Here is a 144179-nt window from a genome sequence, read left to right on the forward strand (position 1 = left end):
GATTCCTTAGGCACACATCTATTTTCTAATCTCAACTAAGTCTTGGAGTTGTTGGTGCTCCCCATGGAGCTTCACATCCTCGTCATTCTCAGTTGTCCTTGACTACTCTCAGCTGCTCTATATAACCCTTCCAATGATGGGTTCCCTATGGTCTGTTAACGCCCCAGGTCCTGGGCTTTCGAAAAGATATGACAGAGCTCATAATTAGTTATGTCTCGCTTCCTTTGATTAGGAAAATGAGGACATAGAAAGTCTCTTCTACTTCCTTTCCAACTCCCCAGACAGGTCTGTGAGCAGCTACTTAATAAATGATAGATTTGGTAATGATAATTTAAAAATACTGATTAGTTGCATAAAGTTGAAACTTCTTGAAAAATAGCAGGAACTACTTTTAAAAGTAATCTGACCCTTAAACAGGGGTATGCTGGGAAATGTTTAACAATGAGCCAAGGCAGAGAAATACTTTTTTTGACTTTTTATTTTTTTTGCTTTGAAATGTTTTTATTAATCTTTTTAATTTACACAACATACGCATGGGTAATTGACCCTTGCAAAATCTCGTGTTCCAAATTTTCCCCTTCTTCCCCTCATTCCTTCCCCTAAAGGGCAGGTAATCCTATACATGTTAAATATGCTAAAATATATGTTAAATCCAATATATTATACATATTTATACATTTATCTTGCTGCACAAGAAAAATCAGATGAAAAAGGAAAGAAAACAAAATACCAGCAAACAACAACAAAAAGAGTGAAATGGTCCAGATTCAGTTCCCACAGTCCTCTCTCTGACTGCAGATGACTCTTTTGGAACTGGCCCAAATCTTCTCATTATTGGAAAGAGCCACTTCATATAATCTTGTTGTTGCCATATACAATGACAGAGAAATACTTTTAAGTTTAATCAAATCATGGAAAAAGATCAGAATGAGGGCTTTGAACTCCAATGAGAGGATTTTGCACTTGATTCTGGAGGTGATAGGGAGCCATCAGGGTTTACTGACTAGAAGGATGGCTGACATTGACAGACTCACACTTTAGGAAAATCATTTTGATAGTGGAGTGGAAGATAGTATGGAGCTAGGAAAAATTTGAAATAGAAAGATAAACCAGCTGGCTATTGCATGAGATGATGAAGGACTTGCACTTGATGACGGCAATGGCAGAGGAGAGGAAGAGGAACTAAAGATGCTACAAAGATAATACCAACAAGCCCTGGCAATAGATTTAATATGGGGCGAGTGAGGAAGGAATTGAGGGTGATGATCAGGTTGGGTGATGGGAACAATGCTCATACCCTCAACATTTTAAGGAAGTTAAAAAGAGGAGAGTGTTTAGGAGGAAAGAAAATTAGTTCAGTTTTGAACAAGTTGAGTTTACTATGTCTTTGGGACATTTAGTTTGAAATTTTAGTTAGAGATGTTAAACTGGAGATCAACAGACAAGTTAGAGTTAAATAAGAAGATTTAACAATTACTAGCAGAAAGATGATAATTGAATGGGTAAGAGCTAGTGAGATCACCAAGCGAAATAACGTAGAGAAAAGGGTCCAGGATAGAGCCCTATGGTGAGTGGGTGCGGCCTGAATGAAGAGCCAGCTATGGAAACTCATTAAAAGAAGTAAAACAGTTAAGAGGAGAACCAGGAAGGAGTATTGTCAAGATAACCTAGAGAAAAGAAAGATTGATTGACAGTGCCAAAGGCTGCAGACAGATCAAGAAGATGAGGATTGAGAAAAAGCTATTTGATTTGGCAATTAAGAGACTGGTACTAATTTTGAAGAGAGCATTTTATGATGAATAAAGAAGTTAGAAGTCAGACTGCAAAGGGCTGAGAGAGTGAGAGAAAAGGAAGTGGAGCCATTTATAGGGAATCATTCTCAAAGATTTTAGTCATAAAATGGCCACACGAGACATTTCCTAATTCCCCTTCCCACTCCTTAATGTACTCATCTGCTTGAAGTCATATTGTATTACTCTGCATGTATTTTCTTATCTATGCATATTTTTTATCCATCTGTGGGAAAAAATGAGACACTGATGTACTATTGTGGAGTTGTGAAATGATCCAACCATTCTGGAGAGCAATTTGGAAGTATGCCCAAAGGGATATAAAGCTGTGAAGGCCCTTTGACTCAGTAATACCATTATTAGGTCTATATCCCAAAGAACTTTAAAAAAAAAAAAAAAGGAAAAGGAACTATATTTAGAAAAATATTTATAGCAGCTCTTTTTGTAGTGACAAAGAAATTGAGGGGACGCCTACCGATTGGGGGATGGCTGAAGAAATTATTATATATGATTGTGAAGGAATCCTATTGTGCTGTAAGAAATGATAAGCAGGATGGCTGCAGAAAAACCTGGGAAGACTTGTATGAACTGATGAAAAGTTAAGAGAGCAGAACCAGTAAGTATACCTGAGTATATAGGCTTTGAGATATATATATATATACATACACACATATATATGTATATATATACACACACACTGTACACTGTATACAATATACACAGGAATAACAATATTGTATGATCAATTGTGAATGACTTAGCTATTCTCAGCAACACAAGGATCCAAAATAATCCCAAAAGAATGATGAACAATGCCATCCATCTCCAGAAAAAGGACTAATAGAATCTGAATGCAGATCATAGCATACTTTTTTTTAATTTTTATTTAATAATTACTTTATATTGACACTCGTTTCTGTTCCGATTTTTTTTCCCTCCCTCCCTCCACCCCCTCCCCTAGATGGCAAGCAGTCCTTTATATGTTGGATATGTTGCAGTATATCCTAGATACAATATATGTTTGCAGAACCGAACAATTCTCTTGTTGCATAGGGAGAATTGGATTCAGAAGGTATAAATAACCCGGGAAGAAAAACAAAAATGCAGATAGTTCACATTCGTTTCCCAGTGTTCTTTCTTTGGGTGTAGCTGCTTTTGTCCGTCATTTATCAATTGAAACTCAGGTCTCTTTGTCAAAGAAATCCACTTCCATCAAAATATGTCCTCATACAATATCGTTGTCGAAGTGTATAATGATCTCCTGGTCCTGCTCATTTCACTTAGCATCAGTTCATGTAAGTCTCGCCAGTCCTCTCTGTATTCATCCTGCTGGTCATTTCTTACAGAACAATAATATTCCATAACATTCATATACCACAATTTACCCAGCCATTCTCCAATGGATGGGCATCCTTTCATTTTCCAGTTTCTAGCCACTACAAACAGGGCTGCTACAAACATTTTGGCACATACAGGTCCCTTTCCCTTCTTTAGTATTTCTTTGGGATATAAGCCCAATAGAAACACCATAGCATACTTTTTTAACTTTATTTTTTTCCCTTTTGGATGGGTGTCTGTTTTCTTTTGCAATTTGGATAATACGGAAATGATTTTTATAACGATACATGTATAATCTACAGAAAATTACCTTCTCAAGGAGGGTAGGAGAGAGAGGGAGAGAATTTGTTACTTAAAAATTGCTTAAATGCATATAAAAGTTGTTTTTACATGAATTACATGTAATGAATTACATGAGAGAAAAATAAAATTTAAAGATGTTAAAATATAAAACAATAACAAAAACACATTGTACCCCCCCAGCTGAGATCAGGAACGGTTTCATTTTTGCCTTTGTAATTCAGTGCTAGTATAGTACTCCGTACATAGAAGATATTTAATAAATGTTACATTTCTCTCCTCAATATGTTTGAGAGAAAAAGGAGAAAGGACTAAGGAGAATTCAACAGCAGATTTAAGTGGCGTTTAATAAGTACTCGTTACATGCAAAGGACCATGGGAGACATAGGGATATAAAAGCAAATAGAGGTCTCTGCCTTCATGGAGCTTACACACCAGTAGAACACATAAGACACATTCAATTTAATAAATACTTAATACATTTCTATGTAACTAACTTGAATCCAAAGCAAAAACATGATCAATATCTCTGATTCCAATGGGGAATCGGAGAAGACTTCATGGAGACAGTGGACCTTGAAGGACCAGAGGTAAGTACTCTATTGTCAGTCTTGGGGTAAGGGAGAGTTGGGGCCTTTAAAAAAATAAAATAAAATCCAGCAACAAGCCAATAAAATAACCAAATGCAGCTGCAGTGAGCAACCCTAGCGGGGCCAGGTTTCTGGCTTATTGCTGTCCATGATCTACATTCTACTCCATTTCACTAACATACACACATTTCCCTGTGATGCAGTATGTATTTTTAAAGCACAATTTGCAAGCTGGTTTACACATACATATTATAGTCAGGACTTGGAAAAGAGACCAGTTTAACTAGGGCACTTATTAGTATTCAACGTCTTGATCTTCTTTGGCCAAACTTTTTTTTTCTTCAGAAGATCATTTCTTTACATGCTTTTTCACTTTCCAAAAATGCTTGAACTGCAGTTTTGTCTTTGACAGTCTCTTCTCAGTTACTGACTTTTATTCTAGAAATAAAATCCCAGCACAAAGGTTGACAAATTCATGCGCATTTCTACACTCAGGGGCTTTCAATAAAACTCATCTTGGGTTTTCCCATGTTATCAGGAAATTCCTTATGCGTTTCCTTTAATCCATCATTTAATTTGGGCAAAGGCAAAGAGCCAAAGGAATTTTCCCAATCCAATAAAGACACCACTAATCTCCTACTACTCTGCCTTAACCTTAATTCTGCATTCTTCCCTCTAATTCCCTAATGTCTCAGAAGCCAGCCTTTCTGTTGGAAATCCAGTCTCTAATCATCATAAACATCACTTCATTCCTTCAATAGATATTTAGTGAGCTTTCACTAGATTCAACAAACTGTGCTAGGTATTGGGGGTGTGAAGAGAGATAAGGAAGAAAAAGAAATGGTCCCTGCTCACACAGGCCTTACAATCCATAAAAAGAAAAGATATATTTATACAAGTAAATATAAGGTATAGTGGTAAAGGGCAATAAGAAGAGTATGAAGTGCTCTAAGAGTTTAGAAAAGGAATGGGATATTGGATTTCTTGCTTCTAGGGGAGAAGGGAAGTGGGAAAGGAGGGAAAAAATTTGGAACACAAGGTTTTGCAAGAGTGAATGCTGAAAACTATCTTTGCATTTATTTTGAAAAATAAAAAGCTATTATTTAAAAAAAGGATATAAGTTATTTCTGAAAGTATGGGTAGAATTCTTGGAGGAAATGAGACTTCTGGACATTAGATCAGGACTAATGATGGGTGAGGGTTGAGGATGTGCCATTGACAAAGGAAAGACATGTCAGGTCAAGAATTCTAGATAGAATCAAAAGATTTGAGTTCAAGCTGAGAGGGAATCCAGGAATTATGTAGCCTAACCTCTTTATTTTGTAGTTGTGGGATTGAAATGACTTGTCTAAAGTAAGAAGAAAATCCAGGATTCAGATGAAAATTTTTAAATTTGAATCCCAAGTTCATAAGTCACAAAAAGAGATTGTTCTGAAGACAACTATTAGTCCAGTTGGGCTGTAGGGGAAATGAAGAGAAGTGTTGGGAAATGAGATAAGAAAGTTATCTATAATCAAAGCATGGAAAGCTTTGAATATCAGGCAAAAAAAAGTTTCAGTTGTTTTTTCCATACTGTATGAGGAGAGGAGCTGTATCATCAGAATCGCAGTTTTCAAATGTTAATATGGCACCGGTATGCAAAATGAATCGAAGGAGGCAGAGGGTCCTGAAAGCAAGGACACTAGCTAACAGACAATGGCAACACTAAACCATTATGGCAAGCATCCAGATAGAAAGTGATGTGGATTCAAACTAGGGATATCACTGGGAATGAAGGGAAGGGAATGAATTTAGGAGATATTTCAGAAGTGGAATAGCCATGGTTTAATGACCAATTATCTGTGGGAAGCAACAGGAATAATCCAGTTCAAACCTAGGTGATGGGGAGACTTGTAGTGCTATTAACAGAGCTTGCTTCAGGGACAGGGGTGGTTAAAAATGTCAAGTGTACAAGGAGGTAAAGAACCAAGTAAGCTATGAGGGAAAGAAGGATGACAAGTGGAGTTTCCAAAGTTTGCCAGAGGAATGGAGAATAAGGCGATGGTAACTCAAGATGACATATAGTAAGATCCAGAGAAGGCTTTCTTAAAATAAAGAATGACTGAGCAAGTTCATAGGGGAGGGAAAATCTAAAGAAGAGATACAGAAATAAGAGAGATGCAGAGAGACAGAAAAAGAGTTGATGGAATAAAAACCCAGAAGGGGCAGGAAGAGAATGCATCTAAGATGAAAATGGAGGAGCAATGTTGGCAACGTGATGGGAGAAAATTCAAGGGATCTCAGAAGAAGGTGACTTGACTGGTTAAGGGTCTGGAAACTAAATCTTAATAATAACACTTGAGGAACTACAATTGTTTAGGCTAGAAGGGAAGCATTCCTCAGTTGTTTATAAAAAATATTGAATGTGACAGAGCCATGAGTAGATTTTCATTGCATGATGTTGTCAGGTCTTTATTGAACTTTTCTTCAATGGATTCAACTGCAGCCAGCTCACAACAGTGAAAGGTCATTGCCAAAAAGGTACCAATGAGCTACCGGTGTATTAAAAAAAAAAAGAACCAGAGATGTTGAACCGAAGCCAGAAATGGTGCTAAGTGGGCCTTCTGGTGCAGGGGTGCCCAGTGCACCCAAGGCTGAGATCTTGGCTTTTTGTGTGCTCAGAGTGAGCTGCGATGAGTTTGGACTCTAGGCCTCTTGCCAGCTTCCTACCCCGGCTCCGGTCCTAGCGAGGATGCAAACGCTTTCCTGCAGTTAAACTAATCAATCAGTCAGACTTTTTAGTCATTTCCATTCAGTCAGCTAAAAACTTAACTATATTATCATCTGGCCCAGAGGTTTTTCCATCTTACCTATTAAACTATCAAGAAAAATGTCATCAAATGCCTTGTTTAAATATAAGTACTCCATGCACTTGACTTTGGAGCTAGGGGGAACTAAGCTAGAGTGCTGGATCTGGGCTCACAAAGATTCAAGTGAGAATCTGCCTCATATTTTTCAGCTGTGTGACCCTGAGCAAGTCACTTAAACTGTGTCTGCCTCGGTTTCTGCATCTGTAGAAAAATATGAGGATAATAGCACTTTTATCCAAGGTTCTCATGGGTTGATATTTGCAAAAAGCTTCACAAAATTCAAAATTTTATTTAAATGTATGCCATCATCATTGTTATCATCATCGTCATTATTACTATTATTAGTGTAGCTAATGATTTTTAAAAAAAGAAAATAGGATTTTAATGGGATGGTTCCGACAATAACAAACACTAACTTAACAAATATTATTTACGTGCCTACTGTATAGAGAGCAGAGGCAGAGAGAGAGAGAGAGAGAGAGAGAAGGAGGGAGAGAGGGAGGGAGAGATAAAAGGGGAGAGGGAAGGAAAAAGAGAGGGAAAGAGATAGGGAAGGAGGAGGAGGAAAGAAGAGTAGGAGGGAAGAAAGGAGGGAGGGAAGAAAAGAGGGAGGGACAGAAGGAGGGAAGGAGAGAGAGGGGAGGAGGAGGGAAAGAGAGAGGTAGGGAGGGAAGAAGAAAGAAACTTTAATTTAGATGTATCTCCTGCTCTCGTGGAGTATATAGTCTAGGAGAGGAAAGAGATGAAGGCAGGAATGATTAAATTACAAAATACAATAAGATACATGCATCAGAGAAGAGCCGATGAAGAATTGCAGGAAGTCCAAATGTACACTTAATAAATGTTTATTGAATTCAATGTAATCTCTGGGCCCAGAACCAGAAACTTGGATGCCCTTTTGTACCTCTCTTGGGCTTCAGCTCCGTCTGAAAAATGCTCATTCTGCCTTTTCCATCTAGAACACTGGTGGATGGGAAAGATGGAAACAAAAGGGAACTGAATAGTCCTGACTATGCTTGCCCAGAATGTTACTATTCTAACTAGTCTTCCAGATTTCAGGTTCACCCCATTACAAAGGTCTAACCATATCAGGCTCCAGCTCAAAAGTCTTCCGTGGCTCCTCAGCCTGAGATTTAACGTGCCCCACAATCTAACTCCAGCCAGCCCTCCAGATTTATTTTGGTTTTCTCTTTTAAGTACTTTGTATTCCAATTATTGCAGATTTCCTATTATTGCTGTTCACCAAATTAAGCAGTCCATCTCCCGTGTCTGTGCTTTTTTCATCAGTTCCCTCCACGTCTGGAGCGCCTCCCATCCACATCTCCTCATTCTTAGCTTTCTTCAAAGCTTGTTGTGGGAGCCTCCTCCTACCTGGACACCTCCTGATTCTCTCTTTCTTCAAATTATCTCCTATTGACTTATTGATTTATATTGCTGTCTACATCTTGCATCCAAAAGAGCAGTGTAAGCGCCTTAAAGACAAGTCTTTGTCTTTGATCAAAGCATAATGGCTTGCACATATATGTTTAATTGCTGAATTAAGTTAAATGAAATATATTAATAATAGATCACCTTCTTGTAATCTTGAGCAAGTCAAGCACCCTGATGGTCAGGATCTTTATCTTTAAAAGACAATAATAATGCACATAATACCTGTGTCTCGGAGTTGTCATGAAGATCCGATGAGATGTCTTGTGTAAGGAGCTTTGCGATCTTAAAATGCTAAATAAGTGTCCGCTTCTAGTATTCCTAAAGTCATAGCGCTGTCCCTTCCTGTCCTTTCTCTAAGTAGGGCTCTTTCACTGTGTCCTTAACATTTCCCATAAGACTGCTCCTTCTGGGCCCTCTGGCCCCATTCCTCCAGATTTTTTGTGTTCATTTCTTTTTGTTCTCATTCTCTCATTTCCATTGCTGTTGTCTTCTGATTGTGTCTGAGACTCTTTGTGGCTCCATGAAGCCATGAAGTTTTCTCGGCAAAGATATCGGACAGTTTGCCATTTCCTTCTCCAGTGGATTAAGGCAGAGATTAAGTGACTTGCCCAGAGTCTAGCAGCAAGTTAGGTTCTGAGGTCAAATTTGAACTCAGCTCTTCTTGACTCCAAGCCCAGTGTTCTATGCACTGAGCCACTTCATTTCCATTATATAAGTATATATAAATATAAAACTGTATGCATTTTATGTATGTGACACATATAATCATCTATGTCTATAAAATACATATATTTTACATTTTAGATGTCATTACATATTACAAATTCATTAAGCCTATTTAGATCACCTTCTTAACAAAAAAAGGCAAAATGTGTCTCCTTCCCCTTTTTGTAAAAGTAGAGGACTGGGAATATGGGAATAACATGTACTGCCAGATATTGCTTATTTGTCTGTTGATTTCATTGAATTGCCTTTTTTCTCTCTCTTTAAACCTTTATTATAAGGGATGGTTTGACAGTAGCCTGGGGTTTTAAAAAACCTAGCTACTGGGGTATCTGTGTGTGTGTGTGTGTGTGTGTGTGTGTGTGTGTGTGTGTGTGTTTAAAATATATTTATATAGAGAGAGCATGTGTTTGTATAATATATTTTGCATTATATGCATTTTATATATGTGTGTGAAATATATATATGCATATATATTTATATTTTTATATAAAAAGCTGAAGTCTCAGCGCAGTCACACTGGTTTATTTAGAATGCTTCCTTCCCTCTTTTCTTCCTTATTTAGAACCCTATTTGAACACCCTATTTGGGGAATTCAAGAAGTGCTGATTCAAGGAGTGCTCTGGAATAACTCTTTTCCACGGATCATTTCAGAGATCCCAGGCCTAATCTAAGCAGCCAGAGTGGGAGCAAAAGGATGGATTTCTCTTCCTTGGAAGCATCAGCAAAGAACAGTCACCTAGCGCTCAAGGATGAGGAGGACATAGAGGAAGGGTGATTGGTTAAAAATGAGGAAGAGAAAAGAGAAAAAAGAAAAGGAAAATTTAAACATAGAGGAGGAAAGTGAAAAAGAAAAAAAGAATGGGGGAAAAAGAAAAAGAGAATGCAAGGAGAAGAGCAGAAGTTGAGAAGGAGATTGTGGAGGAAAAGGAAAGAAGGATTAAAAGGTTTTCAAATAGCTCTTAGGAAGAAGGGGAGGCCAGCCAACATCCCAACTTGGCAAGGGCAGAGCCCATAGTCCCTGATCCCCATCCCCATTTCTCAAGGCTGAGAAGAGAAAACGCCTTGGCAGAGATGGCCCTTTGTCTGTGTGCTTTAAGTTGTAGTAAGAGTTTGAGTAGGATTTGGGAGGAAACAGCTCATAAACACTTTGTTCCTATAGAAAGGGGTGAGGCAATGATTGCAATAATGCAAAGGGAAAGAAAATCTGAATACTGTGCAACTATATATATAGTTAATAAGTGTTTGTTGAATTGGATGAAGCTAAATTAAATTAAACCTATTGATATTAGATTATCTGCTTAAATAAACAAAGCAATGTGCTTCCTTCCCCTCTGTGTAAGTGGAGGACTTTGGGCATGGAATATTATGTATACTTATATTGTCTGGCAGATATTGCTGATTCATCAGCTGGTTTTGCTGAAATGCTCTTTCTCTGTCTCTCCGTTCTGTCTCTCTGTCTCTGTTTCTGTCTCTCCTCTGTCTCTCAATCTGTCTCTCTCTCTCTTCTCTCTGTCTCTCATATTCTCTCTCTCTCCCTCTTCTCTCTTCTCTCTTTTTCTCTGTCTCTCATATTTATTCTCTGTCTTTCCCTCTTTCTCCCTCTGTTTCTGTCTGTCTCTGTGAGTGTGTCTGTATTTCTCTCTCTCTTCTCTCTCTCTCTCCTTCTCTCTCTTTCTCTCTCTCTCTCTCTTTCTCTCTCTCTTTTTCTCTCTCTCTCTTTTTCTCTCTCTTTCTCTTTCTCTCTTTTTCTCTCTCTCTCTCGTTGTCTGTCTGTCTGTCTGTCTGTCTCTCTCTCTCTCTCTCTCTCTCTCTCTCTCTCTCACACACACACACACACAACACACACACACACACCCCTTTATTATAAGGGATGGCTTCGTAGTAGCCTACTATTTGAAACCTACGCCCCTAACTACTGGGTTTGACAAAACTGTTGGGAAAACTGAAAGACAGTCTGGCAGAAAGTGGTTGTAGACCAGCATTTATGCTGTATACCAAGATTCCAAGCTCCAGAAGGAAACATGACTTACACATAAAAGGTGACATCATAAGAAAATTAGAAGGAAGATATGACCTGTCAAATCTAAGCAAGGACTAAACAAGAAATAGAGGATTACAGAAGATACAATGAACAGTTTTTATCATATAAAATTTTAAAAACTTTTGTACAAAACTAATATAACTAAAATTAGAAGAGAAGTAGATAAGTGTGTGTGTATGTGTGTGTGTGTGTGTGTGTATGTATGTGTGTGTGTGTGTTGGGGAGAAATCTTTGCAACAAGTTTCTCTAATAAAAATTTCATTTCTAAGATAAAAAAAAGTCAAATTTTAAAGAATGAGAGCCATTGCCCATTTGATTAACAATCAAAATATATTATCAGACAGTTTTCTGAGGAAGAAATCCATACTACAAGTAACCATATAAAAATACTCTAAATTGCTAATAATTAAAGAAATGGAAATTAAAACAACTCTGATTTTCTACTTCACACTATTAGATTGGCAAAGTTGACCCCCCCCCCAAAAAAAGAAATAAATATACTAATGACTTGTTAGTAAAGCTGTGAACAGGTCTAATCATTCTGGAAGGTAAGTTGGAACAATGCCCCCAAAGTTATCAAACTTCATAAGTTTTAACCCAGAAATACTACTACCAGAATGATTCCACAAAGAGATTAAAAAGGGCCTATACTACCAAAAATATGTATTTAGAATGGCTCTTTTGGCAATGGCAAAGAATTAGAAACTAAAGGTGTTGCTCATCAATTGGGGAATGACTGAACGAGTTTGGGTATATGAATGTGATAGAATACAATCGTGCTGTAAGAAATGATGAAGAGGACAGTTTCAGAGAAACTTGGGAAGAATTACATGAACATTGATACAGAGCGAAATGAACAGAACTAGAATATTTCCTATAATAAAAACAATATTTCACAGACAGACAACATTGAAAAATGCAATAACCAGATACAATTCCAGAGGACAGATGATAAAAACATGCTGCTTACCTTAAGATACAGAAGTGCCGGACTCAATGAAGACATCTTTTTTTTTTCTTCTTTTGACACGACCAATGTGGAAAGTTATTTGTTTGACTATACATGTTGGTAACAGGGAGTTTATTTGTCTTGCTTTCCCAATGATGGAAGAGAAGGGAGGATGTTAGAATATGTAAAGAAGAAAAGGCAGATCTTTGTATGAAAAAAAATAATTTAAATAAAGGATGGCTCACTATGGGGGAAAGAGGCAGTATATATTTAGAAAGGAAGGTAATATAAAACAAACGGTGTTGACAAAGGGACCTTTTTAAATTAAAGAAATGAATTTAGGGGTTAGTGATTTATATTAAATCAAAGTCAAGTTGGGATAGAAGTCATGAGAAAAGAGAATATGAAATGAAAAAAAAGCCATTTTTTATTCTTTCATTTTTTTCTTTCTTCCCACAAAATCATCTTAAAATATTCTTATTTTCTAGGAATCATCATCCTTCCAAGTGCAGTATCTTAAGAACACCAAAGCCTTATGTTTCAGTTACTAAATTTGACGGTTCATTCTCAACACTCACTCTATCTCAAATGATCCCTCCTTTACCTAATTGTACTGCCTCCTACCCTGGAGAAGGGACATCAATGACTAGTTCTTGTTTTGTTTTGGTCTTCTATCTCCAGTTCAGAGCCCAGCACACGACTCCCAGCCTGACCCACTTTCCTGAATTCTCTACCTCCTCACCAATTGCCTTCCCATCCTGCAGAAATCCCGCTCTCCTGATTGGTCTCCCAACCATCATTCCAGGAGAGGCCCCTAGCCAAATCACATCTTGCCCAGGATTGCTAAAGGGAGTCCCTGCAATATTTGGGAGGATGCGGATTAATTACTAGGATCTGACAAAGTTTAGCCAAATGGGAGACTGGGAGCAGAAAGCATAAGCCTAGAAAGTGGAATTCAGTTGAAAAATTAGACTTTAGAAAACCTTAGGGTTTGTTTAGCGTGCTGGCTCAGAAGGGTTTTATTACCAAAGAGATAAAGATGGCCCTTGGGGCTATTAAGCTAAGGTGCTGTCAGCCTTCCCCCTGAGACCGATGGGGGCATTTAGCAGAGAGCATCTTGGCAGAGAGAAGAAAATGCTCAGCAGAGAAAGCAGCTGACCAGATCACCTCATCAGCGAGCACCAGAAGCATTAGTGCTCTGGTGTTATAATGTCTCTTGGCTACTGAGGCTCCCTCCATATGTGCTCTTGTGGGGTCCCTTCCCCACACTGGTAGTGAAACATTGTGGAAGAATCTCCTCTGCGTGGGGGCAGAGGGGGACAGACACTTTCTTGCTTATTTAGGGGGAGGATTTTTAAATATTTTTTTCACTTTCTGCTTATCGTCAGCGCCCTTAGCTCTCTCCCATGAGTTTTGTGTAAACGCTTGTTGTGTGAAAGACAATCACAGAGCACGAGCTCTATTACAAGATGTGGTAAAAGGGAAATTAAGGAAGTTTTGCAGAGTAGAGTAGCAATAGAATGCACAGGGTAGATTGGCTTGTCCACTTGGAACGGAGAGAGAATAGCAGCTCCACAACAGACAAGGATGCTCACAGTAGGGTCTGGGAATGAAGGCAGGGGCAATCAAGGGACAGCTTTCCCTACCTCTGGCTCCGGGACCACCGTGAGCCCTGCCAAAGTCGGCGCCATCTCTCTCCAACTCTGCTCTTCTCTCTCCAGTCTCTCTAAAGTCTATTTCCTCCCACAGGTGCCCTATCTCTCAGGAGTATCTGGGCTCAGAGAGATGCTCTAACCAGCCACCACAGTGCAAAGGTCCCTCAGTCAACCAGCAGCCACATCCCCTACATGGCAGCAGCTCTCCCCCATACATGCCCTATCTCTCAGGTATATCTGGGCTCAGAGAGATGCTCTAACCAGCCACCACAGTGCAAAGGTCCCTTAGTCAACCAGCAGCCACATCCCCTACATGGCAGCAGCATCCCAGGACTGTTGTCCAGGGAATCGCCCTCCTGGGCAGGGGTATTATAATTCTCTTATTTTACATTACTCTCACGCTCAACATTCCGGCCAAAGCACAAGACTGAGTGTTCTCGAATCTTGTCCTGCATGTTTGTGCATGTTATCCCCCATACCCATAATGCACTCCTTTTTTGTTTCTGCCTATTGAAATCTTCCGAGCTGGGCTCTAGCGCCCATCCTGCCTGAAGCCTCCCCTTCTTATCTGCTTTACCTCCTCAAATTTTCCTAGTGGGTTTTTTCTGGATTTCTTTTTGGACCATATGAAATGCTATCCTTTACTATACTTATTTGTCTACATATCATGACCCCTTAGGACAATAAAAGACAGGTCATTTTTCACTTTTATATCTTATTATACAGAACAGTGCTTTGCCCACAGTAGGTGATTCATAAACTGAACTGATAATTTACAATGTGGAAAAGTTGATCAAGTTCTTTTCCAAGAGCAGCTTTTTTGTGTGGAGGGAACAAGAGGAAATGTAGAGGAATAAAAGATGTGAAGAGAAAACTCTCAGGGGAACAAGCAAAATTATGTCTGCTTCGGTTTTCCTGCCGGCATGCCCCATTTCCTTGAACCCACAAAAAAGTAAACAGTCGGAAACTAAATGGGATGAGAGCCTCCGGAATTGTCACGGTGCAAAAGTAAGGGTACTCAGAGGAGAAAGTTGGGAAAGATGGGTTGGGGAATACTAATAAAGTACTCTGATTTAGGCTCAACTCTTCCAGAAATAATTTTATTGAATTTAACATTAATCTATACCTAAGCTATTTCTAGCTTAGGGAGAGACTTGTTCAGTCATGGATGACTCTGTGATTCCATTTGAGATTTACTTGGCAGAGATACTGGAGTGCTTTGCCATTTCCTTCTCCAGGCCATTTTACAGACGAAGAAATTGAGGCACGCAGAGTGAGCTGACTCCCCTGGTCACGTAGTCCGAGGCCACATTTGAATCCAACTTCCTATTTCCAGCCTCCTCATCCTACCCATTCATCAAAACTAGCATAGGTGCCCATGCCCTCTGACATGATACTCTGCCCAAAAGGAACATTTAGAAAGATCTTGAAGAAGGAAAAGATCATCACAGTTCCTACCTGAACCTCTTCCCTTTGAGTTACCATTATCTTAACCTTGAATTAAAAAAAAAAAAAAAAAAGACGACACCATAGATGGGCCATAGTACCAATTATTGCAGATAGTAGGGAAGCAATCATTAAGTCTGGTTATCACCCTTACTCCATTTCAAAGGAAGGCCTGAGCTTTTGTTCTTTCCATTTTCTTGAAAGGAAAAGGTTCAAGGCCAGAGAAATAATATTTCTTATCGTTCCACTGAAACTAAAAGAGAGCTTTTCAAATATGCTTCCACAGTGAGCAAAATCAGACTGGTTTTTTCATGCAGATGCATTTTGCAGATGTACATTTGGGGTCTGTGAAAATCCGTTCTGCTGCTTGGGAAGCCAAGGGGATAAGTACAAGAAGCCCTCCCAGTTCCCGGGGAACCGTGCCATGGCCCACTTCGACGAGAAAGGCCGAGAGCGAACGGCACCGTCCTGTCCTGGAGCAGCTCGGTGACAGAGAACGGCTGATAGCGAGCTGATCTTTTCAAAGTGAAAACCCAACAAAACTGTGTACAAAATTGGATGTTTATTTCCACCATCTGCATGGCAATATGAGTTCAAGTTATAATAGCATCCGCTCTCCATCAGTATTAGGGAGCCATTTAACCAGCCACATCCATTTGCTGATTATAAACACGCACTAAAAAAAAGTGGCTAGTGACATGTGTATCCGCACCTGCTGCCTTTGTGTGCATCAGTCAATTTCATGCCTAGGAAGCTCTGGGCTCCATGGGGATGGCAATAGAAGCAGTTTTTTGTTTTATTTTGTTTTCCTGGGGAACAGCATAAACTGAGCTGGCTTAAAAATACACTTAGCACAAATAGAAGGGAATAAATGGAAAATAGATGATGATTGTAAATACAAACAAAAATGTGAATTTCCTAATGTGACAAGGCCCATTTGCCTGTAATTAGTAAATATAAATGGAAAAGTATTTTACTGGCCCTGGAGCAAAAGTTAGCAGGAGGTCATTGTGTGAAAGGCTCGTGACTCCATGGGAAAGTCTTGTTAGAGTTCCAGGGGCTTTGTAAATAAAGAAAGATGGAAGAAGTTGAGGAGGAGGATGGGAAAGAGCCAAGAAGAGCAATCAGCAAATACATCTAGAATAGAAACCAGAGTAGGGAATTTGGGTTTAGTTTGTTTTTTAGTAGTTAGTTGGTTAGCACTTGGAACAACTAGTAATCAAGAACAGAACCATAAATTTAGAAGTAGAATGAACCACCCCAGTTAAATGATCCCCTTTCATTTACATATGAAGAAACTGAGATTGAGAATAATTAAATAAAAGTGGAAGCGATTCCCTAGCCTTGTCACACTTTACCTTCCATCCATACCATTATCCACACGCATACAAACATACAGGGTCTTTTCCCCATAAATAAGTCCTTATTTTGTATGCTATGTAGTGTGTTGCTTGCCCCAGGATCAAAAATTACCAATTTACCAATTACAGTGATTAGACTGTCACAAGGCTATTGGTGACTTTAGTTTGCAGATTCAATATCCAAAGGAATCATTCCTCTCATCTTGAAGCGACCCTGCAATTGATATACCCAATAGGTGAAAAAGAGGTACTCTGTAAGAGTGGCCCAGACTCCCAAGATTTTTCACTTGCTGACATCCAAGTTCTAACTGGCCGCAGATAGCCATGTGACAATTGAACAAGTCTCTTGCCACTGTGAGTGTTATGAACAAAATGAGGGAGTTGTAATAAATGAATTCGAAGGTACCTTCTGGTTATAAAATTACATATTGAAAAAATATAAATTGAAAAATAAAAATGAGTAAATATATACAAAATAAAAAATAGAAAGACATGAAAAAACAAAAATGAGTTTTCCAGCATTCAAGATGGAAATCATTTGCACGATACTACTGGTTTAAATCACTGATTTTCACATTTTTAAAAATAAAAATTGAATTTTATGTAAACAGCCAAATTTAAGCAAATACCAAAACCAAGTAAAAGGACAAATTTTTAAGGAAGTCTAGAGATAATGGCACGCAAGTTGGGGTATCTACAATTCCGGAGCTTCTTTCACTTGTGAATTTTTGTTTTGCTTTGTTTTGATTTTTGGTATTTTTCTTATTTCCTATTCTCAAGCCCCTCTGGTCTTTCTGATCCCGTCTTGTCTCCTTTCTTTCTGGATTCTGAGTTTTCAGATCTTGGTCATTTTTTTTTTTTTTTTTTTTTTTGGAATCTCCCTAATTGGTCCTGCTGATTTTTGGTTCCTTGTTGGCTCCTACTCTGGAAAGACTTGATATGATACATATCTCATAAAGTCCATGCCCATTGTGCCCTACAAGCCACTTCCACACTTTAAGCTAGTCCACAACCTTGGTTATTTTGAGTTTATCCTTGCCTTTACCTTTAAAAAAAAAAAAACACTGACCACTCATACATTCAATGTGGTACCAAAAGCTCCTCCTGGCAATTTGTCCTCAGTCTCAGGTTGGGATTTTCTTGAAATAAAAGGCTTCCTTGATTTGGGGAAGTTGAGTTTTGTCTCTGAGTCATCACCACTTGCAGTTTGACAGAGGTAAAAATAATACCTCTACTACCTCTTGCCAATGACAGTCGTAGATCAATGGGGAAGTAGGAAAGGGTATCTTCCCAGGAAGGGAAATTTTCCATCTAGAAAGCAAGCTGGAGAGCTTTTAGTCTTCTGGAGTCTCTTGCTGATGTCATGGGAATTTGTGGGAGGGTGTTCTTGCTTTAAATGACTTGATTAAGTTAAAACAAATCAAATTTGACATGTATCGAGACACTACAGACTAACATTGACATATATGGATGTATTCTACATAGATAAATATAAGCATAAAACATTTTATCACTAAGATGGGCACAGCTAAGGCACAGATGGGAGAGGGAACTGTTTCTTGCTTTCATGTATGTATTGCTTTATTAAAAGAACCAAATAGGCATCCTTCATATTTGGAGGAAAAAATTCATTTCTGGCAAAGATGGCGATAAAGTGAATCTCATTTTAGACCCCATGCTGACTCCAAAAATGAAAAAATTCCAAAGTAAATCTAAATGTTTTGAAAGTGATAATGAACAGTTTAAGATGGCAGCCACTCTGTAACAATAACACCAGGGATACTGATTTCCTGTACTGCAATTCTGCATCACTAACTTCCTATTGGACAATTCCAATTGGTTCTTTCGAATGTGTTTCCAACTCAACATCTTTAAGCAGAGTTCATCATTTTCCCCTTTCTTCTTGGCTTCTTATTTTTGCCGAGGGCACTCCCACCCTTTCCGTCACCCAGGCTGGCAATCTAGAAACATCATCAACTTTTCCCTCTCCTTTACTTTCTATATCCACCGTCAGTCAGATGTGATCAATTCTACTCCTTTAATCTCTCTCTAGAATGCTCCCCTTTCTTCACTCACATCACAACTACTCAGGGCCCTCATCACATCTCCCCTAGACGGATTTAAATAATTTCCTAATGGATCTTATTCCCTTAAAACTCTCCACACAGCTAAAGCACACGTCTGTCTATGACCTTCCACAAGTTCCAGGGTCGCCTTATTACCCCCTTTCACATTCGCTTCACCAAAGGGGCCTTTCTGATGTTCCTTTACAATGATTAATTCCTGTCTCCAAGTCCTTACAATGGGTAAAATCTAGTCCCTCCTCACCTCTACTTCTTAGAATTCAGTTCTGCAAAGCCCAGCTGACTGGCCCCCTCCTCAATGGCACTCTTCCTCCCACCACATGTTACCTTGCATTTGCTTTGAAATTCGTAAATGGACGCGTTTTCTTCCCCCACAGAACATAAACTCCTCAGAGGTCAGTACAGTTCCACCTGAGTTTTGGACACCAGGGCCTGTTCCACGGTAGGTACTTGCTTTTCATTTTACTGGGAGTTACAGTGCCACCTCCAGCTGGCTTTCCCTCCTATAGAAAGCAGCACCCTTTGCTAAACCACCTTCTTCCAATTTTTCATCTCCTAGACAGACAAAATCGGTTTCTTCCAGCTTCCTACACCCCCTAATTGTCTCTGTTGTAGGAAAGACAAAGTGGTAGGTGACCATCTTGGCACTACACCTGATGCAATATCTGGTATGACTTCCCAAGAATTAAGCAGCAGCATTCAGTGATGAGAGGAATTATCATTACTCTGTACACATCTAGATCTATACCATGTGGTACCTACTAGTGCCAAAAATGTGATATCCAAGTGAAAAGACCTTCCACTATACCATTAGAACTTAAGTGATAATAATGAATCTTCAAGCACTGGGCCATGGCCACCTAGAGAGTACATGATTATTCTATATACATATATGTGATTATAGGTTATAAAGACTGAATTGCCTGTAATAATATAGTGATTACAATATGATACACTGTGCGTGGTCATTTTTTATCCAAGGTATAATCAACAGCAGACTTTGCTGAACTACTTTTAGTCCAGGCTGCCTGCTGAACCATCAGTTCAATCATCAATTTTAAAGTTTGAAATAGTCTTAAGAACAGCTGGGTTTTCTGCATTTTCAAGCACGGTTGTGTAGAATAAATTAAATAATACTGGCCTGTCTGCTTTTCTAATATGGGATAGATCAGAAACTAAATAGCAAAATTAATATTCTACTGTGAATTTTAGTATAAGAACAATCTTAGTGAGCGATTGATTTGCTATGGTCCGCTGACTGCATCAAAAACTTTGATCAATTAAAATAAGTGTTGTAAAAGTCTCTATATTCTCATATGCCCACATAAACACATTTTGATCAATGTATCCATCTCTGCTTCTCGCCAGCAGCAATAGTATCCTCGTGAATAGAGAGCTGGTCCTTGGAGCAGGAAAACCTGGGTAAAGTCAGTCTTGTCTCTGAAAGCAGAATGGTTAAATAACACTGTTAAGTCAGTTAACAACCTTACTACAGAAAGAGTGCCAACTTGCATTAGTAGAGAGTTTCCTCACCTGGGAGGTGTCTGTACCAAACAGATCACAGGTCCAGTCCCTATCTCTCTCTCTCTGATTCTGTTCTGCCTCTCTGAATGAGACATCACTTTAACTTTGTTGTGTTGTGACCTGAAATTTCACTCGTATAAAATAAAAGCAAATTATATTCCTCATGAGCCCAAAGGCATTTTCAAATTTAAATGCAAAAGGAAACTGAAAGACTCCCAAATAAAAAGCTTTGAAAAAACTGTTTTCCTGAAAAGTTTCAGATAATTTATCTAAAATCAATTATACTTCTAAAATTAAAACTGCACCAGGGACTAGAACAATAATGGTCAAAGTCCTACAGGATAAATTGGATTTCAATGGGGAATACCAATGGATCCAACACAACTTAATGCAGCTTCATTTTATGAAATTAAGATTATGCCTATAGAATTCAAACATGAGAGCTTGCAAGTAAAAAATGGACAATGATATGGATCGGTATTATTTTTGCATTTCCAAATAAAGGACTAGATTATTTAGAAAACCCTTTAATGGCTTTAAGCTTTCTGTCTCCTCTAACAAACCCTCTGCAGCAACTGCTAAGATACTTTTTTTTCCTTTAATCAAGAATCATGGTTCACAGTTCTCATTACAGGTGTAACTGCTCGAGGTGATTTCAGAACGAGACTGAAACTGAATAACTAAATCAGAGATACAAATCGTGCCAGGAACTTAGAAAAGGAAAAAGAAAAGAAGAGCAAAGATTATGATAATCATAAATCCTTTCAGATTTTATTTTCACATGGGAAAAAATAAAATACAACTCACTAGTATTCGACGATTTCAAAATTATAAATGTCAGCATTGTTTATTTTTAACATCAAACATCAAAAATATTTCTGGAAACAACTTTTTCATTCAGCAAAACAAGTAGGTGAATGATTAGTTGTCATTCACTGGAAGTTTCCCATTATAATAATGAAACAACAAAAAGAACCTCATTCTATAAAAATAGACGATTCTTCTTGTTTTAGTTAAGAATTAAAGCCGACCCAACCTGCTAACAAGTACAAACGTTCTAGAATTCCTGTTTGACATGAGATTGAACAATGTATAATAAGTGAGCAAGTACACAAATATGATTATTGATCTTGTGTTTGTTGTGCAGCATTCAAAATAATCCAAGAAAAAGACAAAAAATAAAGTTAAGGCACAAAAGGATTAAATATGCAAATAAAAATTAAGAGCATGTGTCAGGCTACAGGAAAATACCGTAACTAATAATAATAACTACAAATAACCACAAACAGCTCTTTTTAGTTTGTGTGACTTAACAGTATGAATACTTTTTAAAAAAAATTTGCACTGTCTTAAAGAGTTATAACATTTTTGATACCAAACTTTAATGTAGATGCTGTTCAATGCTGTTCTTAAAACATTATCAGCTAAGAGGGGAAAATAAAATAATCATTTCAAATACTCAAAGAAATTTTTATTACATGGGAAGATGAAAAAAACTACTTTATCCACGTTTATAAGCCTATTAATTTCTTTGGGAGTTCCTGGAATGGATGCAAATATATAGTTATAACTATGAGAATAAATTATTGAATATCTTTTTAAAAACCAACACGTCAAAATTTATCCAAACTAGTCAACAGGCATAACAGTATAAAGACTAGACTTTATTTTTAAATTTTGTACCAGCATAAGTAAAGCATGAATACCATTGCATGTTGTGTGCAGTTAAATAAAATGTGCCTTAGAAAATTACCAGTTATATGGGTCAATAATTCAGTGAAAAATAAGATTAGGTTTAATTGAGATGGAACTGAAAATTCCTATCACTCTAAATTATCATCAAGTTCTCTAATATAAAAATGATACTGTGCTAAATAATAGGTTATGTTCAATTATTTAATAGGATTATCAACATGTAAAATTAAATCTTTAAAAATTCGTTACTGACAATGGGTTTCTTTTGAAGTCACTTTATTGGTAATCCAAAACAAATTATTAACAGGAGGCTAAAAGTGCCAAATGAAAATAAAAACATGGTCTCAAATACATTAAAATGTATACATATAGCAGTAAGAGGCACATTATGTTAAAATTATATTTCATTAAAACCAATTTTTGATTTTAATTCATTTCAAGGATATTCCACTACTATTTTTTAAAAATCACTTAGTCCAGGCAGTTGAATTTACTGTAAATTAAGAACTCTTCTTAAACAAGAATGGGAAATATCCTCTGCTGGAATTAATATGTAACTAAACTGAATTATGAATTCAGCCACAAAAAAAGATTTGTCATTCACAAATATATGACCATAAACATGTTATGTTTTATATGTGTGTGTGTGTGTGTATTTTTTTTAATTTTGGGGCTAGACACATGCCCCAAATCACAAAGTTATTTTAGGGCCAGAAATCTAAAACTTTTTTACAAAGGGATAATAAAAATAGCAACTCAAACTTTATACATTAAGAACAGAAATGTTATACCGTATCTATCATTTATATGTGGGTTCATGTAATTTATCTTCAATTAGTATTATTATCTGTTCAGCAGCTGAAACCTAAGAACTGCTGATACATTGCAGATGAAAACATTTGCTAGTCTCTGGGCTCTACCCTTTCTTAAACTAAATGATGATCATACAATACAGATGACTTTTTCTATAAAACAATTTTGGCTTACATGGATATTAAGCTGCAATGCCAGCATTTACATTTGCATCACTACTTAATTTCCTTTCCTAGGCTCTAGAGATTTTGTTGCATCTGGATGGCTTTTTATTTGTCCTACAATCCCATTTCAAATAGTAAAAATTAAAAAAAAAAAAAAAACATGATCATTGCACAATGTTTTTATTCATGAATATTCAACTTCTGGATGAGTCAAAATGAGTCAAAATTTCAAAAGTAAATTTAATTTTAAAAATATTGTTCAAATTTAAAACATAATTTGCAATAAAAACACAGGAATGAATGTAATGGTTGGAATATAACATTTCCTAATTAAGAGTTTTAGAGAAGAATGTACATAACTAACAAGATTTTTAAAATATCATTACATTTGTTTATAAAGTATTCCTTTCACATCCAGTGGAACTGGTGTTAAGTTGTAGCTGATGTTTGACAACAGACTGAAAGTTTAATGCTTCATGTAAGCCCAGATACCAGAAAATTCTCTCTTTAAAATAAGTTTAATTAGCCAAATCAATCAAAGAAGATGCAATCATGAAATCAAAGGTATAGTCAAATCTCAATTGGGAGTTTGTCTGGCATTTTGATCTATGTGAAACATAAGCCAAATGACTTACATATACCATAGTTATTAAGTCAAAGAATTTCAGGCATACCTTCCCAAGAGAAGCAACTATTTTCACATTATATCATTTTCTACCCCAGCAGATGCACATACCCAATTACGCTTCAGTTAATCAATCCCAGTGTTGGTTGCGCCCCAAAAGATTTTGTAAGCATAGCACAGTACAGCAGCTAGATTAGAAAGATCAAATATCATCATGAGCTTCAAGGAAAGCATATGTAAATGCATTTTAAAAATTGCTTTAATAAAAATGCATTTTTGGAACCATTCATGTTGACCATTACATCTGCTTCTCATATGTCAAAATAAAGGTTCAAGGAACCTGGGATCAGTGAATTTTAGGATAAAAAAGAATCTTAAATATCATCCAATCTTTGCAGAGATGGAAACTGAAGCCCAGAAGGTGGTTGACTTGCTCAAGATTATACAATTAGACAGTGACAAATTTGGGATGAAAATAAAGGCCTCCTAATTCTCACTCAAATCCTGCGCTCGGTCACTTCAGCACACGGTGAAGCCATAGGGAAGTATTTCATTAAAGAGCAAAATTAGATATTAAAGTCACCACAGAAAATTTGAAAAATTCACCATTTCTTGAAAAGCTCTTTATTTTAATAAAAACAAACTAAAAGGTGTTTTTAATCAACCTTCCTTAGGACACATCTATTTATCAACCAAAATATGAATCACACAATAAGACAAACTTAGAGGATATATATAATGATGGCGCACAATCAAGAAAAAAAAAAACTCAAATATTTTAAAAAGAATTATAGGCAATTTTATTATCATTATATTAGTAAGGACCATTTGAATAAAAGTGCATAGCTGACTATTTTTCAATTAGAAAAATGTTAAAGTGTTTTTTATTCTGTGGAAGATTATAAAGATTGAGGTATAATTATCAAACATCTCCAAACCAAAATAATATAACCACTTGCTAACTGAATTCACTCTATTCAAGTACATTAACCATTTTCAAAGGAATTATATCTTAAAATTTTTTTTCAAACAATAAATGAAAAATTACAAATGTCAGGAATAAACTCCGTTGCCTTCATCGAGAACAACTGCATTATCCAGATTTAAGGCCATCTCCTGGATATTCACATCTTCAGTGATGTTACAATTATCAACTGCACTGTCACCATGACTCTCTTTGCTTTTTTCTTTTCTCACTGACTTCAAACACTTATCAAGTCTTTTTATGAACAATTCTACATCTTGTTTTTTCATTCCAATTGCTGAGGCAGCATTGAGGTAAGCACAAGGATAGTTATTTGCATGTGACATAAAGCCTTTGAAAGTGTGGCCACTCACAGTTTGGACAATCCCCAGAGGCACAACCCTGAAAGGAAAAGTTTATTTGGTCAACTATGAGCTATTTAATATACTTGATGCTACTGACACAATAACACTTATAAATGTTAATGCATAGTAGCAAATATGTATATATACAAATATATACATACACACACACACACACACACACACATATATGTGTGTATATATATATACATATATATATATATATATAGGTTGAGAACAAACCACACACATCAATACTGCTAGAAATGCATAGTCTTAGTCCCTTCCAAATGGCTCTCTGGCCATCCCCCTTTTACCAGACAATAGAAACCGCACTCAAATGTCCTGCATGAGTCAATCAACGAGTACTTATCCCTTTTCGAAGGTCCTCAGCACTGGGTTTAGTGCATTGTGGGTGATTTAGAAGAAGGGCTAGTCAAATCCTTCACCCACCCTGTAGAAGGTATTGGGGGGAGGTGGGTGATTAATAAGAGCCACCTCTTAGAGGTAAGCTTTCAAGGACTGATTTGCATTTCATGGCTAGTTTACTATTGGCAGACCAATACTTGCTCACTCAAAGCCAAGGGTCTTAATCAATTAGAGGCACTTCTTTGAAACTCCTCTCCCCTCTGCTGCTTCTACCCCTGTGCCCTTGTACAAGTCATCCTCGCTCTGAACTGTTAAATGAAAAAGTCAGTCTCAGGGTCTGTAAGAGTCTTTCCAGCTCTTAGTCCAGAGTCCCATGCACCAGAGGCACTCAGTGCTCAGTTCAAATGAAGATTGGGTCATGATGATGAGGTGGAAAGAATCAAGATGTACACAGCAGAAGTTCACCAAAAGAGCAGGGAATATGGAAGGAAAAGAGTTTTTTAAAGGAAAACCCTTCCCCTCTCTACCCACAGAAAATGTAAACCCTTTAACTGAAGCAAATTAAGAAAAATAGTTACATCAAAATATTTGCGTTCATTTTTCCCCATGACCTAATCAAAAATTAAATGAAATGAGCCAGATTTTACACACATTTTTCAAGCTAAATACCCACAGATATGTAATTTTCAAGTGAATTTTCTCAGAGATGAAATTCAACACTTTCCTTAATTCAAAAATCAAGTTTCTCCTTGACAATAATTGACTTATTAGAAAATGCTGGTGGAATCATCATTTTTTATTTACAAGAACACAAAAGAATTATACTTGGAATCACTCAAAACAATCCAATTAGATTTAGTAGTGCCTTATTTACCAAGAGAAGTTTTTATTTTTTAAACTTTTGAGATTTTTACAAAACAGACAAGATTCTCATCTTTCTCGAATGTTTCAAGTATAAAAGTATCTAAAAATGAAGAATACGAGCTGAATACATTCTCAAAAACCTAAGAGTACTTTTGGAAAGAACTAGTCTTCCTTTCAATAGTCCCAAAGTATGCTTCAGCATATACTTAGCATATGATTACTATGTAAAAGATAGATTATTAAACATCAAGCTTAAAAAGCCAAACTCAACGCCCAAATCATGCTTACCTGGCTCCAGACACTTGTCTGGTAAACAGCATAGAACCAAGCTGTGTGACAGCTCTATTGGTTTGCTCATCCAATGTCGTAAGGGACATAGCTGAAAAAGAAAACAGGATCTTAACACAGCCTTATTTCTTCCAGAAACTGCAAAAACATCAGGAATAGGGAAGTAGAATGGGAAGAACACAAGTATTTAAGCACATACTAGGTGCCAGCACTGTGCTAACTGCAGGAACCATCATCTTTTAGTCATTTTCTGACAATTTTGTTAAGTATTAAATAAATTATCATCCAAATTCAACATGCATATATACTAACAACATAACAATGCAAATTCGTTTGATTAAAACCATCTCAAGGTCTAAAAGATGGCACTACGTAACTTTTCCAGCTGGTAAGAAAGCCAAGAAAATAATGAGGACAATGATATGGTCAATGGAGCTGCCTAATTATTCAAATCCACTGCAGCTTATGAAAATTTCCTAAGTGGGATGTATTTTAATATATAGTTGCTTTTACTAACTAAGCAAAGACTATGCAAGTGGCATATGGAGCTAATCTTCTCTTGCAGAGATTATTATATGCCCATTGACTATTTTTTAATAAGAAAAGATAAAAAGAAAATCTCAATGCTCCTAGAAGAAAATTTTAGAATTTAAATTATGATTTTCAATACTTATTGTGAAAAAATGTTTCCCGTCTTAATAGATGTCTGAAGTTACACTGTAAATTAGCAGGAAAAGGGATTTCAAATAAATTTAATTCATCAAACATTTACTAAGTTCTTTCTATATGCAAGTCCTTGTGTTGAGCAATGAGGATACAGATTTAAAAATCCGATAGTACCTGCCTCTATGGAGCTTGTGTTCTATTAAGAAAATACAACAATCATTCAATTTCTGAATCTATGGAACGTTATTTTAAGTAAGTGTGTCAGGAAAAGGGGGCTAAGAAAAGACAGCAGATTCATCAAAGACCTTATAGGGGGATAGCACCCGAGTTGTGCTTTGAAAGATGCCAAAAAACAGAAAAGGGAGAGTATTCTAGGTATAGGGAAAATGTACAAATAAGCATAAAGACAGAAGATAGAACATCATGCATAGAGAATAGCTAGCAGAACATTTGCACCTTTTAAAATCAGACTAAATTTAACTTTTGGTTACATTTTAAGTTTCTGTTTCCCTCCCTCCCACCCCCACACTACCGAAGGCTACCATTTGACACAGATTTTTACAAATTTATGTGAAAACAAACTATGCATATTTCTATTGATCAGTTCACTGAAGTTTTACTAGAGGTAGGGAGCATCTCCCTTCCGAGGTCCTTTGTAGCCGATTTGAGTATTTATGTAATACTTTGAATAATTTGGTTGTTACTGTATACAACACTCTCCTGGTTCTGCTCATTTCACTCTTCATTATTTCACGCAAATCTTTTCATGATTTTTTAAAAAATCAATCAGTTCCTCAATTTCTTACAGCACAGTAGTATTCCATCACAAGCATATACTGGCAACTTATTTGGTCATTCCTCAATTGAAGGGCATCTCTTCAATATCCAGTTCTTTGTCAGCACAAAGAGAACTATTATAAACATCACAGAACACATAGATGCTTGCACTTTTTTTCTGATCGTCGTGGGAAACAGAGTTCATAGTGGTATTACTAGGTCCAAAGGAATATAGAGTTTTATAACAATATGGGCATAATGCTAGATAACACAGCCATCTTAGACACTTGCTTCCTCCTTAGGAATATCTCTAATCTATTAAATGAGACCAAGATGTGTTCTCTTAATAGCTCATATTTACATAACAATTGTTAGGGTTTACAAAGTGATTCCTGCAACCACCCTGTGAGAAATATATGAAAACCATTTTTCCAATGAGTAAAATGAGACTCATAGATGAATGGCTTGTCCATATTCACATAATCACAAAGTGTCAGAGGTGGGACACAAAGTATTCTTTCTCTAAGGGCAGGCTCCGTCTGCTAGACCTTGTGGGTGAAAAAGCATTCTAAGACTGGGCGGCTGGCTGGTGCAGGAAACAGAACACTAGGCTTGGGAGCAGGAAGCCCTCAGTTCAAATCCAGCCTCTGACGCTGACTGGCTGACTCTGGATGAGGCTTTTAATCTGTAAAATGAGCTGGAGAAGGAAATGGCCAACTACTCTAGTCCCTTCCAAAAACTCAAATGAGGTCAGAGAGAGTGGAACATTACTGAAAGGACTGGACAATGGTAACAATTCTGAGACCTAAAATTTCAGTGTGTTCATCTTCATAAGATATATTTTTAAAAAAGGATTTCCTGAATTTTGACTTTTTAGAAAACTGGATCCGTTTATCTTTGCTTTAATCTTTTAATGTTATGAATTTAATGCGAGAATCTTGTATCTTACAGACTCAGATTCTAAGAGCAAGTCCCACATTTATCTCTTTCAAGTGTTTTCCTTTTATCTTCTTATTATTCATCTTCAAACCCTCAGGATAGACCACATTGTCTTTCTTTCTTGACTCCTCCAATCTACTGAAGATATCAAAACTCTGAGAGAAAGCCTATTTCTTCTCCTATTACCTTTCTAAGTTTCTTTTGATTCTTGTGTTTGTATTTCATATCTTTTAACCATTTATCAATTGGAGAATGGCTTGAATTCTTATAAATTTGAGTCAATTCTATCTATATTTTAGAAATGAGGCCTTTATCAGAACTTCTGAATGTAAAAATGTTTTCCCAATTTATTGCTTCCTTTCTAAATTTGCCTGTATTAGTTTTGTGTGTACAAAAACTTTTTAACTAAATATAATCAAAATGATCTACACTGTGGAATACAATTAATTACAAACACTTTTCACACAAAAAGACAGGTCTAAGCCAACAGAAGAAATATTAATTGCTCATATAAACTTATGCCAAATTAAGTGAGGAGAATCAGGAGAACACTGTACACAGCAATAGCATTATTGTAAGGATGATTAACTGTGAAATACTTAGCTACTTTGATCAAGACAATGATCCAAGACAATTCTAAAGGACCCATGATGAAAAATACTATTTACCTTTAAAGAGAGAACTGATGAATTTTGAATGCAGACTGAAACGTATTTTTTTTCTAGAACATGGCTAATATGGAAATATGTTTTACATGATTTCACATATGTAATCAATATCAAATTGCTTGTCCTCTCAAGAAGTGGGGAGAGAAGGAGAAATGGAAAGAATTTGGAACTCAGAATTTTTTAAATGACTTAAAATCTGTTTACAGATAAGTGGGAAATATTTAATACAAAAAAAGTAAAATGGTCATTAAAAAACCTAGGCCTAAAATTAACAAGAGTTGTGTTGGGGAAGACTTCTTGTGGAAAGTAGGGTTTTAGTTGAGACTTAAAAATTTCTTGCTTGAAGACATACTCTTTCCTTCTAGGCTGAAATTTTGGGTATCGTTAAATCTACATTTTTATTGGTACATGTAGGAGCTTTCTCTCATTTATTGATTTTTCCAATTTTAATTCCTGAATTGGCTTTCTTGTGCCAGGATTAAATTCACACCTGCTCTACTGAATAAAACCAAGTTCTACTTGGTCTCACTCAAGATCCCACAAATTCCTATTTTGACCTCCACTTCTAAGGCTTATGCTTCCTTGAAATTCAGAGCACTGGCTCTTCAGGACCCTTTATAGAAGCTCAAGACAGCGTAGGGCCTTCAGAACTCTTGGACCACCCTAGATCTGGCCAGTACTTTGTCATAATGGTTCCTACTAGTGCAAGGCCTCCTCTTTGGGCTTCTCTCTCTACTGGGGCTTTCTGCAGGGAGTATTTTGCTCCTGCTATATCTACGTAGTCTTGCAGGATTCTTGTCTCTGGCCAGCTTATTTGCCTGTATTGGTGCTAGCTTGATCATTAACCCTTTTTCCTACTGCCTATGGGATTCTGACTTTTAATTGGCTTTGGGGGTGGAAGAATAAATTACTATCCTTTTGCATTGGATTCCTTGATCATTACTCAATCTATTGTGAATTTCTGGTTTTTGCTGGAGTATATGGGTGGAAGCTGGAAGGTCTTACTCAGTTTAGTCAGCAATCTTCGCTAAGAGTCTATATTTTTTAAACCAACAAATTTATCAGTTTAAAATATACTTTACATGATTATTATACATTTAAAAATCTGTTTTATGTGGAAAAAATAGTCAAGTTATAATGATAAATAAATGTGGTTTAAAGCAACAAAGCAGGCAATATAATTTTTTATACTCAAGGACATATAGAAATTCAGACATTCCACTTTCTTTGATAGCCATTCCATGAAGATTTTAATAATACACACACACACACACACACACACACACGTATTTTGTAGAAATTGTTAAATACAATATATCCCAAAAGTCCCAGTGCACCCTAGCTACAGCTTAAAGCTGCACTGACTTCTGAGACACCCTGCATATATATTTAAATATATATTTTATCTTTCCTCCAATTACATGTTAATATAATTATTATTATTTTGTTATGTGGTTTTTTTTTAAAGTTCTGAGTTCTAAATTCTATCCCTCCTTCCTTCCCCACATCTTTCCCTGAGACAAGAAGCAATCAGATATAGGTTATATATATATATGTAATCATGTAAAACATTTCCATCTTATTTTATAAAAGAAGATTTGAATGAAAGAAAAAGAATGAAACAAGGTGAAAAATAGCATGTTTCAGTATATATTCAAACAATAGCAGTTCTTTCTCTGGAGACAGAAAGTATGGTTCACCATGAGTCCTTTGGTATTGTCTTCGATCACTGTATTACTAAAAAGAACTAAGTCAGTACCAATTCTTTATCATACAATCTTACTGTTACTGTGTACAATGTTCTCCTGGTTCTTTTCCCTTAACTTTATGGCAATTCGTTTAAGTCTCTCCAGGTTTTTCTGAAATCATCCTGCTCGTCATTTCTTAGATCACCCTATATTCCACCACAGTTTGTTTAGCCATTCCCCAGTTAATGGGTATCTTACTTGATTTTCAATTCTTAGCCATCACCATAAGAGCTGCTATAAATATTTCTGTATAAACAGATCCTTTACCCTCTTTTTAATCAATCTAAAGAATTTACAGTGAATAAAGCAGCAGCTTTGGAGTCAGGAAAATTGGTTCAAGTTCTATATGGTCATATGGTTAGCTCTGTGACCCTTGGGGGAAAAAAGTCACTTCTTAGCACTTCTACTTTCTAAGTTTGAAAACTGTCAACCTGCTCTGGTAAAGGGAGTTTTCTTCCAAGAGTTCCCAACATCAATGGAAATTTCCAGTCAAAACTCCCCTTCCTCCAAAATTATATATCAATGATGTAATAACAAAAAAAATAATCTAGCATTACCCCACCCCCAGTCTTACTACTTGATTGGTTGATTTGCTTGTTATTTGGCAGAATTTTTTACTGTAATTTCTTCTTGCTTCTCAGGAGAAAGAAGGGTGACTGTAGATCCTAAACACTGTATATTCTCAGACACACTCAATTACATCCTTTGGTTTTGCCTAAATTTTTTTGTTTTAAAAATGAAGATCTAATGAAGAAAAGAAATTAAGGAGAAATAAATGGCTGGTACAAAAATAACCAACTTCTTTAAAAAGACTGTTAGAAATAAAATTTAGCACATATTACACAATAAATTCCTGTTACATGCCATTATGTATGTACATAAGCAGTTTAAGTAGTTATTACAAATTTATTATCTTTTTTTGATTGAATTTTCTCAGTATTTACTCCCAAGAAATAAGTCAAATGGAAGTTAAGTGAAACTTTACCAGAATAGAGAATTTAGTTTGTGAAACCCATGAAGCCAAAAAGTTACCTAAGCTACCAAAAATGATTTATTTCCTTCTAGAAAGTAGTTTAGGGCTCATTAAGTTGGAAATATTTATAAGAAATAAGAAGAAAAATTACCTAGAGATATAGGATTATGAGATGTATCCAACAGTCTTTCATTGTGAAGTTCTGATAGTTTTTTTATTTCACTGGATAAATATAAAAACATTTCCTGCAACAACAACAAAAACAAAAAAAGATGGCATTCAAAAAGAGTCAAAAGAATACTTATTACTTGCTAGCCTTAATATAAACCAAATAATAATAATAAATAGATAGTAACATTAAACCTGCCATAAATTAACCTATCCATAAACATTACCTAGGAGTTAAAGAAATTTTTTTAAGAAAAAAAATCAACTTTCTTCTGATCCCATGTGGTAAAATTCATTTCTTCATTTGTTTATTAATTCAACAAATATTTAATAAATATTCACTATGTATATACCAAGCTCTGTGTTAATAAATGGGAGTTCAAAGACAAAAATCAATTATTCCAGTTTGCAAGAATTTTACATTTTGTTGAGAAGAAACAAAAAGTATGCAGCTAGGTAAATTCAATATTGGCACATCCAACAGAAAGTAGCACTTCAGGAACCAGAAATGCAGCCTTTTACAACAGACACAAAAACAGTATCAGTGGATAGAATACTGGACTTGGAGGCAGGAAGACCCGAATTCAAATTCTGCCTCAGATAACTTACTTACAAGTAGTGAAACCCTCTCTAAGCTTTAATTTCCTCTTCAATAAAACGGGAATTCCACATGAAGATCAAATGAGATCATAGTTGTAAAGTGTTTTGCAAGCCTTAAAGTATTATATAAATGTTGGATTTTTTTTTTTTATCACGGGCTCTATTATTGTTGCCACAACCAACCCCATAAGTGATAATAGTATAGTACAATTGCAGGCATCTGATTTATAGTTAATCTGCCTGCCCTTTATTTGGCTACTTCTATTAAGTAAAAAACTCTTCCCAAAGATCTAACAATAGAAATACCTATAGCTTTTTTGAATTTATTGACACACTAAAAAGATAATTGCCCAATGTTCATTTCTAATATTCTAATGAAAATACTCTGGTCATTTTTATTATCCATTTGTTAACGCTACTGTATAAACTGCTGCTACAATCCTTATATTTGGTAGCATGGTTTCAACTGTCACTGCAATATGAAAACCTTTAGACCATAAAAATGTTAAAATAACCGAAAATTGCAGATTGCTATTATTGATAGCTATGTATAGCTATACTGCAGAGATTCCGAAATGCCATTTACATTCATCCAAGAGGATTCAACCTAACCATCTAAATTAGAAAAACTAAGTGGATAATGAATGTCTCCAGTTCAGACTATGCAACTAGGGGAAAAAAAATAACCAAAGAGATGGTCCGTTATCAGTACATCCGTCTTAGATAGATATTGTCCATGGGCAGTGAGGTAAGCCCCAAATTGAAAGGGAGAAAAAGAGTAGGCAAAAACATGGGCTTTTTATTAACATGATGATGCTTCCTGAAACAAAAGCCCATTGTTTTAACAACATCCTCCTAAGGAGGCTACATGGCTATAAGTCATGAAATATCAGTTTCCTGAGAATTCAAGTTGAAGGTCACTCAAAAGACAATGGAAAGGCACAGGGAAGCTGTATTAGGCTGTAATACAACAAACATCAAAAACCATGCAAGGGAAGTGGCCCAAAAGAAGTCATCTGAGAGATGTGTGACCAGGTACAAGACGAAGAACAATCAAGGAGCCTATGTTTCAATGGTCCACAAGCAATATAAAGCGGCCCCTCCCAAACCCCATGAGGAACTGATGAAAGGTCACATATAAGAATCAAACATGAAGGGCGGGTGACCTGTATCATCAGCAAGAATAGCCCCATGAGGAAGCTCCAGCTCTACTGAGGAACTGAAGAATACCTAGCGAGCACCTTCTACTTAGCAGAAAACACCTGCACAACATATGGTGTTTTCTACTAAGTAGAAGACTTCCCAATCATTTAAGCATGATGATCATCATTCACTTTATACAACAATCCCTGCTGAGGTAGGTCGCACCAGTATTATTTTCTAGCTAGGTAGTGCAGTGGAGAGAGCACCAGGCCTGCAGCCAGGAAGAACTGACTTCAGATTCAGTTTCTGACACATATTACCTATGTGACCCTGGACAAATCACTTCACCTGTTTGCCTCAGATTCTTCATCATAAACTAGGAATAATAATAGCAGCTACTTGCTAGGGGTAATATAAAGGGACCAAATGAGATAACAATTATAAAGCACTTATATTAGTGTGGTGCCCGGCACACAGTAAACACTTTATAAATGTTAACTATTATTATAATTTTCCAGATGAGGTGGTTGAAGTTCAGAGAATTGAAGCAGTTTGGCAATAACCATGTAAATAATAAGTATCTGAGCCTGGATTCAAACCAAAGTCTTTTGGTCTCAAATTCAGAAATCTATTCATTAGCCACAGTGCTATATAGCAAGATACTTACTATGTGATAAGGTTTTACTGCTTTTACATTAATATTCACTGTATTTAAAAAAGTTATTTTAAATATATATTAAATATCTGTTTCCTATATAAAGCCATAGCTAAGCAGTTTTCTACAGGGCAGATAAAAGATATTTTAGAACCAGTACTATTTTTTTTATTATGGTTAAATCTATAACTGACATATATTATAAAATATTCTTATAATGAGAAATTTATAAGCACTCCAAGCAAATATATATAGAAAGGCCTTACTTAAAAGAAATGAAATATTATTGATTCTCTCTACCCTTTGTACTATATTTAACTTAATTTTAAAAGACTTCTCACTAGAGATAAACTGAACTGTATACTTGAATGCTAATGTCAGCTTTATTTCTGAATAAAGGGAAAAAACCAACTCTGTACCACAATACATGATGCTAGTAGTGGGCATGTTAAATTATATTAAAGTATTACACTTCAGTAGACTTTTTGCAAATTGATTTGCAGTCATGAAACATAATGCCTTGAAAACCCCCACAGAGGCAAAAAATTCACCAAGTCTTGCAGAAGTTGGTCTTAAATAATCATTTAAAAATTCGTAGACAATGACACAATGATTAGTGTGTTCCTTTGAAATACATACTATTTCACTTGTTAGGTTAAGCTGAAAATGGAATTTCACATCTGATTGTAATGACTGTGCAATTATGTAGGTGACTGTTCATAAAAACAAGGAAATAGTAATGATTTCAAAGACAATTTGATGTAAGAAGTCTAATAAGCTTGTACACACACACACACACACACACACACACACACACACACACACACACATATGCGCGCGCACTCTCCTAACCTCTGCTTCATCTGCTCTAGACCGTCTGACTTGCCAGCCATAGCTGCCCCTGCTCCGTTCACTACTGGGATCCTTCCCCACCATTCCCAAACTATAAACTTAGTTGGTGTTTCAAATATTCCATGACTATGAGAGAAGTGGTGATGTTAAAAAAAAGCTGGATTTGGGCTCAAAGATCTGGGTTTAAATTTGCTAGCTGAATGACCTTCATTAAGCGCTTCAACCTTATATTTCAATTGTGAATTAAGGAAAATAAAACCTGTGCCATCTCTTTATTGTGAGAACCATATTCTAAAGCACTATATAAACTAGAGAATACCGTAAAAATAAATGTAATTAATAATAATAATAATAATAATATCATTTGAGATACTTTTGTTCTTAGAACAGCACTTCTTGTCTACTCTATTTTTCTCCTGGAAAATAGGTATCCTGCAGTAGCTCAGCCTGGGTATATAACCAACCTAACAGATGTTCACATGGACAAACTCTGAAGGAATGCTTACCTAGCCTATTACACTAGAATATTTTTCTTCGGAAGGAAAAACCATCCAAGTTAAATATTCTCTTTTAAAGCAATATTGGAAAAAGGATAACTGCTAAGGTTTATCTTTCATTTTGCCCGGAGAAGTTCAGAAGCAGCTTCTTGGGAGTTTAAACTTTTTACTAAAAAGCAGACAATTTCAGGCAACTCTCTCCTCAATCAAGTAGATTCTTCATCAGAAGGGGGGCAAAGGCAAAAGGGTTCAATGCACAAACTGAGTTCTACTCTGCCTGATCCCTTTCACCCCTTCAAAACAGAAGGATTGAGAAGGAAAGACTTCAAACTGAGTTCTTGTCTGCTTTTACTGCAAAGAAGATAAAGCCTTTTCTGCAAAGATCTAAACTTGGATGAAATAACCTCTAAAAATATCATTGCTGCGAATAAGGGCATAGAATTTTTAAAAATTCCTAAGTTTTCTTTAACACTCCTTTTTTAGGAGGCAATAATGCCAATAATATAAAAAGGAGTTCTCAGTGATAGTATATAAATAGCTCTAGCTGAGAGCATAATAGCTCTGCCTTAGCTACTCCAGAGCTGAACCAATAAACTATCACTATTAAATTTTCACAGTTCAAGAGCAAGTACATTTAAACAAAAGAGGTCCTTGCTTCTGCAACAAATCCAATAAAAAAACAATATTTATAATACATATCTGCAATTATGGTTTATGGAGAATATCCACATTTTCAATGAAAAGATTTGCTTGTTAGATGAAGTTGTTAAAACCTAGTTTTATTTACTTGTAAAAATATAATCCTAAAATAAGTATTTCATTACTTTTGAAAATTCCAACAAACATTCCTTGTTCTCAATAAACAAAATATCTAGGATTTTAAACTGATTCAACTGATTATATATGTAAAATCCTGTGTAAGCTTTAAGCCATTATTTAAAAATCATCAATTATAATTTCTACTTATTGACATAGGTATTTCTATTGGTGAAGATGGTATTTGACTCATTATTTCTCATAGTGTGATTCTGGTACATGCTTTTCCTTAAGTTTCCAAAGATAATATTGCCTACAACAAAAGTCAAAAATGTAACCCAATGTGGCCAGCAACACTCCTCAGTCTTGCCCAATCCAGATGAAAACATAATTGGAAAATATTTAAACAAAATAAATAAAAATACTATAGAACATAGGTAATGTTAATTTATGGTTTTCCTGAGTTGAAGGCCTCAGAGATCTACCACGTATGGTTTAATGGCCTATTTCTATTTTGTTTGACACCAATGGACTGAAGCATGGATTTTCTCATTTCATATTTAGTCTGGTCCAGTTCCAATCCAAATGCAATGGTTCTTGTGCCACTGATGACAAAACTAAGTCACTACAGAAATCTTAGCAAATGTGTTCCATTGTTGGGAGCTTTTTCCATTAATGGCCACTTTTTTTCTTATGCTCCCCCTATACACTGGGGCTCTTAATAAAACTTTCAAATACTGTTCCTGCTGCAATCAGTCACCAATCTTTCCTTTTGGGTGTTTCGTTTCATTTAGATCTTGGAGGTAGTTATCTACCAGTATTCTCAAGAAGTTCAAGACCTGATTCAGCCTTCCTCTACCCTTTAAAACATTCTCTTCTACTGGAAGATTTCGATATCCATGCTGACGAACCTCTGAAGCACCCTGCTAAATCTCTATGACTTACACTTTCACTCCATCTCAATCCCACAGAGGGACAGTCATATCTTTAATTTCATCATTACCCTTTTCCTTTTACCATCTTATCTCTCTTCCTCTCCCTATGCCTCATTCACTTCAGAATTGTTCTTTGTCATCCCCAAATTCATCCCTCTAACCCTCCCTCCTCCTCTAATCTGTTACTACTTCTCGACTTTCATTCTTCTGCCTTCAAAATACTGACCTGAAATTAACTGGCTCCACTGCAATTTATCCCTTATTAAGCCAAACCCAGTATAACCTCCATCACTTGCCTTCCTCTCTCCTGACACAATCTTAGTCTTTACAGAGCTAGATGGGAGATAAAACACATATAACTAAAAAGATGTCTAACAATTATGGACAAGTGCAAGAGTACTGAATTGAGAATCATGAGATAAAAGAGCAAGCAGATTGCTGTATAGTTGCTGGACAAAGCTGCACAATCATTCGGCCTAAATCCACTACCAATTTATATTATGTAATCTCAATTAAGTCTTCAATTTCACCCTACAAACCTTTTATTCTTCCCTTGACACTTTACTGCACTTCTCCTGTGGCTTTTCCAAACATTAATTTCTCTTCTCCAACTAGATTTCCGTTCCTTGCTCCCCTTCTCTAGCAAAAGGAGCACATCTCACATTTTATAAAGAATAGTGAAACCATATATCAAAAGCATGATGTGCTTATGTTCCTCAATTCTAAACTCAAAATCTCTCAGCATCCTCCCCAATCCTCCTCCTTTGCTCTAGCCTCAGAGGAAGGCCAGCCACTCCTCTAGTACCCTTTGTCTCATTCCCTTTACAAGTGTCTAGGAGTCTCTCCCTTCAATCAGACCCTTTTTTTTCCAATTTTCCAATAAGCCTACAGTCTTCAGGCATGCCCAGATCTCCATTCTTTTGAACCTGCCATGCCCTCAAGTTAACAACCTACGTTATCTTCATCCTTTCACAAGCAAACTCCTAGTAAATGTTCATTTTCTCTAATTCCTTACTACCCACTTGTTTTAAACAATTTGTAATCTGGTTTCCAAGTTCATCATTCAAATGAAACTTCTCCCTCTAAGATTACCAATGACATCTTGACAAATCCAATGGCCTTTTTTGTGTCTTCACTCTTTTTAAACATTCTGTAATATATGAAAAGTATTAATATTCCCTTCTTCTGAATACTGTTTGCTCTATGTTTTATACATTTCTCTGTTCTAATTCTATGCTGACCAATGCTGCAATTGCTTGGTATTTTCTGGTTTAAGTTATCACAAAAAGAGTAATATTGTTATGTTTTAGTTTTTTCCTTAGGGTGCTACTCTGCTGATTAATGAACAAATATCCTACATTAAGAAAATCAATGGTTATGGTTAATGTTTTAGTTGATCTAAAAACTTTGATTCTTAATGTCTTCTTTTCCCCTTTTACAATATTCCACAACTATGACAGAAAAGAGGACCCTTTTAACATTTCTTTGATTTATAGGCTGACATGACCCTAGAATTCAACATCTACACGCCAACTTGCTACGATGATAAATCTCTTCCACCCTGTGGAATCAGTCTGTCACTGGATTATTTTCAAAGCATTTGCCACACTGTAGAATCTTTCACAGATTATATTCATTATAGAGATAGCCTTTGAAAATATAATCTCATCTTCAGCATTACAGTAGGACTTTGTGGAGCTCCCACTACCATTTATCAGTATTTCATACAACCTTAAATATTAGACTTTAAGGAATTTTCAAGTTAACGTATTTTGCCAATCTTTCTGTAGAGACATAGAACTGGAAACTGAGTAGATGCCCATCAAGTGGGGAATGGGTGAATAAATAATGGTGTAATAATGTAATGGATTATTATTGTTCCATAAGAAATGATAAGCAGGATGGTTTCAGAAAAGCCTGGAAAGATTTACATGAACTAATGCTGAGTGAAGTGAGCAGAACCAGGAAAACACTGTAGCAACAAGACTGTGTGATGATCAATTAGGAGTGATTTAGCTCTTCTCAGCAATGAGGTGATCCAAGATGATTACAATACACTTGAAATGGAAAATGTTATCCATATTCAGAGGGAGATCTACAGAGACTGTGCAGATCCTTTTTATTTGTATGTTTGCTTTTTCTTTCTCGCTTTTCTCTTTTATTCTGATTTTTCTTTCACAACATGACAAATATTTCGAAATACGTTTAAAATTAAATGATTTTACATGTATATAACCTACATCAGATTGCTCGATGTCTTAGAGAGAGGGGAAGGAAAAAAAAATTTAGAATATATACTCTTAAAAAAAAAAATGAATGATGAAAATTATACTCCTGAGGGGAAAAAAGAAAATAATTCCTTAAAAATTAGAAAATGGGCACCTAGAAACTAATGACTCCACAACACTCTAAAAAACCCAACAAAACTGTCAAAAGAATGAAAAGCTAGAAGAAAATGTAAACTATCTCAATGGAAAAAACAACTGACCAGGAAAAGATACAGGAGAGATCATGTAAGAATTTTTAGACAATATGAAAGCCATTATCAGAAAAAGAATTTAGACATCACCCTTCAAGAAGTTATCAAGGAAAACTGTCCTGATATCCTAGAACCAGATAGTAAAACAGAAACTGAGAATACCCAATGATCATTTTTTGAAAGAGATCCCAAAATGGAAACTTCCAGGAATATTGTAGCAAAATTCTAGCGCTCTGGATCAAGGAGAAAATTCTGCAAGATGACAAAAATAACAGTGCAAATATCATGAAGCCATAATAGGATAAAAAGGATTTAGCAGCATTGATATTAAAAGATCAGAGAGTTTGAAAGATGATATTCCAGAGAGAAAAGGAGCTATGATTACCAAAAATTATTTGCTATGCAAATCAGTATAATCCTTCAGTGGAGAAAAAATATATATACTAAAGAAATAGAGGACTTTCAAGCATTTCTGATGAAAAAACCAGAGCTAAAGAAAAAACAATTTTCAAATACAAGTCCCACAAGACACAGAAAAAGGTAAATAGAAAAGAGAAATCATAAGGAATTCAATGAGATTAAGCTGTTTATTATCCTACATGACAAAATAATACTTGTAACTCCTAAAACTCTTCTCATTATTAGGGCAGAAAGGGGAACACATATAGAGGACACAACTTTGAGCTGACTCTGATGAGATGATGTCTAAAAAAAAAATTAAGGCATAAAAAGAAAGATGTATTAGAAGGGAGAAAGGGGAAGAAAGAGGTAGAATAGAGTAACTTGTCTAACGTGAAAGAGGAAGGAAAGAACTTTTACAGTGCAGGTTAATGTGGGGGGTGGGGAGTGATGGACAATTCTTGAACCTTATTCTTATCAGAAGTGACTCAAAGAAAATAGACATTCAGTTATGTTATTTTACCTTTAGGGAAGCAGAAGGGAAAAGAGAAGGGGAGGGGCCGAAAGGATTGCCATATTAAAGGAGACAGTGGTTAGAAAGTAAAATACTTTGGAGAAGGGACAGAAAGGAAAGGAAGAGGGGGAAAAGAGAAACAGAGAGAAAGGGGAAAAATAGGATGGAGGGAAATAGACAATTAGTAATTGGTAAATATGGAAAAAAGCCTTTATAGCAAGTTTCTTTGACAAAAGTCTCATTTCTCAAATATATGTAGAACTGAATCAAATTTATAAGAACACAAATTACAACTCAATTGATAAATGGTCAAAGGATATGAATAAGGAGTTTTCAGATGAAGAAATCAAAGCTATCAATAGTCATATTAAAAAAAAAACCTCTACTCACTACTGATTAGAGAAATGCATATTAAAACAACCACCTTACATCAGAGGGGTAAATTGGGACACGACAGACTGTTATTGGAACTATGAGCTGACTGAATCATTCTGGAGAGCAATATGGAATTAAGCTCAAGGGGCTATAAAACCATGCACACATCTTTTGACCCAGCAAATACCATTCCTAGGTCTGTAATCCAAAGAGATCAAAAAAGAAAAAAAAAAAAAAACAAATGGAAAAGGATCTAAATACACAAATCCATTTTAAAATTGGAACACCAGTAAGCAAAATAATGAATTGTATTTATTTTTATACTTTAATTCCCAAATGATATTAATAATTAAAAATTTCCATCTTGATTTCTGTATTCTCCAAGAAGTCACTATATTATCATACCCTGAAATATGTTGTTTTATCACTGTTTGCTGATTGTTTCTAATGTCTTCTCTCCCAAATAAGATTGCTGTTCCTTTAAAACAGACTGCTTTCTATATCCATCATAATATCTGAACTACAATGATGCACACAAACAGAAACACACGGACTTTTCAAACAAGATTCTTGTTCACATATGGTTTTAGGGTCACAGTCTAATCAAAGAATTGTTAGAATTTCAAGAGACTTTAGGTCACCTAGGCCAACCCATACTCGAAGGAAATCCCCAATATGATAGGTCTGAGAGGCTGTCAGAAGCATTCTTTTTTTTTTTTTTTTTTTTTTTAACACTTCCTACTTCTCTGCCCCTCCACCCCAGCACACATAACACCATTACGTTCAACTTTAAGATATCTGAAGTGACATTACTGATACAATTATTTCTTTCACTAATGTAGACCGAAACTTCATCTATGTCTTAGTATTTTAAACAATTTCCTGAGTTGTATATCACACACACACACACACAAAAACAAAACAAAAAAAAAAAAAAAACAAATCATCCTTTCAATGTTGAGTCGTGTCCACAGTTAATTAGGTTATAGTCCACTGACAAAGCCATAATCAAAGTTTTTTTATTCAGTAGGGAAGACCCGAGTTTGTACTTTGCTAGCAGTTTTCAAGAGGCCAGTGTTTTTTCCAAACCAAGAGGAATCAATGACACTTTAAGAGGTTAATCCTTCTAAAACACTACTTATCACTCCCCTGTTCAAAAACCTTCAAAAACTCCCAGATATCTATAATGGCTTAAACTATTTTATTTGCTTTAAGATCCTCTAAAATTCAATTGCAACTTACTTCCCAAACTTCATTTCTTGCTATCTTCATATTTCTAATTCCAAGATGTTGCTTCTCCTGGTGCCTCTGCCCAGAACGACTTTTCCCTCTCTTTTCTTCCCTACTATCTAACCAACTGTTTACATTACTGGCTCTAACAGCAACACCTCTGTCCAGCATTTACTGATCACTTTAGCGCCAGTGGTCTCTCCTTCCTAACCAATAGCACTTGTTTTTAAATTCTGTAACATTCACTTAGTATTTATTGTGTATCACGAGGCAATAAAAGCTTTGGTTCCAACTTAGTCAACCCCCTCACTTTACAGAAAGTGAAACCTGGAGAGGTAAAAATACTTGATTATGGTCACATAAATACTTAATGTCAGAACCAGCACTGGAATTACGGCCTTAGTCAAAATAAACTTTCTATCACATCCTAATTATCCATCATCTTTTTAGATTGATGTCTCACCACTACCCCACTAAGCCAGTGAGGTCTTTGAGGACAAATCCCCATTTCCCTTAATTGGTCCTGAAGGCCAACTTATTAGTCATTGAGACCAGAGACATCAAACACAAAACTTCAGTATAATCACCAGATTAAAATGTCATTGGGAAACAAACAAAAAATACAAAAAGCCAACATTACATTTTAAAATTAAGCCAATGGATGGCCCACTGGGGTCCTCACATGGAAAGCAGTGGCCCCGTTTCCATCTGAGTTTAATATCAGGGATTTAGAGAACAAAGAAAGATGAAGGCAGACAAGTATCTCAGGCACATCGTTGGGGGCCCAGAGTTCCCTGTTCAACTGCATTCAAATGCATCCTGAAAAGTCTCTAATGTTCCCTTGAGTCCCAGTTTCCAAATAATAAGTTAAAAATTCTACATCATTAGTGAAAAAAGTTATTTCTAAGACAATGAGATTTCAAGCTTTGGGCCTGGAATCCCTTTTTCAACATACACAGTATCCTATATAAAAAAAACATGTTTTTCTTTCCCCTACGTCATTGTGCCTTAAATTCTTATGTCTAAAACATTTGTAAAAACATGTATTTGTACTAGGTTAAACTTTTATAGTTGTCTGGCTAGTTACTAATTACTTTATCATAGTCTTTTGGGATAGAAAGAAAAGGAGGAAGGGGCTCTCCAGTGTGAAAGGGTAATTCTACAGTCAGCTCCTTGAACTCAAGCATAATCTATGGATGTTACATACCCAACTCATCACTGAACATCTAATTTTGGCCTGGACCCGAATATGAACGCAGTACAAATGTGGCCAAAACTTATTAACTTATGCAAACATGAAATTCGATGGTATTTTATAGGTAAATTTTCAGGTAAAACATGAAAAAAATTGTTCCTTGCCTCAGTTTACTTATTTATGTTGGGCTGCTGTGATAAAACAAAATATAATTACATTTACAAATTCTAATAAGTCCATTTATTTTCAAGAATACCAAAAGCAATTTCATCCCACTGCCACAAAATAATTTTAGACAGTATTACTGGAATTCAAGGGATGTGATTTTTAAATCCATACATCTTAAGAAATATGTAAATATTGTTAAGATAAAACAATTGTTATTCCATGGGTTGATTCTAAAAATTGGGTGGAGACAGAGAAGAACAGGCAAATTAAACACAAAACTTCCCACTTAACATTTACATTCCTGAGTACCTATCATATGCATGGGATAACAAGCTGAGAACTTCCAGCAAACAGAAGTAATTTTTTAAGTAGCTAACTTTAAAACAGCTTCTAAAAGATCCTTCAGATAGCTGATAAGATTACCGACACACTCCCAGAACTGTTACTCACTTGACCCATCACAAACTATTCCTACCCTTTTGGATTTGTTATTAAATAAGTTTTCAAAGACAAAAATAAAATCAAAAATTTTAAGAATTTCTTGCCTTTCTAGACTAATAATGGGACCAGCTTTTGCAAAAGCAGATTGGTAGAATAAGGGCAAGCGTTTTCTCTAGCATCTTCCTTTAGAGATGACTCCTCAGACCTCAATGGCTCTTCAATCTTGGAATAGAAATGTAAATAAAAATTGTTTGGCAGCTACCTGATACTCAAGAACCTCCACTTGGAAAGTGGTATCTGAACTGTAATTAAACTAATCAGAAGTTGTGGTTGTAGCTTTCTTGGAAATGACCCACATACCCTTGGCACCAGCGTATGTACTTTCATTGTGTACAGAGCAAAGAAGAAACCCTCGACACTGATATTAGTCCAAATTATTCCCAGCTCCTCCCAGACCACAGTCGTGCTCACAAGGGGCGATGCAACATACAATATACTTATAATTAAATACATGTTTACCTTTCTTTCTTTTAATAGCTTCTTATAGCCATTTGATCCCAGGGATAATAAGGTAATAACAATATCTAAAGATGGGGAAGCTGAGGCTCTTCCTGAAATAATAAAGGACAGATTACTCTCATAAAAAGGTCATGTTCTGGGAAGAAAAGTTATCACCAGAGCAAAACAAATGCAATTTCTTCTGAAGGACAATTAACTTGTTTACCTGGATACATCTTGCTGATTTCTTGAACGAAGGCATCACTGAAGCCAGCAATGATAGCACCACCTACTGGAACCATAAAATTTTTGTCCAAGCTCTGAACGAAAGCATCTATTCTACCTACTCGAGCACCCTAAAATCAAACAACATGAAATAATAGATATTTAATGTTAGGCTACTATCAGATGTACAAAACTGAAATTAAAAAATACCAAGGAATCTGAATAAATTAAATGAAGTTAAAGCAAAATACTGTTTTCTTAAAAGCTTAATTCTGCATAAATAATCTTTTTCTTCATAAACCAATTTTAACTTTTAGAAAAGTAAAGCAACATAGAAACAAGGACTTTAGTCTTAGTACTTTAATTAAAAGCCATAATTTTGCCACAGTATAGAATAACTTACATTTTTATACATTCACAAATGTTTACCATCCATTAAGTCAACAGATACACAGGTATATTTAGCATCATTTTTCTTGGAATTATGGGAATACAAAAAGAATAAAAACTTTCCATCCTCAAATATACTTCAATCTAGTTTTGCTAGAAAGCCCATTTCTGGAATCAGGCTCAGCCTGCCCAAAGGCATAAGATGGCACGCCAAATCTGGGGAAGCCAGCTTGGCCAGAAGGTAGAGTACATGTTTGAGAATAATAAAAATAATCTTGGGAAAGATAGTTTGGAGACAGACTGAGAAAAGTCTTAAATGCTATTAACAAATGTTCAACTGAATAATAAAAGATGCAAACAGGAGTTGAAATGTGGCTCAGAGAAGTCTAAAATTGGACTGGCTGACAGTATAATCAAGAGAACATTTCATGTAGGTTTAATATCATCAACTAATGTAAAGAAATAAGAATGAGCAGCACATATATAGGAGAAGAGTAACAAGTAGAATACTCATGCTTCCCCGCTCTGGCTAGGAAAAACAGAGAACACCAAGGGGAAAAGTCTCAGGAACAAAGGCTGAGGAGATAGCACGGGGCCTATAGGGTTTAGGTTTAAAAACAAACAAATAAAAATCGAACATATATGGAAAGTTAAGCCATTCTCAATGTTTAAAAATCAATGTTCACATTCTATGATTTCCAACTCTCAGTTTTATTTAGAATGAATCTTTTGGGAGTTGAGGGGAGAGAGAAATCAGGGTTAAGTGACTTGCGGAGAGTCACACAGTTTCATGTGTCTGAGGTCACATTTGAACTCAGGTCCTCCAAGCCAGTGCTGTATCCATTGCGCCACCTAGCTGACCCAGATGAATCTTAACAACAGCTAACATTCCAATACAGTTCACCATTAATCTCAGTCCAAATAGAAAGTAGTGTGCAACAGTCACTGGTCTCTCAAAGCACACATCCAAGCCTAAGTACCATTAAGACTAAGTACCAATCATATTTTTTAGACCTAAAGAAAGCACTGTCCTTTAAGATTCAGGATGACTACATAGATTCCAAAGAAGGTCCACAATTACCCATTTGGATAACAGCTGCTTGACGTTCCTGGTGAACTGATATTTCCGATTTATATGATTTATTTTAAGCCCCAAACCTATGACTAACACAAAACAAAATAAGACAAAACTTTAACCCTAAGATCAAGCAAAGAAATTGAGATAGGTTCTGTTTTTCAAATCCTAAAAGTAATTCTTCTCTGAATAATTACCTACCAAATAATTATTTTAAATTTATTAAATTTGATTTCTAATAAATGCTTTCAAATGAAAATTTAAAAGACAATTAAGTCCTAGTGAAAACTAAAAAAACTTTTAAATGGGAAATATAAAATTTAGTTCTATTCAATACTTATCTTAGTATGTTTCCATCACCTCATTTGATAAATACTACTCTCAGACAGATTTTTCTTTATTTGCATCCACATCTTTCTTATCTGCATTTGCAGTTCTAAAAAAATACATATTTTAACCTATAGTTCCACATTTTTAAAATGTTTGGGAAAAACACAGGAAATATACTTTGCTTGTATGGAAAATGTTTTCTTTTAATGCTATTATCTTTTGTTTCTCCTCTTCTAGACTGTCCTCCTTCACTTTTATATATTTGAATTTGCAACCCAATGTCCTTTCATTTGTTTCTTTGATATGACTAATTCTAAATTTTCTACTGTATTAATAAACTGTATTTTTCCAATAATTCAGCTGCACACTGCATAAATTCTGTTTTCACAATTCTCCTTTCTCTTTTAAATTATCAGGAATGGGTTGTGGTTGTGGTTCCATGCTCTACTAAAACTAAAAAGAATTAAAAGAAAAAGGATCTATTTGTACCAGGGTATTATAACAGCTCTTTTTAAGGTGGCAGAGAGTTGGAACGAGAGAATATTCATCCACCTCACCAAAAGCTGAATCACTTCCCTTTGTTTTGCGTATGTATTTATAAATGCTGAACTCATTTACCAGATTGAGAAGCAGTATTTCTTCAGCTATTATGTCTTTCTTGTTGGCTTGTCTACCTATGTTAATGGTCTTCTGAGTTGAGATCTTGGGTATTTTCAGTCTTTTTTCCTCTTATTTTCCCTTATTATTCACTTTTTGACTCCCTTCCCTATATAATGATCTCTCTGAGGGGCTGAATCTCCAAGTGTCTCAGCCTCCTCCTACTCTGGGAAATTCATGTTTTACCATCCTTGGTCTCTGCTTCAAGTGCCTTTTGGGGGAGAAAGAATGAGCCCCAGCTAGATGCTGGATGTTATCTCTCAGCCCCCCCTGCCTAGTTCCCAATACCACTATTATGAGCCTGGGCCAATTTCTGCTGTATAGATTTTTTAAATGTGGATCTCTGTGACACTGGGCAGAGGCAGGAATTAGAGCAGTGCTTCTTACACATTTTCCACTCATGACCGCTTTACACCCGAGAAATTTTTTATGTGATGCCAGCCAGGCATACGAGTATCTAAATCCTACATTTGCTGATAATAAATCAATTTCACAAGGATTAGAGTACAGAGGAGTTCGAATGCCAGCCCAGACCAAAGTCTTGTCCTGCTCCCTCTGTGCTATATACGTATATGTATAAATTCATATATATGTAAATGAATTCTTTCCTTTAATTTCTTTGGGGTTTAGTTGCATAGTGGTATTGTGCTAGATCAAAGAGTATTCATAGTAAAGTGACTTGGGGGACTGGTTCCAAATTGCTTCCCAGAATGGCTGGATACATTTAGAACCCTGCTGGCTACCATGGCTTCAGCCCCTTTTTGGAACTTGGAGCACACATCTCCAGGCACTGCAAGGTGAGGAAGTTGGGTCTGGGGGATTGTGAGCTCATGAGCTGGGTCAGTCTGAGCAGCTTGCTGCTGAGGGGAGGCAAGTTAGAAGCTGCCTTCTTTGGGTTCTTGGTGATCTAGACCAGAGACATCAGACATGTGACCCCTGGCCCACAGCATGCTTGAGTATGGCCAAAACCAAACTAAAACAAAGTAAATAAAACTAACTAGATAACATATAAATAGCCTAATGATGCACCTAGTTATATAATGCATAGAACATAATGATATATACATTTTAATGACTCCTGCCATCCTAAGCCATTGAGACAGCTAAGATTGTTTTATCAGATCCATGATTCTGTTTTGGAGAGTTTATGAAGATCAGAGAAAATATCTAGTCTTGTGGGTCACATGTTCTGTAAGTCCAACATGAGATACAAAGGCTACTCTGAGTACTAAAGAAGCTATAGCCTGCTCCTTTAAATCTCTTAACTTCCTTTGTAAACCCCTATTTTTGATTACCCCAAAGCCCAAGCTAACTGGGGACAAATCCCACCAGTTGCAAAATGAAAAGAAAAAGCAGCAGACTCAAAGAATTTATTAAAAAAAAAAAAAAGCTAAGAATTGTTACAAATGTTGATGTCAGAGTAACATTTTCACCATCTCAGGCTACTAAATATTTCTTAAGATGTCCCAAAAGAAAAAGACCATATTATAAGCAAGAAAGCCAAGAAGTAATTCCCTAGTAAGCAAAACTTTACCCAGCATTCCCATTCCTTCCTCATAAAGATAAATCCATAACTATGAAAAAACAGACTGAGGTCAACATATTTCAGATGAAGAATGTATTGGCAGATGGTCTAAGGTCTAGAAACAGTTGCTATTAGGTACCTGAACCTCAATTCACAGCTTGAGGTCATAAGACTGTCAATAAGAAGATGTATGCTGGAAAAATGGAGGTGTCTGAAGGTAGCACAGAGTTACAGAATAGAAAAACGGCAGAGACCATTTCTGTCAGCCCTTTCATTTAATAGCTATGGAACAGACACAGAGAGGTTAAGCACTGCCCAAAGTCATCATAGTCAGTACGTGGCAAGGCTACCATTTGAGTCAGTCATCTAATTCTAAGTTAAATGCCTATTTTCTCTGAGGTAAAACATAAATAATTTCTCCTTGCATTGTACTGAGATGGACGTAAGAGGTAGGAACTGTATTTCTCTCCATTCTAAACATATAAAGGAAGATGAGCTCTAGGTATCCCTCTGAAAGAATAAAACTGATGCTTCTATGTGTTTTCAATTCCTCCTTCTCTATGACCTGATTCTAGTGGTGGGATTTGCGCCTGGTCACCCTGGGCCATGGAGTAATCAAAAATAGAAGTTTACAAAGGAAATTAAAGATTTAAAGAACCTGATTATCGCTTCTTCAGTGCTCTGTTCCCAGTGCCATATAGTTGTTGGGATTTTGAGTTCTGAATCGCTTTTATGCCTTTTTATATCTAGCCTCTATACTCTCAAAGTACAGATTTTTTCAGAACTGGTATTCTAAGCTTTGGTGATTAATATGTAATGCACTCCAAAACTTTCCTGTTTTTAAAAGATAATAAACTTTATTATACTTTAAAATTTAGTTTTTAATTAAAACTTTTTTTACCTGTTGTATAAGATGCATACACTTTGAAGACTGTACTCCATATGCATTGTTGACTATATGTGGAATATCATAATTAGCACAGATCACAGCCAGTTCTTCCAATCTACAAATATAAAAAATCAATTTAGTGAGTCACATGATATACTGTAAAATTATAGTATTCAAATTATTCTTTAACAGTATACAGATTTCATGTTTATTGCAATAAAGCTTAATGACTGACACAAGCATCACTCAAACATATGAAAAGTCATTGTGTTATTTTACAGCAACAAAAAATTTTTCAATTCAAGTAATAGTATCAGGTGATAAAAGGTGGCACATATTTAGAAAATTTTAATGTAATTGTCTAAAATACTAAAAAAAAGACAAGTTTTAATCTGTGTCAAATTAGTGAAGCATTTTAAAATTTCTATTTCTTTGTTTATATTGAAATAAAAAATTAAGAGGTGAAATGTAATGACCAAGAAATCAAATTTGCCAGTTACAAATTATAATTTTTTTTTTTATTTTATCTTTATATGTTGGTACCAACATTTTTAGATAGTTAAGATACTGCAGACACTTTAAAGGAAATGCCATTTCAACTCTAAATCTAAAATGATGCTACTGAGAGTTTATAGTGAGGAGTTGATAACCTGATAACCTATGAAAAAGTTTTTTGTTTTTCAATCTATGAAAAAGTTAATGATTTTAGACCAAAACCTAATAAGAATATACCCTTGTCCATAATTAAAAACAACTTCTGCTATTATTTAGAACACTTGTTAACTCTATGAACCTAATATAGGATTTTTTTTTTTTTGCTAATGTGAAATATTTTAAAAATCTATAATATTGTATTAATGCCATTTTGGCCAAAATTAATGCAAATTCAGTATTTGTTTTCTTGGTGTTATTAAAAGGAGGAGTGCAGTCTGGCAGGAGAGTTAATGTGTATAAAGGAGGACAATATGAGTTAAGACTGAAAATGCTGCAAGTTATATAGAGTGCCTTAAATGCGAGAAAAACAGTCTGTGAAATCATTTTGGTTATTGTATAAATAACTCTTTTTACAGTATGTGTTCTTTTTTTAAAACTAAAAAAAATTTATAATACTGCTATATCCATAATTTTCAAATGGCCTACTTGAATTTCTGTTAAATGAGAACATTTCAGTATTAATTTTTAAAAATAAAATCTATAAACAATTTTAAACAACTCTTTCTCACATGAACAATTAAAGGGAAGTAGTCTTTAAACACATTATAAATCCTAGAAAACAAAGTAGTTTATTTTTAAACTATAATAAAAATTAAGAATAAAATGAAAATAGTTCCTAGAATTCTGTTCCTAGAATAGAATAGTCCTATTGTAGAGACTACAATAATACAAAAATATTATTAGAGGGAATTAAGTTACAACTTGAAGCAGATGTCCAGTAGTCATCTCAATCTCAATATGTCCAAAACTAAACTTAATATTTTTACCCTAACCCCAACCTTCATTATTCCCAAGAGGGCAACACTATTCTTTTCAGTCCCTAAGGCTCAAAGCTTAGAAATCATCCTATACTCTTCAATATTTCTCACCTCTCTATATTCAAACTGATAGCAAGATTTACTGATTTCACCTCTGCAACATCTCTCCAACATGCCCCCTTTTCTACCACTCTAGCGCAGAACTTCATCACTACACACATGACTAACACAGTCTGCTGGTGGATATGTCAACCTCAAAATCTTTTCCCCATTGCAATCCATCCTCCATTCAGCCACTCATATATAGACCCAATCACTCCCCTATTCAATGAACTTCACTGTCTCCAGGAGCATATAAAATATGCTTTGTTAGGCAGTCAAAGCCCTTTGTAATTTAGCCTTCTCTTATCTATCCAATTTTATTCACCTCTCTGAGATACAGTTGTCGATTCATTTTCTTCTATTTCTTTCTTTTTTTTTTTTTTTGATTTTGATTGTTTCTTGATGTTTCATGGAGTTATTCATTAACTTTCACTTGCCCAGTTCTAAGTTTAAGGAATTATTTTCTTCAATAAATTTTTGTACCTTCTTTTCTATCTGGCCAATTCTGATTTTTAAGGAGTTCTTGTCAGTGGATTTTTGTGCCTCTTTTCCCATTTGGCCTAATCTGCTTTTCTTCAATGAACTGTTGTTTCTTTTACCATTAAGCTAATCCTGTTTTTTAAGGTTCTTTTTTTTGTGCCTCTTTTCATAATTATCTTATGTCATTCTCATTCCTTTTCCAATTTTTCCTCTCTTATTCTCATCTCTTTAATTTTTCCAGGAATTCTAGCTGATCTTGGGTCCAATTAACATTTTTCTTTGAAAATTTGTTTAAAGCTATTTTTACATTGTTATCATCCTCTAAATCTGCCTTGGTTTTCCTTGAATCCCTTGTAGCTTTTGATGGTTGGGTTCTTTTTTGCTGTTTTCTCTTATTCCTTATTTTTTTCACTTTCAACTTTATGTTAAAATTAGAATCTGCTCACCTGGGAATGAGGAGGCACTGTTCCAAGCTTCAGGTTTTCCCATGCTTCCAGAGCTACTTCTGGAGGTTTTCAAGTTTTTGATGCTTTCAAAATGGTGATATCATAGGAAAAGGGTAATGATTGCTCTCCTGATCTATATTCTTGTATTTATCCAGGAAAAGCCTCTGTTCCCTGAATCCACAAATAACAGTGCTCTGTTTGACCCTGGAACTGTGACCAGCCTCCCTGCTCCCTTGTGGAATATTACAACCATTCCTCTCTGTCCTGAACTGCAACTGAGGATGGCTTATGGACAATGGAGTTGCCAATTAACACTGACTACTTCCAGTTCCAGCAAATGTTTCCTTGTAATCTCTTTCTGACCAGCTGTCTGACCCCTAAGAACTCCTGAATCTGCTGCTATGGCTACAGAAGCCCACTGCTGATGTTCCTGCAGCACGCCAGGCCTGTACCCATCCCAGTGTTAAAGACCTCTCCTGCAGACCTTCTAAGCTGTCTTAGGCTGAGTCTCCCTCTGATGTTTTATCACACACAAAGCACACCAAAATTGTATTTGATGCATTATTTTAAAATTGTTTGGGAAAGAATTTTGGGAGCATTCAGCTGCATCCCGGCCTGAACTCTACCATCTGACTTCAGAAGAGGCTTTGGAATATATTTTCTCATACAAGGCAAACAGAGCAAGCATTACTATTACTGTCCTAATTGTACAGATGAGGAACTGGGTCTACAGAGTGACAAAAGATTAGCCCAGAGTCAGTAAACACTGAAGTCAGAGTGAGCTCCTTCTCCCAGGCTAGTCCAGAACTCGGCATGTGCCTATTGATAGCAAAACACTGTAACCTACAAGCAAAACTACTATGCTCTTGAAGATAGCCAGGTCTATCATCATGAAAAAGGTGTATTAACCAGTTATAGTAGTCCTCTAAAAACTGTTTGTGTTGTAATAAAGATTAACATGAATTCATTATATTGCCCAATTATGTGGGATCTATAAGCTTAAACCAAACTAAGTCTCCTCAAGCTACAGAAAAAGATTGCCCATATTTAAAAAAAAAAAAGTATGATCATAACCATTCTAAGTACTGAAATAAAATTTATAAAGCAGAGAAATGCTGTTTTCAAATTTGGAAATACTGAAAATTGGTAAAGACAGTGTAGTTAGAAATAGTACAGCTCAACTCTCCTCGACTTCAATTAATTTAACAAAAATTGAGAGAGAAAACAAAACTGAGTTGTGATCAGGAAATCTGAGAAGAAAACACAGAGGGGTAGAGCCAAGACGGCAGAGAAAAGGCAAAGATTCACCCGAGTTCTCAGCTGAATAATTTCAAATAATGTCTCAACACAAATTATGGTATGGCAGAATTCACAAAAGGATAGCGTGAAACAGTTTTATATTCAAAACATCTTAGACCAGCAGAAAAGGTCCACTGCGTAGGGGAGCACAGTCCAAGGCAAGCCAGGCCCTAGCAAACCAGCAATGAGCCCTGGGGACAAGTGAATCAGTGGCAGCAGTGATGGTTTATAGACCTCTCAGCCCAAAAAGGTAAAAGGGTCAGACAACTGGTGAGAAGGAGTTTACAGGAGCTCCTTGCTGGCACCAGGGACAGGAATGTTACATTGCCAATACATGGATCTGGGTCACAATCCTGACCTCAGGATCCTCCCAGGACAAAAAAGAATACTAGCAGCAAAGCTTATGACTACAGGGGAGCAGGGACTCTGGTCACAATTCCAGGGAGGAAGAATGCTTGTGGTTATTAGACCAGAACACAAGTCAAGAGAGTAGTAAACACACCTCTCCCTAACTCATACCACCTTGAAAGCATCTAAAACTTACAAGTCCCCAGAATTATCTCTGAAAACATCTACACAAGAAATCTGAAACTCGGAACATTGCCTTCACCACTTTGGAAGCAGAATCCCATTTTAGGATGGTTAAAAATCAAGAAACAGCTAGGAAAATAAGCAAACAGCTGAAAAAGATCCTGACTACCAAAAGTTATTACACTGAAGGGGAAGATCAAAACAAACTCAGAAAAAGAAAAGAAAGTCAAAACTGCTATATGTAAAGCTTCAACAAAAAATGTGATTTGGTCTTAGGCCATGAAAGAACTCAAAAAGGATTTTAAAGATCAAACAAAGATAAAAAAAAGGGAGGGGGGGGGAGAAGAGAAATGAGAGTGATACAAAAAAATCATTTAAAAAGAATCAACAGCTAAGTAAAGGAGGCGCACACACACACACACACACACACACACACACACACACACACAAACACCTTTAAAAAACAGAATAGGCCAAATTATAAAAAAGGCACAAAATCTTCAACGAAGAGAATGCCTTGAAAAACAGAATTGGCCAAATGCAAAAAATGAATTACAAAAATTCATGTAAGAACTCAAAAAAAAAAAAAAAAAAAGAAAAGAAAAGAAATAAAGGAAGAACTCCTTTAAAAAGTAAAGTTGACCAAACTGAAAAAATACAAAAGCTCATTAAAGAAAATAATTCCTTAAAAATTAGAATCAGACAAATTAAAGTTAATAATTCCACGAAATATCAAGAAACATAAAATCAAAAGAATAAAAAAAAAAATAAGGAAAAAAGTGAACTATCTCACTGGAAAAAACAACTGACCTCTTAAACAGATCCAGAAGAGATCATTTAAGAATTATTGGACTATCTGAAAGCCATGACCAAAAAAACATCTTAGACATCATCTTTCAAGATACCATCAAAGATGACTGCCCTGATATTCTAGTGCCAGAGAGTAAAATAGAAATTGAAAGAATCCATCAATCACCTTCTTGAAAGAGATTTCAAAATGACAAATCCCAAATCTAGGAGAAAATATTATAAGCAGCCAAAAAGAAACAATTCAAATATCATAATCAAGGTAACAAAAGATTTAGCTAGCAGTTTCTACTTTAAAAGGTAACAAAAAAAAAAAAGATCAGAGGGCTTGAAATAAGATATTCTAGAGGGCAAATTACAACCAAAAAGTCACATACCCAGCAAAACTGAGTACAATCCTTCAGGAGGAAAAAAAAGACAAAGTACACTTTCAAGCATTTCAGATGAAAATACTAGAGTTGAATACAAAAATCTAACTTTCAAACACAAGACTCAAAAGAAGCATAAAAAGGAAACATGGAAAAAATTGTAGAAGATACAATAAGGCTAAACTATTTACACATCTATATGGGAAAATGATACTTGTAACTCCTAAAAACTTTCTTGCTATTAAGGCAATTGGGAGAGCATGTGACCCTTACTCTCATCAGAATGGGTCCAAAGAGGGAAACACATACACATTCAGTTAGGTATATAAATCTATCTTGTCCTACAGGAAAGGAGAGATGACCTGAGCACAGACCTGGAGATTACAATGTTGAACAAAGAGTGAACAATCCATTTGGGAGATAGGTGAACAAATGTATGCCTTCTAAGCTGCCCTACAGACCCATCCTCTCCAGAACTATGTTGAGCTTCCTTTTGTGTCCCCAGCACTTCACAGGCATTTAACAAAGGCTTACTGATCTGAGTCCCGTGTTTATTCTAGGACAGCACAGGGGGAGAGAGAGAGGTCTACAGTCACTGGTCCAGCCAAGAAGGATCTCACAAAGCCACTGAACCTTGGGCCTGAGCGGGGCCATCAGCCACATCCTACAGCAAGAAGAGGTCAGCCTGGATCCACATTGGAAGCATGACTCAAGGTAGGGATCCAAACAGGCGCCACAAGGCAGCCATGTCAGCCGGGTTCACAGCAGAGCCTCAGAGCCAGGGTGACCGAGAGACAGACACACTCCAAGGGGCCGTCAAGTTATGGAAGCGTGAAAAAATGACCACAATCCAGGCTGGCGAGGAAGAGGAGCAGAGCGCTGTAGTGGTGCACTTCTGGGCTCAGGGCCTTGGTCCTGGAAAAGAGGGAGGCCTGACAAACTCCTTCCAAGATACAGATGTGACCTTAGTGCCCAAGTCAGGGAGAGACAAAGAGACAGAGGGAACTACAGACTGATGTTGCTAATGTATAAAGTATAAAGTACTTTATAAAGTATAAAGTATAAAGTAAAATTAAGTATTGAGCAAAAATTAAATTAAAAAAAAAAAAAACCAAGTACTAGCAAAGAGCCTACACATTGACTAGGATGGATTTATTCCAGAAACACAGGGTTGCTTTAAAATTAGGAGAACTATCAATGTAACAGAACATTTCAATAACAATAAAAACCATATTATGATATCAATAGATATAGAAACAACTTTTAACAAGCTACAACTCCCATTTCCATTTTACAAAACAAATCTTGAAAACATAGGAATAAATGAAACCTTCCTTAATATGATACATAGCTTATCCTAAAACTAAAGCTAATGTTTTATGTAATGAGGATTAACTAAAGAATTTTCCAATAAAATCAGGAGTAAAGCAAGGATGCTACTAGCTATAGCAGTTAGAAAAAAGAAATTAAGGGAGTAAATATAAGCAAAAAGGAAAAAAAACTATCACTTTTTGCAAATGATATAAAGGTTTATTTAGAAAAACGTAGTCATCTAAAAAATTAACTGAAATAATATTTTACAAGCTGTAAAATGTAAAACAAATCCAATTAAGTCATCAGCATTCCTCTCTAACATCAACAAAAACCAAGAGGCAATGACAGAGAAATTCCATTTCTAAAACTACAGAACATATAAAAATACTTGCAACTCAACCTACCAAGACACACATAGGAATTACATAAATACAAGTACAAAATACTTTTTACAGAATCAAAGACATACCTAAATAATGAGAGAAATTTTTATTATTCATAAATAAGTGGACCCAATATGCTAAAAATGACTAATACTATCTATATTAATTTACTTATTTCAATGATAAGTCAAACTACTAAAGGATTATTCATTAGGAAAAAAATTAACCATTCCTCAAGAAAAACAAAGGGTCAAGAATCTCACTGGAAATGATGGAAAAAAGCAGGAAAAAGGAGTCTAGCAATATCAGATCTCAAACTATACTTACAAAATAGTAACCATCAAAGTGAATTGGTATCAGAAATAAAAGTTGATTAATAACATAGATTAGATATACATGTATATATAGAAACAAATGAACATGATGACTTAGTACCCGATATAGCAAAAAACCCTCAGCTACTGATGTAGCAAGTATTTGAAAAAATTCCCGCACAAACTAAATACAATCTATCAATACATGTTTTGAAAATGTAAATCTCTTCCAACATAACTGGCATATCAGGGAACAATGTAAACATAATGCAAATTTCAAATTTGTACAATTTCTTCCTGGAGAGACAGAAAGAATAGAGAAAACTATACCTCTTTAAGTAATTCTTAAGTTACAACCATTCTAGTATCCATTTACTTCTATCAGCAAACTTCAGGTCTTGACTTTTCTTTTCTTTCTTTTCTCTTTTTTTTCCCCCATCAGCAAAATCAATGCTATAGTTACTATATATATACTGGTGTAGTAGTAGCTGCTGACAAAAGACGGGTTCACATCAGCACATCCCACTTTCCTACATAGCCTCTAATTAGGCCAGTATTGGAGGTCTGCTCAATTCTTTGCTAACCTGGGCCCATGGGAATCTGGATATAAGCCAAGCAGCAGCCCAGTCCATTCTATGCCATAGTCGCCACCAATATTTACTATAGTACCCATGTATTTCTCAACCATTCAACATGTATAAAGTTATGCTACTATGTTTATTATGTTCCTACATTTTTTTAAATGAGTCACTACTTTGTAACATCTAGTTAGAGAACTAACTTAACCGAACAAAACAAAATCTCACAAAATATACTGAGATAATCTCTAAATAGATACATGATTTACACACACAGGTGACAACATAAATTAGAGGAGCAAGGAAAAAAAATTACCTTTCAGACATATGGATAGGGAAAAAGAGTTCATAACCAAACAAGGGGTAGAAATGATAACAGAAAATAAAATGGACAATTTTGATTACATAAAATTACAATATTTATATGTGTTTTTATACATTTTATACATTCATTTATACATGAATAAAAACAAATGTAACTAAAATTAGATGGAAAAGAGAGGGGGGAAAGCTTGACAAATTTCTCATTTCCAAGATATATAAGACAAATTTTAAGAATAAGAACCGTTCTCAAATTGATTATCAAAAAAAATATGAATAGACAGTTTTCAGGAAAAAAGTACAAAGTATGAAATATCCCAACTACATGAAATATCCCAAGATACTAATATGTGAAAAATGTTATTGAAATGTCCCAACAAATGAAAAGTTCTACCTCATACTATCCATCAGATTAGTGACACTGAAAAAAAAGAAAAAGAAAAATAATAAATGTTCAAGGTACGATGAGAACAGGCAATTTAAATGCCTATTCAGGAGTTATAAATGTATCCAGTCGTTCTAGAAAGCAATTTGGAACTATGCCCTCAAACTCATAATTGATACTATGAATACTCTTTGATCTAAGCAATAACTTATACAACTAAACTCCAAAGAAATCAAAGAATTCATATGTGTATGTATGCACATATACATATATATAAGATATATAAACACATATATATTTATAAGTGTATATATAAATATATATACACATATGTATATATACACAGACACACACATATACATACACATATATCAGCAATATTTATAGTGGGGATGTGGAAACTAAAAGAGATGCCCATGACAAAGGACAATGCTAAATAAATTCTGATATATGAGTGTGATGGAATACTACCATTATGCTATAAGAAAAAGCTAAGAAGCCTCAAAGGAACTGATGAATAATGAAGTGAACAAAGTCATGAAAATAATTTAAACAATAACAACATTGTCAAGACTAACAACTCTGAAAGAGTTAAAAACTGATCATCACAATGGCCAATCTCAATTCTAAGAAACTAAGGATGGATGTTTGCTATCCATCTACTGACAAAAAGGTCCTCGACTTTGAGAGCAAAATAATGGCTAATGTGGAAATTTGTTTTACTCAACTGTGTATATTATGCTTTTATGTCAAGGTGGGGGGAAGGGGGGGAGGGAAGAATAGACTTTTTTAAATTTAAAAATTAAATTAAATTTAAAAAGACTGGACACATTATGTTTAAGAAACAACATGTCTTGTAAGGATTATAAATTCATCAAGTCCATAATAAAACCATTGATTTTCTGCTTCTGAACTTCACTATTTCTGTCAAGATGAACCTCATCCTTCTACTCCCACAGCATCCTCCTCACTCCCTGAGCCAACATAGCCCCTCAGAAGTCATCTTGTCTACTCTACTTCCACAATATCCCCTTCTCTCTATTTACACAGCTACTTCCCTAACTTAGGCCTTTATCACCTTTTACCTGGACTCCTGCAGAAGCCTCCTCACTGGTCTCATCGCGTCAAATCTTTTCATTCCAGGAAAATGTTCCTCCATGTAGACACCAATGTGATTTTCCTAAATCCCAAGTCTGGCCACGTCTCCGTACTGATTCATAAATGCCAGGGGCTTCCAATGACCTCCAGAACCATATACAAACTCTTCCAGCTTTCACACACCTGTTCCTACCCTAGCTTCCTAAACTTCATGCATCCTGTGTCCCACTCTGTGGGAGCCTTTTTGATATTCTTCATCCATGACACTCCATCTACCTCCGTGAATTTGCAGAGGCTGCTTACCATCACCTCTACTTAGAATCCCGAGCTCCATCAAAGCTTAACTCAAGCTCCACCTCCAACAGGAGGCCTTTCCTAATCCATCTAGCTGCTACTGTCTTGTGCTCACCCTACAATTAACTATGTTTGTATAGGCTTACATAGGCATGTTATTTTGCTCAATAGAACCAAAGAAGAGAACTATTTCATTTTTGCCTTTGTGTCCCCAATGTCCAGCAACAGTGTCTGCATATAGTAGGCACTCACTGAATGCTTAACTGCTTTAAATTAGGGCAAACTAAAATTTGGACTAGAAAATTTATATTTGCTTTCATCTAGAAAGTAAAATATTTGCGTCTGTGCATATTGCATATATTGTCTCTTCCCAATAAAAACAAAAAGAACTATTGTGTTAAAAAGTGATTTTCAATATATTTAGAAAAACTGCACATTTAATCTATATTGGATCACTTATTGTCTAGGGGAGGAGGAAGGAGAAAGGGAAGGTGAAAAATTTGGAACACAGGTTTTTTAAGTTTGAATGCTAAAAACTAGCTTTGCATGTGTTTTGAAAAATATTACAATAATTAATAATATTAGCATATATAATATATAATAGTATTAATAATAATAGTATATTATTATAGTCATAATAATTTCCAAGCAAGATTTTTTTAATTTTCAATTTTTTCTCAAGGGAGCTGTATCTTAACACATTTAAAGTATAAAATTAAACACTGCTATATCTTGAGATAAAAACTAGATATGTATCATTACTAATCTTTATCTATCATACAGCAAATTTCACTGGTAGCTCCCACCTCTGATTATCAGAAGTGTCAAAAACAAAAAGCCCACGGAATGAACGCATACTGAACTAGAGATGGCAGCAGAAATAAATGAACACAAAAAAAAGATGACATCCAACACTGCAGGAAAACATCTTATAAATAATAAGACAAAGAGCAGCTTTTCATGAAGAATAGCTAATAGTACTGGGGGGAGGGGGAACAATCATAATTTTAACATAGGCAGAAGGTAGAGGGTTGAATCCATTCAAGTGAAAAGAAAAAAAAAATCATTTACATTGTATTAGTTCCTTTTTACCCCCTTCCCTTATTTCAGTATATTCTTTTCATATTCTACTATGCTTTCCTCAACAATTCAGAGGAATTCTCTCGCTCCTCTTAGAAAGAGATCAATTTAGTTAATTATTCCCAAAAGTTAAACATATTAAAATAAGAATATCTACATTTTATTTACAAAATCAGTTAATGTGTAAAGAGCACTATACATGAATTACTTACTTATCAGGCACCCTTGGAGCAAAACAGGATGTAGTAGAATGAAGACATAGAATGTTATCAGCCCCAAGCTCTTTTATTTTAGCTTCCACTTCCTTCAGGTCTGTGCGTAACTCATCACCTTCTAAAACATTCTCTATCACCACAGGTTCAAAACCTGACAAAGGTAAACAAAAAGAAAGGTATTTATGCATGAAATGGTTTCTATAAGGAAAGATTATAAAAATAGTAGGAATTAGTCCTATTTCTAAAGTTTGGCTGATTATTGCTTCTGGTAAAAGATAGATTTCCTAAGTAGTGTAGGAAACAAGAAATGAAAGTAGATTTATTTATATAAATATAGAGATGAAGATGACCAAAAAGAATGTTTTTTCAATTAAGTATTAAGTAACACAGCAATTAGAGTAACAGTATAAGACTTTAAATCAACTTAAGATGAGTTTTTAGGGAAAAGAATGAAATTAAAATACAGAAATCACTGTAGATTGATCTATCATATACAAATTCTACTCATTAAGTGCAACTATTTAACATTAGAACAAACAGCTATTCAGTGAAAACTAACACATTTTAAACTGAGGGGAAAACTGTTTCAGACACTTGTATGTATCATTAAGCCAGAGCAAATTAAAAGATTCCACATAAAGATATTATGCTTCTATTTTCAAAGTATTATATATTTATACATCTTTATGCAGAAATTCTTGCTAAGACATTAACTAGAAAGAATGCAGAGGTTATTTTAAGTATATCATAAAGGTAACTACTATAAGGAAAGAAAAAAATTATGAGTACAAGCCTTGGGGACTGGTAAAAACAATAAATTGGGAAGTGATGAATTTAAGGCTGTTTGCATATCAAGCACAAGCACAATTTTTTTATTGTGATGAAATTGCCCTTCAAAATATGAGTTAAAAAAAGTAAAAAAGTGTTACAATTAACAAGCAACTATGCCACTAGAGTAATATGGCAATTGAATTTTAGAAGTTAGATGAGCTTTTATAAATCACATAGCCCAATTCCTTTACTTTACAGCTAAGGAAACTAAGGGCAAAAAAGATTAAGTTAATTTGTCCAAGACAGAAGAGTAGCCGAGCTAAGCCGAGACCAACTGAATCACAGAACGTACACTGGGGAAATACCTGACCGCAATTTGAAGAATATGAATGATGTTTTGTTGAGTAAAAACAGCATCAAAGGTTCATGGATTTAGAGCAGAAGGAGTGTTAGAGATCATCAAGACCAAGCCTTTCACTTTACAGATGAGGAAACTGAGGCACAGAGCTATTAAGTGACTTGCCCAGAAAGACAGGCGCTAAATGACTCTCTGGCTCCCCATCCAGTTCTCTCAAGAGATAGACACCTTCTGAAATTTCAGGTGGGTCTCATTTTCCTCTATCACAACGCATTCACAACTTGCTCATCCTTCAATTCTTGTGTAGGTTTCTCATAAAACCTCCAGATTCCTTTGATTATCTAGGCGACACCTTCCCCAAAAACGGTTTCGATCACTGGGTGTGGAGACAAGACTTGCAATGAGGTTTCCTTGGCTCCAAAGCTAGTTCTCTTTGTAAGATGCCATTCAGCCTCTCAAGTAAAAGGGAGAAAGTCAAAATCAATCTGAAAGAGTGAAGACGGCTAGATTGTGAAGGACTCTGAATAACAAGTTTTACTTATTATATTAGATGCCACAGGAAGCTACTGAAACATCTTAAGGAGGTGACATGGTCAAATTTCTACTTTAGGAATATCAAATCTGGCAAATTGCAGAGGAAGGACTAGAGAGACAGGATAGCCAGGTAAGAGGGAGACCAAGTCGGCAAAAAGGAAGAAGGCCCTGAATCACATAAGTGCTTCTACAAGAAGAAATATTTTTAAAATCAATGTTTATTTCACTCTATTGCATTATTTATATTTTTATTATATATCCTTGTCAAATAGAAAAAAAAGTCTGCAAAGATTACAATAACAAATTTTCAATTAAGGACAAATAAGCACAACTAAATATCATTGTCAGATGTGTTGACAAAGAAAGGGGATATAAATGGTGGAAAAGAGAATTGAATAAAATTAAATATATTTAAAGGAGATCCACATTCAGTCGATCAAATGATCACTATATATCAGAAATGTAAAATGACAGGCTTTGGCAACAGACTGGATGTAGAGGGTGAGAGGAAGGGGGACTAGGAGGACCGTGGGCTCCTCAACAAAAAAACAGACAAGTCAGGAAGAGGGGAGGGTTTGGAGTAAACAAAAGAGGACGAATTTTGTTTTGGATGTGTGGAGTTTCAGATGTCTGTAACGCATCCATTTTGAGATGTGTAAAAAGCAAGTGGAGATACAAAGCTAAAGGCCAGCACAGAAGTCAGGCCTGCCTACGTCTATAATCTTCCGTCTGGAGAAGTTACGTGAGAAACAGTGAGATAGATCATCAAGGGAAATAAAGGGGACAGACCCAAAAGCCCAGGACAGAGGTCTCATGAGGTGGCCTGGAAGAGAGGGACATCACAAGGCAACTGAGGAAAGTTGGAGGCAAGACAAGAGTCAGAGGAGAAGGAGGTCACAAAGCCTGCAGAAAAACCCACACACAGGTGTCCCAGAAGGGGGAGAAACCACCAGCAACCTAGATGCCCATTTTCCCATCTAGAGGAGAAAAAAAAACCTTCTGACATTTGTATTTTGTAGAAAGAATCGAGACTAAATCACAAATGTAGTCTCTGGTATTGTTTCGGAAACTACAAGCACAGCTTCCATTTGGGATTCTCCTACTGCATTAAGTGTGATTTATTGTAATCCTGTTTGACTGAAGCATAACTGCTGGAAGCCCCATAAATCTGAGAGGATAAAACTCAACAGGATGTTTGTGGTTTTCTGCAACTGATTTCCAACATCCACATGAGGTTCCCCCCCAGCCCCAAGGTATCAAGAGCTCCTCTCGGGATGTTTCTAACAATCATAGGCAAGCAGACTGACCTTACTGAGATAACCACCCAATGGCCCATGTCACCAACTCTATGATAAGAACCAGCCCATTCTAGTTCTCCCTACAGAAAACAGGTATGTGATGTCTCTGACTAAAACTGTGGCACAGTTACTGTGCCATAAGAAATGAAAAACACAACCAACAGAGAGAGGCGTGGAAAAACATATGAATTGATGCAAAGTGAAATCAGGCCAAGAACGCAAAAAACAAAATGACTACAGCAAGGTAAAGAAAAAGAACCACAAAACAAGAAAAAAAACTAATGTGGGAGGAACAGGATAGAAAAATCCCAACCCCAAAGAAGAGATAAAAGAAGATTTTTTTCCACTCCCACTCCTTTGCAGAAGTTGAAGGTCTATGGGTATGAAATATCCCATATTTTTTTCAATGTATTAATTAGCTAGTTTTCTTTTTTTTCTCCTCTTTTAAATACTTCACTATATCTAATAGCTTTCCCATTTAAGAAGAAAAGGGATACAGAAAGAGATTTGTGATGTACAACCATAAGACAGCAAAAAAAAGCACATCAAAAAAACAGGCACCTATGTCTAAGGCCACCGAGGATCATGAATATGTACCAAACTCAAATTGCCTTAATGACTAATTATGAATGCATAAAAAAACTCATTTTAAGTGCCCTGGCCAATTATCACTCAGAAAAAAAAATTATACATGAATTTATACATTCATCTGCCTGAACAATTAAGGCTCTTAAACCTTCCTGAGCAATTAAGGCTTATAAACTTTCAAGAACACTTGACGAACTGGAGTCCTACTAATAAAGGCTGACATTAGAAATATAGCTTCTTCATTATATAAGCAAGAATAATCCAAAGATTCATCTTATTACCATTGTACAAACATGAATACTTATACTGGCATGTAAAAGACTAAAAGGAACTCTACAGACTCAGAGGAATATGCCCTTCAATTAAAGTATACAAGAGGATCATGGAGCTTTCGCATTCCCTGCACTCATGAATCAGCCAAATGTAATTCATCTCATCCATAACTGATCTCCTTCAATAAATCCCACTGGAGCATTCAATATTGTGGTGTATTAAGTTTTGCTTTCACCATTAAGAGAATAGTGTTTATCATGTAACTTCATGTGAGTAACCTTAATAGCTAAATGCTGGGGAAAGAAAAGAAGCTTTTTTACTTCTTCAACCCTTGAAATGAACCCAATGAAGCTAAGAGTAGAGTACAAGCAAGCTTTTGGGCCTCATTTCCAAAATATATAGAGAATTGACTCTAATCTATAAGAAATCAAACCATTCTCCAATTGATAAATGGTCAAAGGATATGAACAGACAATTCTCAGACGAAGAAACTGAAACTATTTATAGACATATGAAAATATGCTCCAAATCATTATTAATCAGAGAAATGCAAATTAAGACAACTCTAAGATACCACTACACACCTGTCAGATTGGCTAGAATGACAGGGAAACATAATGGGGAATGTTGGAGGGGATATGGGAAAACAGGGACACTGATACATTGTTGGTGGAATTGTGAACACATCCAGCCATTCTGGAGAGCGATTTGGAACTATGCTCAAAAAGTTATCAAACTGTGCATACCCTTTGATCCAGCAGTTCTACTGGGCTTATACCCCAAAGAGATACTAAAGAAAGGAAAGGGACCTGTATGTGCCAAAATGTTTGTGGCAGCCCTGTTTGTAGTGGCTAGAAACTGGAAAATGAAAGGATGTCCATCAATTGGAGAATGGTTGAGTAAATTGTGGTATATGAATGTTATGGAATATTATTGTTCTGTAAGGAATGACCAGCAGGATGAATACAGAGAGGCTTGGAGAGACTTACATGAACGGATGCTGAGTGAAATGAGCAGAACCAGGAGATCATTATATACTTCAACAATGATACTGTTTGAGGATGTATTCTGATGGAAGTGGACCTCTTCGATAAAGAGAGCCTTAATTGATCAAAGATGGACAGAAGCAGCTACACCCAGAGAAAGAACACTGGGAAATGAATATAAACTGCTTGCATTTTTGTTTTTCTTCCCGGGTTATTTATACCTTCTGAATCCAATTCTCCCTGTGCAACAAGAAAACTGTTCGGTTCTGCACACATATATTGTATCTAGGATATACTGCAACCCATTCAACATGTAAAGGACTCTTGCCATCTGGGGGAAGGGGTGGAGGGAGGGAGGGGAAAAATCGGAACAGAAGTGAATGCAAGGGATAATGCTGTAAAAAATTACCCTGGCATGCGTTCTATCAATAAAAAGTTATTTAAAAAAAAAAAAAAACAAGCAAGCTTTTGCAAGGAATATTCAACAATGGAAGATCATATCTTTATTGTTTCATAAATAATTAGAAGAGCTCATAGAAAATCCATTGTGTTTACCATTGTGTCGACTGTGAAAAAGTAGCTCTCTTTCCCAAAAGTATCTTAAATACATTCATGAAATAGCTTTCAAAGATAAAACAAAAACTATACCATTGTTCAACTACCCTCTGCTCAAAAACACCAAGAAAACTGCAAAACAGAAGTTTTTTCAACATATAAGACAAAGCAGTGTTGAAGTTGAAGAGGAATTCCCTTTGGATTGTGATATCCTCAAGGTATTCAGATTTGTGGATGAGTATCTCCTAGAAGCCTTCTGCAACACTTAAAGAGGTTCACTTGCCCATCCTTACAACAAACACCAAGAGGATAAAGAATATCTATTACCCAGATTACATATACTGGAATGCACAACCTAGAGAGCTCATGAGAGAGCGAGAGACAGACAGACAAAATATGAGAATTACCTGGAAGAAAACACACAAATGAACAAGTTGGGCCTATACTTGGACAAGAGAAAAGCAAGCTGGACTGCCTTCAGGAAAGGGCAAAGTTGTCATTACTGATCCCAAGCTTCCCATGAAAACAATGGCTCATCTTTTTAATACTATTATTTTACTGGGTTTACTTTGGCAGTAAAACATGGAACACGATGACCTTTAAATAATTAAACATGAATACCATACAATACAATGGAGAGGTACCAGTGGTTAGCAGACTGACACATACATAATGGCAAAATCTGAAGAACAGGAGTAAAATATGTCATACAGAACTTGCATAAAAGGAAAAGAAAGGCCAAGGTCATATGAGACAGTAAGTGGCCAAGGAAAATAAGGAATACCTTTAGAATGATGTGTCAAACCCATGGGAGGAGATGGACTAGTACCCCAGCTAGTCATTATCTTTCTATTTCCTGTCATTAGAAAGCTAGAGATGTAAAAGAATTCTAATTTCCTGTTGCCTAGGTACAATTACTACTTCATATTATTTTTATAACTTGCTATCACTATTTCCCTTTTCTTTTCCTTTTATTTGCTTGGTTGAGGATAGCATTGGTTAGGAACAGAAACTGTACTTTCTACTTCTGCAGATTGGTAAAACCAGGAAACAGTAATATTTTTTTGAATGAGAAAGTTTAAAGAGTATTGTAATAGTTTCAATATGTGTTCTTGGGGGTGGGGCAGGCTAGATGATGCAGGGGATAGAGTGCTGGCCCTGACGTCAGGAAGACCCAAGTTCAAATCCAGCCTCAGAAACTTAATACTTCCTAGCTGCAAAATAAATAAATAAATAAATGAATAGACATGTTCTCCATCTTCAAGCAATCTATCAATCAAGAAGCATTTATTAAGTGCCTCCTGTATGGCAAAAACCATGGGCACCTATGAGTATGCACACATATAAGCATACGTAAAATAAATATAAAGCAGGTATAAAGTACTCTGGGTAAGACTCCAGCTGGTAGGTTCCCAAGGAAATCCTTATCTAGAAGATGGTACTTGAATTGTGTCTCAAAGGGTAAAGACAAGAAAGGCATGCATCCCAGGCATGGAGGACAGAGACGGAAGGTCCCACGTGAGGAGCAACCATGAAAGTCAGCACAGTGTACTGTCAAATGGAAGAAAGGAAACAATAATTAATAAAGCTGAAAAGGGAAGACTGGGACCAGGTTGTGAAAAGCTTTAAAAATCACACCGATGAGGTTAGATTGGATCCCGGGGTCACATTGAGCCCTATAGGAGCATCCCCTTTGGCAGCAGTGTGGACGACAGACCAGAGGAGGGAGACACTTGAAACAAAGAAGACAATACAGGATCACTGTAACAGGTGGAGCAACATGGCTGAACAAGACTAATGATTTTATGAGTAAAGAGGAGGGGCTCTAAGATGTCCTGCGGATGCTGAGATGCCCTGCGAGAAAGTGGGCAGTCCAGTCTGAACACTGAGGTAAGAAGCTCGAAGACTGGAAGGCTGGTTGTGCCCACAACAGCAACTGTGAAGCGCAGAAGGGAAGGTCTGGGGCATCGATGATGAGCAGCTATTGCTTGATTGCAACTATTAAGTCCAAAAGCCAGTTACGGTCTCAGAAACAAAAGTGGAATTTAGTTCCAGGAACTATGTAGTATTTTTGTTTTTTTCTTAAAGCAAAGAAATACCCAGATTCAACTGTCAAGTCTTTAGAAAAGGAGAAAGGAAAAGAAAGGAAAGATAAAAACTGAGGTTTGGTGATGAGAGGAAAGAATGATTCCTAGCCATTCATCACTAGGCACTTATTCTGAAATATATATTAAATATGCTTTAGTGACCCATTATTTCAACTGACAGAAAGTGAACTTCCTAAACACCTTAGAAAGTTGCTAAGACTAAAAAAACAATATCAACTGGCTGATTGATGTTCTGGAACTGGCTCCCAATTCAATTTCTCCCAATTCAATTAGACTGATCTTCAGATAACAGATAGTCTCTTACCAAGCTCATATGACATAAAGTGTAACTATTAACAGATTCTCAGACCTCAGAGGTAACTAATTCAACCAACTCAGTATAGGTATCAACTTCCAATTAGCTACTATTATTCTGTTCTTGCTGGTCCAAAGATTATTCTTTTTAGCAGAGAAAAACAGGAACAAGGAAGAACTGAAAAGGCCTATTTTTTCTGTCATTAATGATCATCATCCCATGCACTCCAAGTAGCAGGCCTCTCTCTTGTCCAATTCTCCTTTTCTTTCCAATATGGCTAACAAAATCTTTTGGTCATCCTCGGCTTTATCTGCTAGCACCAACTTCAACTTATTCTGAGTTTTGTTTCTTCTGATATTATTCTTATAGGACAATGCAACACTTAGGTGTTCGTTTTCCATTACTGAGCACATTTTCCATCTTTTACATGTCTTTCAAATCTGTGTCAATAGATAATTTTCCCAATGTATCTGCATCCATCTTTTTTCTCAACTCTACCTTTCCCTCACTGGAAGTAAGGAAGAATCACCAAAACTTTAATAAAGAAGTTCTGACCTTAGTTTTATATCTTTTAACACCTTTGGAATACAACAATAAGAATGAACTTTAGACTACAAAACCTTCTTTTGTAAAAGTAAGCCTATCTTGAATTTTTTCAAAGAAATGGCATTTATTAAAATTACGTAATAACAACAGTAACTATAACTCTTTCCTCATAGAACTTTGGAGCTCCCATTCCTGCAAATACAATAGCTTGAAAAGAGTTATCCTGAACTCTTAAAGAAAATTTTTCCTATACAATCAGACTTTGATTTCTGACCCTGATGCTTTCAAGGCTATGATCTTTGCATCACTCAACAAATATGAATCAATTCTGATGGAAGTAGAATACTTTGATGGCTTGATAAGTTGTACAATTTCTATAAGGAATGCAGTACAAATACAGAAGTTCAAATTAATTTGAGACTATACAAAAATATGCTAAGTCTTAAAATTTATGATCTAGGCCTCATTTGAGCAAACATATGGAAACCCCAACCTAAATTTCTAACACTATTTGTTGTTTTGATCTTTTATCCTTCTTGAAAATTATGGAAAAGATCCTGCCTCATTATATAATCTTAAACTATGTCTACTTCTTAATTTCCTTGAATATCACAACCCAGTTATAGCCTTTGTTTCCCTTTAAGACACTGTGGCATAGCAGAGGGCTAGATTTAAGAGCAGGAAACTCTCAGTCCAATTCCTGTCTAATACAGTTTCTATGAGACCCTGGACAAATTATTTAACCCTTCTCTTCCTCAATTTTCTCTTCTGTAAAATGGGAGATAATGATAGAACCCATCTCACAAATCTGTTATAAAGATCCAACAAGATAATATATGTAAAGCACTTTTAAAATCTAAAGTTAGAAATGTTAGCCATTATTATTATTATTATTATTCTCCAATTTTTCAACAGTTATTTCCATTAGATCCAGTCATTCGGAAGGATACCTATTTGATTTTTAGTAATGGTTTTACTAGATTTTAGGGGGTGTGTATGTGTGTGTGTCCAACTTTTTATTATATTCTGTTTAATATATTTTTTGTTTTTCATCTGATTCTAAACAAGTCTAAAAGACTATGTAATTGCAAATTAACCTCACTGTATCAAATGATCTGTGATTTTTATAACTGTAGGAATCCTTCTGGAAATGAAAAATTTGAAGAAAACACAGTAAATGATTTTTAGAGTCTCAGGCTCAAAGAACTTAAGTAACATTTCTCTGGTAGCTAGTGTTGGAGTCCAGATCAGAAATTATTTTTTCCTGACTCTAACTGCAATACTCTATCTCTTGAGCTGCCTTGTAGCTCAATATTATAACATTAATGAAACACTAATACTATATTCTATTACCTGCAGTGACCATGGATTTAAAGCAGGACTTCTGATCGATCCGTGGCCAAATAATATACTTTGCCTTTGGTCTCTTGTGTCGTAGAGTCAAGAAACACAGGGTTAGACTCATACCAGTTGCCATTGGAACAACAAAGCAGTCAGCCACTGAACGAACACCTGTAAATGAAGAAGCAATTAGAAATGAAGTCAACTAAAAGCATTTCATGGAATCACAAATTCTGTGCTGGAAAGAACTCAAAGGCCATCTAGCCCAACTCCCTTATTGGTAGCAGGTCAGCAAAAAGTAGCACAATGAATATCATACACACCAGCCAGCCTTAGGATGTCCAGAACTAATAAATTGGCTATTTTGTTCAAAAGGCTAGAACCTGCGGCTTTGGGTTGCACAGCAGCAATATCACCTGATCTTCCAATCCCATGAATGAACCTAAACAAAAGAAGGGTCAATGAATGGGAAAAAAGTCTTATGCAAAATAATTCACTTACATGTATGCAAATAAGATAACCTAGAAAATCAGAAGCAAGAGCTAGCTTTTAGGGGCAGAATCTGAGGCTTAAAAGGGTCCACAGAACATCCAGTTAAAATTTTCACTGGATATAAGAATCTTCTCTACAATGTTACCAATAAGTATATTTATAATATGGAAACTATGATAATTAAATGATCAACTAATCATCCTCAAAAATTTAATTTCTCCTTCCCTTAACCAGAATGGGTAAGCTAAAATTTCATCAACACTTTGGGCAGTAAGGAGGAGTAACATTTGTTTCATCCTAATTTTTTTATTGTACAATTTTCTATCCAGATAAAAGAAAACTATGCTACTTTGCTGAACCAGGATTAGAATAGAAAAAGAAGGGAATAATCTAATAAAAATGAAGTGAGAACAAAACAAAGGGCATTTTTAAAGTATGACCTTTTAAAATGCTTATTATTAAATACCAGAAAATGCTGAGCTCCATGTTGTGTTACATCAAGTAACAAGTGTTACAACAGGCTCAAAATTCAAGTGAGCAGTACAAACATACGGGAGCTACTTGCACTTTACTCCAGTGATTTGTTTAAGCTCCGTATGGTAGGATTTATTGGGACCACTGACCTGAGAAAAAAACTCGCACATGTGATAGAGCAATGCTGCCCAAACTTTGGCAATGAAAAAAGTTTCCATTACTACTATCACAGTTCAAAGTCTCACAATGCTACAGTGCTATTATTAAAAAAACAGTGGAGATACAGAAATAGAACTACTAAGGGAATACACCAAAGAGATCAAAGAAAGAGGAAAAAGTCCAAATGTACAAAAATAATGACAGACGCTGCTTTTGAGGGGGCAAAGAACTGGAAATCAAAAAAACTGCCCATAAACTGATAATGTGTGTGAATGGAAGGGAATAATACTGTACTGCAAGGAATTATGAAAGGAATAGTTTTAGAAAAAACCAGGAAGACTTTATATGAACTGATCAGCAAGAAACAGAAACAGAAAAATAACGTATATAACAAGATTATAACAATTTTGAAAGACAAGAACTCTGATTAACAAAGTGAATAATCATGACTCCAGAAGACTGATAATAAAGCACACTCTCCATCTCTTGAGAAGAGAGGTTACAGATTCAAAGTGAAGACTGAGGTATAAATATTTTTGGATATCGCAATGAAGCAACTAATTTTACAAGACTATGTATACTGTGAGTTTTGTTTTTCTTTCTTTTTTCCCCAATGGGGGAAGTTAAGGAGAAAAAAAATAGATTTTTTTCATTGAACAAAATTCTAATTTAAAAAAAAATAAAGTATAGGGCAACTAGATGGTGCAGTGGATAGAGCACCAGCCCTGAAGTCAGGAAGACCTGAGTTTAAATCTCATCTCAGACACTTAACACTTCCTAGCTGTGTGAACCTGGGCAAGTCAATTTACCCCAATTGCCTCAGCAAAAAAAAAAAAAAAAAATTTAATTAAAATTTAAAAATTTTTTTAAAAAGTAGGCAGTACAAATCATAGCTTTCTATATGAAATTAAGGAACTACAGAGCCAAACACCATATACTTCATACTGTCTAATGATGTCAAAAAATACCTATACCAAAAAAAATTAGTAATTTAAAGGTAATACAATAAAAAAAGATTTTAATTTATAGTAATTTTTGAATCTTGGAAGTATGGTAGAAAGAGTAATGGATCTTACAACCAGGAAACCTGGGTTCAAATTCTAATTCTGACATTATATAGATTCTTCTCATCTGCCATACAATGTGTTCAGGTCTCTGCCCATTCCTCAAAAAAACCTTCCCTTATCTTGCTAGCCCATAAGCTATCAAACTCCTTCCTCCCCTTCACTGTAAACTTCTACGTAGACTATTTCCTAATTTTTGATTTATTTATGATTCAATTAATTACTTGCAAATGGGGTCCTATCCCCACCATTCTGCTAAAAAACAATTTTCTCCTTTATTAAGTGATGGTTTCCTTCTTCCCTGCCCAGATTCATTCTGCCAAATCTAGTCAACTTTACTTCCTCAACACATCTCAGACTTTTCCAACTCACACCATCATTATTGCCTCTAGCCTGGGCTACTGTTGGCACTGGATGGCCTTTTTTCTACAGCCTGTCACACCATTGTCAAAATCATTTTCCTAAGTTATAGAATTAATGTTACTTCTCAGCTTAAACACTTTCCATGGCTCCTTACACCCTTCTAGATAAAAATGCCTACTCTTTCACTTGATAGTCAAAGTCCACAGCAATATGACATTAATATACCTTTCTGGTTTTATTTCTCATCAACTCCATATACTAGTCAAAATGGCCAATTAGTATGGTACCCCCAATAGGTTTTCTTCACTCTTAAGCATTCATGCAGAGCTAAACCTCATATCAAGAATGTATTACTTCTGACTTTCACATGCCATTTCTTTCTTGATTTCCCTCACATTTATTTCAAATTTCACACTTGTCTTTTGCACTTATAATAATCTGGTTTATATCATTTATATATACTTTATCACCTTATTAGACTATGTGTCCTTTAAGTGCATAGGCTGTTTCATTCTTCATTTCTTTACCTCTAGCCCTTATCTAGATCTTATTTATAGCAATCACTTAATAAATATTGGTGGTTAAAGTGTTAAATTGGTATATCTGACAAGACACACAAAATGTACTCCTTGAAAAGTTGATCCTAAAGTATAATTATCACAATTTTTTAAATCACCAAATTAAAATATATATATATTCTCTTAACATTACTTGTGAATTTGCTAGCCAGAAGTCTACACAGCAGGCTGAGATAAAGCAGAGGTACCAGTACTGAGCTCCAATAAAATAAAAAAGAGTAACGGTCAATTAATAGTAACAAATTAAACTGTGAGAGTCCTTGAGAAGAAGGACTGTCTTTTGCTTTCTTTGTATCTCCAGAACTTAGCACACTGCAGAACATGAGTAGGCCCCTGATAAATGCTAGCTGTGACCGACACTTGCAAATAATGGAATCACTGAGATGAACTCTAAAATCCTATGCTTCAACAATTATAATTTTATCGTGCTAAGCCACTTTCAAAGAGCTTTCATAAATATTAGTAAATTCACTGTTGCTATTAACCTATGAGTGTAATTTCATCATTGTGAACGCGGTAAGAACAAAATTTTTTAATACATTAGACAAAATATGGTACCTACATGTCCCCTCAAATCTGACTTATATAAAATTTCACAACTACAGGTGTTTAATATAGATATATAATTTTTTTCCTTTCAAAGAGGTATTTAAAAGCAATATGATTTTTAGGTTTTAAAGGGTTCTAAAACCGTGCATGTCCTTTGACCCAGCAGTACTTCTACTAAGATTGTATTCCAAAGAGCTCAAATAAGAAGGGTAAGTTCCTATGAGTACAAAAATATTTCTAATAAGAAGCTCTTTTTGTGGTGACAAGGAATTGGAAATTGAGAGGATGCTCATGAACTGGAGAAAGGCTGATGAAGTTGTGACATATGACTGTGATGGAATACTACTGTGCTAATGGAAATGAAAGGGGGTGGTTTCGGGGAAAAAACATGGCAAGACCTATCTGACCTATCTGACACTATCTGTGCAAAGTGAAGTGAGAAGAATCTAGAGATCATCATGCACAGTAACAGTAATGTTGTAATTAATGATAATCAACTTGTGAAAGACCTGGCTAACTGAGCAATAAAACAATCAAGAAAATTCCAAAGTGAAAAAATGCTATATACCTAGAGAGAAGTGATGAAGTCTGAGTGGAAAATTGAAGTATAACTTCTTCATTTTCTTTATTTTTCTTGATTTTTTTTAATATGGCTGAGATGGAAATGTTGTGCATGATTTCACATGTACAAATGACATACTACTTGCCTGCCTTGTGGATAGGAGAGAATAATGAACTGAAAATGTAATAAAAATGCTAAAAGTTAATGATAAGATTTTAGAAATATAAACAAGATTAAAATTAAAACAATACGTTTTACACTTTAATAAAATCATATTAAAACCCAAAGATGTAAATGGTCCATGAATTCGTAAACTTATACCTAATATGAAGTAATCAAACAGTAAATGGTAAATAATGGGGAAAGCTTCTAAAATTATAATAGAAAATAGTTCAATTTATTAAAATGAAATTGAAACTTTTTAACAAATATTATAGAAAATAAGATGCAGTTGAAGGAGAACAATTTTCAGGTGTTTATTTTTAAGTTCAAATAATTTTTAAATTAAAAAATATAGACAACCATATAATTTGCTCTTTAAAACATTTTAAACATTTTCAAAGACTTTACAAAATTAAACATTTTTATAAGATATAACAAATAACACACTATTTTTTAAAAATTACCTGTAATGTCGACGGGCAACTAACCCAGACGCTACTCTACCTTCCCTTTCTCCCACACCACAGTTGCCCAGGAAATTGTTACTATCCATAATGGCAAGTTCGTGGAGAAACAGCTCAATAGTACTTTCATCCCAACCATCTTCCGGACATTTACCCTTTGGGAAAGGAAAATATGTTTGAAAAATTTAATTAAAGATGTTGGCTTTCGGTAGCTGATTTGCTACTACTGTAAAGGTTTTACTGACATTTCCATGTTTCATAGAGGGGATCAAGGGCCAGACTTAGAATAAAAAGACAAAGGCTCTGATTTCACTCTATTGCTGTACAATTATTTTTGATCACCTCCAACCCTCATAACCCACTTGGGCTTCTTTTGGCAAAGACAATGGAGTGGTTCATCATTTTCTTGAGTTTAAGATAAGGAAACGGAGGCAGGGAGGGCTAAGTGGTGTGACCAAGGTCACCCAGCTGGTATGCATCTGAAGCAAAGTCTAAACTCGGCGTTTTTTTCTGACCACCCAGCTGCCCATTCAGGGCACAGCCAATACTTAGCTGTGGTCATCGGCTTACAGGCGACTTAACTCCTGCCAGCCTGAGTTTACTTCTCTGGAAAATACCTCCCCCACCTATCTTCACAGGGATCCTAAAGCTCAGTTTCGATAATCTATAGGGAACTACAACCCCCTTTCTGAAGGCCCAGAGCCAGGCAAAGACTCCAGAGGTTTCCCATTTTCTTCCCCTCCGTTTGCAAGCAGACAGGGTGACCTTTGGCGGGAGTCACACCAGAGATTATTGTGGGGCTTGGACCCCAGAGTTTCCTCTACATGGGGGAGAAGGTGAATGAGCAAAGGGAGAGGATTTTAAGAAACAACTGGGCTACTCCAAGTCACCTCCATTAACCTTTACGTTACGGGATCATTTGAAAAACTACGTATTTCTAACACTAAAATCAGGATACCAGCCGTGACCTTCACTGGGCATTTGTCCAGCCTCTGGACACAGGTGCCACGAAGTCTCTTAAAATTAAAAAATCGGGGTTCCTAAGCTTGGGGGGTTGTGGACAGATTTCAGGGGTCCATGAACTTGAAAGAAAAAGTTCATTAACACTGAAAAAACTTGAACAAATCCTACTCTGGCCACTAACCTCTGACCCTTGGCATTTCTTTCATGACAATTTCCTGAATAATTCTGAGAAGGGGTCCCCATTGAGACCCGCAAGCCGGCGTGTCCACGCTGGCCAGCAGGTCACCCCCGAGGAAGCCAGAGGGCCATTCACGGGGAGTCAGCGTGGGGGCGGGCGGGGCTCTCTATGGAATCTCTCTCCGTCCCAGTCCCACTCGCGGCACCCCGGACTTCTCCCTCCCACCCGGGCACTTTAGACTGGAAGCTCCCTGAGGGCAGGCGCTCCCCTCCGGTAACTGACTGGATTTCCACGGCTGAGCCCGCTACACCCACGTGGGCCGCTCGGGGCTGCTGGGCAGTGAGAGGGTCAGTCCTGCAGCCACAGGGCAAGCTTCTCGCCGCGTTTGGCTCCCAGGGGCTGAGGCTCAGGAGGGGAAAAGTGACAACCACGCGTGACCGTGCAATTTTGGGGAGGAAGGGATCCCCAATACTGCAAACGCCTAATAGGTGCTTGAGGACTGGCGTCGCGGCCGGGCGCCCAGAAGACGCACACCCCGGCCCCGCTTACGCCCCGCCCCCCTAGGCCCGCGGGGAGCCCCGGCCGAGGGGGGAGGGGAGGCGGGCACCTCTGTACCTTCTCCAGCAGGAGCCGTATGAGGTGCTCGTGGGAGCGGCGGGCCTCACAGCCCTGCCGCACGTAGGCCGGGGATACCAACCGCTCGCCCGCCGCGAAGTTCTCGCAATTCATGGCGCCCGCGGCAGCAATCGCGCGTGGGGCAAAGGACTCGCAGACCGAGCGGAACCCAGGTTCAGAGCGTCCGCGGCGAGTCACGGGGACGCAGCGCGCATGGGCGTGGTCATTCCCACCTCTTCCGTCTCCCTCCACACCCCCGCTCCTAGGGGAGAACGGAGCATGCGTAGTGACGCCCTGGAATAATGCGAGGAGGGGGCGGGGAGAATAAGGCAGCAAACTCCACCCCTTCTCCTAGGAAACACTTCTAATTGATCGGAAGCCTTGATTGCTCCCTCGGTGTTCCGGAGCCGCTGCTAGAATTCGTCCTCCCACAAGAATAAATCAGCATTTCTCGCGGGGTGGAATGAAGTAAGCTGTTTACCTCATACTGTGAGCAAACACAAGGATTACAAATCACGATAGGTTCCCCGCCCCGAATGGGGACAAATCTTTTAGTCTGGGAAGCCCTTGGCCTTCCTTGAAAAGGCGGGACTAGTCACCAGGCAACCAGCGGGCGGGGCTTTCCTCTCTCCAATCCGCTCTGCCCAGAATGGGAACGCCCCTCCCTGCTGATGCCCTGGGAACCTCGGAGTGAACTCTTGCCTCGATTAACATCCTCTGGAAAAATCAAGCGTTTTCCATCCATTTGAGGTTTCCTGTGTGGATTGTTGGACTCCTTTTCAGGAGCCACGGATTTGCCCGATCTGGTTCAGCCCTGTCATATTCTACACCTGATAACCTTATTTTCCCCAAGACTAGTTTTAAGAGATTTTTTAAAATATATAATTAAAACACTTTTTAAAGCTCAAAAGTAGTGATTTAAGAAATAGGACTGCAAGAAAACTAGGTGATGTAAGAAATCAGTTAGATAAGTTATATCCTAAATATCTATCCATTTATAATGCCTCTATAGACATGGCATTATTTGTGCATGTGGAAACCAGCAAACTGTAAGCTTCATGAAGGCAATGACCAAGTCTTAATTAGACTTTCTATCTCAATATCACCCAGACCCGTACACCCTAGCACCGGGCTTTTCACACCTCTAGTATATAATAAATATTTACCAAATGAAAAATAAAAGACTTTTTTAAGACTTAGTAAATATTGAGAAATCTTAGATGACAGTCAAAATACGACTGGATAAAGTAAAATTGGAGCAGTATCAAATCAATTTCCTTTCCTCTTTTTGCCAGGAAGATCAAACAGAATCTTTAGGAACAGCAGCATCACATGGTGGGCATTGGTCCAAATACAGAATTGGAGATTGTTGCCAAAGAAAAGGTGGGTACCCAGTACCTAGTGCAGTGCATTGTTCATAACTACATATTTCAAGGAAATAGAATTTTGTTAGTGTGCATACTTTCTCCGATGACACAAATCAAAACCTTTCTATATGGTGAGAGGAATATAAAAATAAAACAAAAAACACTCCTATAACATAGTAGATAATGTTGAAAAGTTGTTGGGAAAAAAAAAAAAGTCATCACCCTACAGCTAACCCAGTAGTGAGTTTCTCTGAATTTAACAAGGTTGGTCCTTGGACATCAGCTCCAAACTCAAAGTTTAACATATTGGTAGGACCTACTAATGTTTGTCTTTCACTGATATAGCTTTTGAGATTCCAAGTTCACCTTCACACCAAGAAGGCCAGAATAGGATTTTAGTCCAAAGCCATTCACATTTCATAAATATTTGCAGAGTTGAAAACTGGAATCATCTGCTCATTAAATGCCCAGGAAGAAATGCCAAAGGAGTCATAATTAGCAGAATTTATACAATATTGCCACAAACTGGCATCCTTATTAGTAAATGCAAAAACTCAAGAACATTAGTTTATAGCCAATGGAAAGTCAGTGATAAAGGATGGTCTTATATGTCTGTATCCAATCACAATATATAATGAACAGTTTGATTTTAAAAGTTGCAGATATAAAAAGAGAACGCTTATCTCTTAGGAATCCTCCTCGAAAAACAGGGCAGCTGAACAATAAGGATTACTGTTGTGTGTTAAACATTACAGAAGTAACTATGTGTGGCCTGAACTGTCCCGGAGGCAGGTGTAAGTACTAGGTATAGCCTATGACTCTTCTGGAAGGACTAGACCATCCTGGACTGAAAGGATCCTATTGCTTAGGCCAAGTTCAGTTATAAGAAGAGGTTGTCTTTTGTGAATTCTGTGTGTAATATGGAAAAGATCAAAGTATTTCAACATTTAAAGTTGAAAGGAAGATGAGAGAGAGCAAATAGAAATATGGAATACCATTAATCTATTGCACTAGATAGAGGCTTAATAATTGACTGAGATAGGGATTGGAGATCAGCAATGAACTCAATTAAGTGAGCCAGAGTTGATGTATCCCAAAATCAGCCTCGAGGTACCTTGTAAAAAAGATTTTATTCTGACATAAAACAGGGAAAAGTTTAGACACTTCTTCCCAATCTGAGAGAGAATCAGGCCATGTCTAGGAAACTTGTTACAATTAAATTAGAAAGTTTAGATGTCAATCTGGGAGTTTTATTTTATATATTATTATCTTACCCCTCTCATAAATAAAATCTCAACAAAATATTCATTGGCCTGGAGGATATAGCAACAGGAAAAGAAAGCAGAGGGAGGGCTAGAAAGAGGTTTCAAGAAAGAGTAGCCCCCCAAAAAAAATTTTAAAATAATTGATTTTTACAAAAAGAAATAGTACCAGAAAAATAGGGGGATGAGTGTTAGTCTACCTTCAGGAAGCCAGACCAGTTTGAGGTTCTAGAAGCATAGAATTATGAATTCAGGTTCAGTTATCATGCAGGTTGAAAAAGCTGTGTAATCTCTTGCCAAAGATGGTGTCTCCTGGACAAGTGCCAAGCAGAGGAATGACTTCTCTAAGAAGTTTAGTCAAGTTAGTCAAGTCATAAAGGCCCAAGAATAGAAGATTCACACGCCATTCTGTCAGAATGAATTATTGGCACAGGTGGCAGGGTAAATTGGCCCATGGCCACACTGACGTATCATTTAGGGCAGAGATAAGGAATAGATAGGGCCAAGAACAGAACCATTTCTGTTTAATTTAATTCTGTTAAATTAATTAATAATTTAATTACTAGTATCCTCCAACTCCCGTGATGAGATTACAGGGTCTCTTGTTAGAAAGGAGCACTTTTCATGGAATTGGGCATGTATCATAAGACCCATTCATTGCCTACCTCTGCCTCCCCTGCCCATGGTTTGGTGGGAGGACATATCAAACTCCTGATTATCTGTAGTGAACTTCCCTCTTCTGGTTTCCATAAAGGCAATAGAAATGACTCAGCCCCTTTCCTTTAGGACTTTCTCCTCTTAAATTCTCTCCTTCAGGTGATGACGGTTTGTGTCAGAGATACACAGCTGTATGTGAACCAAAGACTCACAGAATTCTAATCTAGATGCATTATCTCCCACTCCCCATGTCCAATCTGGTGCCCAGTCCTACCAATCTTGTTCTCCTAACATCTCTCCTATGGACTCCCTTCTCTCTTCTGCCATGGCCACCAGCCTGGTTCAGTTCTTCATCACCTTGTTCTTGTTGTTTAGTCGTGATCCTTGGGACCAATTGGCCATGGAGTTTTCTTGGCCAGAATCCTGATCTGGTTTGCCATTTCCTTCTCTAGATTAATGCAGGCAGGGAGTAAGTGATTTGCCCAGGATCACACACTAGTAAGTGTCTGAGGTCACATTTGATCTCAGGGCTATCTGCCTCCAAGTTCAGTGTTCATATCCATGGGACCAACTCATACCTGGCCCATCACAGCAGCCTACTGACTGCTCTCTGCCTCAAGTCTCTCCCCATTCCAGTCCTTTCTCCACTCAGGTATCAAAGTGATCTTCCTACAGCTTGATCTAGTCAATCAATTCAATGGCTCCCCATAGACTCCAGGATCAAATATAACATCCTCTGTTTGGTGTTCCGAATGCTTCCCAACCTGACTTAGCTTTTCAGTTTTCTTATATTTTACTCCTCTTTAAGTATTTTACAATCCATGGAGATTGGCCTTCTTTCATTGTTCCCCAAACAAGACACTCCATCTCCCGACTCAGGGTATTTTGTCTGGCTGACATCCTTGAATACTCTCCCTTCTTATTTACATTTCCTGGCTTCCTTTAAGTCCCAGCTAAAATCTCACTTCTAAAAAGACCTATGCTGATCTCCCTTAATGTAAATACCTACCTGCTGAGATTATCTCAAATTTATCTTGTTTATACACCGCTGTTTGTATATTATCATCACCATCAGAATGTGAGCTCTTTGAGAGCAAGATCTGGTTTTTCTTTTTTGTTTTTCTCTGTATCTCCAATATTTCATACAGGGACTAGCACATAGTAGGTGCTTAATAGATGTTTATTGACTGTTAAGGGCCAGGTCAATTCTCCAAGAGGCTCCAAAGCTGTGGATCATAATATCTGAGGGAATTGCAGGGCAGCCTTTGCTGCCACAGGTGTTGTGGACTGGGAACGAGATAAATTGGAGGCAGAGGGAAGAGAAGAAAGGTCAGACAACACAACGGCCTCTCAGTCAGAGAGGTCAGAGAACAGCAACTGCCTTTTGGTTTCCTTGTAACATCTTCTCACAAGAGAAGATCTATTCTGGGTTGGATCTCCAGCAGCCACTGCCAGGTGGCTCCCATGTATTCCAAAAGCTTTTCCGTGTATTCCAATAATTGACTGACTAACAATCCTGAGAAATGAACATTTCCAGTCTTGGAAATTTGAACCTTGGAAGTTAAATCTTATGCTTAATACTAAGTTCAAGTGATTCAGAGTAAAGTAAATCAGACACTAGCTGATCAGGAGACCAGAATCTTGCCAACCCTCCATGATTGCTATGAGATGCTCAGACACTGCAGATCTTTCTTCAGTTCTCCAAAGGAATTTTATCTTCTGAAGAGAATATGATAAGTATAATGAGAAGTTTATTTTGTTTCCTATTTTTATTCCTGCATACATGAGGCCTCTGTGTTTTAGGCATTTCATGTCGGACAAAATAAAAATGTTGCGACATACCAGAAACTCTTTAATCGCCTTTGTGGGAAGGGATTCTTTTGGGGACATGAACCTAGTGTGCTTTAGAATTTTTCCTGAAAGAATACAGATGTGGAAAGAGGCAGAAAGAGAAGCATGACCCTCTTTGGGGTCGGGGTCCCCAAGACTTAATATAGATACATGTGAAGTTAGAGTTTTTCCCTTTTGGGAGAGCCCCGTGAACCATAGTTTATATTCTAACTCCAAGAAGGCATTATCAAATTAAGCAGGAGTTCTCTATCCCTGTAAGTTAGTAATGATTAGAGAAGAAACCCCCCCCAAGAAATTAAGTAATTTCTCCAAGGGAGGTTACAGATTCCAGATCTGAACGCAGATTTTCTAATTTCAAATGAGTTGCTTTCTCACTCTTGCTACACTCTCCAAATTGGTAGAAGCTACCAATCTAATTCTTAAAGGAAATGTATTTTTCCAACTCCAAGAATTTTTTTTTTTTTGGGGGGGGGACTTTACTTTTTTTTTATTATAGCTTTTTATTGACAAAACATAGGCATGGGTAATTTTTCAACACTGACTCTTGCAAAAATTTCTGTTTCAACTTTTTCCCTCCTTCCCTCCCCCCCTCCCCTAGATGGCAGGTAGTCCCATCCATGTTAAATATGTTAAAGTATATGTTAAACAATATATGTATGCATATTTATATAGTTGTCTTGCTATACAAGAAAAATCAGATTTAGAAAGAAGGTAAAAAATAACCTGGGAAGAAAAACAAAAATGTAAGCAAACAATAACAAAAAGAGTGTAAATGCTATGTTGTGGTCCACACTCATTTCCCAGTGTTCTTTCGCTGGGTGTAGCTGGTTCTATTCTTTACTGATCAATTGGAACCGATTTGGATCCTCTCATTGTTGAAGAGAACCACATACATCAGAATTGATCCTCATATAGTATTGTTGTTGAAGTGTATAATGACCTCCTGGTTCTGCTCATTTCACTCAGCATCAGTTCCTGTAAGTGTCTCCAGGCCTTTCTGAAATCCTCCTGCTGGTCATTTCTTACAGAACGATAATATTCCATAACATTCATATACCACAGTTTATTCAGCCATTCCCCAATTGATGGGCATCCTTTCAATTTCCAGTTTCTAGCCAGTATGAAAAGGGCTGCCACAAACATTTTTTGCACATACATTCCCTTCTTTAATATCTCTTTGGGATATAAAGCCGTTAGTAACACTTCTGAATCAAAGGATGTGCACAGTTTGATAACTTTTTGAGCATAGTTCCAAATTGCTCTCCAGAATGGTTGGATTCATTCACAACTCCACTAACAATGCATCAGTGTCCCAGTTTCCCCACATCCCCTCCCACATTAGTTATTGTCTTTTTCTGTCATCTTAGCCAATCTGACAGGTGTGTAGTGGTATCTCAGAGTTGTCTTAATTTGCATTTCTCTGATCAATAATGATTTGGAACACCCACCTTATGGGTAGAAATAGTTTCAGTTGCATCATCTGAAAATTGTCTGTTCATATCTTTTGACCATTTATCAATTGGAGAATGGTTTGATTTCTTATAAATTTGAGACAATTCCCTATATATTTTGGAAATGAGGCCTTTATCAGAACCTTTAACTGTAAAATGTTTTCCCAGTTTATTGCTTCCCTTCTAATCTTGTCGGCATTAGTTTTGTTTATACAAAAACTTTTTCAATTTGATATAATTAAAATTTTCTATTTTGTGATCAATAATGATCTCTAGTTCTTCTTTGGTCACAAATTCCTTCCTCCTCCACAGGTCTGAGAGATAAACTATCCTATGTTTCTCTAATTTATTTATAATCTCATTTCTTTATGTCTAGGTCATGAACCCATTTTGACCTTATCTCGGGATATGGTGGTAAGTGTGGGTCCATGCTTAGTTTCTGCCATACTAATTTCCAGTTTTCCCAGCAGTTTTTGTCAAATAGTGAATTCTTATCTTAAAAGTGGGGATCTTTGGGTTTGTCAAACACTAGATTGCTATAATTATTGACTATTTTGTCCTGTGAACCTAACCTATTCCACTGATCAACTAGTCTATTTCTTAGCCAATACCAGATGGTTTTGGTGACTGCTGCTTTATAATATAGTTTTAGATCAGGTACAGCTAGGCCACCTTCATTTGATTTTTTTTCATTAATTCCCTTGAAATTCTCGACCTTTTGTTCTTCCAGATGAATTTTGTTGTTATTTTTTCTAGGTCATTAAAATAGTTTTTTGGGAGTCTGATTAGTATAGCATTAAATAAATAGATTAGTTTAGGGAGTATTGTCATCTTTATTATATTCTCTCGATCCATCCAAGAGCACTTAATATTTTTCCCATTGGTTAGATCTGACTTTATTTGTGTGGAAAGTGTTTTGTAGTTTTGCTCATATAATTTCTGACTTTCCCTTGACAGAGAGATTCCCAAATTGTTGATACTCTCGACAGTTATTTTAAATGGAATTTCTCTTTGTACTCTTGCTGTTGGATTTTGTTAGTGATGTCTACAAATGCTGATGATTTATGTGGCTTTATTTTGTATCAACTCCAAGAATTTAATATCACTTCTTGTAGGTATTTTCTGTTTGTTTTTAGACTACGCCATTCAGGTAAAGGTAAATATTCATCTTTCAATATTGCAGAGATAAAAGACACTATGAATAGAGTGCTGGATCTGGAGTAGGTAATGTTTGAGTTTAAATCCTTTCTCAATCACTGACTAACTGTATGACCATGGCAACTTGCCCATTACTTCATTTAGCCTCTGTGACCCTCAATCTCTTTTCCTGTAGAAAGGAAATAATAATAGTACTTACCTCACAGAACTGTCTTAAGGACCAAAGGAGATGACATATATAAAATATTTTGTTGTTGTTATTGTTGTTTTCTCCTTTGAAGAGGTCCATGACATCAGGGAAGTGAATTTATGTGGGGAAGGGCTATGCAAGGAATACCTGGCTCACTTTCCCCTCCAGAACCATCTGGGTCCAGTGGCCAGATATAGATCAGCATGATTGGAGATGGACATGGATACAATGGGAGGCTAAAATAAAGAGGTTCAACTTGATAATCTCCAAAAATTTCTTATCCGATGATTCTAAGGTAATTTGGAAGAAAAGAGCCAGCAAAAATGACTCATTTGGTTTCCAAGGGAACTCTACTGACTGGAAAAAAGGCAATCATCGGATTTTTCACAGACCGGACTAAAGCCCTAAAGTACTTTTCTGTTTATGATCTGGAAGAAAAAATAATAAAGTGATGCTCTAAGAAAAAGCAAAGGCCTACCCTAAGATTAGCAAAAACGGTTCTATTTTAGGAGAGAGAAAAATCAGTTTGAAAGAGCTAGACACCAGCTAGCGACAGGAAGAGTGCAGCTCCTTAAGACTCCTACTTAAAGCAGCAATAGAAGAAAAGCTGTGTGCTGCTTATGTACTTCAGAAATGTTAAGGGCCATGGGCTTTTCAATGCCTGAAGTACCATAAGTGAGGGAAAGTCACAGACTAGTCTTTAACCAGAATTAGGAGAACGCATTGTGAGATTGACTCTGGTGAACTCATGATTATATCGGTGGGAATAGTGCTTCTGCCAAGGCAGTTCTCAACTTTCTAATTCCCTTCCATTCTTGACCTGGCTTTCCCACAAATACTCCGTAAAGAATTCATCCGATTCTTTGGAGGTTCCCTCTCGTTCTTTTGCTAGTCCTGAGAGCACTGATGTGCCATTCTCTGTCCATCTACAGCATCTTATTCTTGTAACATGGCTAATTCACCTTATTTTTCTGGGGATATATGCCCTTGACGATGCATTTTATGGAATTTCTTATATGTCAGTTCTAATTTGCTCCACAATGCACCAGACTGTATTCAGCAGTTATAATAACAATTGAAGTACAGGGAGAAAAGTGCTTCATTTAAACAGAGCTTCAGTTTAAAAAAAATTTTTTTTGTTGTAAATTGTATTTGATATCATTTATATGCTGCAGGAGGCAGCATGTGCCAGGTAAGTCAAACTACCACCACTACTTTGACCACAATCTCCCCTAATGAGGATAGCCCAGGACATTGAACCAAAAGCCTTGGGTATAGCTGTGATCACCCAAACCATCAGAACTGCTTCTAGTGTACCTCCCAGAGCCATCACTGAAGGGCAAAATCATTGTGGAGATGGATATCATCTTCTTCACTACTTCTAGCAGCAACTGCTTAAGAACTGCCATCAAGAGACCCAGGAGCTCTAGGAGTGATAGCACTCCTCCCCCCCCCCCCAATTATTATTGCTACTTCTAGCTCATAGCCATCATCAGGGGAAAGCAAGTCCTGAGAAGAAGGGACCAAGAATACTTATTGACTGCTCCACAAAAGGTAAGAAAACCAGTTTAACTAAAGCAACAAGGCACCCCTGAAGGGGAGACAGGAAGGTAGCTTGTGCCAGACAAATCAAAATCCCACCATCCCTCCGATGCCCTGATAGAGAGTCAAGAACTCTGAACCCAAGAGCCTTGGGAAGAGAAATATTTTCAGCCCAGTATCTTCAGACATCATCCTGGGAAGCAAATCTTATGGAGTTACAGTCCAGTAACTGCTGCTAAAGGAGCCTTCTGGGACATCTACTGATGTTCAAGGAAAAAAAAAAAACCTTCTTGTCTTTGACATTTAAATGGTCTCTCATCAGAAAGTGAAATGATTTTATCAGTGGAAGAGATACTATCATCTGCTTTGTCACTGTACCCAGAGAACCATGGGACCTTTCTCTCTGACTTGTATCTGAAACTTTGCATATGGGTTGTGGCACCCATTAGAATGTGAACTCCTTGAGAGCAGAGACCAGATCATCTTATTTCTCTTTGTATTCCCAGTGCTTTGCACATATTAAGTGCTTTATTCATTCATCTAAATGCAAATTAGTTACAGATATGTGTGTGTGTGTGTGGGTTATGTATATACATACACATACACACAGACAGCAGAGCAGGTGGTAGATGCTAGACCAAGGTCACATGAGGTTCTACCACACTATAGTCATCTCCACTAGTTCACTCCTGTGCTTTCCCTAATAAAATGCAGCAAAATGTCACATAAATAACTAATTAACTGGTGGTAAATGGTGATAACATATGAATTGTCTACCAGATGGTATTCGGACTACCTGTGAGTAGCCTACCAACTAAGACATGATTTAAAATAGAGATAAAGGTAAATAGTAGACCTGTGATTTCTTGGCACACAGAATTCCCAGGAGAGAAAAGTCTGTCTGTACTTTTATCCCTTCTCTACAAGTTAAGGACTTCGGGAACTCTCCAAAGCACTTGAGCCAAGTCACTTGCTCAAGTGCTTTGGAGAGTTCCTGAAGTCCTTAACTTGTGACTTGGCTCAAGGTCATGCTGTAATGTATGTCAGAGACAGAATCTGAATCCAGCTCTTTCTGCCTTCAAGGTGAGCCCTTTATCCCTTCTAATATGGAGTGATGTGATGCTCCAAATTACCAAAAATACAATGTCCACCTCATCTGTATTCTTGCCTGAAGAAAACCCAACCAATTGGTTCATGAAACAATACTGACTCCTCCTCAAGCCTCCATTTAAAGAAGGTTCCTGCTGATGCTAAGTGAAATGAGCAGAACCAGGAGATCATTATACACTTCGACAACGATATTGTATGAGGACATATTTTGATGGAAGTGGATTTCTTTGACAAAGAGACCTAACTCAGTTTCAATTGATAAATGACAGACAGAAGCAGCTACACCCAAAGAAAGAACACTGGGAAACGAATGTGAACTATTTGCATTTTTGTTTTTCTTCCCGGGTTATTTATACCTTCTGAATCCAATTCTCCCTGTGCAACAAGAGAACTGTTTGGCTCTGCAAACATATATTGTATCTAGGATATACTGCAACATATCTAACATATATAGGACTGCTTGCCATTTAGGGGAGGGGGGAAGGAGGGAGGGGAAAAATCAGAACAGAAACGAGTGCAAGGGCTGGTTACCCTGGCATGGGCTCTGTCAATATAAAGTAATTATTAAATAAAAATTTAAAAAAAAAATAGAAGGTTCCTGGGCCAACCACTCTTCATTCTCCATCCAATTGCCTTCCTTTGGACCAAACTCTGTTATACCCCAGTGCAGAATATCTTCCCCCAGGACACTTAATTTGAAATTTGAACTCAAGTTTTCCCTTCTCTCCCTGTATCCCCTAGCTTATTGATTTTATTTTGTGGGTCTTCTTCCTTCATTAGAGTATAAGTTCCTTGACAAGAACTATCTTTCTTTTTCATATTGTATTCCCATTCCTTAGCATAGGGCCTGACACATAGTAACCCCTCAGGGAATGTGTATTAATAAATTGACAATATATCACCATGCCTCCATAGGTGTTACTGAAACTGCTGATATTGTAACCCAGAGGAAATAGTCATAAAAACCGTTTTTATAATCTCGTGGTTTGCTAACTCCCTGGGGTTGCTCTCTGATGATTTTACATTGAGATACAGTTGCCATCTAACAGCTCTCTGATGAATTGGGGCTACTATGTAGCCTCTTTCCTAAAATGGAGTGAGGACAGTTATCTCTAGGGCATGTTTTAGCTCTTTTGAGATTCAGGTCCTTGGCCACATCCAGCCAGCCAGTGAGTCAGATGAAATGTCTTTTGAATTCACTTTACTTCCCTCCAGAAACAACACCCCCAGGTCAGCCTATATTTGTATTGGAGAAAATTGCCTCTGGGGAGGCAAAAATGAACAAAGTGAATTTAAAAGACAGATTTGACTGGAAGGACCAATCGGAATCCTGTTTCTGTTTTTCTAATTAATACTTACTTCAAGAGATAAATATAGATAGAACCTTGGAGTCAGGAAAACCCCACTACAAATTTCAAATTAAGTGCATTAGGTTTTTGTAACCAATTTTCTTAGCTGTAAAATGGGGGATAATAATTACCTACCCCACAGGATTGCTGTGGGATAAAGAAAAAGCTATAGAAATGTGATAAAAGTAATATATATGTGATGATATAAATATGTATATATACATACATATGTGAGAAATCTCCCATATTTCACTCCTTACACTGGGCTCTACCATGCCCCAAGCTTGGATCCTTTCTTCCCAAGCCCCTTTCCTCTTTTTAGTTTCCTTTATACTTTGTCTTCCCCAATTAGATTATAAGATCCTTGAGTCTTTAAGGATAAAGACTGTCTTTCTTTTAATTATTTTTATCTCCAGCACTTAACATAGTACCTGTACATAGTAGTGATAAACAAAAAAATTATTTACTAACTGACTAATATATCTACATATCTACACACATGTCTATATACATATATATACACAGTACACATGTGTGTGTGTCCAGATAGAGGATTCAAACCTAAATAGCTCAAATATGGAGAAACATTTACAAAAATTCAAAACTTTTAACTTTGATTTGTGCTAAGTAGAATAAACCAAGTTTTGCCCAAGTGAGAAATAGTTCAGTTGCTTTTCTCTACCTTTCAAAGTAATCAAAGGAAAGTTTTCAAAGCATGAATGTCTCCTGAGTATCTTCTAATAGAGTTTGCTTACTCTGTTTAGCTCCTTAGAGATAACTTAACATTTGCATTACTAACAGCCTTTTTAAAAAGTGTGTTGATATTCTGGTTGAGAATGGACCTAAATTGTTCTCTGTATTTAGATAGGTCCCATATGGCTGTTCAAATAGGTACACCCATCTGCACATGGGCTTTTTACCACATATAATCCAAAACATTTATGTGGACTGAATAAAGTCATTTATTTAAATGTACGGTTAAATAGGTTCAGATTTGACTAAATAAGCATATTATTTTATCCAACTCTGGATCAGCCTCCCAGACCTAAGGCAAATAGATATTAGAAAGATCCACTATTGGGACCTCCTCCATTATTGTTCTTCCTTCCACCCCCTTCCCCTTATCCCAAGTTGCTCACCCCTTATTAAGGCTGACAATGGCTAGTCATACCATGGAGATGACATGGGAGTCAAAAACTATAATCTTTCTAATGAAATCAAGGCCCACCAGGCCCTACGACTGCATTCGAAGATCCTTGGGGCTTTATCATGATAATGGTACTGAGATAATATTTGAAAAGCACTTGACAGACCTTTAAATATAAATGCTAGCTATTAGCAACTGCAGCATCCCTCCCTCTACATTTTCTGTAACTTGAGGAAAACTTGCCATTTGCCCTGAAGCTAAACTCTTTTTGGTATTGTCTCCTCCAATTAGGGTGTGAGCTCCTTGAAGGAAGAAACCTTCCTTTTCTATTTGTATCCCCAATATTTAGCACACTTCTTGGCAGAAAATGAGCTCTCATTGATTCATTTGTATCAAAATCATATTGATGGATTGATAAGAACCTGGAGAAAGAACTTTACTAGAATGGTACAAACATCCATACCATGCCCAATATAATTTAACACTTTTATCAGTTTCTCAGATGACATAAAGTAAAGGGATGATACAAAGCTAGGAGAGAAACTGAACATTTGGGATAACAGAACCAGGATACAAAAATTTTATCAGTAGAATGGAACAGTTTTCACTAATAAGAATCCAATTACTAAGCTAAATGTAAAGTTTTATATCAGGGTTCAAAAAATCAATTGAGGAAGAACCAAACAGGATTCAAAAATTGGCTAAAAAGTAATACATAAAAAAGATCCAGGTTTTCAGGTACTACATGTTTGATATGTTAGTAGGATGATGTGACTTGCAAAAAAAGGTAATACTCAGTATATTAAAAGTAATAATGGACTTGTAGAATGTAGAAGAAAAGCCCTAGAGAAAGATTGGGGAAGGATATTATTTTTGTAAGTATTTGTTTTTTGTGGAGGCAATTGGGGTTAAGTGACATGCCCAGAGTCACACAGCCAGAAAGTGTTAATTGTCTGAAACCAGATCTGAACTCGGGTCCTCCTGACTTCAGGGCTGGTGCTTTATTCACTGGTGCTTTATCCACTGCACCACCTAGCTGCCCTGTTTGTAAGTATTTGAAGAGTTATTTTGTGGAAGATAAATTAGATTTCTTTTGTAAACAATGGGCAAATTTATATCAACTGAAAAAATAAAAGAGCTGTCCAAAACTAGAAATTTGCTGTTGTTCAGTCAGTTTTCGATCAAGTCCAACTCTTTATGACCCCAGTTGGGGTTTTCTTTACAAAGACACTGGGGTGCTTTGCCATTTCCTTTTCTAGTGCATTTTACAGTTGAGAAAGCTGAGGCAAACAGAATTATATGATTTGTCCACAGTTACACAGCTAGGAAATGTCTGAGGTCAGATTTGAACGCGAGAAGAATCTTCTTGACTCTAGGCCTGGTACTCTATCCACTGTGCCACTTTGTTGTCCTATGAAACAGAATAGGCCATCTTAGTTTTTATTTTTATTTTTGCCACCAAAACATTTATTAGGAGCCTCTTTTACTGGAACTCAGAGTGAGTGTATATGTATTGGGAGAAGAGGGAAAATGGAGGATGGAATAGAATGAACCCATGGACTCTACGTGGTGATTCATTCATTTGTCCAGAAAGGATTTTTTACTATCCTGTAACATGCAACGTAGAAGAGATTAAAAAAAACAAATCAAAAAAACCAAACACCAGAGAAGGCCCTGCTGGCCAGTAATGGCTCATGGGATATTCCCTTAAGGGAGGGGCAAGAACATGCCAAGATACAGCTCAGGAGCCGACTGTCTCAGTCCTAAAAGCCTGAGCTACTCCGAAAAGTCAGTGGCTGCCAGGCATTTACCTGATGTCCTGCTGGGCTGCTGTAATGCTTCTTTTATTGTGAACTGAGGAAAAGATGAGCTAAGGAGATGCTTCAAAGACATGCTGACTAAAAAGACTAAAAAACAAGTTAAAGTGCTGTGATATAGCTTCTGAGAGCTGGGAATTGACAGCCGCTGACAGACTATGCTGGAAGCGGTGTCAACTTTAAATACAAAGAACATTGAGTATTTTGAGTTATTTCATTAGGGAAAAAAATATTCCCCTAACCATCTTCCCTCACTTAAGTGTCAGAGTACTGTAATAATGCCTTGTGCTTTATATTTATGCATCAACTTTCTCATCACCAATTTATCTTAAGCCATCACAAGAGAGCTGTTTTAACTCATCTTTCTACAGGCAAATGGTACCCTTTTTAAAATTCCTTCAACACTGAATGGATTTTTCAAAAGTATATTTTTCAAAGTTCATTATAGCTTGCCAACATTGTCTTGTCAGGATGTTAGGCTATGCCCAGTAAAATAGAATAATAATAAAAACAAAAACAAGGTAGAAAATGGGCGAGGAGAATGATGAAAAAAATTGTGTACAGTGCTGTATTCTTATAACCCAGATGCATGCTGGAGCCTGTAAAAATCTGGGTCCTCCGGGTGTCAGTCATCCCTGTGGCCAAATTACCCATGCCGATGAATGCCCTTATCTTCCAACATCCTAGAAAACCCAGGATTTTCCAGCATTCGGACCTAAAACTGAATTTGTGCATTGAGGACCTGCTCCAGGAAGCATATTCCTTGTGGAGATTTATTACCATTCTGAGTTAGTTCTCAAGACTCAGGTGGGATGAAATGGTCCTCAGTTCCCCCCAGCTCTCAAAGACTCTGAATTACTCACTGGTTCTCAGGTTGAATTTGAATTGCAGTTAGTTGTTTGAAATCTCTGTGAGCTCCTATTTGCCCAGGGGTCTTCCAAACCTTGTGACTGTACCAAGATCCGGATTATATTTGGTCCAGTAGCAACTTTGGGGGCAAATTCATAAACCACCAAGCTTTTAAGGTCTCAAAACCCTATTCAGTGGCCCAAATGTAGGGATTCACCTATGTTGTAAAATGTAGGACATGACACTATTGGTTTGTTTAGTTTTTTTAGCATTTCCCTAGATGGGAAGATTAATTTTAATTTATTTTAAATGTACTGAGAAATGTTTTCACAGGTTTGTTAAGGTTTATAGACAAATTCAGACAAATTACTTAGAGGCCTGATTGCACACCAAAACCAGATCCTTTGGGTGGCTCAATCAAAGATGTAAGACCACCAGCTGGTTCACAAGAGAAACATCCACTTCTTGGTCCAGTTTTGGAACATTGCCAGCTTTCAGCTCATCAAGTATCTCTTCAATATCCTTAAATGTTGAATCTTCATAGTAATTATCATTTATTTGAACAGCATTGTTTTAATATTTAGTTTTGTTGTTGCTGTTGGTTCTTGAATAGGACCAAAATTCTAATACTATGTTAGAGTCGAATTATAGTGTGTCTTACTATGGCTGATCAGACCAACATGAGCTCGAAATGCTCTGCCAGGGGTCAGACACAAATAGTTCTTGTGAACATCTGGGATGGACTTTTTTTTTGGACTTTCAAACTTGGCACATCTTCTCTAATTCAATTCTGCTTTACTCATAGAGTCCTGTACCTTCTCCAATGATGGCATGCCATGTTGGGAGGTCCTATGTCAGGGGAGATCTCCCACATTATACAATCAATTCTAAAGTTAAAGAGAGACCTGGAGAGTGTGCTTGTAATGCTTTTTCTGAATACCACCTGGTCTCCTCTCTGTCCCACAAAGGTGCAAAGTATTCTTACTGACCTCAAGCTTTCCATAACATCAAAAGCACCAATGTTGGACAATTTTGTTTTGTTGGTATTGCTAAATTTGAGAAGAAGCACTGACTCTGAAGAACTAAAGATAAGCAGTCAGCAGAGGTCACTGGACTGGTAACCAAAGCTAAAGAAGAAAAGAATTAAAGAAAATGGGCTGGTCAGGCAGAAAGAGTGAGGGATCAGCCATTGGAGGACTACAGGTAGTGAACTTTGGGGAGGATATTGAGAAGAACTGCAAAGGGTTGGCAAGCATCTATTTCCATTATGGTAGCCAATTTCAGGATAATGAAGTGGGACTTGTGTTATGAAAGATCATACATAAATAAGAAGCAAAATCTTAAAGTAGCCAGTTGTGTATGATAAGATGAAAAGAGTACTGAATTTGGATACAGAAAACATAGGCTCAAGTTCTGACTTGACCACTTAATAAGTCAGTTTGGGGGCTTTGGTTTTCCTTTCCTATAAAATAACTTAAAAATAAAGATAATACTTTTTTCAGTCCTTGTGTCACGAGATTGTTGCAATGAGCAAGTGGAAGCTAAATGGCCCATTGGATCAATCCTGACTGAAGTCAGGAAGACATTGGTTCAAATCTAGCCTTAGATACTTATTCGCTATATGATTCTGGGCAATCACTTAACCCTGTTTGCCTCAGTTTTCTCACCTGTAAAATGAGCTGAGAAGAAAATAGCAAACAGTTTCAATATCTCTGCTAAGACAACCCCTCAACAGGATCATAAGGAGTCGAACACGCCTGAAACAGCTGGACCTCCACAAATGTTAACAGAACATGTGTAATCATGAGAATCAGTGTGGTATAGTCAATAGAGTTCTGTTTTTTAAGCTCTCCCAGCATTTTCCAACTTGTTTCCCAATATTCTCAAAATGGGATGGATGATAATAGCATCTCTCTCATAGGACTGATGTCAAAATCAACCTTAAATTGCTAGATAAATTTGAGCTCATGTTATTATCCTCATCTCCTACATTAGAATGAGCAAACTCTTAGCCAATATACACAATTTCATGCTTATTCCAGCAAATTGATTCTGTCACGAATGATAGATTAGCTTACAGTGTAGGATCCTGGGATTTAGAGTTAGAAAGAGCTTTAGAGATTATCCAATCCAACACCATTTCATAAAGGAGAGAGCTAAAATTTAGAAATGACAAGTAATTTATTCAAGTACATAGGAAACAAAAGATCTGGGATTCAAACCCATGACCAGTGCTTTCCACTCCCCCAGCTGCTTTACCTATCACAAGATCAAGTCAAGACTTAGCCACCATTTTCCATTTCTAGTTATTTCACTGCAGAACCATATTGCACATTTAGATTTCAAAGTTTCAAGAAATACATTTTTAAAAAATCGTTCAGTTACTCTCCCCTAAGCTGTTATTCAAATGAACAAGCCATATTTGTAAGGGATAGGACAGTCCGATGATAGCTTTTCCTCTCCCTAGACAGAAAAGAAATCAAGTTGGCCTAATTTTCACTTCAGAGTTTTAAAGTGGCCATCTTATCATATCTTCCTTCCTCCTAAGAGATTCAAATCAGTTCTAAGCACTGACTATTGCTGAGAGAGAGAGGAAATTGGCAAATTTCTTTAATACCATATTCTAGATGAGAGGAAAAGAGGAGTGATCATTCACCTGAAGTCATAATGTAAACCAATCATAGAGAAAGGCAGCAGGTTAAATCATTGATGATAGACTGGCACTCTGCTATCGACCTAGTTGTTGGTGCTCCCACTTACTTGATAATCTTTCAGTGCTTTCATTTCCCTGCCTGTGGAAATAACAGTAAACCACATCCTAGAACTGAGAGTTGAGAGGCTAAGAAAAATTACTATAAGAAACTATTATGAGTATTCTAAGTTCCCCATAATCTTAGGATGGCCTGTGTTCTATGTCTGTTGGGGATACCACTATTCTTTTAGTAACCTTAGTGTAGAGCTAGGAGTCACCCTCAATTCTTCAGAATCCCTCACTATATTTAAACAGATTCAAAGTCCCATCCTTTTTCACATCTCTTTTATCTGCTTCCTTTTCTCTGTTCATACTGCAACCATCCTAGTTCAAGTCTTCATCACCTCCCACCCAAAATATTGCAGTACTTTCCTAATTTATCTCCCTATATTGTCTATTCCCATTAGAATCCATTTTCTACTCAGTTGTCTGACCAATATTCCTAAAATGCAGGCCTGGCCATTTTACTTTTATGTTGAAGAAGCTTCAGTAGTTTTCCATTGACTTTAGAATAAAATAAAACCCTTCCCAATGAGATTTCAGCCTTTCTTTCCAGGCTAATTAAACTTTTTTTTCCCCTTCACATACTCTCCATTTGAGCTAAAGTGGCCTCTTAAATACAACACTTTATTTCCCACCTCTGTATCTTTGCACAGGCTTTCTTGAATCAAGAAAGAAAAGCTTGAATGATTGAGCAAACAAATTAGCCATATGTTTGTAGGCTCTAAATAGCTAAGTCTCATATGAATTTCAGAATTACTGTTCAAGAGGGGGAATCATCAGAAACTTCCTAAGGAGAATGCTCTTAAAAGGAAAAAATAAGAAATGTCTCCTTTTTGTCCACGTTGGTCATGTTACTTTAAAGAATCTCTCAGTAGGAGACAGTATATCTACTGAGAAAAGAGATATATACTCCAGAAAGACACAGTTATAGAGATAGTCACCTGAAGAAGGAAGAAGCTTCAAAGAGCATAACACTAGAAGAGAAGAAAGTAGAGTGATGAAAAGGTGTAGTTTCTAAAAACCCAGTAAATCACTCCCATGAAGAGAGAAAGAACTTCTACTTCTGCAGTATCAGAAACTGTGAGATGTCTTTAACTTAAAACTGAGGCAATCACATGAATCCTATCCACATGAGTCATTATAATTACAGTTGTATTTGACGCTGCTCTTTCTATGGATACTTCATATTTTGTAAGAGATAGGGTGGTCCAGATTTATGGGAAATGTTTTGTACTTACTATGTTCTCATTATTCAATTTTAGTAAATGCTTTTGCCAAGATCTAATCATGTCTACTTACTGGTGGTTAATGGGAAATACACCAGTGGGGGCTCATGAGAGCTACCTCATTAGTGATAGGAAGGACAACTCACATATAGATTCTGAGGTAATTGTCTCATTGAAGACTAATCCTCAAGTGTGAGGGAAAAATGGAAAAGTAGGCCATTGAGGGTACTATATCATTTATATACATATATATATTGGTGTACATACATATTTTTGTCACTAATATACACTATATCATTCTGGAATATATTAGGATCCCTTAGTTACTTGCAGGAACCCATTGGAGAGATATTTTAATCTGGGACTTTCCCAGAATGCCCTCATTTTGCAGGGTTCCTCTAGAAAAAAAAAATGGTATCTTTTTTCCACTATTTTCTACATTTAAACAGTCTGCTTTCCTGTGTTTACTAGTCAGACCAGTTTCTTTGAGATAATTTTTGCTTGGGTTTTTATTGCTTTATGTGCTGCTATCTATTGTATTACTGTGCCCATTATGTGTATAGAAATAAATAGGAGCAATGTAGATTTTATATTTCTAGAATACTTTTCCTAACAATTTACCTAGCTATTAGAATGAAAAGAACTGCTCAGGAGTCATTTAACAGTTAACAAAAAGAAATTTACTTAACCAGAGAAGCAGGAAAAGGATATTCAACAAGGATGGGCATTGGGGACACCTTGAGTTGATTCAGCTGAGCAAAGCTCCCTTGCCTGAATTGCCCATTGTTTTTCAAATGCCAAATATCAAAGAGCACACCTGGTATACTTGGATTTTTTTTTTTTTTTTTTTTTTGGTGCTTTGGACTCCTGGAAATGATATCAACCACAAGAGCTTTTAATCTCTTGAGTCACTCAAAGATGGCCTCAATACCTTAAAAAAAAAAAAAAAAAAAACTAAAAGGAATGAGGGATTATAATATTGTTTCCATCATTCCTAGAAATCCAAAGCAATCAACCCTAAATATTTCATCCCTTTTTGGTAATTTCACACATCTTTAGGGGCTCGTATAAGTTTGCTTTCCTTTTTTGCTAATCAGAGAGAAGAATGAGTTTGGACCTCCAACTGCATTTCCTGTGAATTTCAGGGATTCTTGGTGAAATTTTGGGTGACCTATGTTTTTCAGGGTTTGGGATGCTTCATTAAAAAAAGAAACAAAATGATTGCTTAGCCTATAAGATTTCGTTTCACTGATTTTTATAACTCAGATCTTCTTGCAAAGTGGAGTGAGATCTGAGGCACAGAATTAGGACTCTTCACAGACCTCAGTTTTTTTCCATACTCTTTATCATTGACCTTGAAATGTTTTCACAGGTTTTTTTTTTCCATATTGTAAAATATAACGTGTAAGGTACTATTTGTGATTTATGCTCTTCAATGATTAAATCATTTTTGTATTAACTTGAGTGTCTAGAGAGATATTAACTGTTTTAGGCCAGATGACTGATTTCATTCTATTTTTATATAGCATCAGTTAGTGCACTACTTCTCCATGGCCCTCTTATGGAAGCAAAGATTAACACTCAAGTGATAAAAGTATTATTTTTACCAAAGGTCCAAACTCCCCACCAGGGAGTAATTAATATTCAAAGGAAAATCCTCCTAATCCATATCCAATTCTTTTTTTTGATAAACAGCAAACTATGAATACAGTTCAAGGAAAAAGATAATGTTTGAAAAATTAAGAAAGTTTACAGAAAGATATTATCAAATTAAAAGGAGGCTTCCAACAATATCCAAGACTCTCAAACAAAAATATAAGTACTTAAAATAATTTAAACTTCTCAAAAAAATAAATCAGTGGCTAACATTTTGAGAGCTGTTGGGATGTTATGTTGATTAAATCACCAAATACTTCAGAAGAATGCTTCAGAGGAACAAACCAAAAAATGCAGAATAAAAAAGGGGATGGCAATAAAAGGGAAGGGAATAAAATAAAGGCAATATTAAAAGATAACTACATAGTTAAGTATTAATATAAAACAGAAGAACCTTATCTGGAGTTGGTTTTCTTGTGAAGTTTTAATTAATAAAAGAAGTAAAAGTTTTAAAATGTACATTCCCTTTTAATACTTTCATGTCCTAGCCATTTCTAAAGCAGCCTCTGGCTATCACCTCATCCCCCTCCCACAAAAACCACTAGAAGGCCATTCTCCCTTTAGAATCAAGATCTGATTAATAGGCTTTCACCTTATAGTAGCCATAACTAAATTTCCACATAAATTCCTGTCCCCTCATCCTAATTTCTAGTTCTTTTTTACATGTTGACTTCCCTATAAGCTCCTGAAGGACAGGGAGTCCTTCTTCTATTTGTTTTATTTGTGTTTAGCATCCACCATATAGTAAGCACATAATAAATGTTTTATCCTTCATGCTTTATTATCTGCTTAATGAAAAGACAAATCTAATAACTTCAATACTAAATGTAAACAGATTAAACTCTCCCAAAAAAACTAGAAGAAAAAGGAATAATATAAATTTGCCTCAGTGATATAGAGAATGAATATAATCAGTCAAAAGATGAAAGAAACTATTAGACACAAAACCAAGAGATTTGATTGTACATAGATAAATGATCCTTTTAGAGCTCATGGTTTTAACGCCAAGAGAAAAAGCAATTAGCAATATGTCAATGACAGTTTTTCCCAAACCTAGTATGTTTGAGAAAAAAAAACTTGAAATTTTAAAATATCCTTTTAAAATATTATGGAATTCATTTTGGCATCTATAAGCCACCTAATTTAAATGTTTTAAATTATAAGCACCTAATTTAAATGTTTTAGTCTCCTTAGAGCTTTACTAATTGTGAAGGTTTACAACTAGTGGGTGGCACCATCATTTTAATATGAATAGTAGCTACTTATTCAGTTAACTCCAAAGGTATGAAATGAGACAGTTCAAAATTTTAAATTTATCCTATAAAAATAAATAAAATTATTGTATAACCTACTTGAATTCCAGTTAATATGTTTTCTAAAAGCATTTCTTACTAGCTGAACAAAAATATTCATTGGGCTCTTCAATTCTGTCAGGACATGTTAAGTATAACTACATCAAAAACAAGATAATAAGCTATTTAATAGGCCAATAGTTATTTTCAGCATTTTAATTCTTCTAGCAATGTTACCAATACTACTGTTGTCAGTTTATATACCTTTTTTCAAAAAAGTCAATATTATTTAACCAAAACTCTTTACTATGCATTTACATTTCCAGAAAAAAAATTAAAATTTCATATAATTTGTGACCTAGACTAATACTGGAAAATTCTCTTTTAGTTTCCATATAAATACAAACCATTTCATTTTTAAGAGCATGTTAGTCCCACATATCATCTAGGAATGATGTTGAACTCAGTGATTTATGACAGAACTTTTCAGAGTTAATACTATATTAGAAACTAAGCACAGTCCTACAATAGAAATAAAAGCCCATTACAAGTGTCAGTCCATCCATTGTTCATCCCTATTTTATGAGAAAGTTGTACCTTGGAAAGTTGAGTCAGCTATAGTTCTGTTGCAAAAGAGTAATCAAACGAATAAGTTGTCTTTATGTGTCTTAAGACATGTCAGTATAGTTTTACTTTGTCTTCAATCTTAAACAAATGTGTTTAGGTTATAGATATTGAGATATGACCAAAGACAAAGACTCCAAGTTAACTTTTCATCCTTCAGAGAGCTCAAAACAGCAATTTATACTTGGTTCTGAGTTATATATTATATCAATATACTTTGATTTAAGGAGATGGCTTATAATTCCCTCCATATATCTCTCCTTTTCTCTGTAGGTTTTGGATACAATCTAAAGAAAAACTTCTCTGAGATTTTAAATGTTATATATTGTTAGTATTTTGCAATTGCCCGAACTAATGTTTATGCATATGTTTACATTATGTACTTTATCCCTTATAAAAATGTTTTGGTTTGTGTGTCTCTATCAATATGTCCATCTTAGAAAATAAAGTCCACCAAAAAAAAAAAAAAAAAAAAGATTTTGTTTTTTTCTGAATCCAAGTCCAATTTCACTTAAGAATTTGATGATATTGGTAATGATGATAGTGTAGAAAAAGAAGTAGTGGGAGAAGAAAGAGGATGAAGAGTTGGAGAAGGAAATGTCTAGCTTTTACTAGCTTCGGAGAGATTTCTAGCTCTATTAAACAGTAAATGTTTATTGACCGACTGGGAGAAATTCTTTAAGGTACATTTCTTAGTAGGCTGTGAGTTGTACAGTAGGACCAACCTTTACTCTGATAGGGAAGAAGCTAATTCAGGTGAAATCAAGAGATTCTGATTCCATTTGGACCTTGGAATTACAGGTTTATCACTTATATCACCCAAATGAGCTGTGGTAAATCCAGATCAATCATATTTTTTAATCTATCCAAATCAGCCCCGCCTCCTTATTTTAGTCATTATCACTGTTACTAGCAAGTATTTATTGACTATTTATAGACATGGTCGGAGTCCTAGCCCAGTCATTCCCCAGTTTATTATTTTTTTAAAAACATAGAACAAGTTTTATTGAACTTGAACAAAAACAAAAACAAAAACAAACCAAAAAACAACAATCATATATGGTCTTGAGTCCCATCATTCCCTAGTTTTAGAGAGAAAATTAGGAGCCTGAGAGTTGGATTTTACTTCTAGAATAGGCTTTGCTTTCAGGTGAATAAAGCTGATAATTCATGGCCCTTTGAAGCATCTACTGGTTTTGATAGTCTGTCCACTTCGCAGCTTCTTACCAGATTAATGATCTGCTGATGTCTATCCCTGAGGATATTTATGTATTTGGAAGGAGTACCAAGATGAAGATCTTTATGTTCTCTTTGAGATCCAAAGGTCAGCTGTCTTTACTGACTTTTTTTTCTCACCATATTTCTCTATTACTGATCCCGAGGCTTTCTTGGCATATGTTCTAATCCATCACATGAGGAAAGGATTCCTGATCTTCTCTTTGTAGTCCCAGCCACACAAGACCCTACTAAAAACTTCCTATTTACACACACACACACACACACACACAGTCCCCAGAATTTTAGAGCAGTTTAAAGCATATATATATATATATATATATACACAAATATACGTGTGTGTATATATAAGCTTTAAACTGCTCTAAAATTCTGGGGACTGTGTGTGTGTATATGAGTGTGACAATATGTCTGCTATCTATATGCATATACCCACCCTTTGTGAAACATTGGAGAAATTGAGTCAATGTGCCAGGCACTGTGCTAAGCACTGAGAATACAAAGAAAACCTAGTTCCTTCTCTCAGAGAAGTTTATAACTACTTGGGGAAATACTATAAAAAGATAATCAAACAACAACATATACAATAAGTGCCAAATAAATAGCATAAATTATAATGGTAATATGTTGTTTAAAAAAAAGGTGACTAAGATTTAGAAAAAGATGAAATGGGGGAGAGGGAAAAGTGAAGGGAAACAGCATTTATTAAGGGCCTACAATCAGTTAAGGATTTTACTAGCTGTATGAACCTGGGCAAATTGCTTAATTCTACTTACCTCAGCTTCTTCATCTGTATAATGATCTGGAGAAGGAAAGTATTCCTGTATCTCTGCTGAGAAAATCCCATATGGGGTCAGGAAGAATAGAGCATGACAAAAATGACTAATAAGCAACAAAAGCCACAACTATGTGCTGAGTGCTTTCCAAAAATTACCTTACTTGAGTCTAACTACAACTGTGAGGTAAGTGCTTTTTATGATCCCCATTTTACAGTTAAGGAAATGGAGGCAGACAGGGGTTAAAGTAACTTGCCCAGACATGCACAGCTAGAAAGGATCTGATGCTGAATTTGACCTCAGGTTATCTAAACTTTAGGAAAATAGGTAGGAGGCAAGAAATTATAAATAAGTTTTCAGTTCTTCAGTGATCAAAGATTTAGATCTAGAAAAGATTTTAGAGGATGTCTAACCTCACCTTGTTTTACAGAAGAAGAAACAGGGTTCATAGTTTGAATGACTGAAGTTATCCAGGTAGTAAAAAGTTTTAAACTATCAGGCCTTTTGATGCAAATTCGATGCTCTTCTCCCCGGATCACATGGCTTTGTCGTTGCCTCAGTGTGGGCACTTCTGTCCACTGGTGCATTGCGACTAAGACTTAGTAGAGAGTCTTCCAAAGTGACTGAGGTCAAACATGTCTTCTCCCTGCAGCCCACCTGGCAGTAGCTATTCCACTGTGGCCTTCCTTGGGTAGGATCTGAGAGAGCTTCCTTAGAATCAAACAGAAGCCTTTGTCTTCCCAGGACCTGACGGAGCTGGAACAAAGAACTAGGTACCTTTGCTCAGTCAATTGTAGACTTTAATAAGGCCCTGAAGTAGGTCTTTAATGGAAAAAAGCAAGATAAACCAGGTGGTTAGGATGTAGGGACACGGTAAGGAGGGAGAGGAAGATGAGGATATTATTGGAAGGCTATGAATGCCTTCAATTCAGACTTGATCTTTAAATAAGAATGATTATATATTTAAATAAAATGATGATTTAATTCATTGAAGATCAGGTCCTTTTTAGAGTACTGTATACAGTTATTTGAAAAAACATCAAAAATTACATAGTTCCCAGGATTCAGAACAATTTATAGACAACAAGTATGGCGCAGACTAATCATGTTAGGGTGAGGCTTAATTTGGATGAAAAGGCTCCTGAGAGATATACAATTTATGGAAATTTGGAAACCATGGCGGGGAAAGACTTTTAGGGGGTAGGAGAAGTATAGACAAAAGTACAGACCAAAAAAATGTAAGGACAAAAATTCTCAGAAAATTTGAGATATATGTAGTACTGATTTTTAAGGGTCCAAGACAGATCTAATGTTACCTTGTGATTTAATAACATCGTAATGTATTCTGTGCAATTTAACTTGCTCATAAATATCATTCCTGGTACATTAAACCTCAAAATATAGCTAATTGCAACAATAATCACATATTTTCTCATTTAATTTTACTTTTAGATGCTTTCACTTTTGGTTACAAATGAAACTGCAAACTAAAGAATCTAACATCTCTCCCCGTTTTTGCCAGTTTGTTAGTAATAGGCAGAAACGTGTCAGTGGAAGAAAATTATTATATGTGAGGATGCAGTGTCCTCCATAGTATCAAGCCCATGGATAGAACATTCATTTCCACAAAAGACACAGTAGGGGCGGGGAGAAGGAAAAATGTAAAATCACTTCACTGAATATAACTTTTACCACATGGAACTTCTGTGGGAGATGCCCGTCTCAGGATTTGGAAATCAGATTTGGGGCAATTATAAATTGCACTGTGGGAATGCTTCCTGTGCTAGATAGATAATGGTCATACTATTTTCTACAGGGGGAAGAAAATTAAAATGAAATCCAGTATTTAGGCTATAAACAGTATCTAATCAGAGACAGAATTGGGAATTTTTTTCCTTTGGGTAAAAATAGTTGCAGACTTAGATGACCAGAGGCAGTGGCAAAGAGTACAATCTAACTTTGAGTGCTGCTACATTATGAAGGGAGGTAGTCTGGCTTTCATCGCATCCCTTTGGGCTCTAGAATGGGTAAGAATGAGGTTAGAAGGGCATCAGGGCAATAGCATTGCCATACACGATAATGAGGGCCGGTGGAAGATACAAGGTGAATTAAAGGGAGGGCATTTTTTGTTCAGTTATTTTCAGTCACGTTTGTCATTTCCTTCTCCAGCTCATTTTACACAGGAGGAAACTGAGGCAGACAGGGTTAAGTGACTTCCCCAGAGTCATACAGATGGTAAATATCTGAGGTCGGATTTGAACTCAGAAGATGCCCTATGCCATATGCACCACTTAACTACTGAGACTGCTTAAAGTTCATAAAAGGAGTCAACAGCAGAACCGGAATCCAAGCCCCAATCCACGTAGCTCCAATCTAGTGTTTTTTCCACCACAAAAATACACCCAATAGAGGAAGCTGTTCTAAAGCAGGACATGATTGATCAGTTGCCAAGTGAATGATCCAGGCAATATGTTCTGTAGGAAATGAAAGGAGGGAGGAATGACAGTGGGCTAACCTGGTCTGGAAAGTTTTCATAGAGGAGGAAAAATCCCAAGTGGGTCTTGAAGAATGAGTGGCAGTGTGTCCTAAAGGCAAACATTCATCTTACTCTTGCATGCATCACAGAGAGGTTCAGAAATTATTTGGGGGAGTAAAGGCTGGCTAGTAATATATGAACACCTTATCTTTAACACTTCATCCATCATTTTAAAAAGTCTGAGACTACTGCTCTAAAACAGCTTTAGAGCCAATAAAAGAGCATTTTTAGAGCCTATGTGCAATAGGCTTCCTGGCTTTGAATTAAGCGGCTGAAGTTCAACCTGAATAAGGTAGACTGATGCTCATTAGTAAAGTTGCCAGCTCTCTAGGCACTAATTCTATGAGGCTCAATTAGCATTTGTTCCACACTCGAGTTCAGTGGTTTAAAAAAAAATGGGTAGAGGCAAGTGGACGAATGCAGTCACTGGAGGGTAATTCGCTGAAGCACATGAAGCCTTTACTCTCTGCACTGCAAAGATTTAATGCTAAAAAGCTGCAATGTGGTCTCTTGTTCCTGAAATTCATTACTGCAATAAAAGACACCCCAGCATTTTCATAAGCTATTAAAACAAACATTTAAAAGTAAAGCGCATTTGATATCTAGAACCCATACAACATTATATCTTTTCATGTATTTGCTAACCAAGAAAATCTGGTCATTTGCAATTGGTCTCCCTGTCACTGACTCAAATTAGCACACTCTCTAGAGTCCTAAAACAATAAATTATTATTTCTCCAGTCTTATAATTTATAAATTATGTAGGCTTATGTAACAACATGAAATACATATTCTCCTTCTCCTAGTTGTGCTGTCATTTTATCAAATGTTGGTTTAGTGTTAGATGAAAAATACAGGCTTAGCGCCATATTCGTGTTTAGTGAAGGTCAAGTACAGTGAGATTCATGACGTATCTTTGGGGTTAAGGGGTAATCTGAAGGTCCTGCAAGAAACTAACAATGACAGACCAAAAAAATGTAAGGACAAAAATTCTCAGAAAATTTGAGATATATGTAGTACTGATTTTTAAGGGTCCAAGACAGATCTAATGTTACCTTGTGATTTAATAACATCGTAATGTATTCTGTGCAATTTAACTTGCTCATAAATATCATTCCTGGTACATTAAACCTCAAAATATAGCTAATTGCAACAATAATCACATATTTTCTCATTTAATTTTACTTTTAGATGCTTTCACTTTTGGTTACAAATGAAACTGCAAACTAAAGAATCTAACATCTCTCCCCGTTTTTGCCAGTTTGTTAGTAATAGGCAGAAACGTGTCAGTGGAAGAAAATTATTATATGTGAGGATGCAGTGTCCTCCATAGTATCAAGCCATGGATAGAACATTCATTTCCACAAAAGACACAGTAGGGGCGGGGAGAAGGAAAAATGTAAAATCACTTCACTGAATATAACTTTTACCACATGGAACTTCTGTGGGAGATGCCCGTCTCAGGATTTGGAAATCAGATTTGGGGCAATTATAAATTGCACTGTGGGAATGCTTCCTGTGCTAGATAGATAATGGTCATACTATTTTCTACAGGGGGAAGAAAATTAAAATGAAATCCAGTATTTAGGCTATAAACAGTATCTAATCAGAGACAGAATTGGGAATTTTTTTCCTTTGGGTAAAAATAGTTGCAGACTTAGATGACCAGAGGCAGTGGCAAAGAGTACAATCTAACTTTGAGTGCTGCTACATTATGAAGGGAGGTAGTCTGGCTTTCATCGCATCCCTTTGGGCTCTAGAATGGGTAAGAATGAGGTTAGAAGGGCATCAGGGCAATAGCATTGCCATACACGATAATGAGGGCCGGTGGAAGATACAAGGTGAATTAAAGGGAGGGCATTTTTTGTTCAGTTATTTTCAGTCACGTTTGTCATTTCCTTCTCCAGCTCATTTTACACAGGAGGAAACTGAGGCAGACAGGGTTAAGTGACTTCCCCAGAGTCATACAGATGGTAAATATCTGAGGTCGGATTTGAACTCAGAAGATGCCCTATGCCATATGCACCACTTAACTACTGAGACTGCTTAAAGTTCATAAAAGGAGTCAACAGCAGAACCGGAATCCAAGCCCCAATCCACGTAGCTCCAATCTAGTGTTTTTTCCACCACAAAAATACACCCAATAGAGGAAGCTGTTCTAAAGCAGGACATGATTGATCAGTTGCCAAGTGAATGATCCAGGCAATATGTTCTGTAGGAAATGAAAGGAGGGAGGAATGACAGTGGGCTAACCTGGTCTGGAAAGTTTTCATAGAGGAGGAAAAATCCCAAGTGGGTCTTGAAGAATGAGTGGCAGTGTGTCCTAAAGGCAAACATTCATCTTACTCTTGCATGCATCACAGAGAGGTTCAGAAATTATTTGGGGGAGTAAAGGCTGGCTAGTAATATATGAACACCTTATCTTTAACACTTCATCCATCATTTTAAAAAGTCTGAGACTACTGCTCTAAAACAGCTTTAGAGCCAATAAAAGAGCATTTTTAGAGCCTATGTGCAATAGGCTTCCTGGCTTTGAATTAAGCGGCTGAAGTTCAACCTGAATAAGGTAGACTGATGCTCATTAGTAAAGTTGCCAGCTCTCTAGGCACTAATTCTATGAGGCTCAATTAGCATTTGTTCCACACTCGAGTTCAGTGGTTTAAAAAAAAATGGGTAGAGGCAAGTGGACGAATGCAGTCACTGGAGGGTAATTCGCTGAAGCACATGAAGCCTTTACTCTCTGCACTGCAAAGATTTAATGCTAAAAAGCTGCAATGTGGTCTCTTGTTCCTGAAATTCATTACTGCAATAAAAGACACCCCAGCATTTTCATAAGCTATTAAAACAAACATTTAAAAGTAAAGCGCATTTGATATCTAGAACCCATACAACATTATATCTTTTCATGTATTTGCTAACCAAGAAAATCTGGTCATTTGCAATTGGTCTCCCTGTCACTGACTCAAATTAGCACACTCTCTAGAGTCCTAAAACAATAAATTATTATTTCTCCAGTCTTATAATTTATAAATTATGTAGGCTTATGTAACAACATGAAATACATATTCTCCTTCTCCTAGTTGTGCTGTCATTTTATCAAATGTTGGTTTAGTGTTAGATGAAAAATACAGGCTTAGCGCCATATTCGTGTTTAGTGAAGGTCAAGTACAGTGAGATTCATGACGTATCTTTGGGGTTAAGGGGTAATCTGAAGGTCCTGCAAGAAACTAACAATGAGAGACCAAAAAAAAAAAAAAAAAAGGTAGACTAAGAGCATGTAAGAAAAGATGAAGTTCTGAAGACAGATCAGATGAAGTGTAGGTAATATGGGGGACAGAAGACCAATTTTTTTTTGGGGGGGTGAACTTTGGAGTCACAATTGTTTGGAGTTGAATTATTTCACTCTTTGAAGAAATGGGAATAAGATCCTTAACTTTTATATTTCCATTGGTAACAAGGAGGAGACTTAGGTCATCAATGATTATGTAGAAATGTGAAAGAACACCCTGAAAGTCAGAACAATCTTCATTAAAGGCTTTTAAATATAACGAGTATGACAATTTTGAATTACAGGACAAAGATCACCAGCTCCACTCTCAACCCCTTCTGTACTAGCAAACAATAAATTCTATCTCTATGGTGCTGTCAAGGATCCCAATCAAAATATCTGAGAAGGAAATGGAATAGTGAAAATGTCAGACTTGAGGAGTTCTTGCCGTGCTGGGGAGATACAATTGTTTGTCTAACACACAAAGGGGCTAAAAGAGTCCTGGGGTAATGAGGTAACTTACCAAAAACATTATAAGGCTCTCTATGAACAGAAACCTTCAGAATAGCAGTGATTCAGTGGAAAAACCACTGGAGTAATATAGTAAGACTTGTACTTTAGGAAAATCATTTTAGTAGCTGGGAGAATAGACTGAAGAATGGAGATGAACCTGGTGGGTAATTAAGAGGCCACTGCAATAGTCAGTGTGTGATAATGAAGGATTCTTTTAAGAGGATACCTGTATTATCACCTCAAACTTATCAGATTGGCCAACATGACAGAGAAGGAAAATGATAAATGCTGGAGGAAACACTAATGCATTGTTGGGAGAGTTGTGAACTGATCCAACTCTTCTGGGAAAATTTGGACCTTTGCTAAAAAGGTTATGAAACTATGCATACCCTTTGACTCATCAATATCAACAGTAAATCTGTATTCCAAAGAGATCAAAGGAAAAGAGAAAGAATCCAGATATACAAAAATGTTTATAACAATTTTGTGGTAGCAAAAGAAATGAAAATTGAGGGGATGTCCATCATCTGAACTAAACAAGTTGTGGTATATGATTGTGTTGGGATACTATTGTGCTATAATAAATGACAAGGAAGATGGTTAAAAAAAAAATCTGAGAAGATTTAGATGAACTGATGGAAAGTGAAATGAGCAGAACCAAGAGAACACTGTACACAGTAACAGCAATATTGTAAAAGTGATCAACTTAACTGTTAGATTTAACTATTCTGATCAAGACATGATCCAAGACAATTCCAAAGAACTTAGGATAAAAAATGCTGTCTGCCTTCAGAGAGAAAAGTGATGAATTCTGAATGCAGATCGATACTCATTTTTTTCTTGTTTTTTTTTTTGACATGGCTAATTTGGAAATATGTTTTGCATGACTTCCTATGTGCAATAGATACAACATTACTCAACAGGAGAGGAAGAAACTGGAAAAAGAGATTTGGAACTCAAAAAAAATTTTTTAATAACTTTTTATTGATAGAACGCATGCCAGGGTAATTTTTTACAGCATTATCCCTTGCATTCACTTCTGTTCCGATTTTTCCCCTCCCTCCCTCCACCCCTTCCCCCAGATGGCAAGAGTCCTTTACATGTTGAATGGGTTGCAGTATATCCTAGATACAATATATGTGTGCAGAACCGAACAGTTTTCTTGTTGCACAGGGAGAATTGAATTCAAAAGATATAAATAACCCGGGAAGAAAAACAAAAATGCAAGCAGTTTATATTCATTTCCCAGTGTTCTTTCTCTGGGTGTAGCTGTTTCTGTCCATCTTTGATCAATTAAGGCTCTCTTTATCGAAGAGGTCCACTTCCATCAGAATACATCCTCAAACAGTATCGTTGTTGAGGTATATAATGATCTCCTGGTTCTGCTCATTTCACTCAGCATCAGTTCATGTAAGTCTCGCCAGTCCTCTCTGTATTCATCCTGCTGGTCATTCCTTACAGAACAATAATATTCCATAACATTCATATACCACAATTTACTCAACCATTCTCCAATGGATGGACATCCTTTCATTTTCCAGCTTCTAGCCACTACAAACAGGGCTGCCACAAACATTTTGGCACATACAGGTCCCTTTCCTTTCTTTAGTATCTCTTTGGGGTATAAGCCCAGTAGAAACACTGCTGGATCAAAGGGAATGCACAGTTTGATAACTTTTTGAGCATAGTTCCAAATCGCTCTCCAGAATGGCTGGATGTGTTCACAATTCCACCAACAATGTATCAGTGTCCCTGTTTTCCCACATCCCCTCCAACATTCCCCATTATCTTTCCCTGTCATTCTAGCCAATCTGACAGGTGTGTAGTGGTATCTCAGAGTTGTCTTAATTTGCATTTCTCTGATTAATAATGATTTGGAGCATATTTTCATATGTCTATAAATAGTTTCAATTTCTTCGTCTGAGAATTGTCTGTTCATATCCTTTGACCATTTATCAATTGGAGAATGGTTTGATTTCTTATAGATTAGAGTCAATTCTCTATATATTTTGGAAATGAGGCCTTTATCAGAACCTTTGATTGTAAAAATGTTTTCCCAGTTTATTGTTTCCCTTCTAATCTTGTTTGCATTTGTTTTCTTTGTACAAAAACTTTTCAATTTGATATAATCAAAATTTTCTATGTTGTGGTCAATAGTGATCTCTAGTTCTTCTTTGGTCATAAATTCCTCCCTCTTCCACAGGTCTGAGAGGTAAACTATCCTATGCTCTTCCAATTTATTTATCATCTCATTCTTTATGCCTAGATCATGAACCCATTTTGACCTTATCTTGGTGTACGGTGTTAAGTATGGGTCAATGCCTAGTTTCTGCCATACTGATTTCCAATTTTCCCAGCAATTTTTGTCAAATAATGCATTCTTATCCCAGAAACTGGTGTCTTTGGGTTTGTCAAACAGTATCTAATCAGAGACAGAATTGGGAATTTTTTTCCTTTGGGTAAAAATAGTTGCGGACTTAGATGACCAGAGGCAGTGGCAAAGAGTACAATCTAACTTTGAGTGCTGCTACATTATGAAGGGAGGTAGTCTGGCTTTCATTGCATCCCTTTGGGCTCTAGAATGGGTAAGAATGAGGTTAGAAGGGCATCAGGGCAATAGCATTGCCATACACGATAATGAGGGCCGGTGGAAGATGCAAGGTGAATTAAAGGGAGGGCATTTTTTGTTCAGTTATTTTCAGTCACGTTTGTCATTTCCTTCTCCAGCTCATTTTACACAGGAGGAAACTGAGGCAGACAGGGTTAAGTGACTTCCCCAGAGTCATACAGATGGTAAATATCTGAGGTCGGATTTGAACTCAGAAGATGCCCTATGCCATATGCACCACTTAACTACTGAGACTGCTTAAAGTTCATAAAAGGAGTCAACGGCAGAACCGGAATCCAAGCCCCAATCCACTTAGCTCCAATCTAGTGTTTTTTCCACCACAAAAATACACCCAATAGAGGAAGCTGTTCTAAAGCAGGACATGATTGATCAGTTGCCAAGTGAATGATCCAGGCAATATGTTCTGTAGGAAATGAAAGGAGGGAGGAATGACAGTGGGCTAACCTGGTCTGGAAAGTTTTCATAGAGGAGGAAAAATCCCAAGTGGGTCTTGAAGAATGAGTGGCAGTGTGTCCTAAAGGCAAACATTCATCTTACTCTTGCATGCATCACAGAGAGGTTCAGAAATTATTTGGGGGGAGTAAAGGCTGGCTAGTAATATATGAACACCTTATCTTTAACACTTCATCCATCATTTTAAAAAGTCTGAGACTACTGCTCTAAAACAGCTTTAGAGCCAATAAAAGAGCATTTTTAGAGCCTATGTGCAATAGGCTTCCTGGCTTTGAATTAAGCGGCTGAAGTTCAACCTGAATAAGGTAGACTGATGCTCATTAGTAAAGTTGCCAGCTCTCTAGGCACTAATTCTATGAGGCTCAATTAGCATTTGTTCCACACTCGAGTTCAGTGGTTTAAAAAAAAATGGGTAGAGGCAAGTGGACGAATGCAGTCACTGGAGGGTAATTCGCTGAAGCACATGAAGCCTTTACTCTCTGCACTGCAAAGATTTAATGCTAAAAAGCTGCAATGTGGTCTCTTGTTCCTGAAATTCATTACTGCAATAAAAGACACCCCAGCATTTTCATAAGCTATTAAAACAAACATTTAAAAGTAAAGCGCATTTGATATCTAGAACCCATACAACATTATATCTTTTCATGTATTTGCTAACCAAGAAAATCTGGTCATTTGCAATTGGTCTCCCTGTCACTGACTCAAATTAGCACACTCTCTAGAGTCCTAAAACAATAAATTATTATTTCTCCAGTCTTATAATTTATAAATTATGTAGGCTTATGTAACAACATGAAATACATATTCTCCTTCTCCTAGTTGTGCTGTCATTTTATCAAATGTTGGTTTAGTATTAGATGAAAAATACAGGCTTAGTGCCATATTCGTGTTTAGTGAAGGTCAAGTACAGTGAGATTCATGACGTATCTTTGGGGTTAAGGGGTAATCTGAAGGTCCTGCAAGAAACTAACAATGAGAGACCAAAAAAAAAAAAAAAAAAAAAAAAAAAGGCAGACTAAGAGCATGTAAGAAAAGATGAAGTTCTGAAGACAGATCAGATGAAGTGTAGGTAATATGGGGAACAGAAGACCAATTTTTTTTTGGGGGGTGAACTTTGGAGTCACAATTGTTTGGAGTTGAATTATTTCACTCTTTGAAGAAATGGGAATAAGATCCTTAACTTTTATATTTCCATTGGTAACAAGGAGGAGACTTAGGTCATCAATGATTATGTAGAAATGTGAAAGAACACCCTGAAAGTCAGAACATTCTTCATTAAAGGCTTTTAAATATAACGAGTATGACAATTTTGAATTACAGGACAAAGATCACCAGCTCCCCTCTCAACCCCTTCTGTACTACCAAACAATAAATTCTATCTCTATGGTGCTGTCAAGGATCCCAATCAAAATATCTGAGAAGGAAATGGAATAGTGAAAATGTCAGACTTGAGGAGTTCTTGCCGTGCTGGGGAGATACAATTGTTTGTCTAACCCACAAAGGGGCTAAAAGAGTCCTGGGGTAATGAGGTAACTTACCAAAAACATTATAAGGCTCTCTATGAACAGAAACCTTCAGAATAGCAGTGATTCAGTGGAAAAATCACTGGAGTAATATAGTAAGACTTGTGCTTTAGGAAAATCATTTTAGTAGCTGGGAGAATAGACTGAAGAATGGAGATGAACCTGGTGGGTAATTAAGAGGCCACTGCAATAGTCAGTGTGTGATAATGAAGGATTCTTTTAAGAGGATACCTGTATTATCACCTCAAACTTATCAGATTGGCCAACATGACAGAGAAGGAAAATGATAAATGCTGGAGGAAACACTAATGCATTGTTGGGAGAGTTGTGAACTGATCCAACTCTTCTGGGAAAATTTGGACCTTTGCTAAAAAGGTTATGAAACCATGCATACCCTTTGACTCATCAATATCAACAGTAAATCTGTATTCCAAAGAGATCAAAGGAAAAGAGAAAGAATCCAGATATACAAAAATGTTTATAACAATTTTGTGGTAGCAAAAGAAATGAAAATTGAGGGGATGTCCATCATCTGAACTAAAACAAGTTGTGGTATATGATTGTGTTGGGATACTATTGTGCTATAATAAATGACAAGGAAGATGGTTAAAAAAAAAATCTGAGAAGATTTAGATGAACTGATGGAAAGTGAAATGAGCAGAACCAAGAGAACACTGTACACAGTAACAGCAATATTGTAAAAGTGATCAACTTAACTGTTAGATTTAACTATTCTGATCAAGACAGTGATCCAAGACAATTCCAAAGAACTTAGGATAAAAAATGCTGTCTGCCTTCAGAGAGAAAAGTGATGAATTCTGAATGCAGATCGATACTCATTTTTTTCTTGTTGTTTTTTTTTGACATGGCTAATTTGGAAATATGTTTTGCATGACTTCCTATGTGCAATAGATACAACATTACTCAATAGGAGAGGAAGAAACTGGAAAAAGAGATTTGGAACTCAAAAAAATTTTTTAATAACTTTTTATTGATAGAACGCATGCCAGGGTAATTTTTTACAGCATTATCCCTTGCATTCACTTCTGTTCCGATTTTTCCCCTCCCTCCCTCCCTCCACCCCTTCCCCCAGATGGCAAGAGTCCTTTACATGTTGAATGGGTTGCAGTATATCCTAGATACAATATATGTGTGCAGAACTGAACAGTTTTCTTGTTGCACAGGGAGAATTGAATTCAGAAGATATAAATAACCCGGGAAGAAAAACAAAAATGCAAGCAGTTTATATTCATTTCCCAGTGTTCTTTCTCTGGGTGTAGCTGTTTCTGTCCATCTTTGATCAATTAAGGCTCTCTTTATCGAAGAGGTCCACTTCCATCAGAATACATCCTCAAACAGTATCGTTGTTGAGGTATATAATGATCTCCTGGTTCTGCTCATTTCACTCAGCATCAGTTCATGTAAGTCTCGCCAGTCCTCTCTGTATTCATCCTGCTGGTCATTCCTTACAGAACAATAATATTCCATAACATTTATATACCACAATTTACTCAACCATTCTCCAATGGATGGACATCCTTTCATTTTCCAGCTTCTAGCCACTACAAACAGGGCTGCCACAAACATTTTGGCACATACAGGTCCCTTTCCTTTCTTTAGTATCTCTTTGGGGTATAAGCCCAGTAGAAACACTGCTGGATCAAAGGGAATGCACAGTTTGATAACTTTTTGAGCATAGTTCCAAATCGCTCTCCAGAATGGCTGGATGTGTTCACAATTCCACCAACAATGTATCAGTGTCCCTGTTTTCCCACATCCCCTCCAACATTCCCCATTATGTTTCCCTGTCATTCTAGCCAATCTGACAGGTGTGTAGTGGTATCTCAGAGTTGTCTTAATTTGCATTTCTCTGATTAATAATGATTTGCAGCATATTTTCATATGTCTATAAATAGTTTCAATTTCTTTGTCTGAGAATTGTCTGTTCATATCCTTTGACCATTTATCAATTGGAGAATGGTTTGATTTCTTATAGATTAGAGTCAATTCTCTATATATTTTGGAAATGAGGCCTTTATCAGAACCTTTGATTGTAAAAATGTTTTCCCAGTTTATTGTTTCCCTTCTAATCTTGTTTGCATTTGTTTTCTTTGTACAAAAACTTTTCAATTTGATATAATCAAAATTTTCTATGTTGTGGTCAATAGTGATCTCTAGTTCTTCTTTGGTCATAAATTCCTCCCTCTTCCACAGGTCTGAGAGGTAAACTATCCTATGCTCTTCCAATTTATTTATCATCTCATTCTTTATGCCTAGATCATGAACCCATTTTGACCTTATCTTGGTGTACGGTGTTAAGTGTGGGTCAATGCCTAGTTTCTGCCATACTCATTTCCAATTTTCCCAGCAATTTTTGTCAAATAATGCATTCTTATCCCAGAAACTGGTGTCTTTGGGTTTGTCAAACACTATATTATTAAAGTTATTGGCTGTTTTGTCCTTTGAACCTAACCTATTCCATTGATCAACTAGTCTATTTCTTAGCCAATACCAGATAGTTTTAGTAACTGCTGCTTTAGAATATAATTTTAGATCAGGTACAGCTAGGCCACCTTCATTTGATTTTTTTTTCATTAATTCCCTTGACCTTTTGTTTTTCTATATGAACTTTGTTGTTATTTTTTCTAATTCATCAAAGTAGTTTTTGGGAGTCTGATTGTGGAACTCAAAAATTTTAAATGAACTTAAAAAAAATACTAGCTACCTAGCTAGAGCCATATTGAGGAGGTAGAAATGTTAAGGTTTGACATGGGAATAAGGGTCAGTAGTTGAAGACAATGCTTGGGTTAGAAATTGGAAGATTGTAGGAATGGTGGTCCTCAAGAGAAATTTCAAAAGCCAGGAAAAATGATGGGGGATGAAGCGGGGGGTTTATCAGACATTCTGAGCTTGAAATCTTTCCAGGATATCCAGCTCCAAAAGTGCAATAAGTTAGGTGAGACTTTGATGAGAAAATCTTTCTTTAAAATCAGGGTTATCCAGAGTCCAGAAGTTGCTGAATCCAGGCATCCAAGTAGGTTCAAGGTTCCAGAAAGTCCAGGAGACTCTTTACCTTGGGTTTGGAGACAATGATGAAAGATGTTTAGGAAATACTGAAAAGCGAAAGTCCTGGGGCCAAACCTAATTCCCTAGTACTGGTTCTGGGAAGGAATTTGTTTCTTCCAGGAAACCAACAAATATTACCAAAGAATTAAGGCCTTAGAGAATAAAAACTTAAATGTGGATTTGAGTTCCATCTCGGTTCATCTCTCTGTGCGCTGGCCCCCTTTGGCAGTGCAGTGAACCCCAGGCAACTCTTTTCTGAATAATGTTTTTTATTTCTAAAAATTCATAATTGAAGAAAATATTAAATTTCAGTTAAAGTTTAATGATAGTAAAGAGGATTTTTTTTCCCATTCAAGTTCACTGACTCCTTGAAATCCTCCTACAGGTTTATTATTATTATCATTAAGAATCTCTAAATTAGATGAAATATATCAGAAAAAAACATCAAGAATATTTCTATTTTTTATCCAATCATGAATTTAAATGTCAGATGTTTATTTTTTTTCTTTTCTTTTCTTTTTTTAACCAGAATTATGATTTCATCAATCGCGAGCCCAGACAAGGAAATAACTCAGCAAAAGGCAGATCAGCACATTCTCCGCCATTTACAGGTGTGGAGATGTTTATGGTAAATGTTATTTTTGATTTTACTAAAACTGAGTTTAGCTAAATTTAAAGGCTGAATACCTGCTGACTCCCAGGCTGAGAGGAGCTTTGCTCTGTGAGGGAACCATCATTCTATGAGCATGTCCAGTTGCCATTCTGCTGATGCTTTAAACCGGAGATTAACTGTTAACTCTCAGATCTTGACTTTCTATAGGGTTTTTCACCAAGGGAACCTCAGGTCTTACAGAAAGTAGAATCTGGGAGGAAACACAGCCTTCTCTGTGTGTTCTGAGAATCATACATCCTGGTCCTCTGCCTTTATCGGTCTATCTTACTTATTAAAGTTTTTTCATCCTCATAATTTTTTAAAGCAAAAAATTTTCATCATTTTTCTTCTCAGCAGTCCTTTCAGACTATGAACTATGGTCTGCTAGAGAAAGAAGGTGGAAAGCTGAAAAAACCAACCTAGATAATTTAATCCAATAATGTTTTTGCCTCAGATATCCAGATGAGTAGGCCAATTTGTGCATAATAAAGCATGACTTTCCTCTCTGTCTCGAAGAGTGTTTCTCAAAATGTAGTTCAGAGATGTTTATAATATAACTGTCAATTTTATTTCTGGCATGAATTAATAATTTTTTCATGATATTTAATAAAAACCAGACATTGCCTCACTGGTGTCTCATCAAAGATAGTGCTGTTCATCCATTAATTCAAGTGGCGCTTTTTTTCATGGTAGAAACTGGGACAAATGATCTGAAAGATTTTTTACCCCATAGTACTCAGACTAGAAAAGTTCAAAACTGCTCTCTAGATGGCACAAGTAATATGCCCATTTAGGAACAGAAAACCTTTCTACAATATCATCTCTACCTCATATATACTCTACAGAAAAGCTTAAATCTCTGAGATCCAGAAGAAATTTGTTCATTTATTCACTCAACAGCTCTTTATTAAACCCAAACATGTGCTAAGTGCATGATGGGAATAGAAAAGTACTTATTGCTGCCTTGTTGAGTCATGTCATGCATGGACTTTCACCATAAGTGCTCCCTATATGGATCCACTCTTCTCACTGATGGAGTGTATATTTGTGGGAGAGTGTCCCAGATTTATGGAGGAAGAAAATGTTTTATTACTTATTTGATAAAGAATGCCTTTGTTTTGAACTAATTTTATCCTAACCTTTATTAAAGGTAAATACGTCGATAGAGGTTCCTAATTTTGGAGAGGAAGCAGACCTACAAAGAAGCTCAAACATGGGACACCTTTATCAGAAGAACCCACTATGTGAGTTGGGGGGAAAGGAGGCTACCTATAAGCCTCCTATATATGTCCTTGGGTACTATCTAAACCATAATTCTAGTACAGACTTTGATAAATGCATAAAGGAGTCGTAAAGGTGAACAAAGAAGGATCACTTCTGATTAGTGGAATAGTTTTATGCCAGAGGTGACATTTGAGCTGGCCCTTGAAAGACAGAAAGGATTTCAAAAAGCAAAAATGGGACAAAAGAAGATCAAGACGAGGCTTTTTGAAAATGTAAGTCAGGTAAGAGAGTTTATTTGGGAATAATCTACAGAGAAGTAACAGTTGAAGCTAAAGAATAAATGAAATGATCAATGAAGGGAATTTGGGCAGGGGAAAATAGAGGAGGGAAACAAAGGAAAAGGGGAAAGAGAGAAAAAGAAGAGAAGGATAAAGGAAACGGGAAGAAGGATGAATAGACTTAGCTACCAGTCAACTACTTCCTTTCCAGTGACAATAAAAAGTCCTGTCGTAGTTGGGTAACAATACTAGCTTTTACCAAAGTAAAGGATTCTGGTTCTTTTCAAATTGTTGTAAATAGAACTGCTAGGGGCAGGTAATACTACTTTGTAATGGCTCTGGGAAGGAAATGATCTTCTTAAATGCCTAAGCCCCCCAAATTTTACCCAAGCCTCCTCTATCTCATGGCTACTGAGCATCATTCCTGTTCTGCAAGCAGACACCTACTCAGAGCCATTTCTTGGCTTTCACGTGGGAATTGCAGGTATGTGAACACATAGAAGAGTGAGCCCTGTGGCAACCCATTTTAATAAAATCTGCAAGGTATGAAATAAAGGAGGCATATGAGTTTCTAAACAAAACAAACGGGCAATTATTCAGCTATTTAAGGTGTGAATATAAGGACATTTCTTTGCCACGTGGAAGAAATTGGGCAACAATTTCCATAAGAGTCAGAAATAACACCCACAGTACTAGTCAGATATCTTGGATTAAGAATGCAACAGTTCTTAAATTGTTTGGTCTTAGGGGCCTTTATCTTTCAGAAATTATTGAGGATCTCTCACCCCAAAAGCTCCTCTTAAATAGTCTATCTAGTGACAAAATATCTAGTGATATTCATTTGTTAGAAATTAAAATGTCTTAGTATTAGAAAAACTCTTTTGTCCTTGTAGGCAGATCCCCTGAAAGACTCCCAAGATCCTCTAGGAGTCTCCAAAAATTACACTGAGAATCCTTGGTCCAATGAATAGAGAGTTGGACTAGAAGTGAGGAAAATATAGTTTCAGATTTTCTTTTTTGATAGGAGCTACATGTCTCTGGGCAAGTCATTTAATTTCACTAAAGTTTTAGTTGTCTCATCAACAAAATGGGTACAACGATACCTATACAACAATACCTATAGTAGGTAGACCTCACAAGGTAGTGATGGAAGTCAAATGAAAATAATGCATGTAAAGTGCTAAATAAATGTTGGCCCTCGTTCCTGATGCTATCTGGTAAAAGGTGTAGGCACCATCAGACATATTTATGTTTAGAAGAACGACTGATGGTTGTGTAGATATTTAATAATAAGGATAGATGAATTTTATGGATGTTTTTTAAAAAAAGATTGTTTTAATTTTTGACTTTTCTATTTCCTCACAATTTTTTTGAAGGAGAAGGCAATCAGGATTAAATGACTTGCTCAGGGTCATACCATTAGTGTCAAGTGTCTGAGGTCTGGAAGACCCCAGCACTAGCTCTCTATCTACTACAGCCATCAGGTGTTCCTCACAAAACAGTCCTGAATGTCACTCCTCTTTTCTCCTTCCTTCCTCTTTCTTCCTGGCATTTATTGAAACTGCATAACTTATTTAAGATTTACTTCTCAAACCTCTGTACTGACTAATGGCAAGCTTCTGGGATGATTTTTTAAAATAACTATTGTTTTTTGAAAAATTCATATAATATAGCCATGTGACAGATCACCCTAGTCATCTATTTTGATTCACAATGACTAGATACAAATATAAGACAGAGAAGACATCATCTATATTACTAATCAGGGAAGAAAAAGACTTCTCTAATCAATGTCTTGCAAAACCATTAACCAAAGTCCTAAATTGTAGCACATATAATTGAAAAATGAAAATGATCCATCTACCCATGACAGGGTGATCGCCATTCCATAAAAATTCTTTTAATGCGTGTGTGGGAGGAAAGGACCAACTGTACTCTCGTATAATTGGCTCCATAACGGTCTCTCCAAATAGAAGGAAAGAACAATGTGACCAGGGGTAGGGGATGGATTAACCTATATCACTGATTTAAAATTAAAAAAAAAAAAAAGTCAGGATACTCTCCACCCCACTCCCAATTTTAATACCTATTTCATTTCTTAGGGTGACTTTCTTATGGCTCTTAGAACTGACATGTTTATAGTTTCTCTATTCATTTTATGTGAAATCTATTTCTTTTTACATATGTGAATAACCTCCCCCCACAATATTCAAAATATCTTAGAAATATTTAAGAGACTTACTTATAGCCCAAATTAATCACAATAATCTAATGCATGGAAATCCATGGAAAGAACAACCTTTCTTTCTGCAGAGAAACTACTTTTCAATTTCCTTAAGTTAAGATAGTTGCTCCCTGAGTTCAAAGCCAGGAAAGAACAATGTAGTAGAACCAGATGTAAGTACAGCCGGATGTCCAGCACTGAGGGTTAATCAGGAGGCATCTGGGAGAGAACAAACCGTTGACACAGTAGGAAAAGATGGAAGTCACGTATGTCACCGTCACATCTCACTTTAAGATCCAGAAGACAAACAGCTATAGATCTAGTGGGAATTACTATCTACCATTTTGCTGTCCAACCCATGGTAGAGGTCTATGTAACTTGTGTTGCAGTACAGATGTCCTTCTTGTTGGTGGTTGCCATTGATGCCAGGCAGAGCCACCAATGACCCCATCATTAGCTTCAGTTCCATGGTTTACATGCTCTAACGTGCTTTTACCCATGGCAAATATGAGGACACTGTTAAGGCTGAGAAGGGAAAGCTGATGAACAATGGAAAATCCATTACCTTCTTCTAGGAGCGTGATGCACCAATTCTGAATGGAAAAATATAGAGCCAAGTTTGCCACAGAGAACAAGTGTCTTTTATACTTGGAAAAGGCCGGGATTCACTTGAAGGATGGGGCAAAAGAGGTATTTCCTCTGCTCCTTTTGGCGATGCCCTGGTGTCTGTATGGGAGTAAATCTTGAGAAATAGAACACTCTTAGGAGAGTCAGTATTGCCTCCTGGACTCCTAACTCACTGCCTGTGCTCTTAGTTCGGGTCATCCGTGGTAACTTTACTTAGTGGAAGGGTTCCTGATGTATCTGCTGTGGATCTGACCTGCCACACAAACTTGCTAAATATGGTGATATCCAGAAAGTGGAGAAGCATGAATCAGAAGGATCCTGGAAGGCCCCCTTGGGCTACAGAGAAGATAAGCCTTAGCCTGAGACTTTAACATCACCTACATTTTTATCTCACACTGGAACTGCCCTCCAGGATCTAATTTCCTGATATGTCCCTGAATATAGTTATGGCAACTGTGTGGTAAATCTCATAGTCTACGTGGCCTTTAAAAACTAACATGGAAAAAAATAAATAAAAATTTAAAAAAAAAAAAAAAAACATCGAAAACCAAAGACCTCCATCCCCAGACCAAAAAAGGAACTCCACCACTGGAGAGCCCACATTTCTAATCCAGTTCCCTATACTGGAGAATCTCCTGCTCCATTCACAGTCCCAGCCCAAAGTATCCCTGAAGAGAAAGAAGCATCAAGTCTTAAACTGTGTACCGTTAATAAAGTCATCCTATGCCTCAGGAAAATAAAAAATAAACAAAATCAAATAAAGAACATTATGCTGATATAATTCAAGATTGCATGGTTAATTCTTTACATGGTATTAACTATTACACTTTGTTCTATCAAATTACTCCAACTATACCTTCGAGTACAGAGAAAAAGAATTTTTGTGCATATTCTAAAGAGGACTTATCTTGGGTGATTATAAGCAAGAAATAAGATGAAGGCTATAAGTTTGTCTTTTTGGCAATCTGATATTAAAGGAAATGACTCATAAATGCAATCTCATTATACTTCATAGCCTTAAGGTGCTAGAACAAAGGTTGAACAACTTTCTTTTGTTTTAAAAGAATTTAACAGGCTGTTACAATCAGATTCAAAGGAAGTCTAGAGATCGAATTGATTCCTGCGCTGATCCAATGTAAAAAAAGCCTACGGTGATATTACAAAAAAGGAAAATGTTGAATGTCGGCAGGGACATGGGGAAATTAAAACATTAATGCATTGTTGGTGGAGCTGTAAACTGATCCAACCATTCTGGAGAGCAATTTGGAACCATGCCCAAAGCACTATCCAACTGTGCACTCTTTGATTCAACAGTACCATTCCTGGATCTATATCACAAAAGATATCTAAAAAGACATCTAAAAAGAGGGGAAAGACCTATTTGTACCAAAAAAAAAAATTTATAGCAACTCTTTTTTGTGGTGTCTAAGAATTGGAAATCAAAGGGATGCCATCAATTGGAGAATGACTTAAACAAGCTGTGGTGTACGATTGTAAGGGAATATTATTGTGCTCTAAGAAATGACAAACAGGATGATTTCAGAAACACCTGGACAGACTCACATGAACTAACACACGGTGAAGAGAGTAACAGCAATACTGCTCCGTGAAGTACTAGGAATGCTTTGGCTATTCTCAACAATATAATGATGTGAGATAATTCCAGGAGATTAATTATGAAGCATATTCTCTGCCTCCAGAGAAAGACCTGAGACTGTTTGAATACAGACTAAAGCATGCTATGGTTCACTCTTTTAATTTTTTTTTCTTTTATTCATCTTCTTGTCCAAAATGACTAATAAGGAAGTGGTTTACATAATTGCAACTAAAAAAGCCTAAAAATCAATCCATTTTACTATAAAATATTAGGATCAAGTGGAATCTGCTGAGGAGTAGGGTCAGACTTAGTAAGTCACCATAGCTTTAGAGCTGCCTTGAGGATCCTTTTAAAGCCATCAATGTAATCCTCTCATTTTATACACAAGGGAGTGAGATGGAGGATTTTAGTAATTTACCCATGCTCACAAAGGTAGTGAGAAGTCAAACCAGGATTTGAATCCAAATCATTTACCTCCAAATCCAGCATTCTTTCTGTGTACTACACTGTTAAATCTAGGTTCTCCCTTGTTTTTGAAGGTTCTTCTCAAGTATTAACCGTGGAAATTGGAATAGACTATGGAGCAAGACTGGAGTAGTGAGCTCACACTGACCACTTGCTGGGGATTAAAGAATTGGGTGCTGTCCTCTAAAGAATTTGCCCTATAGAATTCAGTGCTTTGTTGGACACTGCTGCATTTCTAGCTTCCATATTTCTTTTGTGCTTGCTGGATAGTAAACAAGGATCACTATTAATAATAATTTTCTACTGCATGTCCAGGACAATCCATCCAAAGAAAATTGGAACTTCTTCTTTACTGGAGTCCAGTCCCATCAATTTGATGCTCATTTTATACAAAGGCCATTGAGCAGAATTAATGTACCCAAACAAATAGAGTTTGTCCTTGTAACTGATTCAGGGTATGACAGGAAACAAAAGGGCTGCCTTAATGGCCTCCTCTGGGAAATTTATTTTCAGAACATTGAGTTATTTTCTCCTGGCCTACGAGACTAGATTAAAATCTTGAAAAAAATAAACTTAGTTGTCTGTTCCCATAGAAATCACTTTTCAATGTAGCTCCATTTAAATTCTCTTGTAGTTGTTTAAGTCAAATAGTGTTATGATCTCAGGGCTATTCGGCTTGTTTCTATTTCCTTATACCTAGGAACCCCCTCTTAGCATGTGTTCCCTACTCCCTGAAGGAAAATAGAGTTCAAGAGTTGTAAAGTGCCCAAAATCAAGGGACCCAAGAGCTTTGTGGAATATCACTACTGCCTTGCTTTGTTATATTTCAGACAATTACGCCTGTATTCTCCTTTCCTGTAAAAGATAAAATAAAATAGATCTGGAAGATCCTGGCCTTCGTTTAGCAGTCAGTCTGAAGCCTAGCCCTTGTAGTATAATATATTTCTAGAAGCACAGATTTATCCCACCTATCTGGTATGGACTGATAGCCCATACTCCCAAAGTAGCCTAAATTGAAATCTGGAATCTTCAGTATATGTCTCATAAGGCACCCCTTTACTTGTTGTTAACTGTGGAATACAGAGAACTTCCTCAGAAAATCTTATAGTTAGCATCCCTTGGGATACACATCAAAATCCTTATTTACTATGTGATAAATATTTACTGACAAATAAACTGAGGCAATGAGGAAGAAAGCATACAAACTAGCATTCAGAGCCAGTCACTGTGCTAAGAATTTTACAAATATCTCATTTTATCCTCACAACAACCGGGAGGTAGGTGCTGCTATTATCCCCATTTTACAAATGAAGAAACTGAGGCAGGCAAATGTTAAATGACCACAACATCTAGTTGTTTTTTTTTTTAATTAGACATGAGATTATAATGTAGCCAAGGTCCCTTATCTTTGATTCTATTTGACCACTGCTTGCTGTCAGCCATCAAGTCAATAGTATTTCACTGATTTCATAGATAAGAATAATCTTCCAATAGTACTACTTATAACCATTCCTAACAATATACCATGAGTACCAACCACTGTTGTTCTCGATCTGTTCAACGGTCATCCCTTATCTCGCTACCTGAGCAGCCCGACACTCTATCCAGTTGTCCTGAATGATACCTTTCATGCTGCTTTTTGGGGTTCAGGCTGCCCTTGGTAACGTGCCGCATCCCGTTTTCACCCACCCTGATGATCCCCTGTGACTGAGAATTTTCAGACTCTTAAATGAAATGGGCACCAACATTACCTCCTGGATCAGCATCCGCCACATTCTTTTTATGTACATTTCCTAGTAATTTTCCAAACCATGTCAGGTTGTCTCAAATCAAATCAACCAATTTTCATGGAGCATCCAATCTGTGCAAGGACTCAGCCTGAAAGTTCTTCCAGGACCTAGATGCAGAGGATTACATAATTTACATCACTGATTGATAAAGCCAAATATGTATAACTTTGAGACAATTTAAAGAGATCCTGATTCCACAATATTATTGTTCTAAGGTTCACTTGTAAATAGTTCACAGACAAAAGAAAGCTGGCTCCAAGGTAGCTAAGGCTTCACAGTCATGATTAGAAAGGAATAATAATATATTTCAAGTTTTTTTTTTTTTGAAAAAGGAACAAAATTTTCTCTGAAACTAAGCCAAAGGGTGTGATTTTTGGGGGGTCGCTAGGCGAGAGAGGGATTTTAGTCCATTTGATATATTACTTGAATCTGAACATTTAAGAAAAGTCCTGAACTTTAAATTTATTAACTTTACTATCATTTAATTTTGTGGGCTTTGGTCTCATGGAATATTCAATATCCACTTCACTATTTGGGAACTCTGGTATCTCATGGAAATTTGCTTTTTGCCTCAGTATTTTCTTTAGTTTCAATTGTATATGTTTTAAATATGATTGCACTAAGGAAAAAGTAATTACTAATGCAGAGTAAGTATAGAAATTACTTTATTACAGTGCTAGTGTACCTCCTATTAATATTTCTTCAAAGTTTCATGAAAGTCAAAATTTTGAAAAACCAGTAGCATTTTAAACAGAGGAGGGAGGTATGTTCACCTCTTTGGGTCATTTTCTCTATAAAACAAGAGCTGTATTACATGACTTCTAAAGTCCCTTAAATTATAATAGTATATGGGTTTTTTTTTAGAGGAATACTAAAAATAATTATCCTTCATTTACATTCTGTAAATTTACATATTTATTTACTGATTCAACAAGAATTTTTTTAAGAGCTTTGAACATTGAAAACAGTTCCAAGGGGCAGCTAGGTAGAGCAGTGGATTGAGCACCAGCCCTGAATCAGAAGGATCCGAGTTCAAATCTGATCTCAGACATTTAACACTTTCTGGCTTTGACCTTGGGCAAGTCACTTAACCTCAAATGTCGGAGAAGGAGAAGGAGAAGGAGAAGGAGAAGGAGGAGGAGGAGGAGGAGGAGGAGGAGAAGAAAGTGTTCAGTGTTCTGTGCCACGTGTATTGCATGGGATGTGCAGTGAAGAAGGCCTGGTCTTTAGCCACAAAGAGTGATACAGCATTTGCACAGAAGAGGAAGGGCTAAGGGAAAAGGTCATAGATTACATCTGTAAGATCCAGGGACTGGGGTACTTCAGCACTCCTACCTCACACCCAGGAGCAAATTATTTAGACTTAGGTTTCTGATACCTGTTTAGTTCTCAAAGGAAGGAGTAAAAATCTTATACACACACACACACACACACACACACACACACACGCACACGTGCACCTGTACACATACATAAAAAACTCAGGTCATAGAAGTAACAGCACAGCACACATTGACACATGACTTAAAAACAGGCTTCAGTAACTTCACAGAATCAGAGTTGTAAAGGACCCCAGTGCTGTAGCCCCACCTGGACCTGACAGATGTTTGTCTGCTTTAAGTCCTCCAAGTTGAACTGACCAATCCATCACCTCTCAAGGTAGCCCATTCCCAATATTGGGAAACTTTGCTGGGAAGTTTTTACTGACATCAAACCTAAATTGATTTCTTTGCAATTTTTCCCGATGGGGTTTGTTCCTCTTGTTATTCTATCCGTTGTACACATAACTAACTACCACTCATATTTTACAATCTAAATAGTTTACATTTTAAAAGAAATTTTGTAATTTGCTAATTTTACAACCTATTCACAGAGGCCGATGCTTAAATCTCATCAAGCATAAAATGGTATACAGAACTACCGACTGAGCATTTTACAATTCACCTCAGCTTTACACGGCCTCCTTCAAAGGTCATGTTTTCTCGGTCTCCTCCTCTTGTTGCTGGACATCTTTACCAATGAGGAAATCCAGCAGTCAGCTTCCCACACGGGAACTCCAAAGTCTCTTGGATTCACAAGGTTCCCTTCAATCGAAGGCTTGTCTACCTTGAGGATGATCCTTGGTTTCCTGAGAAGAAAAGGAAATACAAAACAGAAAAGATATCGGTGGCAGGTTTACCTCCTGGAGTCCTCCCTCTCCAGGGACACCATCAAAGTAGCAGCCATGAGCCAACATGGGGACGGCTCAGAGGTACATGATGTCACCTGGAGGGGCTGTCTCGCCTCTGAATTGATACAATACCCACCTTCCTGGCTCTGTCATGAAGGTAGGGAAGGACCAGGAGACCACCTAGAGTTTCTTCTTCATAGCCACATGCTTCATTCTTTCAGTTCCATACTACCAACTGTCTGAAAATACTTAGAAGGTCTGCAGTCCCCTAAAGCACAAGTGCTGAGACCCAGACGCAGGCCCAGAGAGACAGAGACAGAATTGGAGAGAGTGCTCTGGCTCGCTCTGCCAGCACCAGGCCAGCTCCATCTGCCCTCTCAGGATCTTAGGTTATTCTAGAATCCTGGGTGTCTTTCTCTACTGCCATCTGCTAGAACCTCCACCATCTGTATTCTCTCATTAGGAGCCAATCATTAGTTCTTGAGCTCCATTTAATCACTTAACATCAATTAGCTTTTACAAAGAGATATTCATTTTGAAATGAGAGTGTGAACAAATACATGAACATTTCCTCCTCACCATCACAGAGGCACGATGGTGAACAGGTCAATCCTTGGGGATCTTTGGTTCCAAGTTCCTACGTTCCTACAGAGCCTTGGTTCCTCTCCAAATGAGGTAATCACTTCCAGATGAGTCCTCATCTAAGCCTCTGCTCACCTGGGGCCAGATGGGCACTCGGGGAGGACACCACTCCTTTCTCAGAGCATCAGTATTGGCTGAGCCTCCCATCCTGGATCCCTGGGGCTTGTTCTCTTGATGACCTCCAAATGAATCTCCTTAACAAAAAACAACAACAACAACAACAACAAACAACAGCAAAGAACAAAAGCAGAAGCCAAATAAAGAAGTTTTCACAGGGCCACATGGCCTCAGAGGGGAGAAGGCTCCAAGCCTCTCCCCGGTGCCATTGCCTCTCCCAAGGTGCTGTGAATAAAGGAGTCCCCAGGTGCACTTAAAAGACATGAAAATTGACCAAGGCTTTTTCCCTCCCAGCCAATCAAAGAACTTCCTGTTTACCATGTGGCCAGCAGACTGGATCCAGTAGAATTTCTACCTGTGTTCCACAATTTCTTCAAGGTACTTGGCTCTTTAGCTTTTTTTCTACATGGGGAGCACTGTCCCAGGCACTCTGCATACATGCCAGACACCCATTACAGATAGACAGAGACGGACAGATAGATGGATGGATAGGGAGGTGGGGGTTGATGGATGTTTAGAAAGATAGGGAGGTAGACAGATCTCTAGATAGGAGAGAAAAAAAATCTATAAATGACAGATGGATAAATAGGAAGGTAGATAGATATATGGAAAGATAGATGAGTAGAAAGATGGAGATAGGCACGTGGATGGAGAAATAGAAAGATCCTTAAGTAGACAGAAAGATGGATAGATAGATGATAAGTAGATTAAAAGAAAGGTACAGAAACAGAAAGGTAGAGAAAGCTTTCCATGTATCACATACTGTGGGATGATTCTTTGATATACAACCTTTGAAAACTGGATTTCAGCAGCAGAAGGTGGGGATGGTATAGAAGGTGACTGTCACAAACTGTGAGCAAAAGTGTAAAGGTGATAAACTATGGGACGGATCTGAAGTAGTCCACTTTGACTGGAAGGACTGGAAGGAACAGTAGCATTAAATTAGACTCAGAAGTTATGATGAAGCCAGATTATGGAGAGCCCTGTATGTTAGCGTTCGGAGTTTGAACCTTTTGTCTTGGAATAATAATAACATTTATGTAGTGCTTTAAGAGTTGCAGAGTGTTTTACAACTATTATCTCATTTTGTTCTCACAATCATACTAAAGCAGGTGCTTGAAGAAATTAAGGCAGGCAGAGGTTAAGTAATTTGCTAAATGTCACTCAGCTAGAAAATGTCTGAGGCTAGATTTGAACCCAACGCTGTGACGCCTGACCTTGTGTTCTTGGGGCATTGGAAGCTTAATGTGGCAGTGATTTGTAGGATGCATCAGAAGTCAGAAGTTTCTAGAGCTTTAGGACTTTCAGACACTAAAACAAGACCTACATCGTTTAAATCCTCCCGTGGGTCTGTGATCTTGTGCATGCTGACATTTTCTTCCTCTTTTCTTTTTTTTTTTTTTGCTGAGGCCATTGGGGTTAAGTAACTTGCCCAGGGTCACACAGCCAGGAAGTGTTAAGTGTCTGAAATCAAATTTGAACTCAGGTCCTCCTGACTTCAAGGTTGGTTCTCTATCCACTGCGCCACCTAGCTGCTCCCATACTGACATTTTCTTCACCTGAAGACGAGTTGCCTGAGTCTGTGTGAGCATCTCTTGTCCATATCCTCCCATAAGTTTGCCATTGACCCAAAGTGCCAAGGGCCTTCCTTTTTTGATGTCCCTGTCCCTGATCCTTATATGAGAATATCCAGGCAGGATGCAGGCTCCCCACCAGTTTAGCCATTATTCCTGCCTCATGACCGGCCACGTGTCTGTGGAGCCCTGACTTTTTTGTTGACGCTTTTTACATTGCTTCTCCTTTGCAATTCCTTGTTTATTGTGCGTTGCGGCATGAACCTTACATTTCCGCTCTATCAGATACCAATAGCAAGAAAGCAAAGATGAAAATACTCCCAAAATGACTGGAAGCTTTCTCCGAGGAACCTCGCGAGGTCAGCCCTAGATCTCTCAGAGCATCAGTGTCAGATGGCACTTCACTGGAAGGACTGGGATCTGCCCCGAGCCCTAACCCCTCTTTCATTAGCAAAGGGCAACAAGCGCTTCCTTTTTCCCTGCTTTGCTGACCTGAAATTCCTCTTGATTGATGATGGCCTCCCTAGGAAGCAGCAATGGATTCTGCTAATTAGACAAATTGTTAGGCTGTCTGATATCCCGGCGTTCACTCTCCTTCAGAAACAGACAACAGGAGGATGAGCTCAGATAACCCATCATTCAAATAAACTGAATCTGATCACCAGATCTGATTTTACCCTCTGGTTCATTCTGCATTGGGTGGAGAATTCTAGCCAGAGCCCGCAAGCACTTCCTACCCTGTGTACAAAGTCATGTCCCATGATGACCCTCCAGGGGGGAAAAAAACCTAAGGGAAGTCCATGGAGCCAGGGACTCCTGGCTGCCATGTCTCCTACACTCACTTCCTTCATATACCCAAAAGAGACACTCACCACCTCATTTTCTCCAAACACAAATAGCCTGCTTTTGGTCACTAAATCCAGCAAAATATTGGAAATAAAGCTCGTGAGATCATAAAATTTTCCATGGTGATAGAATAAGAAGATTTTGAACACATATTTTGGAATATTTGAGCTTTCTAGTTCTTTGGATTCTCCAGAACAGAGAATTAACTTCACCTGTACTAAAAACCCAAATGTTAGAAAATGTTTTCCAAAGTCTTAGGGTTGCTATGAGTACAAACAGATGGCTTATGTTCTGAATGTGTCACGGAGGATGGGAGTAAGCCCTTAAAAAAGAAAATCATCATCAAGGCAGAAATTGTACTTTCTTTAGCCAGATTTTCAAAATTACCTGCATCGAGAGAATATGATCTGAAATCCTAGGGGATAATTCCTTCTGTGAGAAACAACCAGGGCTTCTTATTCTAAAGTACCAAATGCCAAGATGGGCGTTTCAGTGCTGGCTTTTACTAAAAGAGATAGTGAAGGATTTACTCTGAGTATGGAGGTGGCAAGAGTCAGCACTAACAAGTAAATATGGCCCAGAAAAAGTGCCAACAGTGAGTGAAGTTTCTGCCCCAGAGGCCTCTGGGAAAGCCTTGCTCTGTCCAGAAACATGCCTGCAGAGTATGTATGAGGAGGGAATGCTTTTTGGACTCTCTTACTTGGACTGGCTCCAGCTGTCAGAAGGGCAGCAGGGAGCCTTGATGTTGTAAGGAGGCTAACGTGGTCTGACTCGAAGGACCTGTCACTGGTGCAGCCAGATATAGTACGTGGCCCCAGGTGGAGCCTTTAAGTGGCAGTGCTGTTGGCTGAATCTGGACTCCTGGACCTTAATGATGCTAACCTGGCTGATAGATGTTGACCTTCTACCCTCCAACTCAGAGTTGAATGACTCTTCTTGGCTAATGGGACATGGCTTGTTGGTGCTTAAAGAGGCACGTTCACATTTGTTACTTATAGAAAGCACTTAATAACATATCTGTGTTGAATGAATGATGTCTAATGTCCTTACTGGGATTTACTAATTGGAGAAAAGTTTGTTTATATATTAGCAGGTTACATGTTACAGGTTAGCTAGGTAGCTAGCAGGTAGCAGGTGCAGTGGGTAGAATTCTGGGCCTGAAATTAGTAAGATCTGAGGTTAAATCCACCAGCCTCATGGACTAGCTGTATGAGCCTGAATAAGTCATTTAACCTGTCTGACTCCATTTCCTCAACTGTATAATGAGCTGGAGAAAGAAATGGCAAACTACTCCAATATCTCTAGCAAGAAAAACCCAAATGGGGTCAAGAGGGGACATGAATGAGGACACAACAACAAAAAAAAAAAATCAAAATTTATTATGTTAGCTACTCAAACAAAATCACTGACCCAGCTCTGAGAGATGGAGGTCATCACCGCAGTCTCTTAAACAACTTGGAAAGCCGTCACGACTTCTGCTGCTCTTTTACCCAAAGAACCTTGAAACCCTGACACTGAAACAAGAGTATAGTTAGTTCAGACTTCTCTGATTTCTTTCTGGATACTAAATTGAAACTTTGAACTCCAAGCTTGATAGGCCACGTCCCTCCAACAACTTGGAAAGTCATCACGATTTCTGCTGCTCTTTTACCCAAAGAACCTTGAAACTCTGACAATAGAACCAGAGTATAGTTATTTCAGACTTCTCTGACTTCTTTCTGGATACTAAATTAAGAACTTCGAATTTCAAGCTTGATAGGCCATGGCCCTCCAATAACTTGGAAAGCCATCATGATTTCTGCTGCTCTTTTACCCAAAGAACCTTGAAACTCTGACAATAGAACAAGACTATAGTTATTTCAGACTTCTTTGACTTCTTTCTGGATATTAAATTAAGAACTTTGAATTTCAAGCTTGATAGGCCATGGCCCTCCAATAACTTGGAAAGCCATCATGATTTCTGTTGTTCTTTTACCCAAAGAACCTTGAAACTCTAACAATGAAACAAGAGTATACTTATTTCAGACTTCTTTGACTTCTTTCTGGTTACTAAATTAAGAACTTTGAATTTCAAGCTTGATAGGCCAGGACTGGAAAGGTGATGGATTAGCTATTGCTGGGAAGGATGCTGTGCCAGTGGTGGGAGCTCGCCGGCTGAAGGACCTACAACAGAAACAGGTGGACTGGACCCAACCACATGCACTCTGTACCTAACTCCAGCTGGAAGGTATGGGGCAAACTGAGATCATGTTTATCCTGACTTTGTTACTTCCTTGGTACCAAAATGCTTACTGCCAATGGCAACTTTGTATTTAGGCTTTCATGGGCATTTATATTTATAAAGTAATTTCCACCATAGAATAAATATAAATTTGTTTCTTTTTTTATAAATATATGAATCACTTTGCAAATTATCGCCAGGAATTGTCCAACTAACCCAACTAAAGGCTAAATCAGGAGGGAATGAGGTTCAGCACACAGAATCTAGGACAGCACCAGATGCTCTTGCAGAGTAGGTCATTCCCTACTAAATTCTGACAGAGTTTCTAAATTGACACAACATTGACTTCTTACCTCTCATTATTCCTATCTTCTGTATCCCCATTTATTGCTACTAGAATAATTCAGACACTTACCATCCTTGGACTAGATTAACTGGACCTCTTTCCCATAGCCAGTATTGCCAAATCCGGTCTTTTCTTAGCATCTCTTTCCAACCTTTTCCTGTGCTTGTCCATGCTACCCCATTCCTCTTAGCTCCATGATGGCTTCCTATTTCTTGTGTCCAAAATCCTTATTCTGTGTTTTAAAATACTTCCTCGGGATACCCTGCACGCCACTCAGCTTGTATCTTTGCTTCTTTTCTTCATTTTCCCCAAGTTCATTTATCCAGTGTTTCTTTCCTCCACAGACTTTCCATTTTGCTTCCCTTGACAGAGCACTATATGCCTAGATGATCATCCCTTCTCATTCTACCAAACTTTCTTTCTAGTTTTACTTAAACCATTCACATTCTAATTGTGTGGCGATTTCACAGTTTGATCAGAAATCAGTTATTTTCCTTGGCTATCCCTCCTGACCTACACACACATCAAATATGTATTTATCCCCGCCTTTCCATCCTAACCTATATTTACTCTTGTCTCATAGGTCATATCAATACCATTCAGTCCATTCATTTGTGGTTTGAGATTTTTGTTGTGTTATTTCCATGTTTATACACATGAATATATTTGGATCGGCTCTAGAGGGGAGGTATGAGAAGTATATTAAGGTAGCTAGGTGACATGGTGGATAAAGTATTGGACCTGCAGTCAGAAAGATGCATCTTCCTGAGTTCAAATCTGGCCTCAGATACTTAACCTTATTTACCTCAGTTTCCTCATCTGTAAAATGAACTAGAGAAGAAAATGGCAAATACTTCCAGTGTCTTTGCCAAGAAAACTGCAAATGGGGGTCACTGAGAGTCAAATATGACTGAAAGAACTCAACAAGAAGAACAAAAAAGAGTAGTGTGTTAATAGTATTTTGCTACAATATCACACTTAATTCCATCCTTCATGAAAATTTCAAAGGATGGTGATGGTGGGAGGGGATGAGAAAATGAAACAAAAGTGGGGTACTGGGTGGGGCCTGAGGCAGAAACAGCCCAATACTTAAGGGATCTGTAATTTGGTCACTCTAGGGTCTGACGCAGAAGGAAAGTCTTCTCTAAGGTAGAAGGTGGTCCTTGTATAGTTGTTATATATGATTGTTTTAATTATATTCAAAATATTCATGAATTCATCACTCTTCAGCCAGATTGGTAATGAGTTTGACCAAAACTGAGCTGGACCAAGGATCAGACAAGTCCATCACCAAGTTCAAACTCAAAAGCTTGTCCAGATTGGTAGATTTTATATTTTGTGAGCATATCCTTGCAGAAACCAGACTCATCTCCATGATCCAACGAAGCATCAAAGGACTTTACTAGCAGATGCAGAAATATAGTTTCTAAAAAGGAAGGTTTCAAGAGTTGGGAGACCAGAACTCTCCTGTCCTTTCTGTGACCTTTCTCCTTGAAAATAAAATAGAAAAACCCACACAATTATTTAAGCATTTCCTTTTTTTTATTATGAATTTAACCTTCAATAAACACCACAAAGAACAAAAGACTCTAGAAGAAACTATAAACTTCTATTATGTATCATTTGTTTTAAAATATGTATATATTAAATTTGATAAGTTAGCCACATAATTGTCCTCTTCTGAATTTGTTTCCTCTTCTGCATTTTTATGCTATGTTGATGTTCATTTTCTGTCTTTTTCATCTCCATCATTTTTCACCAGCTCATCATTTCCTCCCACCCACCTCCCACCCCTCCATCCTCCCTTGTAACAAATAAATATAGCCAAGCCAAACAAATCAACACATTGACTGTGTCTGAAAATAGATGCTTCCTCCTCTACCCCTCATCTGCCACCTCTGGCAAGAGACGGGAGGCCAGTTTCATCGTCGGTCTTCTGGAGTCATGATTGATCAGAGACTCGCTCCTTAATACCTTCTGCTTCTCCATCCGAAATGCGGCCCTGTGCGTGATGTCCTCCGGAGTCTCTGACTGCTGATTGATCGGGTAGCTTCACACGGCTAGTTTCTTAGGCCAGTTTCGAACTCGGGGAGACTCATCTTACTGATTTCAGGGCCAACGCTCTACCCATGTACCCCACTGCCCTAATAGACTTCAAAAGCCCCCCTTCTAGACCCTCATCTAAATAGATTCAAGTACAGACGTGGAAACAGCAGCACACACACCCCCACAGAAGTGCTGGAGGCTGGAGGCCCCGCATCCAGTGTAGCACACAGCAGTCCTAACTCCTGCCCTGAGACCAGCTCCTCTCCTGTCAGGCCTGGGGACTTTTTAGGGAAAAGGGAAGGGTGCCCATGGCCACTTAGCCATGATTCACTTCTCTCAGGATCCAAGGAGCGCTGCTAGTATGGAGGAGATGCACTCCTACTATCCAGTCCCCAGTGTAAGCTTTCTATTTAAATGAAATCAGTCACCATGACATTGTTAACATTGAATACATTTGTTTAACCAGGCAAAAGCAACAGTAATTTTTACTTATAGAGAGTGAAAGCAGGAATGATCAGGAGATCATGTGATAACCTAGAATTCCACTCTCACCTCAAAGTACACAGTGTCAGTGAGGGAGGGTAAGCGCACAATTACTGAGAAACAATGGGAGGAGCACGGCTGTCTGTTAGGCACCCCACGGTATAGGATGTTCCAGGTCCCTCTGGGACAATCTGCCCTCCAAAAAGCTGCTTTTCTGCCAGCTGGACTGTACTGATCCACTTTATGAAACCGATCCACATTACAGAGCCAACCTGCTTCTGGCTCCTGAGCCAATGAAGCAGTAACAAGTTCTCGTAGTTCACAGACACCCCTTAAAAGGGCCCCAAGAAAGTGAACCTTTTTCTAGCAAAACTTAAAAATCAACATTGCACTTTTTAGTGACAAGAAGTTCCCATAAGCCAAAGAATTGCAACACTAGGGTGACCCTTTGGGCAATGCTGATAAATCTAGTCAGCTTTTTACTCGGCAGGATTCTGCTTTTCTCCAGGGAGCTTCAAGCGAAGCAAAGCCCAACCCCTGATAAGAACAGGACACAGCATGCCCCCGGAATTCAAGTCTTATATTACCAAATACCATAATCTACTTGCACGGCCTGCAAATATATCAAATTCAGCAAGGGCACAGTTGAACTTAACTCTCTTCCCCTCTCTCTCACAAAATCTGTTCTTCCTCTCAGCTCATCTGTTTCTGGTGATGATACTACCACATCCCTATCGATTCCACTTCCATAAGACCTCTTATATCTGTTCCCTGCTTTCCATTCCCACTGTCAGCTCTCTAATTCAAGTCTATTCATTACCTGTTGCTGAGAGGCAATGTGCTATAGTTTAAAAAAAAAAAAAAAAAAAAGAAGAAGCACAGGAATTGAACGTCAAGGGAGACCTAGATGGTAGTCCTGATTCCTATGATTACTAGTTGGTCGTCTTATTGGCAAATCAACGAACCTCTCTCAGCTTGTTTCCTCATCTTAAAAATGGAGATAATAATGCTGGTCATCCTAACCTCACTGAAATCTTGGGAAGGTCCAAGGAGATCATTTATACAAAGTAACTTTTATATATGTGTGTGTATATGTATATATGTATTTGATCATATTCATTCCCTCTTAATCTTTGATGGGATAATGGTCTTTCTCCATTATAGGCATCATTAGAATATCAGGAGCCTTTCCAGTACCTTCCATTATGTCATCCTAGGTGCCTGCCTCCATTATGTCATCCTCATCCTAGGTGCCTCCTTCCATTAGGTCATCCTAGGTGCCTCCCCTCATTAGGTCAGCCCCATCCAGGTACCTCCCCCATTATGTCATTGTTCTTGTCACCCTATAAAAAAATCTTGTATCTGACATGCGTGGCTGGATTCTTTGAGAAGATAGTCTCATTCAACCCTGGGACCAAACCATGGATCCATTTGGTCCCAGTAAATCTCTCCCTTTCAAAGAAAATATTAAAAACTCTCTAATCTCTATCTTGCTCAGTTTCGCCGGCATTACATTATTAGGGAAATTTCACCTTATAGACAGGAAAGCGAATTCTTGTTTATCAAAGAGTAAATGAACTCAGTCAAATTTTTATTTAACACACATTGTCAAAGCATGTTTTTATGCAGGGTATCATGCTGTGGACTGAAGATAGAAAGATGAAATGCCCACAATAAACTCATTCTACGATGGGGAAACAATATCCTAGGGACCCTGGAAGCCTCTCAAGTAGGCAGTGACATGGTCAGAACCTTTGCTTTAGGAAAAAAACATTTGGCAGCTATTGGAGGATAGATAGAGGGGAGCAAGTGGATATGGGGAGATAAATTAAGAAGTTATTTTAGTAATCTAGGAAATAGGGACAGTTAGGTGGTGCAATAGATAGAGCCCTGGCCCTGAAAGCCGAGAGACCCGAGTTAAATCCTGACTCAGACATTTAATACTTACTAGCTATATGATCCTAAACAAGTCACTTAACCCTGATTGCTTGGCCAAAATAAGCAACTGCTTTGTATTGGGAACTTAGATTCTTCTTGTTGTTCAGCTGTGTCTGATATCTTCTGATCCTGTGGACCATGGGGTTTGCTTGACAAAGAAACTGGAGTGGTTTGCCTTTTTCTTCTCCAGTGAATTAAGGCAATCAGATATGAAATGGCTTGCCCAGGTCACTTAGATAGTGTCTGAGACTGAATTTGAATTCAGGTCTTCCTAACTTCAGGTCCAGGGCTCTCTATGTTAAGCCACCTAGCTGCCTCCTGGGCAGACGGGGTGAGTGACTTCCCAAGCTCACACAGCTAGTAAGTGTGTGAGGTCAATGTTAACTCAGATCTTCCCAGTGCTCTATCCACTAAGCCATCCAGCCACCCCAGCTTAGATTCAATAACTCCTAATAGTAAATCATCCACAGAAATGAGGTCTAAAGTTCACAGGACAGAAAAGAAATAAACAGAGATAGAATGTTTATAACATAAGTGAAGGCTGTAGCTTATAGTGAACGTATGTCTGAAAAGATATGACCGAGTGTATAATAAGTGTCAAATGTCAGAGGCTGAACACTGATTGCAGTGTTCCTACTGATTCCAGGGCCGGTGTTTTATTCAGTACTTCACATAGCTGGCCCCCCATCTTTTTTTTCATTTTGTTTTGTTTTGTTGTGCTAGTTATTTAAGAGAAAGACAAAGGTTATCTAAAGTGGAGTTCCTATCCTCCTAGAGCTAATGATCCAGAACAGGAATATGATATATGTAAATCATTTTTTTTAAGTGCCTAAGAGCAGTGTAAAGTATTTCATGTGGTGTGAGGAAGAAGAGATTATTTCCATCTGAAGATATCACATGAGGGTTCACAGAGGAGGAGATGTTTATATTATTGGATCTGGAACGTTGGGTAGGATTTTGCCAGGAAGATATTGGGAATACCGATTCATAATAAATGTTGATCGATCGACTAGGAAGCAGAAGGAGTGTTTCAGTCACAGGAAAAAAAAATGAGAAAAAGTATGTAAGTGTTAGAGAACACAATGAATGAATACATACATACATACAGAGAGAGAGAGAGAAGGAGAGAGCAAGAGAGAAAAAGAGAGAGAGAGAAAGAGAGAGAAGGGACAGTAGAGAGTCCAGTTTGGTTCCCCCAGGGATAAGCTCATCAACTAAAACCTCATCATTATGGGGATTGCTTCAGCTTTGCCACTTCCAAACTTTCCTTTATCCCTTCAGTTGCTTCTGGCCTTCTGACTGGAGAACTAGAGGGCCAGGCAAAAAATAAAATAAAACAAAAACCCAAAGCCTCCCTTTAGAGAGAACTCAGAACTCTGGACGACCAAGTGGCACAGTGAATAGCACTGGGCTTGGAGTCGGGAAGATTCACCTTGCTGAATTCAAATTCAACCTCGGACATTTAGTAGCTGGGTGACTTTGGGTGCGCTTCAGCTTGGTTCTGACGCCATAAACCTTGTCCTCTGATGCTTCTATCCTTAACTTCAGCTTCCTTTTGTGTTTTGCCTTCCCTTGTTAGATCGTAAGCTCCTTGAGGACAGGCATTCTTTTTTCCCCCTTGTGGGTATCCTCACTGCTTCACAGAGGCCTAGCACATAGGAGGACCTAATGTTTATTGACTACTATTACCGACGGAAGTGTGCTGTAAGCTGAGCTTGGAAGGTGGCTTGATGCTGGACTCTGATTTCCAATGCTCCATAATGGCTACGCTAAGTGGCGAATGCATCTGGTGTATTCATATACACATCAGAACTTCCCTTTTTTACAGGGAAGCAGGGTGATGGGGGAACGTAAGCAGCCACTTGGAAGGATTAGGAGGCTCAGAGATGTTTTGCATTTCAAAATGAACTCTGGATTAAAAGGAGGTGGTCATCTTGGAACACTCAAGGAGGTTTTGAGCAGCAGCTGTAGACTTGTTAGCTCCCCGGTTTATCATATCTCCAGATGTCTTCTCTTAGCACTCTCCTCCTCTGCCTCCTCCCTTTACAATTTATGGAAAGATATTATCTCACCTCTTTCCCATTCCACTCTGAACAAATGAGAACTTTCTATCTCTCTGCTCCCTTTGATGGGGGTGTGGTCCCTTTAAGATTCCTTTCTTTCTGATTCCCAACCCCTCCTAGTTGATATAATTATCAATCAAGGACCTTTTAATTCACAAATCCTGGTCCCTTTGAATTCCAATAGATGATCCAGGGCCTGTCCCAGGCCCCATCCGGATCTGAGCCAACTTGGGACTACACCCACAGGCCCCTCCAGCTAAATCTCCCATTATAAAAGGGCCAATCTGGGACTCCCTCTTTGCAGAGGTCCCAAACATGCCAGCCTTACGCCGGACATACCAGGACCCTCTGTCCGCTGGAACTCTGTGTCCCATACCTTTCTTATCTCTACCTTTACCTATTTCCTTAATTATACTGGAACCTTACTTCCAAACCTCATAACAAACCTCTTTTATCAATCCAGCTTTTCGGGTCAATAAGTTCCTTTATTGGGAACTCTCGCGCTGCTACTAGACTTATTTAACTCCGTATCCTTGCGCCGAATCCAATGGGGTTGCAGGGGAACTCTATTTGACTCCCTGTACCCCGAACCTGCCAGTAGACCTCAATTAAACCCTAATTTCATTTAGGTACCCCAAATCTAGACTCATCACCTTCAAGGATCTTCTCTCCCTTACAAGTCTTTGTCAGATAATGAACGCATTTTGTTAGTATTGAATGAGATAAGGTGAGATCTTTCAAGACAGTTGTGAAAATCGAGTAAGGCTTCATCTATTTCAAAGATTGAGTAGGCCTGAAGGACTTTAAGCATTAAGTCAAGGGCATATTTAAAGTCTCCTCCCTGCCATCCTCCTAAGGACATACTTAAAGTCTCCTCCCTGCCATCCTCCTAAGGACATACTTAAAGTCTCCTCCCTGCCATCCTCCTAAGGACATACTTAAGTCCCCTTCTTATTATCCTCCCTATTTCGACCAAATATGGGCAACTATGTATTTATTGGTCAAGTTCAATTTCTTGGGTAGTTCCCGAGTTTAGAATGTAAGATCCTCAGCCAATAAGAATGAGGCTCAGTGGTGGGAGGGGGAATTTGCATTAGGGATTAAAAGCATTGACCCTGCCCCCTATGGTGCTTCCTCCTTTCGATTGTCTGCTCAATGGTTGGGATCCCGCCAGAACATATAATAAACTTTGCTTTGCTTCTAGAGATCTATCCAGTCTTTTTTTATTAATGTCTGACCCACACACTATGATGGAATCCATTTTATTTCAGATTTTTGTGTTGTTGAGGCAATTAAGGTTAAGTGAGTTGACCAGGGTCGCAGGGATCTTTTTATGGGCCTCGGGGTCAATTATTCACATAAGGCTATGTCATTTGAAAAGATTGAGAGAGTAGATACAATGAAAAGTCAAAAAGAGAGAGAGAGAGAAAGAAAGAAAGAGAGAGAGAGAGAAAAAGAGAGAGATACCTACTATTATGCTATATGAAATGATAAGCCAGGAGGACTTCAGAAAAACCTGGAAAGACTTACATGAACTGATGCTGAGTGAAGTGAGCAGAGCCAGGTAAACATCGAACACAGGAACAGCAAGATTATGTGATGATCAACTGTGATTAGCTTAGCTCTTCTCAGCAATGCAATGATCCCAGACAATTCCAGAAGGCTCATGATGGAAAATGCTGATCATATTAGAGAAAGAACTGTGGATTCTGAATGCAGATTGCAGCTTTCTGTTTTCAGGATTTGGGTTTTTGTTTTTGTTTTTTTCTTCCTTGTGGTTTTTCCCTTCTATTCTGATTCTTCTTTCATAACATGACTGATGGGGAGCTATGATTGCAATGATTATACATGGAAAACCAATCTAGAACAAATTGTGTGGGAGAAAAATTTGTAATTCAAAATCTTCTAAAAATGAATGTTGAAAACTATCTTGACATGTTATTGGAAAAATGCAATACTATTAAGTGTGTGTGATAATGAAAAAAAATATATACATATATATATATTCTTGTTCAAACCTTTTTTTATGCTCCTGATAAGCAATTGTATAATAGTCTGAAACAATCTCTCACTCGGCAATAATCCACCATATGACTGTTTTAGAAGCCAACCACTCCTAGTATCTAGAACGTGGGATATAGGGCCACATGATCCCTAATAAGAGTATTAGGACATGTTGGAAGTAACTACCAGGTGAATGGGTAAAGAGGATGTGACTTGACTTTCCCTTAAAGAAAAGGGACCACACAGAGGAAGAAGTCAGTTCAAACTCTCTTTCACCAATCCCTTTCTTACTACTTCCATAGGGCCCCAGTGTTTGAGTTTCTTGTCACTTAAGTTTCTCTCTGTTCCCCCGATCCAGCTTGCCTTGATTCTGTTTTAAGATTCTGCCCAAGTCTAGCCCTGCACCCAAGAAAAGGGGAGGAAACTCTTCCTCTTTCTGTTCCCTCCTGCACCAAAGCATCTCCAAAGACCCAGAACTGGCCAGAACAGTCAGTACCTTATTTCAGCTACAATTCACATTCATTGCTGGCAGGGAATCTGACCCCCCACCTGTAACATTGTCTCTAAACTCGGTTACCTTGAACTTCTTACTCTCTTAAAATCTTGTTTCCTCTGTTGGGGGTGGATTGGGGAGGTGAGGATTGAATTGGTTGTTTTCCTATAGTTACAGAGGTGGAGGAAGATTAAGTAAGGAGAGGAGGAAATGACGGGAAAAGATGATACATGTTGGAGGGGAAACCTGGGACGCTAGTGTATTGTTGGTGGAGTTGTGAAATGATCCAACCATTTTGGAGAGAGATCTAGAACTATGCCCAGAGGGCTATAAAACTGTGCATATCCTTTGGCCCAGCAGGGCCATTACTGGGTCTGTAGCCCAAGGAAATCATAAAGAAGGGAAAAGGACCCAGTGTGCAAAAGAGTCTATGGCAGCTCTTTTTGTGGTAGCAAACAATTGGAAAGGAGTAGACGCCCTTCAGGTAGGGAATGGCTGAACAAATTGTGATACACGAAGGGAATGGAATATTGTTGTTCTATAAAACACGATGAACAAGCTGATTATAGAAAGGTCTCGAAAGATTTGCATGAATTGATGCTGAGCGAAACAAGCAAAACCAGGAATATATCGTATGCGATACTAGCAAGAATGTGCAATGATCAACTCTGAAAGACTTGGTTCTTCTCAGTGGTTCAGTGAGCCAAGGCAATCCCAATAAACTCTGGACAGAAAATGCCATCTGCATCCAGAGAAAGATCTAAGGAGACTGATTATAAATCAACACATGCTAGGTTCTTTTCTTTTTTCTGTTTTTTTCTCTCTCCCATGGTTTTTCCCTTTTGCTCGGATTTTTCTCTCCCAACATGATTTATAAAGCAATGTGTTTTTTAAACAAGTCTTACTGCATCAAAAAAAAAAAAAAAAAGTGAAAAAAGAACCCTAATCATTGAAAGTTACTATGGCAACAGGAAATAAATAAATTTTTAAAAAGAGACAGGAAGAAGACTGAAGGAGGAAAAGGCAGGAGAGACCCTTTAAAGGAGGAGAGGGTCAAAGAGACTAAGAAGCAAAGGGAAACCTAATAGATGAAAGGAAAGAAGGGACAGAGCAGGGGGAAATAGTTTTGTAAGGCTAACAAAGCCCTTTTCTTGCCAGAATCCCATTACGTTATTGTCCCCATTATATATTATATTATTGTCCCCATTTTATAAGTAAAGAAACTGAGGCACCGAGAAATAAAGTGACTTGTTCCTGCACACACAGAAAATAACTGTCATTACCAGGATTTAAAGCCATATTGCCTGACTTAAGGGCA

At 37.1% G+C, this 144179-nt stretch overlaps 1 protein-coding gene and 2 long non-coding RNA genes across 6 annotated transcripts; 1 reads left to right on the top strand and 2 right to left on the bottom strand.

Moving 5' to 3' along the window:
• Positions 1-22038: 22038 nt before the first annotated feature.
• On the bottom strand, positions 22039-77956 carry SEPSECS (Sep (O-phosphoserine) tRNA:Sec (selenocysteine) tRNA synthase). 3 transcript variants are annotated; one of them, XM_051963996.1, is made up of 11 exons: positions 77759-77956; positions 76003-76157; positions 71459-71577; positions 71148-71306; positions 61480-61633; positions 50008-50110; positions 45131-45260; positions 44926-45017; positions 32151-32244; positions 26229-26319; positions 22039-24747 (listed from the first exon to the last, which is right to left on the bottom strand). In XM_051963996.1, the coding sequence occupies exons 1-11, from the start codon at positions 77870-77872 to the stop codon at positions 24435-24437; spliced, it is 1524 nt and encodes a 507-aa protein (XP_051819956.1). In that variant the 5' UTR covers positions 77873-77956; the 3' UTR covers positions 22039-24434. The 3 variants fall into 3 exon arrangements, with proteins under 3 accessions (XP_051819956.1, XP_051819958.1, XP_051819957.1); XM_051963998.1 differs by lacking the exon at positions 77759-77956 and adding an exon at positions 75383-75525 and having other exon boundaries at positions 76003-76098; XM_051963997.1 differs by lacking the exon at positions 77759-77956 and adding an exon at positions 75383-75550 and having other exon boundaries at positions 76003-76084.
• On the bottom strand, positions 57921-60872 carry LOC127539705 (uncharacterized). 2 transcript variants are annotated; one of them, XR_007948024.1, is made up of 3 exons: positions 59881-60872; positions 58805-58831; positions 57921-57999 (listed from the first exon to the last, which is right to left on the bottom strand). It is a non-coding gene; the product is annotated as an uncharacterized LOC127539705 (long non-coding RNA). The 2 variants fall into 2 exon arrangements; XR_007948023.1 differs by having other exon boundaries at positions 57921-58002.
• Positions 77957-78056: 100 nt separating the features above from the next.
• On the top strand, positions 78057-117798 carry LOC127539704 (uncharacterized). The gene is made up of 3 exons (XR_007948022.1): positions 78057-78226; positions 79054-79141; positions 117591-117798. It is a non-coding gene; the product is annotated as an uncharacterized LOC127539704 (long non-coding RNA).
• Positions 117799-144179: the final 26381 nt, after the last annotated feature.

The sequence above is a fragment of the Antechinus flavipes genome, chromosome 6, assembly GCF_016432865.1.
Source record: "Antechinus flavipes isolate AdamAnt ecotype Samford, QLD, Australia chromosome 6, AdamAnt_v2, whole genome shotgun sequence".
NCBI classification, from domain to species: domain Eukaryota; kingdom Metazoa; phylum Chordata; class Mammalia; order Dasyuromorphia; family Dasyuridae; genus Antechinus; species Antechinus flavipes.

Bases quoted from the DNA above. Each gene is read 5' to 3' on its own strand.
- SEPSECS (XM_051963996.1), bottom strand. From the start codon at position 77,872: ATGAATTGCGAGAACTTCGCGGCGGGCGAGCGGTTGGTATCCCCGGCC. The intron at 71,307-71,458 runs GTGTGTATGATA...CTTCATTTACAG, and splicing joins GGACATCCTAAGGCTGGCTG to GTGTTCGTTCAGTGGCTGAC. The intron at 45,018-45,130 runs GTAAACAAGTTA...TTATTATTTCAG, and splicing joins AATCAGCAAGATGTATCCAG to GAAGAGCCTCAGCTTCCCCA.